Source organism: Etheostoma cragini, chromosome 3 (assembly GCF_013103735.1).
Source record: "Etheostoma cragini isolate CJK2018 chromosome 3, CSU_Ecrag_1.0, whole genome shotgun sequence".
NCBI classification, from domain to species: Eukaryota; Metazoa; Chordata; class Actinopteri; order Perciformes; family Percidae; genus Etheostoma; species Etheostoma cragini.
The window spans coordinates 25,239,561-25,377,355 of record NC_048409.1 but is presented as its reverse complement, the minus strand read 5'-3'; the positions used below and the strand labels follow the sequence as shown (position 1 = coordinate 25,377,355).

Below are 137,795 nucleotides of genomic sequence, written 5' to 3'. Positions count from 1 at the left end.
TCTCTCTCTCTCTCTCTCTCTCTCTCTCTCTCTCTCTCTCTCTCTCTCTCTCTCTCTCTCTCTCTCTCTCTCTCCTCCAGCCCGAGCTCAGGGATTTCAGAGTGAGAGTCAGTGATGAATTTTAAGAAGGCTTTGAGAATGAGAATCAGCACACAAGCATTAAGGGTAAAGATGGGCGGCTTGCGTTATGAAGGTGTGTGAGTGTGTCAGAATGAGTGTGTGTGGTGGTTTGAGGATGTGAGTTTACACTGCTTCAGCCCTGGGTCATTTAAAGACACTCGGTTGGATTTCAGCTCAAATCATAGACATAAAATTATAAATATTATGCAGTCAAGAGCTCAAATGTAGCAATCTTTTATTCAAATGCACACATATACGTCACTCTCACACATAGTGGAAGTCTGTGAAGACCCCCTTTTGTTTTTTTGTCTCTAATTTAAAATATGTATCGGTTACCGAGACACCTTTTCTGTTTTTTAAGCAACAATAATCAATATTTCTGTGTTAGCAATTAGTGTTTCCCCTAGGGGTGGGAATCTCTTGGCACCTCACGATACAATTCTGATTCAGAGGCCAATGGTTTGATTGACCGATTATTGATGCAACAATTTTTTTATGAATATTTTCATGCGTGATTTAAAAAAAAATGACACATAAATCTGAGTTTTTTAGATTTTGACACATACGTTTTAACTTGTTTAGTTTAGCGTTTAGTGTTTTGCGTAATTATTTTATGCATTTCTTATTAGATCATGTTTATATATACATAAAGCTTTTGTCCATTTTTGTGTGTTTTTTCTGCACTCTTGCCTAAACTCTAAGTTGTTCATATCCCATCCTCTTTCAGTCACTCTGTTTTCTGATTTGTACGTCTGGAGACAGTAACTTTTAAACACATATCAACACATTAAATACAAATCAACACTTTTTTTAAATAATCGATTATTAACCCATCAGAATTGATTATGAAATTGTTCTAGAGAGAATTGCAATGTATCTAACAATCTTCCCCCCCCCCCAACCCAGTTTCTCCAATAATTAAAAACGCCGCCAGGGAACCCCCACTAGGCAATTTTTGTTATGTCAGAAATAATGGCAAATATTCATCCCAGTGTTCCCCCTACGTTCATTCTGCACCGCCATGAGCCCATGAACGGGGCAACTGTCTGTGGACCGTCTAGTGTGTTATCTGAACAGCAAAGTCAGTTGAACAGGTTAAGTGAAGATAACATTAGTGGTAGCCCACTGGTTACAAACAGGCTCAGTATGGTTTAACCTGCTATTGTGCTGCTGAAATCTGTTTTTAACTGAGCTAGACCACATTAAATATGAGAAAAACAGATCGGGGATGATGACTTGCTTTCGTTATTATCTGGGAAGTTTAACCATATGGCCTTAGCAATAAACAAGCCCTTCTTTAATGTCACCAAATGTCATTTTGTGCTCGTCTTTTCTTTTCTTTTTTATGTATCGGTTCAGGTTCAGGTTTTTAAAGTATCATTGTAGCACCTGTATCACAAAAAAAAAAACGGTACCCAATTATATGTGGTACTACCCCCCAATTGGTGCATATCCAGACACCCACAATAATTCAAAATTGTGAAAGTCAAAACTACAATATCACTGCAATATCAATATAGAAGTTTTAGGTCAAAAATATTGTGATATTGTATTTTCTCCATCTTGTCCAGCCCTGTAAGGCCTAATGTGTAGAATATGTAAATCACATGTGGCTCCTAAATGGTCGCCAATTGCTTACAGAGAGATATATTTTAAAAAACTCACTTTTTTTCTTAGTGCAGACTTTTTTTTTTTCTTAGTGCAGACTTTTTTTTTTCTTTGTGCAGACTTTTTTTTTCTTTGTGCAGACTTTTTTTTTTTCTTTCTTGCTGCAGAAAGTTGAGAGAACAGACTCGGAAACGAGCATCATCATTGAGTGTTCTGCTTTTATGGGCGTGCGCGTTGTAAGCCTGTTGAAGGCTTTGTAGTTGGCTTTGTAGGCGGTAGATAGTGATAAAAACAGAACATACACCATACAGTACAAATTTGTGCATACTCACTGTGTGGTTTATTTACATTCCACAGTACTGCGAGCACATTATGATTAAGAGGGGGTAATTGCAACATCGGGAGACCAGAAATAGAAGTGACTGTCTCTCACCAACAACAGCTGGTGAAAGAACAGCAGGTTTGAGGACTTAGAGCAGTTTGACTTGTCTCCTGTAGTGAACTCAGACAGCTGGAACCTCAAAACCAGTCAAATAGCTGACTGTAAGATGTTAACACAGTGATAGGAATCTAACTATCAAGCAAAGAATTGCTCTGTCTGTCTGTGTGTGTGTGTCTGTGTGTGTGTGTGGGTGTGTGTCTTTCACATATCTTGAGAACTGTTCATCCCATCTACTTCACAGGTTGTGGTTGTATTGCTAGGTACCCAATGACGTGCTCTATGTCGAATTTGGTGCAATTTTTTAAAGTGAAACGTTCAATATTAATTAATTAACTTTGAATAAACAAGTAACTAACCAACTAATCAAAAAAATGTATGAACAGATTAGTTGAGGATGAAACAATGTAAGTTAGGTACAGTGCAACTAAAAAAGATTATGTGGAATATGTTATCACTGACAGTTATTTTCATGATAACTTTCAAGTTAAATCTGTCACTCTAAACTTTTCAATATCAAGTGTTGATGTGTTCTCGAATGTGTCACCTGACATTTGTAGTGCAAGCCTTGGCTCCAAAGCCAGCCTTTCTGCTACAGGCGAGCTATAACGTGAAACAACAAAAGAGAGCGGAGCCCTTCTGTTTGGGTTTCACAACCACAGCTGATCAATTTGCAAAGCTCCAGCTGAACATGGGAGTACGTCAGCATGGACACACATCCTATCGTTTAGTTCATCTTTTTATCTTCCTTGTTCTGTGCAGTACGTTGAGTAACACAGCTTCCCCCAGAGATGACATGTTTGTTTAGTACTGTGGTCAATGTTCTGATTAGCTATATATCACCTTGTTGAGGACTGCCGTTTGATACCTCTACCTGTGCGTAAGAATAGGCTTGAGCTTAAAAAGAATTTGTTTTGCGATATAAATCAATTTTCATTTGAATGATCCAAAATCATTTCATAAAATCCAAGGACCAATATCTGTTGATATCATATCATTAAACATTTTTTTTGCAAAGCAATCCAATCTACTTTTCCATGTTGATAAGAGCATTACCTTGAGGTAAAAACAATGGGACAAAATAAATCAAGAGACATTTAGAATAGATAACAATGTGCAATTAATTACAAGTTAACTATGACATTGATTAAATATTTTGAATTGTTTGACAGCACTAATTGTAACTGAAGTGTTCCTAGCCTAATTGATATTAAATCAAAAATAAAATCGAATCGGGAATGACACGGATTTGGGACCTTGTGAATCGGATCGATTTGGAAAATCATTGACAATATCCAGCCCTAGGTAAGAGTACACATTGAGTATTTTCACAGGGTTGCGCATTTGTGCCAGCATTATCAAACCTCATGCCAGGTCAGATTAGGTCAAAGGATGCATTAATAAGTATGCAAACTGTACCCCACTCAGACCAGGCCATTATCTCTAATTATGATGCCTGCCCACAGTGCTCAAGCTTAACAAGCCCACTCATACTGCAACAAGCCAACAGGGACAACAAGCTAAGCATTTAATAACAACCTCTGCCGGTCGCATCTTGTACGAGCAACGAAACCTGATCCTGATCAGATTCCCTGGAGGCTATTTACCCATTTCACAGTGTTTGGACTGCGTGTGTCACCAGACAAGGAAACAACATTCAGCGTGAGACAGCAGGCTCATGATGGAGATAAACACTTCCCTCTGCTCACTTCTCTTCCTCCTTTTGAAGCTCATTCTGGGTTTGACAGCCCCAGACATCCACACATGTAAAGACAAGCACCCACACTGTTTTTTTTCTTGTCTGTATTGTCTTACCAATCCTATACCATCCGATTGTCCCTTTTTTTGTCTGACCCTTGGATGGCCATAGAGCCATTAATGTTTATAATTAGGGATACAGTTTAGGATTATTTTCATTATTGATACATCTGCACACTATTTTCTTGATTAGTCGATTTGTCATGTGTTGGAAGGTTGCTGTAAAATGTCATCCCTCCTTCAATCCATCGTAGAAAAGCTCTAACCTTTGATGCATAGATCCATTTCAATTCCAGCCAATTTGTGTTTATGCTGAAACCAACTAATAGGTTTTCAGACTAGTTTCACAATGACGTTGCCCTCACTCTCACTTTCTTTCTCCACTTGGACCTGGACATATTTTCCCAGACAATCATGTTTCGTTGAGACTGCTGCAGTTTGATCTGAGATGCTAAATGTGTTTAACAGCTTGATAGTGCCGGTAGGCTAGGAGAGTGCAACACTCCAGTGCAAGATGTCAGACTATTGAATGAACGGTCTTTGTAATTAATGATGATGCTTTATACCAGACTGCACCACAGCCAATAATCATATACCAACGCTGTAAACCAACGCTCCTCAGCAAACAGTACTGTCTAATATTGAACAAGGAAAGAGGGGATGAGGTTTAACTGTGACACCATGCATGGATTTCCATTTTCCATCCAATTTTAATTCAACCAAGTGAAGTTTTGTAAGAGTTTAATACGGCCAATTTAGGATAAAGTCTGGACAAACACTGGCAGCAGCTGCTGGACTGGTACAGATTGGGAGATAAATAGTTTGCTTCCAAATTTAGTCTTGTGGAGAGACCTCCACACCAACAAAAAACGTGGTCTTGCAATATTGAAACGTCTTACCCTAGGCTATATTGTTCTGAAAATATTATATTTTGCTAAATTCAGCCTTCTGATAAGTTCCCACAGATCCAAATGATTTGACAGCCATTGATGCCACTCTTAAAATAAAAGTTTGTTTCATGTAGCCTTCTACAGAAAATGTCTTGAATCATTTTCTACCAGGTGTAATTTCCAGTATCTGACGATGAGCAAAGGCGGCTGAATTGCCTTATTTTGAATGAAGTTTGGCTTAACATCTTACCAGAGATAATCTGAATCGGAGTCCTTCTCTGAGAAACTTGTTTGTTAACACAAACTTGCAATGTAATGTCAGCACAACATCATGTTGAGACAGCGGGTAAACCGTAACAACAGCTTGAGCCATTTGTTTCTCACCTAGCATTAGCATGTTCGCGTTACCTTCTATTGAGAACAAGAATTGCAAAATAAATTTCTTTGGTTTTCTTTTTTATCGGCGGACATACACGCCCGTGGTTGCACAAAACAAATTATTTTTGAGGACTCTTAAGTGTTTTTTGGTAACTTCGGCATACATTTCAGCTACGTAGTGAATACCTAGCTAGATAGTTCTTACTTTTTCCTGTCATGTCTGTCTACTTTAGAAGCCGCGGACAGGTTGCCCTTAACCAACTAAAACGGAAACCATGTTTGTGCAGCTGACATTCATTTCACTACATGTTTAGTGAGCTGTAACGTTGAAAACACCACAGTGTTTTGTGCACTAGCTAGGTACGTTGCATTGAGGTAAACAGGGCACTTTGGGTCCTATTCTCTCCACACAACAGCCATCAGGGCTACTTCGGCATAAGGTGCAAGAAATGATGTGACTTAGGACACAACACTGGGGCTTGCATAATTTCTTCAAGACATCAATGCCAGCTAAGGGCAGCCTGAGGTGATGCACAGTATGTAGATTTTAGAGTGACATTAGTACCGCCGAGATGCCCTAACATTTACGTTACCTGCCCGTACACCTTCGGCATAGCCGATTCACCAGGGCTCCGACGGCTTCGATGTTGCGGATAGGCGCTGGAGTCCGACCCGCCTTCGGCGGCACTACGAGCGGCCAGAAGCAGCGTTGGAGCCGCGGCGCCTCCTCCATCTCTGTCCGGTAAATCCTCATTTGCTTCTACTGTAAAGAATCCTCTGTTTTGCGGCAGCATGTAGTGCTGCTCCGCGTGCAGATGAAGGGTCGACGAATAAATTCCGGCAACCCAGAGTATTGATAAATATAACGACCACCGAAGAGAGCTCTGCATCTTGCCTGCTTGTGATATCGCCATGTTTGTGTATGTTTGGCTTGTGGATTAGGTAAGACTGAAGAGCTCCTTCTACTGGCAGTGATGCCCCTTATGCTGCATTCACAAGCCGTAGGAATGTAGGGAACAGAGTTCTCAGTTTGAACATCCTAACGTTGTTTAGTAGGCTACTACACACAAAGGCAGCCGATGCTCGACTCTGTCTTTTTTATTGAGAGACAAAAGAACAAAAGAAACACACTGGCAACCGCAAAAATAAACATAAAATTTAAAAAAAAACGCAGCATGAAAAAGAAATAGCCTACTTATCATCATATGAGCCATAAATTAATTAGGCTATCGTACATTAAGTACAAAATAACCTGCTCTCGGTATTGGTTAATTACCATAAGCAAATAAATGTAACTCATGTCGGCTATCTTATACAAAGTCATCACCCCGTAGACAGTTAAATCAACCAGGCATCAATTTGCAACATTGCCAACAATGGCTTACAGTATAGCATGCCAAGAAATGTTATAGGGATAGTTGCTTGGTATAAAACGTCTGTCAAAATCTCTGACTGTTGACAAATTCATATCTGTATAGTGTCAAGTCACAAGTCTGAAAAAATTGCAAGTCAGCTGCAAGTCTTTCAGGTTTTTGTATGCTGGCCCATTATCCTTTTAAAGTTGAGCTAATATTGTTTTTTACAATGCCAAGTCATTTAATTGACTAATAATTAAATATTTAAGATGTGTGGCTATGTAAGAAGTTCCTGATTCTTTTACATATATAACTTTACTTTAAACTTGTTAATACATTCAATTTCTGTATTTGAGTCAAGTAAGCCTTAGTAGGACTTACAGCATTTAAATCAAGGAATAGTTTGATATTTGGGGAAATACACTTATTCACTTTTTGAGACTTCAGGCCCACCTTCTCCCCCTGCTTTATGTCATTATGCTAAGCTTAGATATACGCCTCCTAGTTATAGCTATATTATTCACCTCATCTTTGAGGTAAACGCAGGACCTAATTGTTGGGTTTAGCAATATATTCTAAAATGTCCTAGATTAGGCCTACCAACTGGGAGTATAGTCAAGAGTAGGCTAAGGACTTACACACTTATATCTTTTAAGTTCTATTTTTATTAAAATAAGTCATAGCCTTCCATATCTTTAAAAACAAAACCACATGGAGGTAGTTTGTCTTGCTCACAGAATTCTTGATCCGTGGTTGACATGGCTGTGGGATTTGTTGTATATCATTAATATAAATGCGTAACTCACTCTTTTAATGGGTATTACATATTTAAAGTCTTACTTTGTGCAAGGAGCAACAACAATCTGCCAACAACGCTGATTGTGGCATAGTCATGACTTGAAAAGGATTCAAACGCAATATCCATATGTCCATTTTGCTGCCATTGGGCAGCAGCATTGATAAAGCCGCCACTTTAGCAGTTTCATCTGATATCCACTTTATTCATATTCACAAAGTACTGCTTATCTTCTTTTGTAAAATCCTGTTGATTAAATCCATCCATGCTGCATGAAGAAATTTGAAGACACTGCATGTCCATGACAGCCAGTCAAAAGAGACATTTTTCATGTGCAAGAAAACATCTTAATCAACATCTGGGAGTGAATCTGTCACTTTTAGAGCTGTATGATAATATTTGCTCAGTTTCTTCAGACGAGGCAATTTTAATGAATAAAGAATGCTTTAACAGTTTGTGGTAGAAATTTGACTAGCTAGGTGAGATCTGAAATCAACCAAGTCAACCAAGAAGGTTTGGTTCATCATAAGAGTCTGAGAGAATGAACAAAGACTCTTGGAGAATCAATTGCTTATTAAAGGTGCTCTAAGCAATGTTGGGTGACATCACTTCTTGTTGACGTTTGAAGTATTGTCAAACAAAATGGAGGCTAGCTTGCCCAGCCATCTTCCTTCTGCCGGTGGAGTTCTTGCCACCGTTGATAGCTTTTCCGATGCGTTCCTTCTCCTTTTCCGTCTTCTTTGCTATTTGTTCATCATGAACTTCGTCTCTTTGGTTGTTTGCGTACCGGCCATATTAAAATTCAAGAGTATATAATTTCAATGTTAGTCGTTGTTGTTGTCTAGGACAGCCCTCCTCTAGCTAACTTCCCTCTTTGCTTCTCTCTCCTCCACTCCCCACAACCCCCTTCATGTGCCCGCACACTAACCCCCCAACCCCCACCATCAAAGCCTTCTTGTCAGCTAACACTGTTTGTTATGTTTGGTGGTGCCGGTTGGCGCAGTTTGTTTTTGCTGCCGTTTGTCGGCCCTGAGCTGTCAGAGACCACTTTTTTTACAGTGTGTTCAAGGGACAGGCAGCTAGCAGCTAGCAAGAAGATGTTTGTTGTATGTGAAAAAAAATTTTGTAGCTTAAAAAATGTGTGACATCGCATAGAGCACCTTTTAACCCTCTACTTTCTGACTCTCAGTCCATCTGACCTCTGACCTGTGTGACGGCTCCTAGGCCTCAAGACCTATTAAGTCCCTTTGGTTGCTGGGATCTTGGGATTGGCTAAGGACTGATGATTGACACCTGGAAGAACTGATTGCTCACATGTCCATAAATAGGAGTTCCTGGGCAGTCATTCTTCCTCTCTCCCTCCTTGAGGTTGCTTGGTTTGTTTGGGTTGAGTTACTTTTGCGTTCTAACATTGCCACACATCCAGACCCTACACACATTACTGATAAACAGATAGCACGTTTACCTTTGTTTACTTAAGTAATTTTGATTTAATTGAGCAAACATATGTGTTTTTGACATTTTGTCATACCTTTGAGCCAGTCTATGACACCTCCAAATCTGGGACCAAAATGGGAGGTAGAGAAAAGCCACTCTCTGCACTTTAGATAAAAAGAAGAACATAAAGTTAAGCTATAAAGATAGGTCTGTGCATCAAATAGGGGTAAAAAGTTCACACAGCTCAAAATTAAAAAAGAACTCAATTGTTAAAGGACAAATATTTGATTTTCCATTACAACCTTAATTGGAAAGAAAATGGGCCCAATTAGTTTCCTCTTTAGGGGTCTACTAAAAATGGCATATAATATCATCAATGATGATTGTAATTCTAATAGTAAATGAATCAAATGGCACTGTTTTTCTCTTATTGCTTGCACATCTATCACGTTAGGTAACGTTAACTAAAGTTGGATATCAGCTAGCAGATAAGTTGTGTTAGCAGCTAATGTTAGCTTGCCTGCTATTGACATTATTTTTTTATTCTAAGTTGATTACAGCTGACTTAGCTAGCTAGCTAAGTGAAAGGAGTTAAAATGGTGGTATAACACTATATATAGTCAGGTAGCTATGAAAGGGGCTCATTGTATTTATCTATTTATGTGGCTCAGGACCACAATCACATGGTGTAGAACACAAACAGAACATATAGTGGCATTAGGCAAGGCTAATGTGATGTAATGTGACTTAACTAAGGAGGGACATTCATCAAAAAGGAACCTGGTTTACAAATAACTTTTTCCTTATCTGATTGTAATTAATTTAAACACAGATGGGCAGCTGGGAGGAGGCTTCTGGGAAGACTCAGGACAAGGTGGAGAGATATCTCCAACCTGGCCTGGGAACGCCTCGGGATCCCCCAGTCCGAGCTGTTTTATGTGGCTCGGGAAAGGGAAGTTTGGGGTCCCCTACTGGAGCTTCTGCCCCCCGCGACCTGATACCGGATAAGCGGTCAAAGATGGATGGATGGACGGATGGGCGGTTTAAATAATACTTTTTAGATACTTGCATTTTGGCCATAAGAAAACATCTTCATAACCTTTTGCAGCACCATGCCATGCAGAAAAATCAGAACAAGTTACTCATTTCTGTGCCACCCTAAAGTGAGTAACGGCCTCAGTCTGGCCTATTGGAATTGTCTGACTGTCATTGGTGACCCTGATCAATAAACAGGCCATCACACTGCTCATCAGCAAAGATATGGTTTGTCAATCTGGTCCGTTGTCCACACCATAGGTCCACAGCGTGTGAGGGGTAAGATGCAGGCTAATTGCCTGTCTGATTGTTTTATTGATTTATTCAGTATGGTAGTAGTGGGTGACTGGACGTCCCGAAAAATTCGGGACAGTCCCAAAATCCTAGCAGAAGTAACTAATCCCAAATCCTGCCCTAATTGTCCCAAAAATTAGAGGAAGTCTCAAAAGCAGAATCTCGAGTAGTAATAGTCTGATAGAACATTACAAACTTTTGGTTTATGTGGTGATTGACTTGTCCCGCAGCCAGCTCCCGGCTGCTGCTACATAGGCGGCTAGGCCCGAATTTGGATAAATAGGCTGCTAAAAAGCAAAATCGTCTCTGCAGGTCCTGGGAGGACTGGGTAGGAAAATACCCCTTGGTTAGGCCTATTGCAGCTTTGCAATTCAGTTCTGCAGAACCGTGGAACCTGAATTCACCAGGATCCTTGAATGCAACATTTTCTAGACGCGCAAGTGCCTATACCCGTTACTATAGTTGGACCTAACTTTAAAGTCGATAGCTAGCTAACTAAATGACTGAACGCATACTAGTGATATAGCTAGCTAATATCTGACAGATAACTATTACTCAGTTAAATGATTTTATGAAATATTCAACTGTTTGACTGAGACCTTGTATGTCTTGTAAGTAACTTTAATGTTAACTGTCGTTGCTCGAAAAATCCTTGCTATATGCAACACCCAACGTTAGCTAGCTAACGTTAACTAACGTTGGATATTAGCTAGCAGATAAGTTGTGTTAGCATCTAACGTTAGCTTACCTGCTATTGACATTTATTTTTTTATTCTAAGTTGATTATAATAACTGACTTAGCTAGCTAGCTAAGTGATTGTTAAAATGGTATGATAACACTATATATAGTTAGCTAGCTATGAAAGACCTGTAGCATAGCTAGCTAACGTTAGCTATATTGATGACATAAAGGTGTTAACAGTTAAGGGGAGACACTAGAGGTGAATAGGGTAAAATATTTTAACTAGCTAACTAGCTAACGTTAATAGTTTTTTTACCATGAAACTGCCCCTGTTGATTACTTAGTTAGCTAGCTACATTAAGACAATATTTTTCTATTACAAGTTTTCTGAAACGTTACATTTAATTATGCAAATTCAAACTTCCTTTTTTATTTTGTTGACATTGAATTTAATAGATTTTACCCTGGGGATTTTGAAAATACCGTTTTATCACTTTATAAAGTGATGACATTTTTTATAAACAAGGCTATGAATTATGAACAAAGCCTTTTGTAAAAGCCCTCAGAATTTAGAAAGGAATGAAACTGGAATATTTGGTGAACATACCATTTAAAGACAGCCTGTGTTGTAAAACTCCCATTTATTTTGCAAGACACTAGATGTATGTAAATATGCAATCATGCAAATGAGGCGTTATCTAATGCTAACTTTTGGTGAATCTAGGAGAAGTCTACCACAGACACATATAGACAAGGTGTAGTAAAATGTACACCTGACTCAGACTTAAGTCCTCCTACCAAACCATGATTTAACAATATTTTGGTTAACAGACTGAATGAGACTGTGAAGAATAAGAGGACCAATACAAGAAACCATATTCAAAGACCTAAACAGGATTTATATAGGCAGATGTTAGCACACACTATAAGTTACTGTGGCACTGATGGTATATAGAGACAAACAGGCCTTTGTGATTATTAAACTACATTTAATTTTAATTCTAAAATCTATTTTATTTTCACATTTGCAGTACAATTGCGTGACAATGAAAGAAGCAACACAAATGGTAGGAAAGCTGATTCCCCCAACACTAAACAAGAGGGCATTGAACAACAACAAAGCGCCTAAACAGACAACACCCCAAGAGGTAAGAAATGAGAAAATGTGTATTCAGTCATTTACGAGAGAAAAATCTTTTTGAGTATGAAAGCTCATCTTGAGTCAATGACAGCTCAGAAATACAGCATTCTAATAGATGCTGAGAAGGACCCTCTTGTCTTCTAAATATCATTTAATGGACAATTCCGACGCAACCTAGGGGTTAAGAAACACAGGGATACCGAGTCAACCCTTCTCTGGCATTTGTTTTCATGCTAATCGAATGAGACCAGTTTTAGCACAAACCCCTAATTAGCTTCTAACGCTAGTCGTCGGGGCACTGCTAAAGTAAAAAGAAATTGCTATTTCTATACCACTGACAAGGCTCAAAATAGCACCACCCTTTGACGGTAGCATGAGGGTCCCTACATGTAAACTGAAGCATTGAGAATTTTGTAAGTGTACAGACAATTTATTAAAAAGATAGTTAATAACGGCAGTACCGGTCTGTATACAGGCAGGCACCATCTTGGGAAAACAGTCATGACCAGTCCAATGGTGAACGCAGTGCTAGAGCTATGTTACTGGTTACACGTTGTTTGTTGTTCAAGTGGTTAATTTTGCGCCAAAATTGTCCTTTAATGACCTGCTGAATGTTTGCCACAGTCCACCAGAATAATGAAATAACAATAATTAAACTAATGTGTGTGCTGGAAATGGTACAGAATTTGTACTGCTTTTATATTAATGAGATTTTCCTGTGTTTTGAAACAGATTTTTCAATGCGTAAATAATGTTTAAATGCAACCAGTCTTTTCCCCATTGCAATAGACGGAACATACACCTGCAAATCAAGACAAATCTCCACCGAAAAAGAAAAAACCTCCTTCTAAACCATCCACTTCGGAATCAGCAGATTTATTTGTGGCTACAACTACAGGTATGTGCAATGTCACACACTACAGTGGCCGTCACATTACATTTCTGCCTACAAATAAATATAGTACAATATACCATTTCAAATAAGCATTCTAAATGTGTCTCAGTATATTTTCTGTTTCAGTGCAACAAAACTAGAAACTTTATAAGTTTCCTTGTTGCAGTCTCTGTGAATGACATCAGCTGACACAGGAAGTTAACAAGGACTCAGGCTGCTGCCTAGAAATGGAATTCCATCCTTTCTTCTCATACATGTTACTGTTTTTGAATATCAGCAACAAACTGCTATCACACTGTTTGCAACATGAGCTCACAGCAAGTCAGAAGGAAGTGCCCTGTCAACTAAGTTGCCTGCGAGTGGTGTGCAGTAAAAACAGGATATGAGAAAAGTGTCTTAAATCTTCCTGTTGTAAACACATTTTGTGATGTGAATAATGTGATTCAAAGCTGTTGCTGAAATCTGTTTGCTGCTCGTCACTGTGCTGATTGAACTAGTCTGGTTCCAGATCAAATTTTCAGTCATGTAACTTGAATATAGGGAAAAAATAATACGTATTCAGCTTGATTGTCAAGATATTTTTTTTGCCATTGAATGAAATTTGCAGCATCCCTCCTGTTGTTTTGCACTCTGTTACAGGTGCAAGTAGAGAAGTCAGCATGCTGTTTTCAAAATTTGCTGAAGTATTAAGGTAGGTCATATTCCAAAAACTAGATTTCACAAACTAGTCTCATGATCTACGCTTCGTTATCTATTTAGCTTAATTAAACAAATTCAGTAAAACAAAATGAAAGAGTTACAACCTTTCCATCTGAAAATGATGCTAATAAAACATTGAAGAACTGTGGGAAAACACACAGCTATTGTAGTGAGTCGCTGGTTCCCAGGTAGACAAATACAGAAGGTGAATGCCACACACAACTCCAATGCATTTTAACTTTAAAGTCAGTAGATTAGTTTTCTCCTAAAACAAGTAAAAGGTGTGGTGACTACTGGACAACTTAGTACCGATAGTCCCAGAGGATGAATCCTAACGACTCTGTTAATCCCATGACTTCTTCATTTAGTCGATTGAACACAGACACACACTTGCTTCTCTTGCAGTGAGAGAGCTGCAGCAGATACGTCCCAGATGAAGGAACTGGAGGGCATCTTGACAGAAGCTCAAAACCTTGAGTCCTACCTAAAAGAGAAGAAAAAGCACCTGAGGCAAACGTTGGCTCTGATTTCAGATAAACTGCAGGGTTAAGTCTGTTGTATGGACTGTTTATTTATTTAAAGACGGAGACCTGTTCATTTTACTGAAGAACACTTTTCTTTCAGTGAACGGCTTTGTTTATGTATTGCACATGTGCCTCCTGCAGTTCATATGTTAGTCATTAACTAATACTCTGGCATTACGTTGAAAATAAAAGAAACTAATATATGTTAACTGTTTACTGAGTTATGAGTTTAGTAAAAACTCACTTTGAATAGGATATTATTTATTCTTCCTTATCCCATATCACAATTTCACTTTGATTCTTCATACTTTACATTTTGTGATATAGCCTAAATATAAACATGTCAATATTTTTGAAAGAATATTAAAAGAAAGTTTACTGTGCAGAAATGTATCTATTACTGTATATTTAGAATTAAAGTGCCAATTAAGTAAGACTTATGTTTATGTGTTGTCATTTTTGAAAGATAAAAAGATAAAAAAGAGACAAAAAAATTCAAGCAGTATTCTTTCAATTGGCCAGCCAGCAGAGAGTGCGAGTGTGCCACACCCAGTAACCGCAACTTTATAAATTGACATTAACAATACTTAGAAATATTTAGTACTTTGCCTTGCCATGTGAAAACCCTGACGAGGGTCTGGTGTCGACCAGGCTAACTTTTGCCAGTACTATTGTACGAATGTAATATATGTCTTGGACAAGGTACAAAACATTAGATATTTCACAAAAACTTAAGCGGGATCATCATACTGTAAAAAGATTTGTGGCGGATTCAGAGCACAGATGGGTTTGTGCAGATAAAGGCATAATGAGGAAAGTTACTGCCAGACAAATTCATCGGATTAAGAGAGCAGCTGCGAATCTGCCGCTACAAAGCAGCAAACAGGTATTTAAAGCTGCTGGTGCCTCTGGAGTCCCGCAAACCTCAAGGTGTAGGTCCTCCAGATGCTTCCAGTTGTGCATAAACCTTCTATTAGGCTGTCTCTTACCAATGCTCACAAGCAGAAACTGTTTCAATGGGTCCAGAAATAAATGAAGACTCATTTTCAAACAGTCATGTTTACTGATGAGTGCAGTGCAATCCTGGATGGTCCAGATGGATGGAGTTGTGGATGGTTGGTGGATGGCCAACAATTTCCACTAAGGCTGTGACGTCAGTAAGGAGGTGGCAGAGTCATGTTTTGGGGCAGAGTCATGGGGAGAGAGCTGGTAGGACCCTTTAGGGTCCCTTGGCAAAGTACAGCAGGTGAAATAAGTATTTAACATGTCACCATTTTTCTCAGTAAATATATTATGAAATTTTCACCAGATGTTGGTAACAACCCAAGTATTCCACACATACAAAGAAACCAAAACAAATAAGTTCAGAAATTAAGTTATGTGTTATAATGTGAAATGACACAGAGAAAAGGATTTGAAAACATGAAGAAAGGGAGGTGCAAAAAGAGATGGAAAGCCAAGACAGCAGCCGAAAACTATTAGTAATTAAAAGGATACCCAGCCCCGTCAGTGCAAATTAATATCAGCTGGTTCAATCCCAACTGACGGTCTACAAAAAGGTCTCATTGCCAAGATGTCACACAAGACACATCTCATGATAGGTAAAAGCAAAGAGCTGTGTCAAGAGATTCGAAACCTAATTGTTGCAAAACAAAATGATGATGAAATACTTATTTCACCAGCTGCATTTAGAGTTTCTGACTGACCACTTTCTTCCATGGTACAAAAAGAAGAACTGTGCCTTCTGTAGCAAAATCACCTCATGCATGACAATATTCCATCTCCTTCTGCAAAGAACACCTCTGTCATTGGCTGCTATGGGCATGAAAGGAGAGAAACTCCTAGTGTGGCCCCCATCCTCCCCCATCCAACCCTATTGAGAACCTTTGGAGCATCCTCAAGCAAAAGATCTGTGAGGGTGGGAAGCAGTTTGCATCAAAACAGCAGCTCTGGGAGACCATTCTGACATCCTGCAAAGAAATTCAAGCAGAAACTCTATAAACTCAAGTTCAAGGGATGCAATGCAAGAATTATGAATGTGAAATCAAACATGGACCGTGCTTTGTTAAGATGTGTTGGACTGTAATAGCTTTTGATTTCAGTATGTATGACCTAATGCTGCAAGTTCAACAAATGATCATTTTCAGTTCTTTACAACCTTTAAAATGTTTTGCATAATAATCTGGACCAGTGCATTTTGAGTTTTTCATTTATTGAAAAAAATACTGTTTTCATTAGGTGGTTTGTTCAATGAAATTTGACTTATATCCTGACGATTGATGACTTAAAAATCCTACTGTACATTGCAATTATACTAATTATTAGTAGTCATTTGCATCCACAATTTAGGAAAACCTGTGTAAAATAATATATAATAATTTTGAACACAGTGTATTAGGATTCCAATTAAAGCAATACAATATATGTCTGCAACGTTTACCACTGATTGTAATAAGTTAATTTTTAGTTGAGTTATTTAAAGATGTTTAAGTACAGTTTTTTAATTCATAGTTTCATCTATAAAATACATAATTTCTTTAAATACCAATGAAGAATTTCTTTAAGTAACATACATTTCTCCAACATTTGATAATTGTGCCAAAGAATGCAAAGAAGACTTATCAGTTCCTTTTTATTTACATAATTTTTAACAGAAAGAACAACTTACTTAATTAAAACAGGACTTTTAATCCCACAGGTTGTGCACCAAAATACAACAAACCACATTCATACAGATACAACTCATGCTACTCAATCAACTCTTCTCCTTTATGTGCATGCGAACTAACCCCCGACCCCCGACCCCAACCATCTTGTCGGTGATGGGCTGGCACGTGGTTTGGGATATTTTGGTGCACAGCCTGTGCCTCTAGTGTTTGTTTGACATTTACGATGCCTGTGTTGTCTCCCAAGACCTCGCTTTTTCACAGTGTATTGAGGGCGCGGGCAGCTAGTGGATCAAGGAGAGATCCGTATAATTTGAGACAAAAATTAAATTGCGCTGAAACCATGAAGGGACTCATAGTGCACCTTTAATTATGAGTAGGAATGTTTTTTGTCTTTTTCTAACAAGTAAACTATACAGCACATTGATATTTGTGTAGCGACCTTGTTTACGTTGAGACAGCCAAAACGTCAATATTTATATAGTTTATAACTTATGCCATGACTTCTATCCATTCATGTGAGGTCAACGATACACTCATCATGTATTTCCTCCTCTCCTACATCTATGGGGTGGCATTGAATGTCCCGTGGAAACCGTAGGGGATGTTGACGGGCACCGCAGCCCTGCCCAGTTCCTCGAACGTTTTGGCATCTAAAACCAGGAGGAATGTACTCTTGTCCTGGAAAAAAAGTAAGACACAGGTGGAAAAAAAAATCTTGTTTAAAGCTATAGAGTTTAAGAGTAACAGTTACCTCACATTTAAGGAGAAATTGCTTTTAATTGATATTTTAAATAAAACTTGTATTTTTAAGCACCAAAATGTCTTTTGTAGACTTTAATACATTCCCTGATTTTGGTATAGTGCCTCCAAATCTCCCAATTTTCTCCAACCTCACAGCTGTTGTTTTGTTGTGTTGAACCAACAGTGAGCTGGGGAGAAATTTTGGGGATTTGGGTCCTCTAACAAAATCCTAAAGTGTATCTCTCAGGGCCGTGACCTGTAGTAAGACTGAACATGTCTGACCTTATTGGCAGTGATGACCACAGACAAGACAACGCCATCGTCCTCCTCCGTGGCATCAGGGGAGGGTACAAAGACTGGTTCGGAGGGATAAAAACCAGGTTGTTCCCACACCTGTGAGAAAATACAGTAGAGTTACTCTTGAGTTGTAGAGTTTAAGGTTGCTGCAGTATAGCTGTTATCATATTTTACTTTACTTTTATGTTCTTTGAATCTAAAGGACTGTTGTTTATCATATAAAAAGTATAACAAATGATGGTGATGGCTGGTTGTTATTTGACTTGTAATGATCATAGACCGTACATTAGAATTTGTTTGCCTTTTATCTGCTACAATATTATAGCACACTTCCTGTCTTCATGTAAGTGAGAAATCAAAAAAACTCAATTCACCTTCATGTGTTTTCCGTGGAGGTCCATCTTGATCAGTGAGTCTCCTACAAGATGTCTGAAGCCGCAGCCATAGAAGTAGCGGTAGGGGTGGGTGTTGTACTTGTCATAGTGGATCTGGGGGAACTCAAGACCTCCATATTGATGAAGATCCTCTCCGTGGAGGTCCTCATGGGTACAGAAGACCTGTACAAAAAAAAACACATGCTCAATGAGACTCAGGAAACATTAGCAGTTACAGTACTGTATTTTTTTTTGGGAACAGTTGGGAAATTAAATTAAGAAAGGTATCCACCCTCAAAAAGAAGTAATTCAAATGAGATCAGAATGTTAAAAATAAGTAGCTGTTCTGGGTGTAAAAATAATTCAAACAGTTATAATGTCACTGCATAATATATAATAATAATATAAAAACTATAAAGCATGTCTGCACAAGGCCATTTGGTCATGAAAATGTGTTTGCAAGAAAGAATAAGTGGTACCATTTTAACAAAGTTTTAAGTAACCTAATCTTTTTTGCTATATGTAGGAGTTTGCATCTTATCCTTTTTACTACGCATGTGTCACAGACAGTGCCGATACATGTAGATTATGTTGTCTGACTACCTTCTTCTTGGCAATTCTTATTGAAGTGGCTGCGGTGTTGGGCGGGTTCAAGTTCTGGTCGTAGTGGGTATCATTGTCCACATTGAGAGGCAGAACAAAACGCCGTGGGAAGTTTCTACACATGGTGTTATACACCTGGTGGGAAAATATGAATATCAGTTCAGACTCAACAAATCGTTCAGCTAAACCAAAAGCAACCCCAGCACTCCACTTAAAGGAAATTTCCAGTCGATTTTAACATGTACCTCTCTTTTTTTTTTTTTTTTTTTTTGTAGTGTTGTCACTAACGAGACAAATGAAAACAATCGGTGTAGCCATTTTTTGCCTAAACAGTTATCCTCCTGATAGATTTTGTATGCAACAGGCTGGAACAGGGCAAGTTTTAAACATGTTTCTAGCCTTAAAACATGTTCAAAATGTCATTACCAGTGTCTAGCTATGTGCAGTTATTCTTTCCAAGTGAACGATGTGAATTTGACTGCAGTAGATGTGACAGAAAGGCATAAAACATGTGACAACTGACTAGTGTGGACTTCACTGGAAAACAGGAAATAAACAGAGGTATGTACACTGGCTGTATCAACACACCTTTTATGTCTTTCTGTCACAACTACTGCAGTCAAATTCGCTGGGTTCACTTGGAAGGAATAACTGCACATGGGTAGGCACTGGTGATTACATTTTGAGTATATTTAGAGGCTAAAAATTTAAAGGCTAAAAATTTAAAACTTACCCTGTTCAAGCCTGCATGCAAGATCTATCAGGAGGATAACTCGTTACTGACAGCACTACACATTTAAAAAAAAACAGAGCTACATGTTGAAATCGACTGGTATTCTTCTCTAAGTTATGTTTGGAAAAATCGTGGAATCATGGAACGTACAACTTGTCAGACATTGAACTTTACCTAACCTGCTCACCTCATCAAGATCTTCTCCAGACTTGCGGAGGTTTTGAATGTTGTAGTTTTGAATGGCCTTGCCATCATCTGAAGCACACATATCTAGGATCAAGAAGCCGTCCTCCTCGTATGCGTTAATCTGGTGCAGAGTTAACAGCGGCTTGGCAAGGTACTCAATGGAGCTTAACTGCAACACAGGATTGAACAGAAGAATATAAACAGCCTATATTAATATAGAGTAAAAACATTGTGAATACACTGCATTCCAGAGAACTCTGGGTCTGTTTTAATTCCTGACCTTTCCTGTATGTTTGTGAATCAGGTGAAAGATGGTGTCGCGTTTCGGGTCCCAGAAAATTCCATCACTGATGCTTTTCCCTCTCAGCTTGCCTGTGACAATCTTTAACAGGTCCATCTTGATAGGCTGCTCAATAAACACCACATAGTTCTCTGACATGGCTGTAATGGATTGAGAAGGTTTTATTAGTTCCTATTCAAAATTCTGAAATCATGATTTATTTGTAGTTGGCATTCTGACATTTTCATAAGGAAACTAGAATGGATACCAGTTCTAATTTCTCAACCAAGACAATCTGACATTGCCTAGTACTGATCAGATACCAATGCTCTCTCTGCAACTATTATACTATTGTATTACCAAAATCTGTAAACCTCTGCACGGAACTCATTGGGATCATTCTAGAGCGGAAATGATTAATTGATTAACATAAGACAAGATAGACTTTATTAATCCCACACTGGGGAAATTCCTGTGTAACAGCAGCTCAAAAGAAGAAAAATAAATGTACACACATCAGAGTAACACAAATATACATAGTAGACAAGTAGACATAGGAGAAAGAATATACATAAAGTACAAGAAATAGATAAAAATAGAATTAGTCATGATAGTAATAGTAGTAATAAACACCCTTATATTAAACACACAGTATATTTACACAGTTATACAGATGAGTAAGGTCCAGATGAATAGAAATGACCTATTGCACAGTAGGAGGTGACAGAATTTATTTGTAAATAATTAATTTCATAGGTAAAATAATTTAGGGAATAAATAATAGGCAGATTAATGTATAATAAAAATATTTTTTATTAAAGTATGCTAGGGATAGATGTGACTTAATGAATGTGATAGCAGAAACACTGACTTCAATCACACTGAAGAAACTGTACTTAAATAACGTCAGATACCATTCTTTGGTAGAATACACATGAAGATTTAATCTTACTCCTTTAAACAGCTCTATAGTCAAGGCGCAAGCGTGTAAGCAATGAGTACTTTGATTTGAGTGCTACAACTTTTGCTTACCAAAGCTGTGGTAGTAGGATGGTTTGCTCTTGTCCACTGAGGGAATAGAGCACAGCACTGTGGCTCCCTCCAGGGTTTCCTCGGCTTTTTTCTTGGTCGGCGGCACTCGGATGATGTTATAGGTCGCGCCTGTCAGCACAGATCCAATGAATTTCTTATTGAAGGTCATCATCAGACACATGGTGAGCAGTGTTGTTGTTCCGTACATTTACATACAGTGAGACAACATACAGACTCTTGCTGATGCCGTGTGAATAACCTGATTTGGTGTTTCCTAAATTACCTTTAGAGGTGTATGAATTCCCCATGTTGTAGGTTGTTCCATCACGCTCCGTGTGGGGGTGTGCAGTCGCTCCATTCACAGCAATGAATTTGCTCCAGTCCACCTAAGGTAGAAATATAAGAGTGCAATGACTTTGTTAACTCTTTAGTTCTATTTTATGATTTTAACCAGCAGCTAATCATACAACACAGAGTTACAGTAGCCTGCAAGCCTGCTATAAATTAGCAATAATATTGCACTTGTTTATGACTTGCCTAGCAATAAAACAGCTGTGCACAGATGTGTCCCTGCAGAATTATCAGCTACAACCATATGTCTTACAACTACATTCAAAAGCACGTTACCTTTTTAGTTGTCTCTAGTGTCTCAGGGTCCACCTTGTGCATGACACTGGCTTCAGTGCTGACATAATAATCACCTTTATATGTCACAAAGCTCACATTGGCATTATCTGTGGTCTCTAGAGGAGAAAATCAAGATGCCAAAGTTATCACAACATAGCACAACCACAACAATGCCTCACCATTCACTCATATTTTGTGTTTCTCATAGAATTGAATTAAACTGTTGTAAGACTTTTGCAGTCATATTAAGCTTTTTTGCTGCATTGAGTTTTGTTCCTGTTCATTCCGTTTGATTAAATACTCACTTGGTAATTCAAATCTTGACAGGAAGCGCTGGAATACGTTTTTACAGGGGTCTGGCATGTTGACAGTGCCAAACTCTGACACTGTGATGCGGTTGTGCTCCTTGTTGGCTTTGTAACTGTCACTGGACAGGAAGCAGCTTTTGTAAGTCACCTGTCCGTTGGAGATTTTGAACTGGTGCAGGAGAGCCATACCATCAAACCAGTGGTTGAACCTGATGAGAATAGAGGGAACAAGAGAAAGGAGTCAGCTTTGTGATGTATTGGCAGCAGTAGATGTATTTTAAAATCTTATACTCACTTATGGTTTCCGATTTCAAACTTCCCAGGCCCATTTCTCAAGAAGCGTCCGTTGATCCATTCTGGGATTATTCCAGTGATAACGGTGCTGATGGGATTAGGGGTATCCTCCACTGAGCGCACAAGCTTCTCGATGCAAGGCAGATCATGCACATCTGTGAAGTGGTCAATGTTCTGCCTAGACTTGGAATTTGGCAGTGCTAGGGGGGAAAAATAACTTTACTTTAGTGCAAACCACAGACCCATTTTCAACATATAAAACAAGGGACATTAACAATATCCGGTAACCCAATAAATGATTTGAAGTGAAATTGTGCACAACTAGTAGAATCCTATGTTTACCTGGGATATTGTGCTGTTGATGTGTGATGGTCTCCATGGCTGTAGCTCTGTCTCTACTGTTTCTCCAACACTGCTTTATACTGTCGTCCTGCCTGTGAACGCCCCTCACAGTCAGATAACTAGGCAAGCAAACCACGATTTTATGATTGCGCTAAAAAACAGAAGTACTTTGTGATCACAAGATTATACAAGTGGTCACTTATTCACAGAGATAATCACTGAATCTTACTAACAAGTGGCAAAATTCCTGTCGCAGCATTCATCATTCTCCTCAAGTGGTGATCATTTATATTTTAGTTGGTCATGCTCAATATGCATGCATATGTGTAGTGATGGTGAAAGCAGATACACTTGGATGAATAGCCGGTAGGGAAATTTGATAACACTTTATGATAAAAGGTACACTATATACTTAAGTAATGGTACATAACAACTTATTAATTTCCCTTGATATAATGTGTGGTCAACGCAGGATTTAGACTATGATGAGTTACTGTTGCTCAGCATTAACATCATTGGTTTGTTGACTTTACTTGTACCCTTTTTATAAAATGTGACCAAAAAATTTATAACGGATCATTTGAGATTTTTTTTCATGCTAACTGGTGTTCCCCGTTTGAGTAGAATTTAATGTTATTTATTTTTTGGAATACTAAAGGTAAGATTGAGAATAACAGCAAATTTTAATCTTCTATGTACATCTTCAACACTGGACATAATTTGCTTTACCATAAATGTACAAACATGGTATTCTATTGTTGTATTATGACATTCATCAACTGGCCAACCAATGGCTCTCATTTTGTCCTCCAGTATTTGAAAAATATAGTTATATTTCCCAGTATATAAAGTAAAACTTCATTAATTAAACATCAGTTAGGAGAATAGAGTAGTAGTCAAAAATTGCCACAGGAAAACATCTTGGTAACAGGATATGTCTGGGTTTTACAACTTAATTTAATTTTGTGCCGTATATTTGCTATACACACTGTAAAATTGGCTAATTTTTTTAAATGTTACATTTGGATCTCTTAATAACTCCCTTATTGTTGTGGGGTCATGAAAAGTTTGGGACCCACAGATACGATTAGAGATGATCCGATACCGATTCTGATAGTTGAACTTGCATTAACGGCCGATGCCGAGTACTGATCTGATACCAGAGTGTCATATATTTTATTATGTTTTAACAACTGTATACTACTATCCCCGTGTGGATGTGATATGATTTCTAGATTTGTTGTCGGTCTGGCTCAGGTTAAACTCTTTGTGAAAAATTGAACAAACACAAACAATGAATGCCACAGAACTTTCTTTTATCATCCAGTTTGACAGTCAGTTATAACAGAAAAAGAACACAAATAAACTACTTTAACATAGATTTTCATTAGGGCTTTATTATGTGGTATTGGATTGGTGCATATACTCCAGTACTTCCCGATACCAAAACCAGCATTTTAGGCAGTATTGGAGGCGATACCGATACTGGTATCCGAACATCTCTAGTTACTGGCCACTTCAAGTTCAGCAAATCTCTTAACCAAGGATCAACAGTGAGGGTTCCCCGATGGTCCAGGGCAAGTAAAACGCCACGTCGGGCAACTAATGTAACAAGAAATATCAATTTTTTTTTGGACTATTATGTCATAAATGTTGCCGTTTTGTATTGTTCTCTTGCCCCCATCCCCTTGCCCATGTCGAAGAATACTTTTTGAAAGATTTGATTAAAATGTGCTGTTGGCCAATCTAAAATTGAGTTGGCGCTACTGACGTGTGACTCGTGGCTGTCTTGTTGTCTTAACGTTGAACCTTGCTTAGTTTCTTGACATAAAAAGACATAACGTATTCCAGGCTGAGGGGACATGCCTTCCTTTTATGGTCTAAAAATATACTGTAAGAGCTTTATCAGCATTATAGTATAGATAAACCAAGAGCATGGTGTTGGTCATCTACAAGGCAGTAAGGGCAGAGCACTTCAGTCGCAAGTTCACCTCTAGTGCATAGAACCACTGTTTCCCTTTTTATTAAAACCAGATTTAAAGTAATGAAAGGATGGCTTCAAGGAAGGAAATTCCCACATAAACAACTCAGGCCCTGCAGCAGTTGGCACAGATTGAACATGACAACAGAAGCATAACTAAGGCTATTTAGATGGAAACGATCTGAAGAGAACACACAAAAGTGGTGTTGCATTCTCACTTTATACTCCACATTTAGACAAGTGTTTTGGGGGGGAATTCTGCGTGCATATGGGGACAACAAACTGTCTGTCATTCGATGTAGTATGCACACCAGGCAGCTAGGGGGTAGTGTGAAGCACTGCCACATAACACCACCAAGTCCGCTCGCCTGTGCAAAACCTTGCTAATACTTCTCTCCCTTGTAGAATTGGTGAATCAACAGTTTGATGGAGCCTGGGACACGTTCTTCTGTCTCAGCATATTGTTTGTAATTTAAAATGTTCCAAATAAAAATATTTGATCGCAAAGAAAAAAAGTGAATGCACCTTTTCTGATCAGTATCAGTACTATATTTGAATATTTTGTAAAACTGCTGCAAAGACTCTTGTATGTTCATCAGAGCTGCTAGGGCAACTTGAAGGTCCATCGATGGGACTAATCCAACATGTTTGTTGTTATTTTCCTGTACTGGCGCATGCCTGTGATGTGTGTGTAAACGCGAACGCAACAAGAGCCAATAATCTTTAATTGTAAATGCATGTATTGCTGCTTGCATACAGTACATGCATAACAATGCTCCTCTCCCTTGCAGTAGAGGAAGATTACTCTGTCATGGGCAATCATTCACAGAGAGATATATATATATGCAACACTGTGTCCGTAATAAACAAGATGTATTTCTACTGCATTGACTTTTCACTTGTTTGGTAATCTCAGTATATGGTGAATATAAAATAAAGAAGAAACATATGTTTTGAAATGGTTCACTACATTGCAGCAACTTTTTTATGTAATCACTTAAACATGCACATGTAAGCTCTTTTGCTCTTTTTTTTTTTTCTTTCATTTAGGATGTCATGTCCCCTAAAAACATCCACTTTGGCATGACTGGGGGAAAAAGAACGGCTTGAAACAATTGATTAGAGCTGCGGAATTACAGCTGAAACCACCACACCAACAACAAACTGTTCATTATTTAATGATAACCTGGGGTCTATATTGCTGCACAACTGGCATAGCAGTGTCCCCTTTTTAGAAGGACACTATGCAGCACAAGATCTTCAAAATGACTGAATACAAAAAGACATTGAAAAGGAATCATTTTGGGAACACAGCTTATTTACTCTCCTTCAGAATGTTAAATGATGAGATCCGTACTACACTTATGTCTGTGCATTATTAAAGTCGGGGGGGGTGAACAGTTAAGCTAAACATAACGGTTTGAAAGGAGGGGGAAACAGCTGGACTGGCTCTCTTCAACGTTCAAAAATACATTACCTCAAAGTCCCTTTATTATCTCATTTTCTTTTGCGTATTTAATGTGGACGCAAATGGAAATGTAAAGTTAATAGATTTAATTGGGAGAATTTATTTCCACTACACAAGGCTGGTGCCTGCAGTGACTTCTGAGTTTTGTAACAAAAATGCACCGTGTCCATAGATACAGGAATATCACATTACATGTCATTTAGATTTAGCTTAGCAATTGCTATATATATCAGAGGTCAAACACCCCTGGAGCAACTAGGGGTTAAGTGTCTTGCTGTCATGTGTCATATCCACCGCGCCATCACCACCTCAAAATAGTAACTTTATGTTAAGCTCTATGTTTTGAGGGACTAAGATTGATCGTCTCATTAAGGCTAACTTATAACAGAAAAATTGTTGAACTATTTCTTTAAAATATAAAATATTGGTAATATCAAGCAAAGTCATAGTGACTCATGTAAATTTTGTTATGAATGCTACAACTAAAACTTAGATGTTATTCATTATAGGGTGCTTTATAGACAGCTGATTCAGTTCATTTTTATATAATTATTGAATCATATTATGTAAATAATTTTGCCAAATGAAGCAGAAAATAGAGGGAAAGACCCAGTACATTTTATCCCAGAAATAGTGCCTTTGTGACGGAAAGCCCTCTGGGTTCTTACGCTTCACAAAGATCCCCTCACACAGACATCAGAAGGACATTTTGTTTAACGCTAAAAAGTTGTTATTCTCAACTCTATGCAGTATTTCATATACTAGTTGCTTTAACTTTAGCATAGCGGGGTAATTCTAGACAGACCTGCTCAAACTTTTGAATTCAGTGACGGTCATTTCTCTATTTTGTGTTTCCCTATGTACTCTATTCTTACCTGTGACCCAGAATTTGATGTCAACATGCCATCTTGAAGAAGAAAAAAGCTAGACTACTCAAACCATGGTGGCTGTGCCACATGTCGTATTGACGTGGCTTTAAAATGACACCCCCGAAGCAGGCATGTCGTCTTTTGTTTAATTCCTGTTGTCCCAAATACTCTCTCCTCATGTCTCTTCCTTGACTCCTCCACTGGCATCTCAGGTGGGAGGGACTAAGACGCAAAGAGAGGAGACAAGGAAAGGTCTCAAGGATGTGAAAAAACTGAGGAATGAGAAGAAAGGCCCGACTTGTGTCCCAGCAGCAAATAATGAATACAAACCAGCAATGCAGCGGTGTCCACTATCACATCACACCAAATTTGCTGGTAACCTGTAGCTTCACCAGCACCATTAAATGAAAAGGTTGGAATAAGTCACACTCGACCCTGTGACCTACAATGTAAATTGTCCTTTATGAAACAAGATGCACACAGCTGGTTTATAGCTTGATGTAGCCTCCTACTGACAGGGTACAAATAGGGTGTTATGATGTGCTCCCGAGGGCTGTGTACACTGAATATGATTACTTGTTTTGTTTTTATCTCTCATGACTGAAGTCAGGCAGAGTTTAACCATTGTTTAACAACCTTTCAGAGATTATAATGTTTCGTGATAAGGAGTTCTTCACTCTGTACTTAACAGATAAAGCGATGTTTCATACTGATGCAAGGTCATCATCTCATACAGTAGGGTTACGTTTCTAAAAGTTCTTGTCCAAAATGTGTTGCCAGTACTGGGTCTGAACTGACTAACTGAACATTAGACCAGTTATGTTTCACTTATTTTTTTTTGCTCTAAACTTGAGTGGTCCCTACCTTTAGTTGCTGTTTGGTACCAAGCAGGTCATTTACAGCAAGGTTTTACAGGTTTACGCTTAAAAACGGCTGCCAAAAACAATAGTGATGAGATAAAGGAGAGTAAAACAAAAAAGTTAAGTTGAAATCCAAAACAGGATTTTTTAGTTTAAGATACCATCAAGCACCATAGAGCTGAGGGTCATTAAACTGCAAATGATTTGGTTCTTACCAAGATAAAAAAACTTAAATTTAGAAGTGTTAGATAATTTATCTTGTTTTAAGAGTAAGCTTGTCAAGTGAAATAATGTTGCTGCATGGACAGATATTTTCCCCTGTTTTGAGTACTACTTCAAAACAAAAGCAGTAAAAGGTATAATTCAAACAGAACAGCGACTAAATAAATAACTAAATATTTTACTATTTATTATAACAAAACAATGTATAACTCCAACAATAACCATAATATCTAACACCTTGTATTGTTTTTTTCTGACACATTAAGCCTTTACAGTTTACTTAATTAAAAGAAAATGGTTTTTCATCACCTGGGACTTTGATTTCTACATAGCATTCCTGACATTTTCTCCTCAGCTCGTTTTTGCCCCCTGGTGGCGGACAGCTGCATGGTCAGGGCCAGAGCCCTAGAGAGAGAAGAGACAGAGACTTTGCTCTGTCATTCTGGTCCAATGTGGTTGACAACTTTTGGATTAGAGAAAATTAAGAAACAAATTACTTAAAAATAAAATATTAAAAGTAATTATAAATGTATACTACTTTCAAAATCACTTTTTGCACGCCATAAATTGAAAACTTAAGGTTACGACCGTAACCTCGGTTCTCTGATAGCATGAGTGAGATATCTCAAAAATGGGGTACGCCTCCCTGTGTATTCCTCAGAAGTACTGTCTTACTACGCCAGCCATGATTGGCTGACCACAACTGACGCAAGGTAGCAACTTCTTCCCGATACACGCAAGAAAGGTGGTCCGGTGAAACTGGCCAATATTGTGCTGCCATCTGTATAGCTTTTTCAGCTAGGGAATGAAGCTTTGCAGATAGCTAGGTACGTTATCTTTGTAGCTAAGAATGTGCTACGGCTAATGTTTGGGCAAACTGGCTGATAGAAGCTACTTCAGTGATCTTTAGTTTGGGAATAGCGAGCTTGGCGGAGGGTCACTACTGTTTGGAGACAATCCTATCTGTTGAGTATCGCCACATAGGGACCAGGGCCCGGCGAGAAAGTTGTGAGCTTGACTCTATGGACAGTTAGCATAGACCCTGGCAGTATCAACGATGTTTGCTTCTGAGTGAGAAGAGGCAGTTGCATAGACAGTTAAAGAAATGGACCAACAGATCCCGCTGTTCTGGACAGAGACCAGTGAAGAATATTAGAAGCACTTTTCTGGTGATGGCTAGGCGTTACTGCCTACTTTACTGCGCAGCCTCCAACTGAGCTTGACAACGTAGTTTTGACGTGGACAACGTGTCTGAAAGTTGTAAGTCTTCTGGTAGCTGTGCCAAGACAAATCTCAATCATTCCCAATCAGCAGAGACAAAGAGCGTAGGTATATGTTAGGAAATAACATAGACACAGGCTAATTCTTGATAACTAACATGCTAGTTAACATTAATAATTAAACCTACAGCTAATGGATGTCCAAACTGTCTGCAAGCTTACACTATATGGTGATTCCTCTACTGTGCGACAGCAAGTTGCGTGGTTATGACTCAATCGTTAGCCTATTTTTACAAAAACGTCTTCTACGGAGCCATAATGTGAGCAACAAGGTAATGGAGCCTTTTATACATTGTCATGTTTCTTTAGAAATAAACAATGGACAAATAGAGTCTTAAAACACTTCAGATGTAAAGTTATTCCCTGTCAAAGTGGCGCCAAAGTCAATGGCAGTGAATGGGATTCTAACTGCAGATGATGGCTTCGTAGCATTAAAATGGCGCCGTGGGAGCTACGAGCAGAGGTCTATAGGGTCAATATTTATCTATTTACTGTAGCTGACACTGTCGCTTTTTTATCTTATGCTGCAAAGTGAGTGATTGATGTCATCTTAATTTCATTGTGTAGTTATATGCAATGACAAAAACTATCTATCTAGGAAATATGTTTTTTATTTTAAAACCTAACCTAAGAAGGGAGGGAAAATATGCACATGAGGCTTAAGCCCAAAACACGAATCATTGAAGAAAATGAAACAGGAAGCGCGTTTCCATCTTAACTCTTTTTTATTTTTACTTCCGCCAATTCTCAGATTTGGAAACGCGTGCTCGCCTCCGCTTCGACGCCACCATCGGTCACATTGTTTCGCACTTAACAGCACATTTTTTCGTCAGCAGAGCCAGTTGGAGCAGTGCTTTCCGACAGGGAGTGGTTCCTTTGGGAGCAAGATAACGTACGAATTCCCGGTGTCCAGCAACATTAAAGACGTCAGAGTGAAAAAGCTTGGCAGGAATTGTTTTTATTTGACATTTTGTCCGGTCGCCCTCATTTACAGGGGATTGTGGACGTGCTGTCTGAGGAAAGAAAGAAACGGGACGAGTCTGCACCTCATCTTCTTTGAAGGTAGGCTACGTTAACACTTTGGGATAGGTGTGTAACGTCTGTTTGTACATGATATATGTTGTGTACACTGCAGGGGGCAAACGTTGTTATTCTCACATTAATCAAAACTACATGTCGCTCATTTACGATTGCTATGGCCATTTTTTCAATACTTTCAACAACTTTCTTCCACTCTTCCCGCACCAACACGCCTACAACACACAACGGGCTAAACGGGTAACTTTATGCTCAAAATCACACATTGTAAACTAAACTCCAACACTAATTTTCAAAATACGATAAAACACGCTGCAAACATGGCTTAGTAAATGCTGCATTTTGTGCATTTTTGCTGCAGAAATTCAATACAAAAATGAATGAGCCATCAGAGTATAGCTTGATAATGTGTCACTGCCCGATGTGAGTCGAGTTGACAGGATTTCTCGTAGGCTACTACTCTTTCTCGTGCAGAAATGTTTCTATCTTTCTTTGTGTTCATCTTTAATGTGTTGCTCCTTTTCAACACAAAATCAGCCCAAATAGGTCCTCAGTTTACTGTAACATAGAGTCAGGTTTGCGTAATATCAAACAAGACTGTGACTTCGGTTACTGTCTTTGCTCTCAAAGTACAACACTCCCTCACTGTAACATATATAGAATACTGTAAAAAAGTTGTCCCTATATCAAAAAGGTTCCATGCAGCTGTACCTTAAACATCCTGTCCATGTATGAAACTGTTGGAACTACAGCTATGGGAAGCTGGGGCATCAGAGACAGCGCTCTCCACCACCTTTATCAGAACACCAATTGAGGCAAAAATGGGTTCATTAGAGAAAAAATGACGAAGCAGTGAAGCTCTTCTCGAGGATTGTTCCGTTGTTTTTTTTTGCATTCATTTGTTACCCATCTTTTAGTACACTTAAAACTAAAGCCATGATGTGTGGAATTTGAAAAAAATAATGGCCCTATCCATTGGTCACACCAAAAAAAGACTCTTTGGCTGACAGGACTATGTCTACTATATACCATAACCAAAAAAAGACTTGTCTTTTACCAGGTCTACCTGATGGCTACCAACGGCTGCTCCCCTGTTACATTTTGTCAAACATTTCAGAATGCCTTCTACTTTAAAGGTAAAAGTGAGTTTATATTTTATTCTTTCTTGTAGTACTTATTACTATTATATTGTATAAAATACTGTATTGTATTCATTATAATGTCTATATAATAACTATTTTTTTTTCTGCTTGTAAATAAATCCTGAAATCTTCTCTTTTACTGTCCACTTCTTGCTATTTTAAGTGGAAACAGCAGGTAAGGAAATTCTTGTATTTGTTTTTAAATTACACAATTGTAGGCAATACATTTGTGGCAAATGCATACCTCAGCTTCATGATTTTCTCCTATATCCTCCATTTATGGTAAAATATAGATGTAGTAGATTGCAAGTGTATGATGTTACTGATGTAACTATGTTCTTCTCACAAATGCAGATCTGGATGAAGACACTTTCAGAATCGGAGCGGTCAACAAGAATTGTTTGGTCCGAAGCATGGATAACAAATTCCTGCTTTTAAATGCTGAAAGTCAATTTCAAGTACAAAACTTAAACAGCGATCAGCTATGTCACCCTGGTAAGATGCAGCCAAGTACAGCAAAATATACAGTGTAGTACTTTAATTCAGGCTTCATAGACGGATTTCCAGTTTTATCAACAATTACAGCAGTCATGACTAGGGTTGGGTTTCGTTTAAGAAAGATTAAAATCTTTGTCAGATTTTGCATTTCTATAACAATCCATCACCCCTCCATCATTTAGGAACATGTTGCGTTTTCCACTTGCTTATGATGTCTTTTCTGTTTAGACTGCAAATTCAAAATCCAGACATACAATGAATCCCCAGACAAAAACGGTAAAGGGAAGCCAGCCATGCTGTATGTGAAAAGGAATAACAAGAACATGGTGGTGTGCTGCAGCGAGACACAGCACGACATTTATCCTGAGGAAATGGTGAGAATTTAACAATAATTTAGTTATTTACAGCATGTGGTGTGAAGGTCCACTTTAAGTGGTTCTAATGACAGAGGTACAACATCGAGGACCTAATTTATTATGTAGAATATTCTGACAAATTCTTTCCTGTCTGTAATAAACATAGGCCTACTTGATGTTTGTCAAACGTGCTGTAGAACCTAAAGAAATCTCAACAGATTTAGATTCCCCAGTTTAACTCTTCCACACACCTCACCATTTGAAAACCTCTGCTGTAAATCATCTAAACCATTTTGTTGAAGTCTGCACAGTACATTAAACTGGTGGTGTGTTTAGTCAAGTTTTTACAGAAATTTAATTATTTAGCTGTTGTCACATCACGTCACAGCCCTAGAATTGAAATGCCCTTTTTGAGGAAGAAAAACCCACAGAAAGGGAAGTAGAGGACAGCTTATCTCACAACGTTGGGCACTAACATCACTTAATAGGTGAAAAATGAATTTGTTGGTTGAAGTTTGACAGGGTAGCTTTTGTCAATGAAGGGTGACAACGTGATTACAGACTCTTATCATTGTGAACGGAATCATTTGCTGGACAAAAAATTACCAAAAGGCATTATGGGACGAACACAAAAGCTTGTAAAGACAAGCTGGATAATTGCCCTATTAACTTACATTGTAGCTTGTTTTGCCGCTGCGTACTGCAGTGATCAGTACTGACCACTTTCAAAGATTGTTGTTCCCATCAGTCACTTAGACACAAAAACATGGGAAAATAGGGTCCAGCTTGAAAAGAAAAAAGGTAGTTGTCCTTTAAAAAAGTTATTAACATAGAATACATTATGGGATAATTAAAGCAGCCAAAGTGACACTAGTTTTTACTGCATGAACCAACTATTCATTCATTTATTGTGATAATTGTTGGTGACCCTCGTATGTTAAGGTTCCTCCTGGACCGTAGGCTCTCCATTCTGTCCACTGTGCAGCGGTGTGACGGAGCAGACATGTAAACCAGGCTCGCCACGTGTTTTTTTCCTATAGGATCTTCCAAGTCAAATTGAGGATACCAAACACAAGGCCTTGTTCTACATGATCAGATGCACAGCATCGAACACGTTTAGGTTCAAGTCCTCGGAGCACCCGTCGGGATTCCTGGGATTCGAACCTTCTGATGATCCCTCGCTGAACAAACTGGTCTTGCGTCATGAAAAGGATGACTCTTGTAGGATTTGTTTGCAATTTACTTGACACTATAAAGAATGTCATAACAATATCACCCTGGTTGTCTCATTAAGGAGAATACATTGCTATGTGGACAACCTGCAGATTGTTACATTTAAATAGAAGACTTGTACAGTACCGCTGAATTTTCTCGAAAGGGTGTATTTGTACACCTAGGGCTACTTTAGAGTACGGCAGGTAATTCGTGAGATTTTTTTTGTTTTTAAATGTATATGTAGACTTCAAGAAAATGCCAGTCATAATTCCTAAAACAATTATACACTATAATGATGGATTCATTATTATAGTGTATACTTCTTTTAGTGATTCTGAACATGTGAAACAATATTGTTGTCTAGTAAAACAAATGTATTGTAACTCTTTCCATAGCTAGCCATTGTTTTTGTTTTTTCCACCCAAAATGTTTGTGCCAGCGAGGGAGAACATTATTAGAAAAAAAGTAAGACCACTGGTACGGAATATAATTATTACTGTAAGTTTAAATGGCAAAACCGACAGATGTTCATAACACCAGCATGAGTATTTTGTTTTGAGTTAAAGAAATAATTTTCCTTTATGTCATTTAATTTAAAATAATTTAGCTTGAAACATAAGGAACACTTCTTCAAAATCTAAATTAACCAGCTGTTGACTGACCATATTGAGATGGTGCACCTTGATATATCCAAGTTAACCTTTTGGTGTGATTGTTTGTCTTCATTTCTGCCTTTAAAGCAACTCACACTTTCAGCTTTTAACAGTGACATAGTCCCTCTAAAGATAAGTTTGCCGCCATATTTAAGATACAGATGTACTTTTCTCTAGATGTGATTACAACTTAAAATTGCAAAAGTGCAGATGACTTTTTGTATACAGCATATAAGCATTTTTATATTTTATATACCTTTTGTACTCTTGTCATTGTCTATTGTGTATATTTTTAAGTCATAAAATGTCAAAATATGAAAGAGCAGACTTTATTCCATCTTATTCCATCAAATCCTGTGCATATAATCTGATAAACCATTAATTGAACAGACCGACACCAAGTTTGTAAGCTCTCAAACATTTACTGCATTAGCATTGTGACAGATTGAATCCAGAATTTACAGCGATTAAAGGAACCTGTAATGCTCATTCCTGGAGCACAAACATCGATACTGGTATTAATAGCTTCATGCAAGGGCTGTGTGTATACCAATTATATGCGAGGACTAAATGTTACAAGGTTATATATCCGTTTTAATTGGCCAGCCATAATGAATTGAAGTTTTTGCCAAGATGTAATAAACTTACAAAAAACTGTCAATGTATATATGGCCTAAATAAATGTTATTTTTTTTTTAATTGATATTTTCAAAATGTGTCCTTTTTTTCTTGCCGTTTGCTCACTCACACAGAGGAAAGTTTAGAATGTATACATGAAACAACTTAATGGTACAGAGGCGTTGATGTTACCGTCGGAATGAGCATTTATCGGCAGAGGACGATATTTTACAGCTTTTAATTTCAGACCCTGCTGTGGATTATACACTGTTGGCTGACGAGAGCTTGTAGGCTACCAGACTGCATTTGCCGCCGTGAACAGGTAGGTTTATTGCTGATGCTCTTCAAATCTCGCCTACCTTCCATTTAATTAACATTCCTGGATTAAACAGGCCAACAAAAGCAATTGCAGTCTGCTCTAATAGACACAATAGGGGGATGTTGTGATCCTTCGTACACGGGGGTTTGTGTGGAGACGGACGTGAACATACATACAAATACAGCTCCCATCTGTAGTGCTAACCGGGTATTTTGGTTGGGTTTATGAGCAAAGGTTAGTATGTAACACATTGTGATTGAAATAAAATACATTTAAGGAATCGGCCACAAAAAGGACCTAAACAGGAAGAAAAATGAACTACATGTCAAACTGCGCTATTCTGTAAGACTTAATAGAAGTCATAGCTATCTTGTTGAACACGTATGTCCCCATTAAAGATAACGATCACATGCCAAGATACATGACAGCTCTTATTTGTAGAATTGGTCGTGGCATTTGTGTTAACTGGCCTACAGGCTGATGTAGAATAAATAAAAGTCTACATTGAACACAAACTGAAGCTAAGATGTGCAAATGGATGTCACTTTGTTTAGTTGACCACGCTTGAATTGATAGACATTGATTACACCCTTATGTATTGATAAGAATTTACATAGAACACCTTGAACTTTTACAAATAGCCGGGGAGAGATTGCTCACATCCCAGTGTCAAGGTCCTCCCAAGCTTCCCAGTCCATATTTATTCTTTATTTGCTCCAGAGCAGTGCAATGGCTTTGCAGATTCCCACGTCGTTGTAGTTGAAGAAGCAAAGACCAGCGAAGGTGACCGTGGACAGGAGGAAGAGGCCTGCATTGGCAATCTTGATCTTTGTGTCCCCATGAACGTAGTCTGTAACCACCTGTCCCAGACCCCTACAAGACAAAAACACAAAAAAGGTGTTTTTAGAGCGAGGAGGGGACGGGATGAGGAGGATGGAGGGGCAACAAGAAACAACCTAACATTGCTTAAATTCAGACGTGCTGTGCCAAAATGCACTTTGGGACTCATAACTTCTCACTTTCCATTTTTATGGACATATGCTTGTACCTTCAACTTTATTAAAAAAAAATAAAAAACGTTTTCTTTTGAAGCTTGACTGATAAATAGGCCAGGCTCCTACCACCCTAATTCAAAAAGCTTAATGTCTTATTGAAGGCTACTTCCAACATTCAATAGTGCTACAAAAATCCTGTTAGGCGCAGACTATGCTTATCCCCAGTCCCGGCAGAAAAGACTAGACTTTCCAACGTTCTTATGCCAATGACACCTAACGACATCAGAGCAGTCGTCCAAGTGCTTTAGGTCAAAGAGGACGTGGCTTGACCCTTTGAAATACGCACTTGTGTTGAAAGCCGTTGCTTAATAAGACTTATCCCTACTCATGACTGGGATTTATAGCCTACACCTGCCATGTTGTTTAGGCGGCTCTCTAACTGATGGAAGAACACATCGCGGTGACGCTAAGCCAAAGCCAACGCTGCATTAATAACGGCCGACAGCTACGGCGAGATGGCTGAATCCTCTCCCCTCCACCCCAAGAGACTTTGGGAAATAGCTTTGTGGTTTACAGACCAAGAGCTTTTGGGGAATATGAATGAAAGTTCTTTGAACCATCCTTAATCTGCTGGTGTATGACTACAAAAGAGGATTGTATTTGACTCGAATGCTGAAGTCAAATTAATACCTCATATGCACTGGACTACAACTCCCTATGGACCTCACATGAAGGAGTTCACCTGCCACGTTTGCTTTTTCCCGGGATAAGGGAAGTCTGGCAGGCAGTCAAATTCTTTTATATTTAAGTTTGTGGTATTGGTAAATTGTATTACCCAGTCTCGCCTCATTGATGTGAGCAGGGTGGATATTTTTTGTTTTGAAACCTATTAGCCCCCAAAATGACAAAGTTGATCAACTTTACCGCTCTACAACAGTTTCAACAAAAACAACACAACAACACTAAGACATCTATATTGGTGTGCTGATATAAGTTGTCCAATATGCACAGATACGTTTTTTTTTTTCAGAACATGTAGGAAACGATGCTTAGGGTAATTTAGAAATTGTCATTATGTAGTTCTAGGTCAGCACTGACAAATACAGAACTTACAGTATGTTATTTTGCGATTTGTTTTATTTTCTTTGTTCATTTCTAGAATTGGTTGACATACAGTACACTTTATGCATAATTTTTAATATTAAATACGCTTGAGTAAAAGTTTTGTTTAAGAAAGCAGCCTTCTAAGTACCTTTGCATAGTCATATCAGTCCACAGTCCCCAAAAATCCACTTTATTGGCCACAATATCTGTTATTTCCCCCCTGTAAATTCGGTTTGTAAGTTCGCACATAGTTGTGCTTTAAACACAGCATAGAGCCTTCATTGAAGGCTGGATCTGTGTTGCTTTAAAAAAAAAAAAATAATTACACATGAACTACCACCAGAAGAGGAAATAGCCTGGCCTCCTTTTAGCCACAAACTGACCAGAGGAATACCTTTGCCTTGCCATGTGGTTACCAAGTAAACAGGATGTAACGCTATAATTTGAAAGCTGTGGGTTAGAAATGGAATTTATGTTGCTGATTCAATGTGTTAAATGTCATATTAAAAATAGGACAATAAAAGCATCATTACAGAGACATTATCCGTCCAAAGCAGGCAAGCTGTCAGGTTGTTAAATTTGCTGACAACACAGCGCTCATTGGGTTGATCAAAAATGATTGCTATTGTTACTGTCAAAATGAGATAAAAACAGGGTTGCTGGGGTAACTGAGAAGGCCACGATTGATAGAGTGACTAAAAGGGCTGGGAAAATGGGAGAATTAAATACAGTGGATCAGGTATAGAACGATCCTCTGGTGAAAATGACCGAAAAATGAACAGGGACCCAGGTCACCGTCTTCCTGATCATCTGACTGGCAGGGTCATAGAGCGTGGTGGTGGACTAAGACCTCCTGTGACCCAAACTAAGCCTTATGCTCTTTCTTTTATACCTCAGGCTATTAGACAGCACAACAAGCACTTTAAACGGACATTTTTATAAGTTTTTATTTAATTCTTTTTTTGGATTTATGTATAATATTGTACTGTTTTTGTGGTATTATATTTATTTATTCTCTAGTTTTTATGGGTATGATGGTGAGTCTGAGCACATTCATTTCCATTTTTATGGATGAAATAAACGACTTGTTTAAACTTGAATATGGATATGAATATGAAACCTTTGTATGTCCACACGCAGGGATGTAACGATTACCGGTGTAAACCACGGTAGAAATGTTGACACTCACAATTAACCTTTTCGTTTAAAATATCCTCATAATCTTGGAGGATTACCACGTTGTGGAAACCCTGGGTTTCTCCCTTCTCAGGTTCATCCGAGGCACCTGAAGTAGCCGGCGCACTGCGCTCAGACAGGAGAAGGGGACAGAAAGTAGCAGCAGACTGTTTTCTTTACCTTTTCTTTGTTGAAGTGATGTGGGTAGCCCAGAACGTATGTAATATTACGCCTCGGTAAAATTGCTGTTGCTGTGTTTCTTATTGCATAGCTGATAGATGTGCAGATTGCTTAATATTACTTGTGCAGCCACGTGTTAATATTTAGGTTGTTAGGGCAATTTGTATATTGAACACACTTTAAAAAATGCTGTGATAATACAGAAAACAGTAATAATTTTGGTCACAATAACCGTGAGGTTAAATTTTCATTCGGTTATATTCCTACTCGCTGATACAAAGCCTCCATCCTCAGGGTTCAGATCAGTGTTTGGCCATCTTACCAGTGTCCATGCAGGGTCAGGGCAGCAGCCAAGGAGTAGTCAATGACAGGACAGGGGTTGAGATAGGCTGCAGGTCCCATGGCCAGAAGCATGATGCTCAGCACTCGCTCTGCTGTCCAGTGCAGAGAGGCGGCTTTGGAGCCGGAGCCCGCTGTAGAGCAAGAGAGACAACAGACTTACTTCTCTGCATGGTAAAAGTAAACACAGCTGTCCCCAAACAAAGAGCTAGACATAATTCTGTTTACCTGGCTCGATGACACTCGAGAGTTCTGATCTAAACACACATTTTTGGGAAATGCACCTTGTTGCCGAGTGTTAAGTGAGAAGGTCAATAGTACCTCTTCTGTTGTCTGTAGTGTAAATATGAAGCCATTGCCATCCATGGAAGGGTCATGAGACAATTGGCCCCTGAGCACAGACATGTGAGCAAGACTCCAGACTAAATGGCACCATGCAGCCGTGTCATTTTTAGTCAACAGTTGCTGCCCCGAAACTCTGGAACAAGTTACTCTAGAACAAGCTGATATTCGAGAGATAAAAGATGTGGCTCTTTTTAGGTCTAAACTAAAAACCTATTTTTTCAGGCTGGCTTTTAAACACATAGTAGTGGTGTGACAATTTCACTCTCCTGTTTCTTTGTAACCTTTTCTGATTGTACTGTGTTATATGCATCATTTTTGTGTATTCTGTGTTATTTTTTGGTTCCTGATATGAAGCATGACCTGCTGGTTGCTGTAAAGTGCTATTTGAATACATTTGGACTGTTTTATTTTTATTTTTTTAATAGTTGTTGTCGTCTCTTTCAGTAATATTTTGCAGGTGAAGGCACAAAACTGCCACCGTTGTTTTCTCACAAAGTGTAATGTTGATTGCACACATGAACCATGACAAAAAAAACAAAGGGGCGGTACCAACCATATTTTTTCTGGCACCTATATCACTTTGCGTATGACCACAAGCCTGTAAACACACAGGCTTTGATGAAGAGAAGGGAGAGCACTGCAGCGCTTGGGAGCGCTTTAAAACCTATTTTATACAATCTATGTTTAACACTCACAGAAGAAGAGGTAGTAGCATTTGTGATGCAGTCAGCTCGTAAAATTAAATGAGAATTAAAGTATTCTGTGGCAGAGAATAGTGATATCGATTCTAAGCGAAAAATTGTGATTCCTATTTTTGCCCAAATCGTGCAGGCCTACTCCACCCTTTAGTCATTCTGTAAATGACCCACTAACCTGAATAGTGGGCCACAGTGGGCGAAACCTGCTTGCACTGAGCAGATCTTACATGAACCTGGTGTCAAAATACTGCTACCACTCTGGCATTTATGGTTGATAATAATAATGACCACCAGCTTTCATGTCAAACCTGACATTTGCTCCCTGCAAACTGGAAGGCACACACACACAGACACACACACACACACAAACATACACCTAAAAAGACACTAAACTGAATCAATCGGCATGATTGAAAAATCTAATCAAAATGATCCTGTCTGACACAAATCAGACTCCCTTTCCTGTTCATTTGTATTTCTATTTGTCCATTCTCTGCAACCAGAGTATAGTCAGCTGGACTTTGACCATTTTATCATATCACATGTATCACACTATGTATTGTTTTATGATACTTTGACTGAGCATTACTTGATTTAATGAAACATCATTTACAATAGTTTGGTGGGAAAAGTGTAGCTTATAATGTTTACTTGTTAAAACTGTGTCACATGTGGTTCCGGGGCTGTGGTATGTCACACTGTTGGTTTGCTAAATAGAATAAGGTTTTCCTGTTTTTCTGTATACTCGCTGTAGCCTATTTACTGTATGTACTACTGATTACTTCCATTTGTCAACACTGACCGTACAGAGCCTGGGACGCATGAATCCTCGCGGTCAGCTGGTAGGACTGCTCCTGGTATTTGTGTGGTACAACCAGCGGCCTGGCCAACAGAGTGCTTTGGTAGAACAGAGCTGAAGAGAAAAGACAAACAATTATATTCCTAAATGGGCACATATGATGAAATTTACTCACAGAATGAACTGTAAACCACAAAATAAAACTTTAGTGCGCAGCACTGTGGAGATAGGTCTGGCAATGCAAGACTACTCAGCATGCAACGTACTGTAAGTTTTAAGGCAAAAGATGAAGGACAATTATGTTAACAGCATATTCTTCTCTGTTCTGTCACTAACATATGATGTATTACAAATTAAGTTAGTGTCAATCCCATTTTTCCCCCTATGCTAAATATTAATGTTAAGTGTCTTTTTTTCTTTCTTTAAAGTGTTTAAAAAAAATTCTTAGCAACATTAAACCTTAGGTCCTTCATGTTCAAAACAATTTTTGTTTTACAAATACAACCTTAAAATTAGCATAAATAATAATATCTGATTTATAATTTCTGCTGGATGGCAATGGATTTTTCTTTTAAAAGGATGGCATTTGTTCGCACTGAAGCAGCGATAAACTATGGGTAAAAAAATAAATAAATATTTTACAGTTGACCAAAACAGTCAAAGGAGGGCGACAGAAAGCAGTCTTAAACTAACATGAACCTTTACAAAAATAGATTAGATGCTGAGCTCTTTGGTAAAATGTATGCATGCCGAATTAAAAACGGAGTGTTGTTATCTTCAAAAATATCTGTTGGAACGTTTTATCTGGTATGTATTTTTGTCATTATGTGTGTTCATTTTAATTTCATAAGCTTCTGACTAGAGTTTGGCATACAATTCTGCGTCTCTCGTGCGAGTTAAAACGTCATGGTACCATAACCACGGTAGCAAATCTCAATACCTTCTCAGTGCACTTCAATGTTCACGGCGTTAGAGAATTAATGTTACTCGCCCATTAGCTAGCTAATTAACGTTACCAGGGATGGTACGTCCACTGACTGGCTTGTTAACTAAAGTCGTGAACTTGAAAGTAGTAACCTAGTCTCTGCCACACCTCTGCTTTGCTCGTTCACAACTATTATTCGACCTCCCATCTGTCGAACCGCTCCGCTTTTACACTTAAGTTTGCACATATTTTCAAAATAAAAGACAGAAACACTGAAAACAGACAGAAATACCCACGTTTGAATCCTCTACGACACACAGAACCCAACCTGATAATAGCCGCCATGATAATGAAGGTCACCAGGAGAGTTACCCGGATGTAGATGTTGTCAGTCAGCGGAACAAAGATGTTTAATGTTTGAGAAGATCTGCAACTCTTTTTGAGAAGATCAGCAACTCGGTTTCAACTCAGATTAGAATCAGAATCAGTTCCAACGGCGAAGGGAGTGTGTACTACTGTAAGGACTTTGACGTTGTTTGTTTTTTTGCTCTCAAAGTAGCCACACAGAAATAGACATTAAGCTACAAACAACAACAAAGCTGAACAACATGAACATTTGGCTATTATACATGTAGCCTATATAAAAAAATGCCTAGCCTGCATTATGTGTGATTATGCATTCAAATATGTACATATAAGGGGAACAAGATGGTAAATGAAAAAAAAAAAAGAATCAACAGAAAACGTTGACTAAGCAGTAAAATATAAATACTGAATCAAAATTATGTTTACATTGTGAATTAATAAATAATTTGAAAGGGAAAACGTGCTTTTGAATATTTTGGGTCTTATCTTTGTGTTTTGATCATAGACGTTACTAAATATACAGTCTGTGGTTTAATGCAGCTCCTGTGAAACAAAATATATCATTGTTAGCGTCGCTTCTTGCGTCACATTTAACACAAATGACACAAGAAGACACTATAAAGTGTAAAGTGTCTCGAGATAACTATAATTATGAATTGATACCATAAATAAAACTGAATTTAACTGAATTAGAAGGAACCACTGCTGTACACTGGTACACCCACTCTGACATCTCTCCATTAGTGCATAGGTACTGAGCATGTGTGTGTGATTCAGGCCTGTGTGTAACAACAACACAGTCTAAATTGTAATTTCCCCTTGCGGAATAAAGTAGGCCTAAACATCATCAACATTATTATTATCACACAGATAAAAGCACAGTCTACTATTCTACAAAAGAAGTCAAGAAATGAGTGTTATCGAGTACTAGTTCTGTATTTTAGACAATTAATATGAAGGAAACTATTTAATTTTATTTTTATTTTCATTTATCATCATTGTATTATCTTTTTTTTTTTTTATGTGGCATTTTAGATGATCCGACTCCCACTCCATACCAGTAGGTGGCAGTAATGCATTATTTCGTTGTTTGCTAACCGCCAATAAACCTCAATAGGAAGAAGACAGAAGGTCATCTCATCTCAGCACCTTGTCAACGAGATTACAGAGAAGTTCTGTAACTATTTAATAACGCAATGGACAGTTTTGATAATTTCAGTGCGTCCGATAAAGCAGAGGCCACGGAGCTTCAGCGTATGATCGCGATAGAGCAGCAGAAAGCGCAGTTCCAGGCCCAGGTGTGTATGCTAACCATGCTAATCAGTCTTTAGCATTCAGCGGTGACGGTGAGGCCCCATTCGGGAAAATGAGCCACTCTCTTTTAGAGAAACTTTCCTGAAAGGTCTTCCAAGTCAAGCTTTAGTACCTAGTTTTTATTTTGACACAGAAGCGATAGGATACATGTCTGTATTAGATTGTTCCGGTCAGCTTGTTATTGATTCAGATTGAACTGATCGCACTGCTCAGATACCATCATCACAACAAATAAAAAGATTCAAGGTGTAATATCTCTAACGTCACCAAGTGTAGATTTTGCATTTTAAATTCACCATCTAGTTAAAAAATGTTTGACATGTAGGCTAGTAACAGTATAGGTCCGATTAGTGATAAAGGAAGCATACAACTACTTTTACCATTCATCAGAAAAGCTGTTTCTTTTAACTGGTGGTCATTCATTTACCATTTTAATTAGGACTGGGCAATATATCGATGTATTGATATCGCGATATGAGACTAGATATTGTCTTAGGGTATATCGTAATATGGTAAGTAATTGTTGTCTTACCGGCTTTTACGGTAAAGTGATGTCATTTTCTGAATTTACCAGACTGTTCTAGCAGTTATTTACCTTTTACCCACTAAGTCATTAAATCATTTCTGGAGAAAAGTTATCAAAAAGGTTATATATATATATATATATATAGTCAACCATTCAATATCTTCACAATATCGACAGCAAAGAATTTGTCAAGAATATTGTGGTATTTGATTTCCTGTATATCGCCCAGTTGTAATTTTAATGTGTATCATGACTAATGTTACAGTCAAGGAGAATAGAAGTCTTTCAGATGTGAAAAGAAAATAACTTTCTATGAGGTTAATAATCCCTCTGGTCAGGTCTAAAGTATAATTTGATGCGTTCTACAAGCTCCACTTTCCATAAAACATATAGCCTACAGTTAAAATGATTTGGATTATTTCATAATAACCTGACAAGCAAGGGGAAAAAGTTAATACAAATAATTATGTTGCTAGCTTTTGTGAATGGTTGCTTTTTGTTAGTTCTTAAAACTGTTTTTTTACTACAAAATTATGGTAACAAATATTGGCTGAAATGTCAGTACTGGTATCGGTTGGGCTCTAGGCCCAGTCACATGATTCATCCAACCATAATCATAATAATCATGTTGTCTGAAAAGTTTGTTTCTGCCATCTGTTCAAAATAACCAGACTCATTCATTATGTAAGAATTATATATACAGTTTTTTCCCTGGATTTATTGAATACTTAGGTGCCCATATTTATATATTATATTCATATTTAGTGGAGTGGTTTAAGGGTCTATCTTAAGAAAATGTGATGTTTAAAAAAAATAAAAATGCAATTCGTCATTGCATCATCATCATCATCATACCATTATTATCCTCATAGGTGTGTCTACAACTAGATAAGATAATACATAACACTCAAAAATCTTATAGATAAAGCTTACTAAAGAAATCCAACTACAGTCATTAGATCTGAGAAAAGTCTTTTTGTTACATTGATGCTTTTTTCTGTTGTTTTTGGTGCTTTTTTGCAGCAAAAACACCAAAAACGGCTCGGGTGCTGCACCTAAGACTTTTAATGGTAGGGAAAATATAAAGGCTACATATATCAGTTATTAATCAACCTTTTCTATTCATTCAAGGTGCACACTTTCACTGACGTCTGCTGGGACAAGTGTGTGGACAGTCCGGGCTCGAAGCTGGACTACCGGACAGAGACGTGCCTGGTGAGCTGTGTGGAGCGATTCATCGACACCACCCTGTCCATCACCAACCGCTTCACGCAGATGGTGCAGAAGGGTAGTCATTAATAATGGACTTTAGATTCTAACTGGACTACTGTGTGGTGACCTTGATGCAATGTTTTTATTCCCAACATGTTGATGGAAGATTATGGGTGGAGGACATGTTATTTTTTACTGTTCATGCTTTCGACGGGTGGTGCTTGAATGGTCCAAAATGAGTTCAAATGGGACAACAGCATGCCTGTAGCTGCAAACGGCAGCACAATGTACCTGTTGGAATTAAGGAGTCATGTAGTGTGACATTAGTAAAGTAACACACTGTGCTCATGTTCACCGTCCTGTGTGTCATGCCTCGTGTACTAATCAAAATGTGGAATACTGTTGAACCGAGCGCCCACTCGGGTCTGTTTCAACAACAGATCTGGGTTCAGTGACGAGTTTGGATTTGTCAGTTTCTGTGTTGCTCCAGTATCATCAATCATTGGGTGGAGAAAGATAGAACGCTGAACTGACAACCACAACAACACGGCTGAATAATAAAGAAATGGCTTAACCACACATCAAGGGGTTACAGAATTTTATTAAAACAAAATAAACGTTGGAAGCCAAAATTATATTTAATAGTTTTATTTGAATAAATAGATGTTGGTTACTAATACAATAGAAGAAAGAAATGCATATATAAAAACCCTTAGGTCAGTTTTAAGTGTAGTCTGGAATCTCTTGTGGTGCATAGTACTTGGGTGTTTGGCCTTGGCTTTGTGAGATTTATTGTAAAGTTATTATAAATCAATATCAAATGTTTACATCAGAGCAATTATGTCAAAGAGATGGCTACTCAGAACAAGTAGAAACACTTGGCAGATGCATTTGCATGACATGTTTTTGAACTATGAAGTTCAGTATGAGACAAAGGCAGTATTAATATACAACAATATTCTTTCCACATGGGTTCCTGGAGGGGGGAGGGGGGTCTACAAAATGGAAGTCTGTTAATATATGAGGAAGCTAGTTTTATAATTGTATATTTTATTCTTTTTACACAAGCTTTTAGTATCAGACATCTGACAATTAAAATAAAGTACATTATTCAAATATTTGTACTCAACCTAAAAGTAAAATTAAGTAACTGAAATATAAAATAAAAAGCTGCAATGGAATTAAACATACAGAAATGTACCATCAGGAACTCCATTCATTAGAGTTTTGCAAAACAAAAGCAAATATTTAGTAATGCTTCTTATATACAGAATACTATTAGTATTCAGGCCGGAGTTAAATTGATTAGACAATTATATCAATAACTAATTAATCACTTGAGTCCAGCTTCTCAAATGTGAGGATTTACTGCTTTTCATTGTCTTAAATGTTAGTGTACTGAAAATCCCCACTGGGATTACATTGATTGTTATTTGGAAATAAATACCGAAAACATAACTGAATCAATAAATATGCACATAAAACAAAAATATACATCATGTCAGAGGGGCAATGATACACCAGGATTCACTTTAAGTCCTCGTTCAGACCAAAGTACAGAGTGTGGATTGGTGGCTGGAGAGATGCTACTTCACCTCCTAGGCACTGTTCTTGAGCAAGGCACCGTACCCCCCCAACCGCTCAGGGTCCTGGTCCAGCACTGGCAGCCCACTCACTCTGACATCTCTCCATTTGTGCATGAATAGGTCTTGAGCATGTGTGTGTGTATTTCAGTCCTGTGTGAAGTGATTACTAACAAAGCAGAGTGTAACGTGTAATTTCCCCACTGGGGATCAATAAACAGGAAATCCAGCCTGAATCCAGTATCCACAATCAACAAATGATTATATCCATTGTCTTGATACATACCAACAAGCAGAGCAGTCTAAGAGACAAACAAAATCATGAAAGAGACCTCGATAGGATATTAATAGTGACAATGAAAGTTAATAAAAATGTGAAGTAGTTAAAGTACAAGTAAATATTTCATTTCATTTTAACAGGCAAGACATGTGACAAGTTCACAAGATGTACTGCTAAACCGAATACATTATAAATGGAGGAACACAAGAAAATAAATCGCATTCAACTAAAGTGTAAGGCTGTTAATATGTTTAGCTGCCCTGAGTGCAGACTTCATGGCAGTTTCAATCCACCCATGGGGCAAGGCTGTGTGTTCTCCTGCAAAGTGCACCCGTCCCTCACTCTGGAACAGGTCTCTAGCGTAGTGTTCCTGCTGGTAGGGTGTAAACATGGCAAAGGCTCCCAGACTGTAAGGATCTAATCCCCACTTCTTTACCAGCCCCCCTGTAAACTGTGGCCTGATGCCCTCTCCGTGGATCTTCACCAAGTCCTCCAGGACAACGGCCATCAGTTCCTCCTCGCTCATCCCTTGGAAGAGGGTGGAATCGTCAGAGCAGGTGTAGGACGCCAGGAGGGCCCCCGCAGCTGTACCCTGGAAGCTGTGACTGGGGTAGTAGATGAAGCGAGAAGGTCGGTCTGTGATGCTCTTCCCTCCTCTGATACCCTCTTTCTCCCAGAAGCGCTCCCTGAAGCTGAGTATCACCTTGGTGGAGCTGGCATAATGAACTGAGCGCAGAGCCTCTATCTTATTCCCAGAGAGAGGGGGCTGGAAGTCAATGAAGACGGTGGCCTTGGCTGTGGCTGTCACCAGGGCATAGTCCACTGTTAGGTTGGTCAGGGCGCCTGGATTACGCCAGTCCTGGTAAGTTACTGTCACATTGGTGCCGTGTGTTTGATTGATCAGCCTAACCTTGGAGTTGAGGAGGATCGTTGCATTTAACACCTGATAGAAAGCCTTTGGGAGGTGGTCAAAACCATCTGTCACTTCGTAGTACCTGAAAAATAGCACCCAATAAAAACCTCTCAATCACAATTCATCATAAAATTACAATCTTTTTTATAGTAAAGGAATATTTCACCCTTTCTTTCAAACCTTTATTTCAAGATTTTTAGCTTTAGTGCGTTTTTTGTATTAAAGGAGAATTCCGGCCAATTTTTACATTAATCTTGATCGCTATAAATATGCAAGTACTTTCAATTGAAAAAAAACCCGACCCGAATCAGTGCAGGCAAACTTTAGGTGCTGCAGCTACCTCTACGATAGCGTGGCTACCACACAAATCAAAAATCAAATCAACACTGCCGAGCCTTCTACTCACCAACACCATATCAATGTCAATGTCAATTTTATTTCTATTGCACATTTAAAAACAACAGCAGTTGACCAAAGTGCTGAACAGGGTCAATGTCAAATACATGAATAACAAAAGTAAAAAAAAACCTCCATCCAAAATACATCACAGGGAAACAAACAACAACACTTTAAAACTTTATAATCCAGGTTAACGAGGGTTAAAAGCTGCAGCAAACAGGTCCGTCTTAAGCAGTGATTTAAACGTATGTAAAGTCTATGCAGCTTTAACATGCATGGGGAGGTTGTTCCATAAGGTGGGGGCACCCACTGCAAAGGCTCTATCGCCCTTATTTTTTAGCCTTGATCTAGGGACGTCCAATAGAAGCTGATTTGACGACCTCAGCGTTCTGACTGGAGAATGGTGGCATAAAAGATCAGCCAGGTAAAATGGCGCTAAACCATTTAATGCCTTAAAAACAAGCAATAAAATCTTTAAATCTATCCTGTAACGGACAGGTAGCCACTGGAGGGAGGCCAGGACTGGCGTTATGTGTTCATGTTTTTTTGTTTTAGTTAAAAGGCGAGCAGCTGCGTTTTGGACTAGCTGGAGCCGATTTAAAGATTTCTGGTGCAGACCCATATATAAAGAATTACAATAATCCAGCCGAGCAGTGATAAAAGCATGAACACCAGATCGATCACATACAAAATGTATGAGTTACAAATACACACAGAACTACTGCGTGATGTGATGATTCACAAAGTAACATGACGGAACACACGACAGCTAGCAGGTAGCAGCTAGCAGCTAGCAGGGAGAGCTAGTTACCTGCAAGATAGAGACACGGTAGGATGCATCCAAAATGCATCTTGTTGTTACATAAGGGCCATGTTCATGTTCCACAGACATTTTAATTGCATTTTGTGTCTGTCAAGAGGCACAAAGACACTCTAAAACTTGCCCCAACAACTGCCAGCTGAGTGGGAGCTCATATACATAGGTGCAGCTACTCCGTGTTGAGTGCACCGATTTGGCTTGTTTGGCTGTACTCGCATATTTTTAGCAATCAAGATTAGCGTAAAAATTGGAAGTCTCCTTTAATGAACTTTTGATACAAGCCATTTACAAATGAGTTGATACAAAGCTAATTAATAATATCAGCTTCACAAAACACTCTCTGTATTTCTCAGCATGGCTATGTTAAGAACATGGTGTTGATCTTTTTTTTTTAAAATCCTCCTTGGCTACTAGCAATTACGTGGAGGAAGTATGGGGCACGTGCAGAAATAGGGAAGGCTTGTGTCATGTAGATGCAACAGCAGTTTTGTTGCCATTCATCAGAATTTCTCATTTGGGCGACAGAAAGTACGCACTATAACTTCATTGTATCACAGGGTGAGCAATCGATGTAGAAGTTTATAATTTTGAGGGTGATGTTATCCTTTAACAATGTCCAAATGAGTGTGCGTCATGTGAAAGGTGTCACTCATAATTCATTATCACCAAACTCTGCAGTTCCCCTCAGCTCTGCAAAGCGTTTTAGTGCCTTTTTATTGCATAGGTTTGTTTTTAAGGTCAGCAGCTTACCTGTTTTGGTTCAGTATCATTGCTCTCATCAGCCTCATTTCCAACCAGTTTTTACACACCTTTTTACACATTTTCACATCCAGCAGTTACAGAGCAACATTCATATTGGAGTCACATTTTTATTCACCTGATGGATGTTTTGCTTTAGTTTTATTTAGTTTAGTTAATCCCCATTAGCACCTAGACAATCAGCTACTCTTCCTGAGGTCCAAAACAACATGAAATCAGACAAAATTAATACATTTTGTGACACATACAGAAAAAGAAACATAAACTCTAAAAAGTATAAAACAAAACAGCAAGGAGAGAACCAGAAAAAAAGATGGCTATCGTATAACAATAGCCAGCCCTGCCCTTAAAAAAATGCACTAGCTTTCTCATTCCTGCCCACTGACTTTTAACTCCACAAATGAGTTTAGATGCCCTATCTCTGACAACCAAACAAGGCCAGGTCCACAGGCTCCATGTTGCCAGACACACAATGTAAATGGTAAAATAAATATGACTCACTCAGTGTTGTCATTGATGTCTGACTGTATGTACAACATCTCTATTAGCGATGTGTAGAAGAGGCTGTTTTCATTCAGGATGTCCCCGATCATCCTCAAGGCACCACGACTCAGGTTACCCTCCTTCACCAGATATTCCTGTCGGCAATCAAATGTATGTTGTTAAATCTTTCATTCAGATTTCAACTAAGACTGTGTGTGTGTGTGTGTGTGTGTGTTTGTGTGTCTGTGTGTGGCTCACAAGCAGACAAAAGTACAGAATGTACCTCACTGTTCTGGCCTGTGACATTTCTGAGAAGATGTACAAATGCATGCCATGATAGCATTTGTTAAAAAGCAGATCATTTCTCTTGTTCAGTCAGGCTAAGTGAGGCCTTACTCAATGGAGCTATCTTAACTGTCATCTTTTCTTTGTTGAACACTGTAACATTGTGGGACATGCAGGACCCGTATAGACTTACAATGCAGTCTCAGGTAGGCCAGTAAGTATATTGTTCATTATGATAGATTATGATCCAGCTAACTAGTACATCACCATGTCAAGTTTGCGCTTAGAACAGCTGTCAATGAGTCTAGTGGATTAAAAAGTAAAGTACTTCCCTCTGTAATGTAAAAGTAAAAGTAAAAGTATTTCTAGAATTATACTTTTGGTACTAAAATTACAAAGTGTGTTGAACATTATCAGTACATTCATTTCACAGCAGACAGAAGAAACTGACAGTCATAATTGTATCCTCAAGGCATCACGACTCAGGTTACCCTCCTTCACCAGATATTCCTGTCCGCAATCAAATGTGTGCTATGAAATCTTTTATTCAGATTTCAACTAAGACCTGTGTGAAAAAGTCAAAATTATCAGTCTTTACCTTCACTGTGTATGCATCATATTTATCCAACATGGCACTGCAGCCCATTGCCTTCAGGTCATCCTTCACCTGTGCAAGTATTACAATAAAAACACATTTGTATTCTTGTGCAATTCAAAACATACTTATGTGCAGACATAATAATGATATCAGCAATGTGTGGAATGTTTACAAACCTTCCAGAGTGTCTGACTGAAGAGTTGAGCTGCTGACTTCCCCCTTTCCCTTTCATTTAAGCTGTAGTTGAGCACACCAGGGTTGTTTTCCACGGCATAGGTTTTCTCTAGCACGCCATTTACCAAATAGTAGGTGTTAATGTCATCTTGGATGAAGTGGTTTAGGGAAATTTGTAATTTTGAGGCAAAGGAAAGCAGAATTCTGTGAAATAGATATTACATATTTTTGTTATAAGAGAGTCGTTTTAGGCAAGACCAGTGACAACAAGCTGTAAACGTAACAATACAAGTTGACATGTTCCAACTTTGTTTGGATGTTGTTTTGTGGTTTGCAAGAATAGAATTAGTTTTGGGCCATTAAATAAAAAACAAAAATCACTCAATAAAGCAAAAGAAATGTCATCTCAAAAGTAAAACGTATAACTTATTTATAAGAAATTCTTTATAAATAATTGGTCTCTTAATTGTCAGTTGTTGTTTGCAGTTCCTTCTGCTACTGTTTGCTGCTTTGACCACAGACCGAATAAGAAATGGACACAGCGAAGCCATAGACTTCGTACTGTACAGCCCCAAACTGAGCTTGACGACGTAGATGTGACGTGAGCAACCTGTCTGAAAAGTTGTCTCAAAGTCTTCTGGTAGCTGTGCCAAGAGAAATCTCAGTCATTGAGAATCTTGCAGAGACGAAGAGCATAGGTTTGTGTTAGGAGACAACATAGGCTCAGGCTAATTATTTCTCACTATGAATGCTAGTTAACATTAGTAATTCAACTTAAACAGCTAATGTGAGTTGAAACTGCCTGCAAGCTTTTCCTAACTACACGGTAATTGCTCTACTGTGCGACAGAAAGTTGCGTGGTTATGACACAATCCCTAACGTATTTTTACAAAAACGCTGCTACGGGGCCATAACGCTAGATACAAGATGATGGAGCATTTCATACGTTTTTGTGTTTCTTTAGAAATACACATTGGGCAAATAGAGTCTTGAAACGCTTCAGATGTAAAGTTATTTGCTGACAAATTGATGGCAAAAGGAATGGGAGTCAATGGAATGCTAACGGCAGGTGATGGCTTGTTAGCCTAAGATTCTCCCCATAGGAGGCTTAATCCCTTTGCTTCTGACACGACCCTCTTGCGTGGGCAGGGCTTTCAGGGGTGCGTCCCCATTGGCTAATGAGTTTTTTTAGTGACAGTCAGATGATGTTCAGTGTAACATCTAAGTAAGTTTCAGTTTTGAGGAGAGACAACCTAAACAACTACACTACTGGATTCATACCAGGTTTATAAAGTGGTGATCATATTTGTTATGCTGTATGTTACGAGCATGTTTACTAGATGTTTTGTTGTGTTCAGTCACAATTTCTGTAAGATTGCATTTAACGTTGGCTAAATGCTATCTATAACAATTGCTAGCTACTGTATTGTTTATGTACTGTAATGTGTGTATGTGTGTGTGTGTGTGTGGCACACAAGCAAAATAAAGTATGTGCCTTGTGCGTTTGTATGCGTGTGTATGTGTTTGTGTGCGTTTGTGTGTTTGTGTGTTTGTGTGTGTGTATGTGTGTTTGTGTGTGAGTGTGTGTGTGTGGCACACAAGCAAACAAAAGGAGCATGTACCTCACTGTACCGACCTGTTTCATTTCTGATTAGAAACAGTATGCAAATGCATGCCATGGTAACGTTTGTTAAAAGCAGATCATTTCTCTTGTTCAGTCAGGCTGAGTGAGATGTTACTCAATGGAGCTATCTTAACTGGCATCTTTTCTTTGTAGAACACTGTAACATTGTGGGACATGCAGGACCCGTATAGACCTACATTGCAGTCTAAGGTAGGCCAGAAAGTATATTGTTCAGTATGATAGATTATGATCCAGCTAACTTGTGATCCAGCAAGTTTGCGCTTAGAACAGCTGTCAATAAGCTTAGCGGATTCAAAAGTACAGTACTTTCCTCTGGAATGTAAGGGTAAAAGTACAAGCATGCCTACTTCTAGATTTATAGTATGTACTTCAGTCTTAAGTTACTGTAGTTATTTGGTGATCAAACAAAGTGTGTTTAACATTATCAGTACATTCATGTCACAGCAGACTGTAGAAGAGACTGACAGGTCGTAACTGTACTCACTTATGAAAGCTAGGGATCCTCATGGCACCCACTTCTGCATACCAGCCTTCTCTATTGTTCCTGAAGGTCTCCACACGTCCTCCAATACGGTTACTGGCTTCTATTATGGTCACCTTGTTGTTCACACAATCACCATATTACATACACTTTCATTTAGGATACGGCATACATTTCAAGTATCATCTTTATCCACTCAGGCAATGTCTGTTTATGGTAACATTTCAATTGGAGTTAGTCAAGTTATTTCCTCACTCTAAATTACTTTACCTTGTGTCCGGCATCTTCTAAAAACTTTGCAGCGGTGAGTCCAGCGATGCCCCCGCCGATGATTGCAACATGACGAGGTGTTTTAGTGGCCGGAAGACCTTTATCCACAATGTCGAGAAGCTCACTGTAGTCAGTGTCCTTGAGGCACTCAAACAGGGGGTCTCCAAAGATCCCACTCACCGCAAACACCACAACACCGACTAGAACCAGAGTAACTGACAGAGGAGGATAATATCAATTCAAGTGAAGAATTTAAAGCATAATGAGGCAATTGCAGAAGAGGAGGAATATTTTAAAGCTCAAACAGCTAAAACTGAAAAAAACCTCAGTAACTCCCAATTTCCATTTTCCCTTTTTTCTTCCTACTGGCCCTTACAAACAATTTAATCACATATAGATCACAACAAAACTGCGGGTTTATTATTTTATTATCCTAATCATATTCTATTTTCACAATAATCAACTTGTATTGCAAAAATAGGGCTCCCCTCCCTGATGCAGATTGCATTGCATGTCAATGGTTAATTTAATAATTTATGAAATCTGCAAAACTGTTAAACTGTTAAATTAATGTATTATATAATAGCAGTTTGTCTAATACTTACAGAGTTTGCACAGTGCCATCTTGAGAATGGAACACCACAGTTTTGGTTTCTTCCTTTGACTGTTGATACTGATACTATTAGAGGAAAAAGAAACCTACCAAAGACTAGCATGTTACAAGTTTAGTGGGGAAAACGTATTTTACTGAACTGAATGTGTCTGTATTCTGAACAGAAAAAATAGGATTTTAGAATTGAACATGAAATTGAATTTGCTAGAAACATGACTAGGATAAGATAAGCTTTATTAATCCCACACTGGGGACATTCACGCGCAGTTCAAGAGTTTACCATAAGCAAAGAAAAACAATGGTTAGTGTTTGTTTACAAGTTAATTGCATAAATGAATGATCTAAAATGAGAAGAGGGATAATACTAGTTCAGACTAGACTATATTTGCATTCCACTCACCTTTATCAAAGGTAAAGTCTCGTAAGTTGTCATGAGCCTGTGCATGACTGAGGAGAAATGACTGAGTCCCTGATAAAGCTAAACGTTCTACGTTGTGTCTCTGCATACAAATGCAGCCTGAAAAAACCTGGATGTGTAGTATGTGTGAAATTGCACCCAACGTAATTTTGTGTAATTTTGTGTGGCTCCTTAGGTCTCGCAGAAATATTTTCCCACACCGGCTCGAGAGTCAACCACACTGAACAAATTAGATTAGGGAGGGTAGTCACCAGCATACCTCATTTCCTTTATCTTCACTAGTTTCAATATCTGACCTGAAAGTGCTCACTTTGTTTCCAAAATTGTCAAACATAATACTGTATTGCTTTAAACATACTAAAACACGTCCCAAGTCTACATTTCTTTTTCTATTTAAAATATCCTTTTCCCATTTATTTATTTGTTAAAATTGTTGCTTACCTGTGAAAAAGTATGGTCTTTATTGCCCAAATAAAGCAGTCCCCCTCATCCAACTTTTTTCTAGGCAACAGACATCAGCAAGTCGACTGCTTTTATGGACCGCACTAAATGAAAGCAAAAGTAGGAAAGAGAAAAAAGGCCAACTTTCATTTTCCAGACAGCAGCAACCATGTAATTGGTTGTATTCAAAGCTAAATAGGGAAGGACTATTTTAGTGTAAGTTTTGGTGGAAATATTTTATTCCAATCCATAAAAACAAAAATTAAAGATAAGACGGAACTTAGTAATAATCCGCAAAAACATTTCCTCAGACAGAACACATACAGGAGCAGGCTGGCGTTGGAGTTTACCCGATGAGAGGGTTGCCTCCCTACACCTAGGGTCCAGTGGGGCTACAGTGGGGACCTGGGTACAGTGGCTACAGTGGGTACCTAACCACCGGGGTCCAACAAGAGTGTTATCCTCTCATTTCAGTCTAAAAAACCTACAACAACACAAAATGATTCAAATTGTTTCAAATTGTTTCTTCATGATGGGCTTGTTGTTCAGTTACATCCTGCTGTGTGACATTACAAGTGAAGATTTTGACAGATTACTACTGTTGCTTGTTTTTCAAGCTCAAAAGTCAATATACAGCTGTTAGTTTTGTGATATGAATACAGCAGAGGGTATTTCATGTGCTTTGCAGGTTCAATGAGAAGAAATTGCCACGCCTTGTTGGACCACTTTAGTTTCCTTTCTGGCTTAAAGTTCAGAGTGACCCATGTCATCGACGGGAAAAATTAAAATAGAAATTTTCTAACTGAGCAATGATACTCTACTATGATTGCATAGTATAAAACACATTTGGACTGCTAAAAATACACAAGTTGCTACAAACAACATAATTCTTATATAGAAATTGGCATGTCTCATGGGAGTTGTAGTTATTGCTGCAGATATGGGAAGGCAGCTTTTAGAAATGAACCCTATCTATTTGTTTAAATACAAAAGTTTGGTAGGAATGTTTTCTAGAAATTTAATTTGGAGTCACAATTAGTAGTGCATGAGGAGACTGGCAGTACCAGTAGCAAAGCAAATAATAACAGCAAAACACATCTAGCAAACTGATTCTGGAAAATCTGCTTAATGTGCTTCTTTTTTTTTGTTGAGAGAGAGTTGAGAAGATATATTGCAATCTCTCTGTGTGGTCAGAATGGAGCAGGAGCCAGGAGAAGTGGAGGTGTTGTTCATGAAATTCTCATTGTCTCATCTGAGCATTATGGAGCTAGGGTGATACACTGTTAAGGAAAGGGAATATGTTTGTAACCTACACTGAACCTACTCAGCCGTTTGTATGCTTAAAGGTGCAGTAAGCAATGCTGCTCGAGGACTGTTGATACAACTCAACTGCCAAACAAATACAACCCCCCAAACACACACACACACACACACACACACACACCTTCAGAAGCTCCGCCCCCCAGATTCACAAACAGATAGCCACTGACCAACCGGGATATTCACATGCTGCCCCCCCCCCATAATCAAATATCGCTGCCTGTTGCCGATTGGCTGGAATAGGCTTCCGTGGCTCTTGCACTCTTGTGCAAGAGCACTGCCACACAGATCTAACTTTGCTGTTGCATGACTAAAACAAACTTCAAACGTACACAGGTTCCACCAAAACAAGTTTTGCAGCGGCACTGCGGCCCCGCTCAGCGCTTAGCACAGCCCAAGACAATTGTGATTGGTTTATAGAAATCAAGATAAAAAGAGCGTGTTTTCCTCCCATCACAGACCCTCATTTGCAGCGGAAGGTCTGACAATGCAAACTAGGTGGAGAAGATAGTTTTAGCTAGTTTGCTAAATTTGATTAAAAAAAAGTGTATTGGAATAACATCAATTGCTATACTTTGAATGCACAGCTGGGCACCTTGAAATACAGGCACGTGGAACTATAATTGCATGTAATGATTCCTTTGATCCAGCAATAAGTGCAAGGCAAAGCTGCAATTAATAATGTTGCAGCACCTGTTTGACAGATTTTTTGGTTTGTTTTGCTTTGAAAGGTGCAAATGCTTTCCCATTTTCATCTCTTCCTTAATATTAACATAACCATCCGTTGTTGTGCACCCCTGGGTAAATAATTGCACAAATTTGTATGCTGTCTATGATTGAACATCACTGGTAAATAAGATTTAATTCAATTTAAAGACAAAGAAGTGGTCACCCCCACCATTTCATTCTCATGAAACAACCTCTCTCAACCTCTCTTATCTATAGCCACAAAGCCTCATGGGAGCTGTAGTTGTTATATGTGAATCCGTGTTTTATTTTTTTAATGACATAAGGGTTACTTTCAGGTCCATATTTCATTTTAATTTTGTGACAACCTCATTCTCGTGCATCCAAACAACCTCATTCTCGAGCCTTATGGGGAGGCTCTGGTACTTAAGCATAACACGTCATGATACAGGAAGTAAACAAACCAGACAAAGCAGTTGTCACGCGAGACCTCCCAGTCCGTGCTATGACAGCTCCTCCAGGTAAAATATATTTCTAATTTTTATTAAATAGCTAGCTACTTCAATGTTTATCTACAAAAGGGCGACATTTTACACGTTGCACGGTGCCCTCGGTGTGATCTGTAAAGTTGTAGTTATATAGGTTACTTAAATTCTTGGGTGCTAGCCTCCGCTACATACCTCTAGCCAATAATGTGTCAATTTTAGGTAGGTATAGTTTTTGACAATGAGTAACATGTCAGAGGACATTATTGTAGACCTCAAACAAATGGCTATGATCTTCTCTTTATTTCGGCATGAAAGCAGTACATCAAAAAGCAATTCTGTCACTGATATTTCGACTTTAAGGCCCCGCCTTTCATTTATCGTCCTCTTCCACTACTAGAGGAAGTCATTAAAACGTCAACTTAATCAAGAAGTAGATATTATTATGAAATAGAAGGTCGAATAACCTGCATGCCGAATTTTCTTGTGTTTCAAGTAATGGAGGCTATATATTCTTAAGTTCAAGTCAATCAGGCGTACGTTCCATGCACCAAAAAAGCAGTGAATGATCCAATTTCTTAGCGGGGTTTGGTGCCTTTATCACCAGAGCAGATAACGCTAGCTATCAGGGCAATCTTTAGTAATACACGTTACCTAGCTAACTGGTGGAGGTTATTAGAAGTGATATAAATAATGGTGTGACTGAACACTGACTGGGTAGATCATTAAGCAAGTAAACATTTTTACCACCGAGACGTCGTGCAAACATCAGCTAACATAAGTATGTTTTGGCTTTGTAAATACAAAGCAGTTACGGTAAAAATGGAAGTCTTTAATAACGCTAATTATGTAAACCATATTAGGTTTTCGATGTTACTACATTTCCCAATTTTCCTAATAACGTTACATCTGTCTTTAATTAAACTAGTTGCATACACATAGCCAGCATGAGCAGCACTCCCATCCATGGGTAATTGCAACACCAGAATATAAATATATATATATACACCACTTTATTTATATACAGTAGCATGATTTTAACAAACAGAAGGTTTCCAAAGTGCTGCTCAAAAAGATAATACAGAATAAATAGATCAATAAAAATATAAGGTACAATAAAATGCACTGCCAGCATACGGTAAAGGTATACACATGAGATCAACACTCACGCACGGTCCCCCCTGAGCTTAAACCTAGCTTTAGTTTGCAAGTTAAGCTGAACATGCATTTTCTTTAATTCACACAGATAACATAGTGACATCCATGCACCTTTGCAACTTTGTTGGTTTTGTTTTTCAAGGTGTGATGCTGCTTTGGCTTACATGATCTCCACATCTTTTCCTGAGCGTGTCAAGCCAGACAGTAAACCCCACAGTACCATGGCTGAGGTGTGGGGACAAAGGAGCTTGTTGAGCTTTGGTGTGGTGTTGGCATGGCTGCTGCTGTTCCACCTGCTGGTCAACATCTGGCTGCTGTGCGTGTTCACCAGTCTCCTGGTAGTGCTGGGTGGCTGGCTCGGCTCGCAGGCTGTCCTGGAGTCCAATAGCGTGGTTCACCTGGAAAGGTTTATCACCCTGCGTCAGGTACATGTGCATTTAACTGTGGTTAGTTTTACTTTACATTTTGCAGAAGCCATCATAACAGTTTTATTAAAAGATAATCCTATTCTTGCTAACCCTTAACTCAACTGTATCACTTAATTTACACTTATTTTGTCAACACTCAATTTAAGGTTCCACCATCTGTGGAGGATGAGCATCACTTAGACCAGGAGATCTACAACACAGTGAAGAAAATCATCAGGGACTTTGTCACCTCGTGGTACTCCACTGTGTCCTCAGAGAGTGGTTTTGAAACAGAGGTTCAAGATGCCATGATCTCTATGGGCATGGAGCTGAAAATACGTGCAAGACAGCTCAACAGGAAGGTACTTAAAGACATTAGTGTTGAAGCATTCTGTCTGTTCTGTCTATGGCTTCTTCACCTTGGGATCATTCATCACAGGTTCTGGTGTCGGTGTGGACATGATCTGCCGTGTGTCCAACCAAAAAGGGGTTTCTTTTTTGGATTTTTAGAGGCCCGATGAGCTGATAATCTCAAGTATTTCTCAAAAAATAAAATAAAAAATTAGATAGGAGAGAAAAGAAACAAACAATTTACTGTAACTGTGTGTTTACATTTTTTTTAGGTTATCCCTTAAAACATCCCATAAATATTTGGGGCATATTTGAGTTTGTGAATTAATGTCCTCTAGGCAGCAATGGCTATGGCTTGTAGCTCTACAACTGGAGAAAAAAATGAAGAATAATTGACTAGGTGCGCAAATGCCTATAGTTTGTAACAAAAATGAAACCGTTCTTTATTTGACATCATTATGCCATGGGAACCCCAATTATACTTATTTACAAGCCACCATGTATTGCATTATTTGTTTTTGTGATTAAATATGAATTGCTTTTATGACATCATTTATCTTTCCACACTTTGGATGGCAGCAAGATGGTTTAGTATAACCTCATATCGACATATATAGTGTTGATTCCCGCCTTGCCAACTATTGCCAAAAATAAAATGATATCAAGAAAAACATATAGCCATCAAACATTATTTAGAGAATGTGGAGGTTTCATATATTTTGCAGCAGTCAAACCACCAAATAGCAAATGGTAATTTGGTTGAAAATGCCAAGGAAGAATCATCATTCAATAGTACATGTACAGTTTATAGTGATGCTGCCCTGGGACACATTCCTATGTCCCAGTGTGCTGTTTGTAACTGTTTGTGAATATTTTGTTTACAATATTATGTTTTCTGAGTATAAAAAGAGAAACAATTGTTCAGAAAAAGAAATTACATATAGTAATGCTGATACCAAAAGAAACTATCTCAGTTTGATGCTTGTGAAAGAACAAAATTCAGATTTTAATGGTCTTCAATGGGACCTTTGTAACTTTTTGAATTCATGCAGGAGCTGACCCAGAGGATCCTGAATCTGTTTGGCTGCCACCTGCAGGACTACATCAGAGCCAAAGAGCTGGTGACCGAGCAGCAAGCGCCTCCGACCGCAAAGTGGAGCAGTGAGAGCGAGCAGTTGTGGAAAGTGTATTCCAGGGTTAGCACGCCTCATCCGGCCATGACCAGCGACACAGTAGAAGTCAGCTACACCAGAGCAGTTGTAGATTTGTTGCTGCATGTTTTGGTGCCATCACCGCACCTGGAGAGCCGCACCGGACGATTCGTTGTCGGAGAGCTCATCACCTGCAACGTAATGCTCCCTCTTATTGCTAAACTGTCGGACCCTGACTGGTTAAACATTCTCATGATCGAAATATTCGCCAAGTCCAGCAAACCAAAGGAGCCAGTTATAGCAGAGCCACTGCCTTCATCAGCACCTCTTACACCACCATCACCACCACCACCACCACCACCTGAGGAATCAGAGCTTGTTTCACTACAAGAGACAGCACATGCACCTCGAAAGAATAATGAAGTCCCTCCACTAACAGCCATGACCGAAATGGTCCTTGACACAGAAACGGCCACGCCTGAGCTTGCCACGTATGATGTGATTGACTCAGAGGAGGTGGACTGTCCACAAAACAACACCGAAGAAGAGGAACCTACTCGGTCCTTTTGGCGGCATTTCATGAGAGAAAGCAAGACAAACCCATTTTACCAAGAAAGTGACTCCGACCTGGATTCTCCCTTGGCGGACTATAAACAAAGTTCCATTGATTCCCTGGTCATGATAGGCCATGGCGAGGGCCTGTATGACAAACGGAAGGAATGTGCCACGTCTGTTGACGGCAGCAATAATGGTGTGGACCTGGAGGATGTTTTCTCCAGTCCAGTGGATGCCTCCTGCCCCAAAGTCTTGGTGAATTCCGAACCTGCAGGGCCTAATGACTGTGACCTCAAATCTGTTAGGACAGCAGAGGGGACTCCAAGTAACATCAGCATCCAGGACCTAGAGAAGGATAGCAGGTCCCCTTTAGTAAATCAAGCCAGAGAACTCCTTCTGGGTGTAGACCAGACTGGGCTGGGAAACCCTAATGAGCTGATTGTAGGTAGTCCGTTGCAGGGGTCTTCCCCTATACCGTCATTCAGTTTTGAGCCCCTCAGCAGCCCTGATGGACCAGTCATCATCCAGAACCTCCGCATCAGTGGTACCATCACAGCTAAGGAACACCGCGGCACCGGCTCACACCCCTACACTCTTTACACAATCAAAGTAAGTAGATGAAATATTCTATATCTTCTTCTCCTTCCTCTCTGCATTTAGTGTTTGTTCATGTGATATTTTACTTTTCCATCTGCAACACGTCAGCATGATTATATTTGGAATCCAGTTGTTCTGTGGTGTGCACTTCTAGTGGCACTAAGATGATGTAAGGCCCAAAGATTACAACCCCAAAACAAACTTTAAAAATGAAAATAAGTTTTTGACTACTAGCAGCACTATGGAGCAATGTGCGGAGCATTTTTGACTCTACTGATGTTGGAAGACCCATAACCCTGCATTACTTAAATTCATCTCTAAGAAATAAAAATGTGAGATTACCAAATGGAAATAAAAAGACAACAACATAAAAATTAAAATAGTGATTTAGCTCTTTTCATTTTCAAAATATTTTTTGATGTTGATCCTTAACATTGTCTTTTTTTCTGTTTAATCGTAACTTTTTAAGTTTGGAAGGAAAAAATAATATCTCTTTGTGGACATACAGTATTTAATGCACAACTGTTTAAATAGTCCCCCTTTTTAAGATTAAAACTGTCTTGGTTTGGAATAAAAAATGTATTTCATATGTATATGTATACATATTATTAAAATTATTGGTACAATGAGATATTGTTGTTCATTAAATGTCAGTAGCTTAAATAAGCAAATACCAACTTCAGACCTTTAGACATTTTACATTTAACACCAACAGCAACACGTTACACACAGTATAAATTATGACTTATGCTTTGTTGTGTTTGTTTTCAGTATGAGACAGCTATGGGCTGTGAGAACCCAGAAAGTATTCAACCAGGATCTGAGGATGCTGAAGTTGTACCGTCAGGTTGTGAGAATCCATCACACATTCAGCCGGTAGCCTATCACATGGTCAACAGACGATACAGCGAGTTCCTCAACCTGCAAACACGACTGGAAGAAAAAACGGAACTACGGAAACTCATTAAAGGTATGATGGATTGACGGTTGGTTCTGGATTATTGGACTAATTAATGTTTGTATACTTAAATCAGCATTTGAAACCCTTTTTTCCTATGTGGACCCTCCGCACAGTGGCCTAGTTAGCTTTAGTCTGGCTTGGAGAAATCAATGCATGGCCTACAAACAGACCTGAATTTGCAGGTTCAAATCTTGGCCATTGCATAAAATATCCAGTTTGGTTGTTTGGTTTGATTTTGTTGTAATCTGACTGTGTTTCAGGTGTGAAAGGTCCAAAGAAAATATTTCCAGACATGCCATTTGGAAACATGGACAGTGACAGGATAGAGGCCAGGAGAGGACTTCTGGAGACCTTTCTAAAGGTCAGTGGATTTATATTGTATACAATAACTTAGTATTTGTAGGCCCAATGTAAAAAAAATGTTAGGTTGTTTCTCTGTGATTGTAGACCTGAATTCTTTCCTCTTTTCAGCAACTCTGTTCCATCCCTGAAATAGCCAACAGTGAAGAGATGCAGGAGTTTCTGGCGCTCAACACAGATGCCAGGATTGCCTTTGTCAAGAAACCCTTCATTGTTTCACGAATAGACAAGGTTTGATCCTGAATATTTTATTAGGGCACAACTCATTTTTGACTTTAAGTAGATGATAAGTACACTGTATGTGCAGGGTAATTACCATAATCAGACTGTGATGCAATGTCATAAACACAACAAATAACAAAATATCTTAGATGGTTGTGAAAGATAAGTATGACTACGTCTCTAATGGGTTTATAGTGAGTGTAATGCAGTGAGTTTTGTGTGTTTTTGTGATTAGATTGTTGTGAATGCCATCGTGGACACCCTGAAGACAGCCTTTCCTCGTTCAGAACCTCCAAGCCCAACAGAGGAGAATGAAGCAGAGATAGATGGAGGGAAAATAGGTGCTGACAAGAAGAGCAAGTATGACTCCAGAGATCCAGACAAACCTTTATTTTGACACATTTATGCCAGAATTATAAACCAACACAAACAAACACTCTGGTTGGAGTGGCAGGTGTTACACAAGTGGCCTGCATTTTTTGAAGATGTAAAAAGCAGAAGCCCCAGCTTCACCTTCGCACCCTTAGTGCTTGCCCAACTACGCGAGCCAGTTTTAATCCCGGTGGCAATGCTGCTAGTTTGGTCTTGTGTTTTTACGAACAATATTGGCAGTTTACAAAACCTCAAGGTCCATTTAGTTGCTGTTCTCAAGCTTCAGATAATGTCACATGGATATAAAGGTAAATATGATGCAAAAGGGTAGAGCTTGTAGAATACAATGTGAGAACTTGCAGAACAAAAAATCTTTTTTACTCTTAAAAAAAAAAAATGGGGTTCATTTTCCATCACAGCTCAATGAAAAAAAAACAACCTCTTGAATCTGTCACTGCAAATTCACATATGGGCTTTGGCAGGGATGCAAAATGTGGGCACATCAGCAGCAAAGCAAGCTCTGGTCATGGCCAGCGATGGGCTGAGTTGTGGTTGTGGTTGTGAGGGGAAATTAACCCGAATTTTAAGAAAGTACACAAGTAGTTGCTGCATTGCAAGTTTGCAGCTGTCATTGTATATATGCAAATATCAAGCTACACATCTGTGAATATTTTTTCTGCGACTTCCCATTCAGAGTACAGGTGTGTGAATATTTTCTACAAGTGCAAATTTCAATTTACAAGTTTAGATTTCTTTTTACAAAATGTTATTTTTTCTTTGTGTGACTTCAAATTTGGATGGCATGTGTGAATATTTTTTCAAGTGCAAAGTTCAACATAAAAGTTCCAAATTTTTTGTTCTGGTTTTGAATTTCCGGAGAAACCAGACCCACGTGATGCGTTCGTCCAATCAGCTGCCGTTGGCAGTCTGCATCGCTTTGGTGTGTCCGGAGGCACTTTTTTTGGCCGACTCGGGGAGGCAGTCAGTCCCACTGCCTTTTCTGCCAATGGTCGGCCGTGTGTCAGGGCCATTGGAATTGTTAAAAAAAATCAGTTTTTCCTCTATGTTGATGTAACAGTGTAGTTTCAATGTAGAATGAAATTTGAAACTGAAATACTGGCCGTGTCTGTTAGTGGGAAGCCTTTGCAGGACCATGACCCCCATGGAGGGGGCTCAGATTTAGGAGTACAGCGTGAACCTCTGAGTGTGTTATACCCTCCTGGAGAAGCTCCTTACTGGCAGGTGGAAACAGGCAGCATTGTCTTTGTAGCAGAGAGGGTTATGTATTAGGGGTGTGCACATTTTTGTTTTATTTTATGTCTACTGCAATCACATAGATAGATAGATAGATAGATAGATAGACAAACAGATACTTTATTGCTTCCCAGCTGGACGTGCACCTCTCGAAAAGTTGAACTACACGTTGCAGCAACGCACTCCGCTCGGCCGTAGCTTGATATCGTTGCATTTCCCCCTGCTCATATCCTGGTTCTCCTTCTCCATAAACCAAATGAAATCAAGGAGATAGTTAACTTTTCCTGCAACAGATTTCCAGCCATGGTCTGGTTGAATTATAGCACAATCCTTAAAGTTTGTTAATTTTGCTTTTGCATGTATGTGCGTGTGAATAATCATTTGTTTGTATTATCCAAGGTCTCGTCTGAAGTTCTCCAGTAAAAACATCCCCTTTATAAACGGCTCAGACATCAGACCAAAAGTTTTGTTCAGTCGGGAGCAAACTAACACAGTAAGTAACTTACATGTTTTGTAGACACTGATATTTGCTTCTTCGTCAATCAAATTATTTTTAGAACTTATTGAGGTTTGTCCTGGTTTCCCCTTCCTTCTCCTGTCTACTCTTAAAGGTGTTCAACGGGATGTCCTTGGGAGATTTGCAAGCCTTTATTACCAAACAAGAAAAACTGGCCATCGGAGTCGAGTCAGACAGGGAGGACAGTCCAGTAAGAAGAGAATTTGGAGGCAATCTGGATGACAGCTTGAGAGGAAAGCACAGTCAGGAACCTGGTAAGAACGGGACATAAAAGGGATAAGTTGTGACATAATGTATTCACCCTGCTTTGTTCGGTCAGCTTTGCCTAGTCGGGTTCAAATTAACTTTTTCGTCTACCAGCCAAATGCCCATTGAATGTTAAAGTTTAAACCAGCCACTCTAAGATTTACCATTGCTTTTTGGGGCTGGTAAGTGATGCAAATCTACCAGCCACTTGCATATTGTATCTAGCCTAGAAATCTAGATGCAACCTTGTGGCAGCTAAAGTAATTTGCATCTATGGTCAGTCTAGCAACTCTCCGTTACTGTACCATAAGGAAGGCAGAGTTGTGACGGTTCCACGTGAATTCCCTGATACTGGAACACAAAGAAGTTGGTTGCTGCTGCTGGCGATCAGCGGTCTTTCAAATCAGCTCTGGAAGTCTTGGAGTTGAGCGCTGAAGTCATTCTTAAAAAAGGAAGATGTGTTCGGGGTTTTGCCGACCAGATACGGTAAAGGTTTAGTCTATCAACTAGCGTTGCTCTGGTTGGTTGTAGCGCTATCCCATTGAGTGATGTAGAATTTGAAAGACAATTCCCGTCCCCATCTTGATATGGGTCTGGCTTGTCAGGCTATATTTTACCACCATTTGGCTGTAAGTGGTGTTAACTTTGAACCTTGGGTAGATGTCTCAGAACTGCTGTAGTTACATTTAAAAAGATCAGAGGACTGATCTCTTAACAAGAACTAGTGGAGGAATCATCATGCCAGCGTTGGCTCTAGAAGTTAGGCTAATATAACAAACAAAGCTGGTACTACAGTTAGGGGGGTCATCTTAAATGGATTTAATCAAATATTTAACTTGAGCTAAAACCAATTGTGAACTTGTGAATCTTGACCTCCTAGCCTCTCGTCATCATTTTCACTGCAATCATCATGTCTGCTTGTCTGACTCTGGTTTGTCTGCTGGCGTTTTCCTTTGTGTCTGACCAACTCTCTGACTCACTGACTGTTGGGTCTCGCTGCTTTCCCGTCTGCTTTACTCTACCACTTTCCAGTCAGTATCTCACTGTGATTACAACGGGACTGGTCTGATGAAAACCACCTTGTTCCTTATTCCAGTCACTCATTAGATTCCTCCGACCGGGTTCCTATTTTGGCAACCTAAACACATGAATGGGACTTAATGTGACAGTCCGTTTTTTTTTTTTTCTTTCCAAACCTAAAAGCTTCCATTAACACCCCATTCTCTGAGAACTGTGTTTGTGGTAATGTGATGCGGTCAACATCAGTTGTCTGGCTTTGGTGAAGAGCCGTCTCTGTTGAATGGAAAAATAATTAAATCATGTTGATGTTTAAATGTTATATAACTTGACTCCTCTGGGAGAGAGACAGTAAGATCATATGAGAGAGTGGGAGAGTGTGACTAACCAAAGCCTGAATTGAAAGTGAAACAAACACTGCTTCAGTTAAAGACTGGAATTTGTGAATGATGACAATGAGATAAATCTATGACAGCAGTCTTATATAAATGGGTTGAATGGGAATTAAATGTGCATTCAGTACACCTTCATTATATGCACTTCCCCTCTGTGAAAGCGACATTACGCTCAGGGACCAGTAAAATAGAAGCCCCTGTTCAGTACTGCCTTTGGTCTTGCCTATGTCCTGGTGCAACTCAGCAATTGAATTCAATTGTTATGTCTTGCTGTTGCTGACCATGCAGACTTCAGTGCTTCATGTAACTGGGTATTCTGCATTCAAGGATGCCCCAAAAGGATGTCACCCAATACCGGGGGGGATTAGGTTTCCCAGGACATTCACACCACGTCACCTGAATGTTCCTGGAAAAGAAAAATCCCATTTGATGCTTGCATACTAATAGGGAGCATTAAAAGGGTACTCTGCTGATTTTTACAATGCACTACTATAACATTGTTGGACTTTCAACAAACAAAAAAAAGATTAAAATGAATACAGCAGAACCAGATACATCGTCTTTTTTTAAATTCCACACATTTCTCTTCGCCTGATGAAGGGACCTATGTCTAGTGTTAGCCCTAACCCTTTACTGTTAGCTGTCCTTAATTCTTAAGCAACATGGCTCTTGCTATCAGCCATGTTGCATCATGTATCATCATTGGAATCCCCATAGGAAAAATGGATGATCTCATTAACATCATATGGAAACTATCTCTTGACATTAGAATGGGACATTCCCTGTTTGATCAAATCCAAGTTGCATTTCTTCTTTGGTAAGCATCTGTTCATTGTCTTCTTAAAGGACAGTTTTTTTCCAGACAGTGAGGGGGAATGAAGGTTGAGTGAAGCGCTTTCTCCTGACCAGACCGTGAAATGCTCCACTATGAAAGTTACCAGATCGACAGTTCATTAAGAACTAATTTGTTACTTTCAAAGCAGACGTATAGATCTCTTATTACCTCAATGTTTCAATCAGTTATGTTTTAAGGTTGTATCCGTTCACAGTACATAAACAATCCAATACCTAATTATGAAATTAATTATTAATTAATATAAATTACTGATACTAAATTTTAAGCATTTAAATATTTTTATCTTCTCTAATCATCTTTTCTGATAAATGTGGTTTGAATTGGGGTTTCCTCTTTGTAAAAGTTCAGTTTCAAAAGACTACATTCAATTTGCTCAAATTCAGTTGTTAAAATTGGGATCTCATATTTTAAGTCAAGTCCAAAAGTTGCTTTAATTGGACTGGACAAGTAAAATTCAGACACCAAAATAATTTAAGATGGTAAATATGAAACTGGGACTTGGGAGCACTAAAGCTTGACTGGAATTGGCCTCTGTACAAAAAGGACAAGTTCTTTGTCATATGATCGAAGAAAGAGAAGTGCAGATGAGAGGATGGAAACTACTGGAAATTTCTGAAACGTCAAACATTTTCTTTTTCTTTTTTTATAAAAAAACAAATCACTGAGAGGAATTCAAACCACATGAATCAAAATAGATGGTTCAAAACCAGAAAAATTATATTGATAATTCTCAGTTTTCATTGGCACTTTCAGAGGCGTTCATTTAACAATATGTCAATATAAGTCAATATAATTTGGCCTGTTGATGCCATCAAGATGTTTTCTGATGGGGCTTTTCACTCTTAAAACGCTTAAACTTTCATATATCCTGCAGATAGCATTAGAACGATTGTACTACTCAAAACCAGTGTTTTGAGTAGTACAATCGTTCTAATGCTTGTGACAACAAAAACTGTACTTTTAGATGTAGTGGAGCATGGTTGATTTTAGAGTGCTAGAAGACAATAAAGGACATTAGGAAGAACCAGCAGTATCTTGGTCTAACCACATGAGGGCAGTGTTAATGAATGTATGAAGCGGGGTTCAATATGGGACTGCTAGACCTGCATTTTCATCAGATGCACACAGAAGAAACACATTTCTCTGGGACAAAATTGTGTTTGGTTTTAGATATATACACATGTCCCTCCATCTGTCTGGCAGGACCTACTTTTTGCATGCTAAAGCAACATTCAGTACATTATTTTTAAAAAGGTTTCTGATCTTGCTTATAACACACTTATAACTTATATAACACACACAGTTATTTTGTATTTGTTTGTATTTATTTTGTATTTGTCTCTTGCGTGTTTTGCGGCGCAGCATCTGAGATGGCGCTGGCTGAGGTGGCTCTCAACATCCTGTGCCTGCTGATGAAGGAGCAGTGGAGCTGGCTGTGCACTGAAAACATTCAGAGGACCATCAGGCTACTGTTTGGGACCCTTATTAACAGGTGACATGCAACGTTCATTTAACACTGGAAGGAACCCACAAAGGAGTACTGTAAGAAAAACCATTTCAGTAACACTTCTACACTTCACTCTCACTGACAGCAAACTTTAAAAGCAAGGAAGTCATCAGAAAAGATAAAGAAAATGGTTTAGATCAATGCATATTATGAATTAAATCAAATTTAAAATAAAAAAAAGTTGACATGTAACAGTCCATCAATCTGCAATTTTAGACTTAAGTCCAAAGGTTTAGCCACCCCACTGATGTGTTGGTATGTCTGTCAGATTGATCGATAGCCTGTCTGTCCAACTCTTTCTGTCCAAAGTCAAATATTTTTACATATTGAACTGTGATATCCCAAAACGCCCTTATTTAGTAAGGTTTCCATCAGGTCAACCTGTTGGGGTCCCTTGTTACAAAAGTAACAACCATTGCACCTGCACACCAGCAGGTCAAGTCATGTCAACACTGTTGTCAATGGAAGTCTTGGACATTAAAGTCTTTTTACTTGTAGCAGTACTTTGCTCTCCCCAAAACCACAGCAGGCTCACATGTCCCATTAAAATCATAGCAACCTTTTTTTTCTTTTTTTGTCCTTGTACACCTTAGGTTCAAGCTAATTTTTTGTTGCCTTGGATCCCAGAGATCCCAAATGATTTTGATGACTAGATTAAGTATATAAAGTGTATTTGTAGTACAAAACCAGTGTAGTGAGTTTAGAAATCCTGCAGCTTTTGACTTTTCAGTCCTTTTTCTTTTATCACTTTAGACTTCTTTTAATGTACACAATTGGAATGCATTGCTAAGTCTTGACAGGTTGAGGTATAGCCACGCCTCTAAACCATCCCTTGCTTTATTGTGAATTTTAAAATGAATGGCACCATAATTTACAAAATGAACATCCTGCTGTATTGACAAAGACTTGAAACTAGCGATTGACGCCATAAACTCATTATGAAAATATTTACTAAAGTAATAAATAAAGTGAGAAGTAGGGTTATTTCCCCACGGACTTCTATAGAATCTGACTTCTTTTTGTAACCAGTGGAGTTGCCCCCTGCTGGAAATGACATGGAATGCTGGTTTGAGACACTCCCGCACTGGCTTCTCTTTTCAGAGCCAGAAGCTTTGTCCATTATATTTTACAGTAGCAGATGCTTGTAACATTTTATAACAACCTAATATAGATATTTCCAAGTAAACCTGGCTGATGCTGCCACAACAATGCAAATCATTTTTCTTTCCGTTTAACAATGGTTGCCTCTGGATGACTTTTTCTTCTTAAAGTGCTTTTACGAGCTTTTCTGCAGCAAAGAAGTGATGGAAACTTCTACATAGTAGGGGGTGGCTGAGTCTGTCGACTCTTGAGTCTGTGGACTCAGCCAGGACAGGGCTTGAAAACACATGGTTAGTGCCTAGTGGAGATTCCACAGAGATGGCTGTTTATGAGCTGGAGATGGAACTCTGGTTGATATTTTAGACAAGGGTTGACAATGAGCCTTTGCAGTGGAACATGTTTAGGCCATGCAATGTGCCTATGAACCCCTTAACAGAAACAACGAAGAAATGTGCTGATCAGAGAAGCTTGCTGTCCCCCTTTTTGATTAGTATGTAGTCTTTTCACTTTTACTGTTGTTGTGTAATATAGTCCATGTGCATGAATGTATGTTCCACTATTTGGCCCTCAATAGAATGCCTGACATCAACTCCCCAAACATTTGTCGCAGATAGGTATAGCTCCTGCTGCCAGTAAACTGAACATGCAGACAATGTTCTCTGGTTCTAGTGTTTGCGGTGTTAGTGCGGTGACCTCACGTTCCCTTGGGTGTCAGTACCAGAATATCGTTTCTTTATATTGATACTAGGCCCTCTATTTTAAGAAGTTCCACCAGGCAAGTATGAAAGGCCTTGTGCTTTTGTTTGGCCTCGTCTATATTAGGCAGCGGCCTGTCAACATCGCAGTGACAGCTCTCAGTGTGGCAGGTATCTCCTCTCATCAACTGGTTTCTCTGTGCAAAGACAAGATGCTCTGAACGGCTGTTGATAGAAACACTACCTATGAAATTGTTTGACTAAGATAGCTCTGTTCTTGTATCATTTTTCAACAGAGTTAAAAACAAATGCAACGGGGTAAAAAGTAAGTAGATGTAGAATACAAAACCAAGTGGTGCATGCATAGTAATTAAAATGTAAATGTAAAGCATCATTCGCATACATAATCATTTTCATTTTTATAAAAGCCACTGTACTAAAAGGAAAAAGTGATGCAAAGGAATGATGTGAATGAAAGTTCAAATTGTTAGCTTATGTCAGGGTGTTTTTCAAGCATCTGGGCCCACAACCTTTGGGCTTTAGCCAGGATTTACTGATGGTTAACAGAACCATGCCTGTGTATTTTGGGATGCACTCCATCTGAGATTCTAAAGACAAAGAGGTAGGAGTTTTAGTGTCCATTCCTAGCCAAGCATAAAAGATCCAGCAAAAAATTACTTTTAGCCACGCCTGCGGTGTGACTTTAGGGGTGGCAAAGATGGTCGGTTGGTTGATCAACCACTTTGATACATACTAAAATATCAATAGATTGCAATTAATTTTGTACAGACCCTCATTGCTCTCAGAGGATGAATCATAATGAGGTTTGTGATCCCCTTACTGTTCATCTATTGCCATTATCAGGTCAAAATTTTAGTTGAAGCTTTAGTGCGTAACGTTTTGATATGATTGAACGTCGGATACATTCAATCCATTGCCAAACGAGTTGATACAAAGCTAATTAAGACAGCCAGCTCCGCACATCTCTCTCTGTATTTCTCAGTATGACTATGTTCAGAAGATTATGTTGTCCGGTGACTTTCCCATGCAGAAACTAGAGTGAAGGTAATGACCTTTCCTGAAGATTGTCTATTTTTTTTTTTTTTTTATCCTCCGTGTTGTCTTTGGCTACTAGCAACTGGGCAGAGGAGGGGCGGAGGCAGGGATAATCACAGAAGGTTGGTTCACCTGGACGTGCCAATATTGTCGTCATGACTGGCGTCACATGATCATGGTCATTGTGAACATGTTTGAATGCTGATATAACAATTTGTTTAGAACACCAACCCAAAAATGTTAATGAATTAACAGCATAATCCCAGATCAATTGTGCGTTGAAAGGTCTTGAATATTTTATCTACTCTGGCGATTGTAATGTTATGTTAAATGTGTGCGTCCTTGTTTATTTTTTTTAAACTGTTGTCTTTTTTAATTTTACAAATGAAGCTGCCGTGATGCAAAAAATTATCTGCATCTGACAACGAAGTATTAACATCTTGTCATCATTATCATCATAATATTCAATTTTCAATTTGATTTGATTTATAGTTTTAAATCATAGCAGAAGTTATCATTAGACATTTTACAGATAGAGTAGGTCTAGAACACAGTCTATCATTTACAAAGCCCCAACAATTATAGTAATTTCCCCAAGAGCAACCAACTAGTGCGACATTGTCGAAGAAAAACTCCCTTTTTAGGAAGAAACCTTGGACAGACCCAGGCTCCTGGTAGGCGGAGTCTGCCTGTGCCGGTTGGGGGTGCAATGCACAGTGGCAATAATAGTCACCATAAAGATCATGGAACAGTGATTACAAATGGTAGTTGTAGTAGTTCATGTCATAGCAGGGCGTTAATAGGGTGTAGCATGGCATAGCAGAGCATAGATGGATGTAGCGAGATGCAGCAGGGTTCAGCAGGACACTGCAGGGCATCACAGAGCCTAGCAGGGTGTAGCGGGGGGTGCAGTAGGACCATGGCGACAGCTGCAACCAAGATCTTGTTGCCATCCTAATCCGGGAAGTCCTTTCTTTTTGTTGACACTCTGAAATGTAATATGCAGAAACTAATGAACTCCGTGGAAAATGCCTATGCTTCCACTTCAAGCAGAACACTTTGTTGTGCATCGTACTCACTATTGGTTACTGACATTTGTACCTCTTCTCACATTTATTACAGACATATTCAGTACAGATGAGAAAAATAAAAACTTAGTAAGACAAATTAGCCACTGAAGTGCATGGAAATATTGAATTAACTAGACCCAACCTAGTAATCAAAACTTTTTTTCAGTTCTTGGCATTCTTACTAACAAATTGATGCATAAATCTAAGTAATAGTCTAAAAATCCTATTTAGAACATTTTATACCGGGACTGCAATATAATCTGGCAGGTGTTTGGTCGGAGGCAATTAGGAGCTGCCGGCAGTAGAAACCATATCCATACCAGTCTACAGATGAGGTGGATGAACGTCTTGTATTTTAATTCATAATATCGAGTGGATAGAGAAAGCACGTGTTTGTGTGCGGGAGATGAAACCAAGACCCAACAGGCCAAATCTGGGTCTGTGTATGTGTATGACAGGTCTGGCTGGAAAAGCTGGCTCTCTGCTCCTATAAATGGTGTCCAAGGCGAGACTCTGGTTTGGAAGATGTCTGATTTTTATGGACTGGAAAGTGGGACAGTTTAAGATGAATATAGTCTCTTTCTCTTAGACAGCGGTCTGGATGGAAAATCCAGCTGGAGCCAGATTGTTGTCAATGTCTAGATGTACTGTAGATGTAGCGGAGCCCAGCCACTCAATATCACAAACATTACTAGGGAAACTCCATGTTTTGTTTGAGTAAATGTAAACATAATGCTTCCTTTATTTGCCAAAAAAGGAGAGAGTCTAGTTGGTGATTATCTAGAGGCAGAGCTTCGTCAATACAAATAACTGTCAATGACACTTTCAGAAGGGCCTGGGTAAAGTCAATTCCATAAATGCACACTTGAGTGTTGAGGTGGGTTTCAAGTCAAGTCAACTTTATTGTCAAATACTGCAATATATGCCAGACATACAAAGAACGTCCTACAACAGAATGAAATATGCCCTTTGAGACTCTTCTTGATATTCACTTACATGCACTGGAGAACATTGGCTGCAGTTGTTTGGAGGAGAAAGTGTGTTAGTGGCGATGATGATACAATGTGATTGAAATTAATGTAAATTTATCAAATGGTTCAACTTTTCTCTGCAAGCTGTTTAGCTATTGGACTAAGGTCAGTAACACACAAAGTTTCAAATATTCCCCCTGCGAGTCCAGAGGACACGTTATATCCGCTGATGGAGTAACATTTTACCACTTTGTCAGTGCACCTGTACGGCCATGTTTATGCTGTTTTTTTCTTGTTTGTCAGATGGGGGCTTGCTGGTCTGAAGGGTTTCCTGATTGCATTATTTACCCCACCAAACTTCATGTGGCACCTCTGTTCTTCCAGTTTTTTCTGCACCTGTCACACAGTGACATGATTCTTTATTTGTACTTTCTAAAATGGCGTATTTATACTTCCATAAACAAATTAAATGGTCCTCGCTGACAACTTGAGGATGAAGGGGAGTATGGGGGATTTAAAGCTTGTCAACAGTTGTCCTAGAGAACACTCTCACTCTCTCAACCTTTTTTTCATGCTCTCTCTGTCTCTGTTTCAGCTACACTGTTAATTAATACCCAGGGATCTCCATCTGACATACAGTGGCCTGCTTGGGTTTCACCGGTGGTGAACAACAAGTTGTTTGGCTTCAGGGAAAGCGGTTTCGGTCTCATTGCTGCACTATTTAGCTTGTGACCACATTGTGGTATTTGGAGAGAACTCTGAATATGTGGTCAGACACGCCAACATTAACAAAATATATAGCACTGGCTTTTATAAGTAGTAAATGTTATTCACCCTGAGTCTACTTGCATTCAATTGCTTGTTTGTCAACTTTAAGTGTTGGCAGTTTGCCTTTGAATTCCATAGTTTAACACAGAGTATGAGCGGATGGATTGTTCCAGAGTATTGGGGCATGCTGTTAATCTGGTCATTATAGTCCGTCATAATTTGATGTTTTCGCTTTAGGCTCACATAGATGAACTTGGGAAGACCATGTCATCAAACAGATGGGAATCAAAAGTCGTAACAAAGCCAGAGAATATAACTTTCAAACAACTAGATTTTTAAGGCCCAGTAAAACAAAAACAATATGGAACCCATGGTCCACTGGCTAATTAATTGTAGCACTTAAAGTCACATCTCACAGTCTTAATCAGGTTTAGGAAATAAAATGTCAGTCACTGTAGCTAGCTCCATGCTGCTGGCATGTGTTGAGCAGATCCATATGCAGTGATGTTTACCTAGTATGTTGAACGGCTCATTTGCCTGGTAGTCTGCAGGCTCGCTGCCATCTAAACCAGAGAAGTTGAAAAAAACGAATGGCTTGAGGCACATTGGTCAAAAATGTGCCTGAATATGTATTAGCAGATATTTAGTTGACAGTACGAGAAAATAGTCAAAACGTGTGTGGATTTGACGAGTTGTGACTTTAGTAGCTGTTGGTCCTATGATTAATTCTTTTGGACATAGTGTTTCATTTGGCACATTTACCTGACTTTACAGATGTCAGAGTTAATTTTATTTTGTATCTCGTCTTAACATAACAGAAGACCTCATGCTGTGTTACTGTAAAGACCTAAGATTCTCAGTGTACGCGACGTGGGAAATCCAAGGATTTAAGTCTTGTAAGGAATGGCCCAAAAAAACCATCCATCCTTAACTCGGGAGGAATCTTGACACCGCTGGTTGTTTTCACAGTGAGTAGGTGATATCTGTTTCCTCTGCTGTTATTCTGTTCTGGTGTTGTTCCTTCATATATGGGTCCAGGGGCCAGGTGTGAGGTATAAACAGAAAACCCTGCTTGGAAGCTCCAAGCTTCTCCTGTCAGCAGGAATTCACTCTCAGGCTGAGTGTGCCGGTGGTCAGGCGGATGGGCTATACATGACATATTTGGTATTGGTGGGAAGAAGAGGAGGGAGTGTTGGATGGAAAGATGTTGTTACATAATTGTGCAGGCTATCTATCAGGCTCTGTAGAGTGGAGGAGGTGTGACGTCAATGGACAGGCTGTTCCTCAGATGAAACTAATTCAGACGCGTTCCTCATAGTGGCATCGGTCTGAGTGGTCTATATCTCACACTGTGTTTCAGTTGGAAGTGTGTCCTGTGTCATGTCACCATCACGTTTGCTCAGGGCATTATTCCCTTTTTACATAGACAGACCTTTCTGAAATATAAATATTTTCTTCTCTTACAGGCTAATAGTAGTCAGCAATTGCTTTCAAATTCTTACAGACCTATGTAATTGTCTCCAGGGGACATTATAGGTCAAATAACTAGGTCACGTCTCGTAAAGGTTATGAAACACACTTATCCCCAGCCCCTGTATGCCATCAGTTAAAGCTTGTCAGCCTCTGTGTCCATTTATCCTTATTAAGTGTTAGTGAGTTGTAGGGACACCAAAATCCTCCCTCCCAAGGACATGAAAGATAATATGGCTCATTATTGTCCACACTCTTGATAAAGCTGATGGATGGATGAAAGATGGAGGACGGGGAATTGCTGCATGCTAAAACGCTGCCGGGATGTTTGTGAAATTAACTTGATAAGTGACCCTTTGGCCTCTTCACATCTCTGGTGTCTGTTTTCACCGCTCACCTGAGCCTGGGGCTGAGATGTGGCTCCAAAGTCATGGTTTGTCTTCTGTCTCCAGAGACATACTTGTGCAATGACGTCTTGTCTGTCAAACAGTCGGTAGGCCTATTTTAGTTCAAACGGGACCTGGTTATACTTGTCTGTGTTTACCATAAAAGGTAACTAAAATAAATCCCACTGGCGTCCAACACATACGTAGTTGTTGGTCTGGTCAGCTGATGTTTTACGTGGTTTTCGGATTCTCTTGCATCACTGCTTATTGATTTCCTGCAAAGTAATTGAAGCTTCAGCGCTTTATCTTGATTGTCAATGATTAGGTCGGGTCGATTTGTTGGAGCTGAGTAACCTGGAAATCCAGACCAAAATCCAAACATTTAAGGGTCTGGCATCGAGTAATGAAAGTCGCCCATCTCGAGGGGCGGCACCAAGTGTGCATTTGAAAATCTCACTGCACGCAATTGGATAACCCTACAACCCATCGCAACAATACACAGGGTGATGTATCCAGAGCCCCATCTGCTTAGCTACCAGGGGAGCTAACTGGTAGAATAAACTGTTGTCATCTATGTTTAGCTTGCCTCTGGCCCGCCTATATCAGATACACGGATGTGATTGGTGCAGCCCGGCTACAGGGGTTTAGTTAAAACAGCATTACTCGATGCCAGAGTAACTCGCTGAGCAAATTCAAATTGTGCTCTAACGAGAACTCTGGATTTCCAGGGTAGCAGTTGAGCCCAGTAATTATTCAGGTACTCGGTTGTTTTAAACCTTCAAGCTTGTTAGTTTAACTGGAATTAAAGTCTTAAACTTAAAACAGTTCATTTTTGTTTAGAAATCTGCATGTATATCTTTGGTGTATTTCAAAATTGTCAGTGCTAAAAGAAGACATTTGAATTGTATTTATGTTTCCGCAGTATTAGCCAGCATCTGTTCTTCTTTTGTGATTCAAATCCCAAAGTGATGTAGGGGAGTGGTGAGGTTACTAAGCTCCCACTACCCCAGTCAATCGTGCACCACAAGCTGACAGTGTCCCAAGCAAAGCCAGCCTTCAAATGTCAGTGAACTGCCATGTAAGCCCTGAACAGTTTAATGCTTATTTAATAGAAAACGCATGCACAATAACTGCAGTTTAATATATGATTACAGTTTAAATTTCCTTCCACAAAAAGTGAGACTTATTCAAATGTCAGTTGGCTGTAGCTTTAAAGAATTCTCTGAGCAATAATGTTGCACTAAATCTGGTCAGTTCTCTCACTGATTGCCATTCAGTTGCCATTATATGCCTACGTAAGCTCATATTGGGTTAGCAATGTCAAGGGCAATGCTCTAGGGAATTTTCCCCTTAGGATTATATTATGTCACCTGCACTGTAAACTTCTCTTTCCTGGCAGGACCTACAGACCATTTGGAGTAATCACTAACACAGAGAGTAGCTGGCGAGGTCTCTGCTCTCTTGAGTTTGTGTTCATATTAAAACAGCATTGTTGTAATATTCTGTATCGTTCCGTCTCAGTTTTCTTCAAGATCAGTGCTGTAGACTTGCTGTATACTTTAAAACAAATGCCAGTAAAGTGGGCACAGACATCTGCAAGAAGTTTGTAACACTAGCAGGCTGATAGAACAGACTGGTGACATACACATATATTGCAAACGTCTCCTGAGATGATCCACTCTTGTGTATCGGTGTATCTTTAATACTGTTACACTACATGCTTTGTTGAATATAAGCCACATTTAGCCCACAGGCAGAGAGCAGAACATTGGTTGGGCGCTCTCCTCTTGCTTGAAAAAGCTCTGATAGAGTAGAGCTGGAAAACAACTGGTGGTTTTCATGGTAGCAATAATGCTGTACAGTCTAAAACTCTTCGAGACCAAAATCTCTCATATAGAATTACTTGGCATTTGGCAGCTCTAATTGGTTGAAAGCTGTGTGTGTCTGTGTGTCTAATTCTGTGTGTGGTTGCATTGGCCAAAGGGAAAAATAATCTCTTTGGTGATTGCCATAAGACTGCAATGTTGATGGAAGCAGAGACTAAGTCCGACGGATGTTATTGTAGCATAAGCAGGAACCTTGACCTGTGTGTGTGTGTGTGTGTGTGTGTGTGTTTGTGTGTGTGTGTGTGTGCGCTTGCTTGCTTGCTTGCTTGCTTGCACTGATCTATTTCCGTGTTTGTCTTGTGTGCTAAGATGTGACAAGTGTGCAACCAAGATGGTGTTAATGTAAACCTCTGTGGACCATATGTGATTCCATTCTGGCTTTGGGCTGTAACGTCATATGTCTGTGTTTTGACCAGCCATGGGGAACAAGGCGCCACGACAGACCTAATAAAATCAAACCCGCCATGTACGTGCACACACTCAAACATACGGCTGTAAGACGGCACCAAGGCCTGAATGGGGGTAGTTGTGTGACGAGCCATGTGCTAGAGGGCTGGACTGAGGTGTACGCCTCGTTGGGAGCAGACACATCACACAGTTAGGTAAAAACAACTGTGATCACCGCTGACATCTATGGTGTTCACAACTGCATAGTTTGGAAGTTTGGTCAGTCTCTTTCTGCCTCTGTTGTTGTAAGTCTGCAGGAATGGATATTTCTGTCTTTCATACTTAGAGTACATACAGATAAGTATGATGATGAGGATGATGATGAGGATGAATCGACCCTTCCTGTTAATGTGTTTCCTTTTTTGCCCCTAGTGTTGAGAGCCAATGGTCTCTTCATGCCTTTTGCATCTGTTTTGGCATCTCCTTTGTTTCGTTGGAGTGCCACAATCATTGATGTGTACAGCCGTTGTCCTCAGTGAATTTGCCCTTACAGCATACCCAAAGCCCACCACTGATTTTTTTACAATTCATAGTTATATTTTAAACTTTTAGATGCTCTATAATGGTCCTCTGAATTTTTGCTAATTTAGGCAAATAGAGAAATATGGAAGCCCCTGAAAACTTGGTTTTCAAAAAGTAAGTATTTCTCTGCAAACAACATTATATGTTCATGACTAAATGAGAAACAAACTAAGTTAAAGTTGGGAAGAAAATAACTCTTAATCTGCTTCATCATGAGTGTGGTCATATTTGACTGACAGTGGCCTGGCAACGTCAGACAGAACCAGTCAAAAGAGCTCAGAGAAAAATACAAACACTTTTAAGATAAATACCCCTACTTGTTCTAACTTGGCAGAACATGTTTTGATCATGTAGGAACCCATTACAATTAGTAAGGAGCTGATTGATAAAATATGCTTGCCTTTAAGGTTTTCCCATGTGAGCTGGACTAAAGATTCAAACCAATAGTTATTTCTAAGCTGCAGTGGGTCCAACAGGCAACAAGCCAGTCATCAATAAGGAGCGGCACACAGTCTGTGGATTTTGAGAGGCATGCCACAGGTCTCAGAAGAAACTGAGTGCAAGTAAACTAAGTGTATTGACTATAATTAAATCTTACCTGTTGCGTTTGAGAATGTGAGACAGACGACTGAAGCAAATTCAGTTTAAAGAGAAATGTTTTCTTGTTTCATGTAAAATGTACATGCTAATTAACTTTTACCCTTTAATGCACCCGTCTGGCTTTTTATCTGTGTGGACATTGCTTTACAGCAAACATTTGCATGGTTTTGGTGTTATCCAAAAAAATCTAAAAATGTCTCTTTGGGGGGGATGCCCAACAAAAACCTGTGTGGTTTTGGCACATGATAATTTAGTTTAGTACACACTGTAAACACTATCATTCTGCTCTATCCAAATATAGTGTATATTGTATTTAAACTAGTCTCTACTTCTATATATAGCCATGACTGTTCTGAGCAATGGTTGACTGTTAATGCTGGACAATTATCACTTCATCATATTGACTGACCTCTAATTTTGTCCCTGCTTCTTAAACACAACAGAGCTGGTTTTGGTGAGCACCTGGCACAGACTTTATTTTTGCCACGACAGGGTTTCTTTTAAAGCATGTGTCAAACTCGAGGCCCGCGGGCCAAATCCGTCCCCTCGCAGATAATGTTCCGGCCCTCAAATCAATTTAGGTACAAATTACATTTTGGCCCAGCTAGTTTTTGTTGCTTTGTCTGGCGTTGTTGTCATTTTTTTGACAATTTGTAACATTTTCCGTTGTTGTTTTTTTGTTTTTTTTTTTGGGGTACTTTTTTTCTATGATGGTTGAGGAACTTTTCCCTGACTTCTTTAGGACTTTATGTTGACCAAACTGTAAGGGAGAAGACTATGTGACACATGCAATAATACAGTCAAAGATATTTGACAGTTTTGATTAAATTAAAGCACATCAATAAACTCTACCTGTCCGGCCCTTGATGTGATTCTTATTTTTCAGTGTGGCCCTTAGTGAAGTTGAGTTTGACACCCTTGTTTTAAAAGAACCGATGAAACTATAGTTTTAAGAGCTGTATCATGGACATAGGATAACTATCAAGGTAATTACAAAAAAGGTTTTTGCGGTGATCATTTACCTCAAGATTCCTACTCAATCACTACATCTTTCTCCTGAGCCTATTATTAGCAATGATTACCCCATTTGGACAGGATTCATTTTTGAAAGGTAAAATGGATGATTTTCGATAATGTGTGTGCAGACTAGCAGTTCTTAACCTGCTTAGAGTGCTCTGTTTTCTATTAATTACTGTGCCAAATATGTAGTGTTTTTAAGACATTCATGTCCCATCAGGACAGACAAGGATCAAGCACCACTTCTGTACAACATCTTCAACTACTAACCACATGTTTTAATTTGGCAAGAAATACATTGTCAATAATGCAGCTGCTCCTTAATGATGCATACTATGGCAAATGTTGCATGTCTTACCAAACTCCCTGAAAAATAAATCAACCAAATGGGGCTTCAGGGAGATCTAAATCATAACTTTATCAAAATATTAGCTAGTTATGTCACAAAGTTCTCTTTAAAAAGGGTACTATATGGGGTGGGGTTCTTACTAAAAACACACTGTGTGTAGGTCTTACAAACACATTGAATGCAATTCCTTTCCTATCACCCGCAAAGCCGATTTCTTTAAATATAATTAGGCCAGGTGAATAGCATTAAAACACTGGCTGCAAGGTTTATTGTGTTGCTGGTGTGGTTGTGCGCAAGCATGAGATGCAAACAAAACTGGGATCTGCACTTTAAAAGATACTACTAAAGGTACATTATGGCATGAAAACCACCACATGGCACCTTTTACGCATAACTTGCTCAGGCACCCTGAAGACTTGAAATTCAAAAATATAAAGGACCCAATTAGCCTTTCCATTAGTTGCAGGCACTTGTCATTTTTGCCATGCTCTCATGCACTACTAGCTAATTTTCTGGTTTTGAGATGTGGTATTGTTTCATGATGTGGTCATATTAGGAAACTCAGCGGTGTCCTTATACCCAGGAATTCTTTGGCCGTGGTCTTGTGCAAAGCTCATCACATGACTCATGTCTGCCCTCACTGCCGTGTCCACCTCATGACAGGGGATTCCTCCTTATTGCTCACAGGCTGCGGATAAATGATCTCATCTGTGGGGGATGTAAACTATTTTTACAATGTCCATGTTCTCCTGCTGTTCTCTTTAATGTAAGACTTTGATGTAAGACACATTTACTGACAGTGAAACCTTTAATGGGAAGCGGAATAAACAGTACAAATTCCCAGATGTTACACACTCCCCTCAAGACTGAGGTCAAAGTTAAGCAGGTTTCTTGTACAGCTAGAGATATTTGCTATTGGTTTGTTGCATTCTTCCTAATGACAATCTGCACTCATTTACACCTAAAAAGATCAATTATTCAGATTATCAACCAAGATGCATTGCATTATTTTACACAAATAGATACAAGCCTATGTGCGTGAATCTTGAGTAAAGATAGAATAGAGGGTTAATACGATATGTGGACCAAACCCAAACTGCGTATATTGTATATTAGGGGATAGAATATTAATATGGTACAGATATTCTGGTGTTTTTTATTCTTATGGCACAGCTACACAGAAAGCATTTCAGTAGTGTATCTTATGCACGGTACAGAAGTGCTCCTAAAAATTCAAGATTAAAGAGTAGCTAGAAAGTTGGGTGAGAGAGAGGATGACCACCAGCAAAGGCTCACGGTCCAGATTTGGGCTGCTCCCAAAGACTCGCTCTACCGGGTGTGCTAGAAGTTGCCCCAAATACACTATTATTTTAATCAATCCAGCTGTCTACACAGATCAGGTAACAGCTCATGTTTCACTCATAATTTATGCACATAAACGCGTCCTGAAGGTATTTTTACGCTTCAAGTGTCTTTTCTTCCATTTTAGTGCCTAACAACAGTGATTGTGTGCTGGACTCTGCAGTTGTGATCTGATATTTTACTGTACTACTACCAGTCTGGAAGCAAAAAGAGGGATTTGTTTAATGTGCCATCTCAATGATGACAAGTTTCATGTTGTCCTTTGTACTGGGAACCACACAATATGTTAAGTATAGTAAGATTTAAAAAGAAAAAGAAAAAAAGAAAGTTGTTTTTTAAAAACGGATGGTGCATAAATACCCAGTTATCAGATAGGAGGGACACTTTTCCAGGGACTTAATATTTTCATCACATTTGATGCCACTACAACAGAAGTTTAGACCATTGGCATGTAGAATGGAATGTGCTGTTCACTATCAGCACTAACATAAATCTTTATAGTAGCAACAGTGATTAGAGATCCAATTCAGAGAAGGTGTTGTGTGTTCATCCTGTTGAGGTCTGGAAAGGATTGTATTTGTAGGTCTGTATTGTACTCAAGAGACTCTGCCTGCAACTCAACATATGGAGGTAATTTTAGATAACAGACAGACCTGTGTATGTGAGCGTGACGCACACAGACCACAACCATTGGAAATGTGTTTATTTATTTATTATTTATTTCCACATCTTGCCTGCATAACCACAGTCTAAATAAATTATGAGTAAATGTCTTTTAAATCCTAAAAGGTGGCCCTCTGAGCCTGTAGAGTAGAGATGTTTGAGGGGAAACATGCCTGGATGACACATTACATATCATTTTAGCTGAATCCAACCCTGGTCTCCCACACCAAAGACATGTGTCACATCCACTGCGCCATCAACATTCTTGACATTTCTTTCTTCATTCTCTGTTAGTACCTTAGACATTGGTTTTGTCCAAATGCTCTTTACAATTTTATTCAGACATGGCTACTTACCAACCAAAACACACAATATGTGTGACATTTGGCCATTTGCAAGCTGGTCAACAATGCAGAATGTAAAAGACTTAAAAAAATAATAAATTTAAATTTAAATAGCTTTGCAAACTTCTTATTTATAAGGACATCTGCTCGCCGTGTTTGTTAGAGCTCAAGGATAGACACTATGTGTTTGGTTAGGAACCGTGAATGTGAATGAAAAAAATCCACAGGGCACCTTTTACGTTTTGGGATAAAAATTCAATTTGCTGCACATGAATGTAGAGCATGTAGCTGGATTGCTATTCATTCATCTATACAGTTGAAATGGAAATTGTAAACGTGCTGAAGGGAAGGAGTGCTTGTCTGATTACTTTTTTTTTACCTCTTTTGTCCTCACTAGTGTGAAAAATGTGTATAGACTGACCTCCACTTAACATTGATGCATTCACAGTGTTTCCCGGTTTATTATACAGATTTGAGTTCCATTGTGCATATGTGGTTAATTGAGTGATACATTCATTACAGCATTACCTATCAAGCGATCAACATTTATATATATATAGTCTTTTACAGCAACCAGCAGGTAACCAAAGGGCCATACATAAAGGACCAAGATTACAAACATGAGAAATGAGAAAAGAATAAAACATAACATACAGTAAAAATGTTACATAAAAGCAGGAGAAGGAAGAAAAGAAAAAATTCACAGCGCTACTATGTGTGTAAAGCTATTCTAAATAAATAAGTTTTGAGGTTAGATTTAAAAAAGAGCTACGCCTGTAATAGTGCCAATGTCAGCAGCTGCAAAACGCAATCAGCCTACAGTTTTTAACTTGACCTGGGAACTTCTAAAGCAAGGTGAATAAGAGACATTAACTGCACAGATAATTCTCATTTTTGAAGAGAATATTACTACTGAACAATAAAACCACAGATACAACTGATATGACGCGGGTTTTCCTACTTTGTTTTGGCCCTCTACCTTGGTATTTGGTATGCAGGTCATTGTGCAACAATGGCCAGTTGTTGGCTTTCACTTTGGAAGGTAGGCAGCAGTAGAGGCTAACACTTTGGAGATGTCTATGTTGAAAAATAAAACCATACATCTGCATCTTTTTAACTTGAACTTAGAGTGTAGCCATGATTTTGATGAAAAGTCCCGACTTTGCCTTGACAAGTTGCTGCCAGGTACTCTTGCCTGGTATTTGATATTACCACTATTTCATTATCTTGATCATATTCTGGTTGGCCTCAACAGATGGAAACTTAGCCTGGAACATTTTGAGTAGTTCATCCAGTCCTCAATTAAATCAGATCCTAGAGCAGAGTGTCAGCATGTTAATATAAACTGAAGGGTAAAGCTAGATTAGGATTTTGTTTTTAACCACTGATTTACAGTATTTCTGTTTCTAGGAACAGGATTCCTGCCATAAACACAGACAAACATTACGGGAAAACACACTATTTATATCTGCTCCCATTTCTGGATGATCCTTTAAGACACATTCATGGTGTCCACATATAACCACACCGAAAATGGTTGTCCTTGTTTGTTAAGCAATAGTTGCTTGACAGGACTGTTGTCTTTTTTGTTGCATTGATTATTTTTGTTTATGACAGCTATACTCTTTATTTGCTTGGCATGAGCAAGGCTTTGGAGGGAATTAAATGGTGTATTTTATGTGTTGATAGCTAAAGCCGTACAGGCTATGGTGGGGTTTTGTTTAGCATTCAATTGCATGTGAAATAGGTACTGTGTCACTGTAATAACAAAGTCATTGAAATTTATACCTCTGGACATTTGTCACACAGTGGTGTGCATATGTGCATGCATATCTATGTCACGTGTAATTGATTTATAGTAGCATTTTAGCTTCATCAAATATTAGGCAGCCCTATAGCTACAAGTTATGTTATCTGTCTTTTGGACAAATGAGACACCCTTCAAAACTAGAGCCAACACACATTCATTAAATGGCAATGTGTATTTGATCTGAACCAAGTCCAGTTGGCTGTAGTCTGAAAAGCAGTCGCTCATCAACCCCCTCTGCCAGCTTAGACAGTTCATTAGTGTCACTCACTAGTCCAAATGAGTACTGGCTTCCCTTCTTGTAGCTCATACAGCAACCCAACTGACTCATCAGACTCTGTCACTTTTTCCACTAGTTGTTGCTTCCATAGTGTCTCCCAGTCAAAATCTAAAACATCAAAATGAATGTGTGGCAGTCACCGAAGCACGGCAAGCCCTTAAGGAATGATAAATATTTTTCTACTGCAACAGCATATAACCATCCGGAGATTTAATGATTCTAAAGATTTATAGTCGCACCACTAAAGTGACTGGAATCCCTGACAAACTCTATATTAGTCCAACTAATGTCTCTGTTTCTTCAGCTCCTTTAGTGTGTCTGGCTGTCAGTGACTGTAGGTCTCACTGTCCATATATTCCTGTTTGCATTGGGCAGCCATAACTCAGTGTGATTTAGTAAGCTTGTCTCTGACTGGTATGAGCTGGTGAAAGGACAAACTTCATTGTCCACCTGCTGAGCTTTAACCAGCCTTGTCCAAAATACACTCTTGTTACTGGGGGTGAGGCTAGACTTAGGTGGGAAGGACAAAAAGTTGCATTATTTGGAACATTATCTGTGTTTGTGCATGTGTGTGTAGGATTTATTTTCACAACTACCTCATTAATTTCCCTTTTTAATCTTTAAGTTTGTATTTGCCCTCAAATGTCTCTGTAAAGACAAACTGAAATTTTAATTCATGCTTTTTGCGTAAGTAAATAAACATGTTATGTTGTAATGTCATGTTAACATAATCATGCTGCACCATTAGGCATATATTCCCGATATCGGACAAATTTGTGGCAACAGTGTCTTAGACTCTGAATGAGTGAGAGTGTTTTCCCTGCCAGCAGTTGACTGGCTACTGACTTATAGCCATGTATCCTCCAAATGTTGATACAAGGTGGTTTAAATTGTGGCGTGAAAAAGTTCTTGTTGAACGAAAGTGCAACATCTTCCAGCTACACAAAACCTATCACAAGACCTTAAATCCAGCAGTTATGTGAAAGACTTGAGGAAAATAGGTCCAGTTTGACCGTGCCAGGTCAGACTGCTTCAAATGAGTTTCAAATCTGCGTGGGAATGCAATGAGTCATAGGTTAGATGTGAAGGGATTGGCTGGTCTGAAGCCAAATTATTCTGTACTGCTCAGGTCAGGCATGATGATAAGGTCACAACACATGGATTGAGTGTTTTGTAGGACATTAAAATCAGGAGGTTAGCCAACTAAGATACAATGAGAATCAACAGTGCTAACTCAAAACCACTGTTCATGTTCATGTGTTTAATTTCAGATGGCTGGATGTGAGCGTAGCCAACCTGACATGCCCTGCATACTGGGTGGTGTACCTGCAGGTCATCCAGGAGTCTGTGTGGCCAGGAGGAGCTCTGCCTACGGCCCCTCAACTTGAACGCAGCCAGCAGCAGAAGGACAATACCAGGCAACAAGCCTTACACTGTCTGATGAGACTCCTGCCAGGTACAGTACATGCCAGTATTTATTGTCACCAGATTTAATGCTTTCTAATGTCACAATCAGCCCCAAAACTCCAGCATTAGTATGGGTCTACTGTAAATGATGCTTTAATTCTAGCAATAAAATAATCTTATGATCATGAGAGAGGAATAGACACAAACAAAGCAAACAGCTGGTCATAAAGTGTTCTCTGTGTCTTTGTGTTTCTAGATTTGATCTCAGATATGTTGGGCTCAGAGAAGTACAAACTCAGCTGGCAGACTGCACTGGACTCCCTTCAAGACCCCAACATTAACAGGTGAACATACACTATACACCCAATGCACACCCTTTGCACCCCTTTTACATACCCACTTGGATATGTATCTTTAAATTCTGACTGCATGCACGTTCGGGTACAGCCACATGTTTGCTGTTTGTTGTTTGCAGATGCTAGTTTTTGTTAACAAGCAGGGATATCTAACACAGGGTGAGGACACAGACACGGGAAAAAAGCTCACCGGGAATCATACGCCATGGTTTAGTTTCTATATTCTAGACAACAGACAGTTGCGTAAACAGCTGGAGAGGATGTATTAAAAGATATACAGATGCAGAAACAGATGTAGAAAGAATCTGTGGTTGAATTCCGTTAGCTCCACCTCATGTGATGTTATGACTTGATACACCGAGTCCATTAGGACAAACATGAGGATGCCCCGAACAAAACCAAATGTTGAAAACTCTTCTCTTTTAATTTGTTAAAGACTTCATTGACATTTTTGCTTTGATCAAGGCTTTTCTTACATGGTTACTTAATTGTCATTGAAGTCTCACTGAAGTCTCACTGGTTCCAACGTGTTCCATTTGATAATGATGGAGCTCCTTGTACTCCCGTTTGTTGAGCAATGCTTTCTCAGTTCTGCATGAGAGCCTCCTGAACCTTCTCATGTTTTGTTCTGACATTGACTGTGAATCCGGGCACTTAAAATTTAAAGGTATGTGCCTTACTAAATTATGTCCAGTTAATTAAATATGCCACACATGGACTGTATATTGTGTTATATTTCCAGATTACAGCATTTTATGGATTCATTTTATCAACCATCTTTTACTCTTCAATCCAAACTGGCCATATATTGGCAACCTAATGGGTTTTAATAAATGGTATTCATTTTGTTGTTATTAGACAGTTTCAAATACTCACATCAGCTATGTTTCAATAGCATCTTCTCACCCAGGCTCATTCACTTTAAATTGCTTAAGAAAAGATGCTGACTGCTGGTCTTGTGTTCCCTCAGACATCTGGTCTACTGCATATTTGATCTTCTGCTGGAGTTCCTGGTTCCTGAAATACCTGAGGAAGATTTTCAGAGGAGCGTGTTGCGGACCCTCTCTAAGAACCCAGAAAAGCTGCTGGCATGAGAAGAAACCCCACAGCAACCCTCGCAACCCCAATTTTATTTCCATCATCATAACTGCTGAATCATGATTGATGGATTGCCATAAATCAGTGCGACAGCGAGGCCGCTCCTGTTCTACTAATGTTCTGCAATGAGAGTGTAAGTGAAGTTTTCGTGTGAGAATGAATATTCTCTGTCCCCACTTTAAATTCCTGAGTTACCTCAAGCCGGTCTTTAATTACCTGTTGATTTGTTGATAAATGAGGCTCTTGAACACGGCATCCTATACACACACACACACACACACACACACACACACACACACACACACACACACACACACACACACACACACACACACACAGACACACACACACACACGTTAACACAAACTATATTTGAAGCAGCTTTGATTACATGAGAGAACCTGGTTTGTGTTTGATCTGAGAACGTGTCTGACGTGCTGGTCAGATCTAAACATGTGGCGAAGCTTTCTCCGATCTCCACATCAGGCCTCTTCCTGCTTGCTAAACTCTCTGGCTTTGACTAAACTCACTTCAGATGGTCTTCGCACTCTGCCTTCATCCCCTCTCGCCGTTTCTGGGTAGGAACACCTGTTGTTCTAATCTGGAGAAGCAGGATTTGCCCTTTCCTTCAACTTAAATCTCAAAATGCCTTATTGGGATTTAGCATCACTGTTTCTACTCTCTGTTGACCCATTCTTTAACATCCCACTGGCTTTGTATCAAGCCACACATGCGATTCTGACATAACGCAAGCTATACTTCCTAAATCTAAGCCTTCCCGAGGGATCACAAGTATCTGGCAGTGATTTTTGACCTGCAAATGTGTAGAAAAAATACATGCTGCAGTATGGTAAAGAGTTGGCAATAACATTTTACTGGCTTCACAGATGCGTCACAGTTCCTTTAACAGGTCCCTATGAGAATTATCTGTGCAGTTAATGTCTAAATCATATAAGAACTGGGATCCACAAAAAACGGTATATGAAGGATTGAGCAATGGTACTGGTCTAAGTCCCTTCAATAGCGTAAACAGTGAACTGCTGGAGTCTGACTTGCTTTTAGTGGGATCTGTCTATGCCCTCCAGTCTCTGTAAATGTCTGCCTCCACCCACCATCAATATTGTGTAATTTGTGGTGATCACAGCATTCTAGAATTAAGTAAAAGAAATCCTGTAGCAATGTGTCTCAGGCATATTACTGCACAACAATCAGCGTTTATTTCCCTGTTGGAAAAAGACAATAAACAGAAATATTTTGGAGTGAACTAAAAATATCCAAAGTATGAATCCAAAGTATGTCACAACACAGATGATCCTCCATATCTCCATCAGCCCTAACGTCTCAACACTGACAATCTTAAAATACTGCTTAGTTAATCTTCAATAGCAGATGGCCACAATGACGATATAATCCAGAGTAAATCAGAGTTCCAAAATGTTACAGCATGATTTAAATTTGGCGAAGTTATGTGAATTGTAACACTGAAGTATATCAGAGTCCTAAAACTAAAACACAAAATGATGCAGATATGCAGTATTTTCTCGCTCTTTAAGAAGTATCAAATGTCAAAACATGTCGCAATCTGCATTTTAAGTTAAATTATGTGGGAGTCTGGGATCAAGTTTGAAAAAAGTTACATTCCATTTGAAGTAAAAAAGAAGTTCATGTTCTGTCATTCCAGTGTTTTGCACTTATATCCTGGTTAAGTGGTCTCATCCTTAATTAACGTCCCTTTTTCAATGTGAACCCTTGTGATTCAGCCTATTTATTAACTTATTTATTTGCCTGATTATTAATTTATGATTTTTTTTCAAGATGCCCATGGTGACAAAGAGTAGCATCCTCGCTTACTAAGTGCTTTTAATTGGATTTTGCCTTACAAGGTGACTTGATGAAGTTTGGTCTGCCTGTATAGCGTAGCCACTGACCCTGCCTTAGTAGAACATTAGCACCCAGTTCCAGCTCTGTGTAGTTAAACTGAATAGTTACTGTGTCAAATTGGGCTGAATGTTAAAGCTGTTACAGTTATGTGTTGTGTAGAGATTTACATTGGCTTGTTGATGAAGGATTCAGATGTATGTTGCCATGAAGTACTCAGTACATGTTCTTATGTACTGCTCAGTGGTTCGCCACCTTGACAGAAAATGTTTGCTCGGTATATCTTTGTTACATCAACAGAACATTTTGCATTAACTTTTATGTTGTAAGAAGATATTTTACACGTTATCATGGTATTTTTCTTTTCTTGTTATGTCACAAAAATGAAACAAAATCAGTGTATCGTTCAAACAAGAAATGTGGTGTATATATGGAGAAATTTAACAAGTCTGTTTCCATTGTACTTTTGTTAAATTTTGTTTTTATCAATACACTAACTTTTCCACCTTGACTAAGCTTAAAAAACCCGTTTTAGAGATATTTTGACTTTTTTTGAGTTTCCACTCAGGTTTTTTACGTGCAAAAAATGCAAATAAAAACAGCTGGTTGGAAACGCCCCTTTTGTAACTTAGTTTGTAAAAGATATACTTTATATATAGTGTATATCTAATCTCGACTGTCTCAAAACATTCTAAATCCCTACAAATGTCAATGTGATTTTGAATGTTTTCTTTCTTCTGGAAATTAAGCATAGATGCACAAAATAATGTGACAGCAGTTCACGCCTCTGATACTTTAAACATCCTGTTGACATCAATTATGTGGTATGGTTGAAAATATAACAAACTAACCTGTTATCATTATGTTACAATGAGATACATTTTTTTTTGTTTTGGTAAGGCATGTTTTATTTTGTGTAATAATTAAATTTTGATACAACAAAACAAAGGATATAATGATGCACGAGACGTACCTTGTAAAAACAAATGCGTATGCAGAACAGGATGTTTTAAAGCAAGAAACAACAAGTAAAAAAAAAAAAAGAAATCGTGATTTTGTAATGATGGCAGACATTTGCTTCTGTGCTTATCTGCTTTAATAGACGTAGATGTTATGGTTTTCATGGGGGGGGAAATGCACAGTGCTGTTTTTCTTTGGAACCTCATATTTATTCCCAATGTTAATCAGAGCAGGCAGTGTTTTATGGACGCTAACAATATAGGCTCTAAAGCTTTGTCTGTTTTAGAGAAGTTTGTGACATACAGGTCCACTGCAGTCCTTTTATCTATCCCCTTTGCACTCTTTTTCACCCTTTTGTCTTTTATTCTATCAGATCCTGTGTCTGGTGTCCATCTAAACTGTCACTTGTAGACACGTGGAGTTGTGTTGTTCCAAGTGTTCACACTGTGAATCTGTCACCATTTACTTGCATAGATTGTGTCACATTATTGTAAACACGTGCAGGTTCTTTGTGATTATATTTGCAAAAACAATAAAGTTACAAAACGTGACTTATTAAATCGTCAACTTTTGTTCACTCATTATTTTCTTGGCCTGAGGTGGGTACATTTTATAAGATGCCGGTGAGCTGCTCAGTTATCTTTTTATGAGATTTTACTTAAAATGTATCCCAGGCATGTTTTAGTTGTCTCAAGGTTCACCACAAATATACTCAGCCTTTATCAAGTTCATGTATGCATTCCATATTATCATTTCTTACCCATCTGCATGGACCGTTTACTTTCTCTATGCTCTATCAGCTCCCCGCTAATTTGCTGTAGCCTGCAGACTCGTGGTGCATGTCCAACGACAACAAAACGTGTGTGGATGAAAACCTTTTTCAGTACCCTGTAATAAAGATCAGATCCATTTCTTGGAACAGTTTTTGTTAAGCTCCACATCTCTGACAACAAAAGGGGGCGTGGGGGGTGTTGGAGGGTGGCGTCACAGTGCCGAGAAATCCTATTAACTCGGATTTACACAAAACTGTAAGCAGCACTTTGGATTAGTTCAGCACTGAGGGATACAGATAAATAAATGTGATCAAACTTTTACATAGATCACTTTTGATAGTGCTTTTATTCACAAAAATGTACATTTGATGTATTTTAGTTGAATATGTTCTGACCTCAAATGCAACGTCTCCTGAAATCTCACTGCCTGGGACCTCAGTCCTTGGCTATGTTTCCTGCAATATCAATTTCAAGATTTTTTTTCTAGACTTAATTCCTTCACATTTGATTCACCACTCTCTACCACTGTCAGTCAGCACATTTCAGAATGCAAGGTAAGCCACAAACCGTGTATAGGACTACACCCTCCACTCAAGGGTCACTTACTTGATTGTTCTGGAGCTTTTGATCATCTTTATCAGTAGATGGAATTTTCCTTCATTTTCAAGCAAATGTACCTGGTGATGTTTGACCACATCATGCAGTTTAATGGAAGAATAGCAAGTTTGAACATCTACAGTTCCTTAGGCAAATTCTGTATGCTGATGATAACCTTGTGATACGGCTAAATGCTCGACAACAAGGAAGTTATTGGCTCTTAAGTGAAGAAGTATATTTTCAAACTTATCAGGATTGGATTTGAATGAACAATTTCTAATATAGTGTCATGCATACAACTTTGCTCAGCTCGCGGTGGACCAGAGTGCTGTGTAAAAAAAATGTAAACAGCAAAGAAAGACAAGAAAATTAATATGTAGCATCTTTCATAGTCCCATCTTCAAAACATCATTGTCTACAACAAAATTGATGAGTCACAAAATTTAGATTATATACAGTAATACTTTTGAAATTAGAATGAACAATAATCAATAACCCCTCTTGCCTTCTTTTTACAGGCTTTTGAGACAAAGTTAAACCAATTTCTAGTTCCAATTGCTGCTGAATTTAAGGTTTTGTCAAGACATTTCATGGACTACATTCTCTTGAATCTTCATTTTCTGTTTTGACTGAACTATGGCTGCAACCCACTTATATAAATCATTTTATCGTTAGTTTAATCGATACATTTTTAAAACACACATCAAATGTTCCCTAAGCCCAGATTACATTTTTTATCCGCCCAACAGTTCAAAGCCAAAACAGGTTTGCTTTACAATTTTATAAAACAGCAAAAAGCAGCAAATCTTCTGTTGGATAGATTGCCATCAAATTTGATGCACAAATAATTTTGTAATAACTTACATGTAATAACGTAGAAGTTCATCTGACTTTCATCTAGCGCCACCATCAGGTCAAAATACTTTGGTTCATGACAAATACTGTTCCATTCCCATCAGCCTCTGCGCTACTTGTACTCTAAATGTGAGCATGCTAACATGCTAAACGAAGATGGTGACTATTAAAAGTAAAAATAAATACCTGCTTAACATCAGCATGTTGGCATTGTCACAGAGAGCATGTTGGCCTTCTGTTATTAGCATTTACCTCAAAGCAAAGTACAGCCTCCCAGTGCTAGCATGGCTGTGGACCTTCAGTCTTTTAAGTCCATTCCATTTGATTGACCTAATTTGTTTAGCACTAAAGTTATTTTCATGGAGAATATTCCAGGTTGTTATTGTCTCCATGAGGAAATACAGGGATCCTACATAAGCCAGGCCCAGTTCTAGCTACTCCTGATGGTTTAGAGAACAAAGTGCCAAAAAGAGCAACAGTGCCAGTAAAAAACACTGTGTGGTGGATGAGCCTCAAGTCCTTCCTGGAAGGCTTTTTATAGAGTTGTGTCTTACTGATCAGGGGTCTGTGGATGGGTGCTGACCTACAGAGTAATAGTGATATCTATTAACGCAGATACAAGTCGTTTTAAACACTTAAACACCTTTATTATCTAGAAATTTAGCAAATTGTACGTGCAAAAAGTCTGTGTTGTCACTGAGTTTTTGTTGTCATGGAGGAAAAGCCTGCAATGCATCACATGACACTAAACACTAAAACTGAAATGTTACTTTGGTGGTTTGGCAGGCCACAATTCAGTAGCAGTGGACCTCTGGCATCCATAACTGCCTTTAAATTAAGAAATAAAAACAATTTTGGGCAAAAAAAACAACAACACAATGTCTAGTGAAAATAAAATGTAAATACAAGATCACCAGACTGTTCAATGTAATTGTGGTTCAGTAGGCGCCTCATGTCACACAGACTGAGGGACACCAGCACTGTCTCCTCCTTCATGTGCAGTTTGAAGACATTAAAGGGACAGAGCAACAGAAAGAAGAAAGACGTGCATCATTTCTGGATCACTGGAAGAGTTGCTCTGCATTGACTTTGCATGGTCCGCACTGAAGGTGGCACTGGCAGGACACCCTCGGGTGAGCGCTCTTTGTGATTCCGGACACTTTTTGGTACGAAGCCAGGGCTACCGCCATCTCACCCACATGACTGGACCGACACACAGTGTCGCTGTAGCAACCGCACCCGGAGGAGGAGGAGGGGGTGGTGCAGCTGACATAGTCTATAGTAAGTCATAGGTTGCTATGGTGAAAAACCTTCCCAGTTTAGCTTCTTTATTACTAGTACCTTCCTGTAAGAGTCATTACACGGTATGCAGTCATACCAATGAAGCCACTTAAATTGAAATTAATGTGGGAAGAATATTGAAGACTGCAAGGTGAAGAAATTGCAGAAATTAAACTGGCTTACAAACAAAATGGGTTCATTCAGTAGCTGTTCTGGAGATTTAGTATTTGTACTCTATTTTTAAAACTCAACTCAAAGTGCTCTGAAAAACAACTAAACATGAACGTCTATATATCCATGACAACTGGACAATTCCATCGGCTGATAAAGATCAGGTGTCATGTCTGAAAGCTGCAGAGGATCTACTAAATGGAACTTGAGGCAAGATAGTTTTTGAGTCAGACTGGTCCAAACCGACTGCTTTTGTGCGACAGTCTGTGTATGTAGAAGCAATCAAACAAATAACCACGTTCTTAAAATAATGACGTAAACAGTCAACAAGCAGTGGTGTCATTTGGAGACCTCTATCTTGGTCCACACCACAGAGCTGATCAGACGGCACCCACGCGGCCTTCTGACCGGCAGCGTGCAGACACAGTTCTTGTGAACAGTAAAGGAATTAAAAGATTGGTTTCACATCAGCGGCAGTCTGCAGCACCGGCTGATTTACATAGAAACCACATGTTCTTCGTCCTCCACATGTTATGCAATTTCCTCTCATTCCCCCCCCCCCCACACACACACACACAAGCTTTGGCCCCTGGTTGTTTTCCACCTTCAATCCCCGTCAAATTCTTGTTTTCTTTTCTCTCTTACATAATAAAATGCAGACACACAAACTGGCCTGCAGCTCTGAAGACCTGTTTGAGCTGACTGCCCTTCAATGGACAAATCCTAAGGCAAAACCCCAAAAAAGGTGTTTTTACTGACCTTTAACAGTTTGATCTATATTTGGAGGCCTTATTATCTGCTTTTTTAGGAGACATTAGGATTTGGTCTTGGCACAAAAACAAACACATTAGAAAAATCAACCAGGGACACTGTGCTCGGCCAGAAAAAAACAGCTTGACAGTCTGTGGACTCCTTTTCCAAATCAATCTGTTGAAGGTATTGAAATCAGTTTATGTAAATTCTTTAGATTACTGGCAAAACAAGGACAAAAACAAGAACTTGTGTGCCCTTTTCATTGAAGTTATTCCACTGCTTTTTTCTGACAAGGCAAGAAGCTGAATTTTTAGAAGCTTTCTCTTTTAATGGTGTATCTAAGACTGATGTCATGCCTTTAGATATTACCTGTTCTAAAGTTGCTGGAGTTACAAAATACAGCTGATGACAGCCATTTTCCTTGCTTTAACCACATACAGATATAGCCTTTTTATGAATCCATTAGATCAATTAAATTAAGGAATCCACTGTCCAAGCTTCAGTAACACTGCTCTACAGTTCCCTCTGGTGGCTAATGGGAAGGCATGTTCAAATCGTATACATATTTAATCACATATATGATAGATCTAATACTACACGTGAGTGGAAGTCACTAGGCTCTGGTGTTTCTTCTGTCAATTTGTATTACTGCATTGTCTAGCATTTGTCATTTGGAGATGTGTAATGTATTTTAATGATTAATATAGTCATGACATCCAGAACACAATTACATGCATTGTTCTATCTTTACATCTCTCACACCCAATATAAAACCAACTGTATGGTCTATTGATTTTAGGGCATTTCAGGGAATGTGTACGATGTGTGAATCCTTCACCTGTAGATGGGAGCACAAGCAAACTTCTGGTTCAGTGTCCACTTCTTAAGAGACCACAGGGAGGCGCTACATGTTAACCTAACAGGGATCCACCTGTTACTGCTGAAAGGAGGCTGTGGAAGGAGGGATGAAGCAGAGATTCAGGGATCCTTCTGTCCAGGGTTAGACGTATCTTCATCATAACACAGGGCTGCATCTTGAAACAGTGAGCATGGTCTGTTAAGGGATGTCCTATTTTTTGTTCATGGTTGTGGAGTTGAACATTTACGATGATATTTAATGCCACTATCACTAAGAAAAACAATAAGGTAGTAAATAATATAAGTCAATTCTGACCTTGAGTCAGATTGAGGAATGCGGGAAACAAATGAGAAGAAAAGAGCAACAACAGCAGGTGGGGGTTGACTCCCAATCCAGCCAGTTGTTTGCTGGTAACCAGCTCTCTGCCTCGCTGTCGCAATGCAGCTAAACCGCTGAGCTGTGAAAACAACTTCCACAGCTCTATTTGTAACCAGAATCCTCCTCTGCCTAATTAATTTGCCCTGCCTGTGTAATTGGCTTGCGCTTTATTTGTTATTGTTTCACTGCCGAGCTGTGTGAGACATGGTGGAAAAAGCCTCCATTTGTCAAACCACACCAAACTTCTATAAATGGGGAATTTAACAGTGCTGCCTGTGCTGGATTCTGTCATTAGGACTTTGTTACAGACATTGAGGTCATGTTGAACAAAAAAAGGTGGGGGAACAATGACATCCTTTCAGTGTGCATCATTGACTAAAACTGCCAAAATATGGTTAAATATCTGTAAATTTAAAGTCATTTAGGCTGTTTTCCCCTTGACATTCCCTATGCTCATGTTTCAGAGGCTTATCAAGTTGACATGAGTAAAAGTATTTTGTTGTTTGAAAAAAAAATCATCAACCCCGCACTTTGGGGACTACTTTTGGCAGTTTTAGCTTCAATTTCAATTCAATTCAATTTTATTTATATGGCGCTAAATCACAACAACAGTTGTCTCTTTGCGCTTTTCATAAATGAGCAGGTGTAGGTCGTACTCTGTGATGTTATTTACAGAAACCCAACAGTTCCCACCAAGAGTAAGCACTAGGCCACAGAGGCAAGGAAAAACTTCATTCAAGAAGCAGAAACCTTGAGCAGAACGATGGCTCAGGGTGGGCGGTCATCTGCCTCTACCGGGGGTGAGAGAGAGAGAGAGAGAGAGAGAGAGAGATCGAGAGAGAGAGAGAGAGAGAGAGAATTGCAGCAGAGGGTGTCGAGCAGGAATATGGAGGCAGCAGGTGACTCCAACCACAGCTCCAGAGCCAGAAACACCTGTAGGAAGCATAGGAGGAGAGAGGAGAGGGCAAGACTCTGAGGGCGAGAGAACACAAGACTCCGGGAAAGGGAAGAAGTCGAGTTAGTAACATGCATTAATGGAATGAGGTTGCACACAGACGGAGAGAAGGAGGAAGAGAGAGGTGCTCAGTGCATCATGGGAAGTCCCCCTAGTCTAGGCGTAACTAAGGGATGGTTCAGGACTGTCCTGAGCCAGCCCTGACTATGAGCTTTATCAAAGAGAAAAGTCTCAAGCCTACTCTTAAATGAGGGTAATGAGGTTCCCTCGCAAAAATAATCTACATCACCTTGCAATAGTTATCTTCTTCCTTTCCTTCTGAGCCATGTTTCTATTTCTGTTCAGCTGCCTGGCGCACCGAACCAGTATGGATCCGCTCATTCAACTTGACCTCAAACTGTTTATGTATACTGGTCAATTGGCATATTCATAATCTCTATTTAGGTTATATAATCAATAATTCTTCTAAAAATGTATGACAAAATAATGTGCAATATCAGAGTTGTTGCATGAAGCAATGAACCAACACTGAATTATGCTGCTCGTGCCTTACAGAGCTTCTCATGGGCTCCAGAGAGAGAGGCTTCAATCTTCTCATCTAACCCTCTGAAAGAAAGCAAAGCGTATTCCCTCAAGTTCTTTTAAACCCATCTCCGACAAACAATCGTCACTTCGTTTTGTAAAGAAGTGCTGTCATTGATCCTTTTTCTAATATATCTGTGATTAATACAATTAGCTATCTGTTTAACAGTTAAATGATAATGTTAATCATGCTTTTTATCATATTGCCTTCATCCGAACAATGCTTCTATCTAGATTTCAGGGCCTTCCTCCTGCTCGTCTTGTATGATTGTGCCTTTTTCAGGTTTAATGCTTAATGTGCAGCTGTCTCAGCAACATCACTCTCTGTATGCCTTCACATGAAGCCAATAGAGATACATTTGTTGCATGAGTTGCTGATTTTCTGAAACAAATAGGAAATATACCATCCTTGCCTTCCAAGTGCTGCCAAGACATGTTCCGCCATTCTACAGACCTCTAAACAACGCGGGCAATGAAAACGCACACATGGGACTCATATGGCACGCCTTCACACTCAGTTAGCGTGTTGGTGGTGTGTCTTTGAGCCACACACACAAAACACAAGCACACACATAACATCCACATCCACACGCCTCCAGGGCGGTGAAAGAAATATGCACTTGGACTCTGTGTATGCTGTGTGAAACACAAACACGTGTTTAACACAGTCAAAGTCACACACACACACACAGACACACACACACACACACACACACACACACACACACACACACACACACGCACACACCTCCGGGCTCCAGGGACTGTACAATCATTTCCAAAATGCTCTCTCTCCGTGGAGGAAGGTGCAAAATGGGAGCTTGGTTAACTGACAGTGAGTCAACCTAGGGGCCGGGAAGTGGTCGGACCTGATGCCACTGAAGCCCTGAGGGGCCAACAGCTCATAGCTGAGGTCAACATCAATTCACATCATGACTCATGGTTTTAAGACGTGAATTGAAATTATTAAAATTGCATCTTAAAGCATTGCAACAGCAATGGCAATGGCAATGGCAGAAACATGACTACATTGTCTTCAGTTAAGCCATATTTAGTGTTATGGTTTTGGTGTTATGTCTTGTCTTCTGTGTTTTGTTACCTGTTTATTATTCTGTTTACATGTCGTAGTCCGTGTTTGCTCCCCTTGTCATGTCTAGTTTCTAGTGTCGTCCCATGTGTGTCTATTCTGTTTCCTGTTTTATTTTGACAGTCTGGGTTTTCTGTTTTGTTATGTCTAGTTTTACTTCCTGTTGTTTTGCTATATGCAATGATCAAGTCAGATATATCTCAGCAACACTAAAACTATTTAATTAACAATAACCAAAATTGCATAAACTAAAGGTAAACACAAAAAACTAAGGTGCGGCTGCAATTTCATTTGAAGGAAGAAACAAAGAAAAAAATCGTACAAGTATAGTATTGTTAGGAGAAATAATGTGTATTTATATTATATGATCTAAATATATATTTTGTAAAAAACTTCATAAGATAAGACTGTATTTCCTTAATGGGGTAAATGAAGTGTTGCAGCAAGAAACAAATCAAAGACATACAAAAAGGAAAAAAACAAAGCGAAGGAAAAGCCTAAAGCCAATGACACAGTTGCAGTGAGAACGTCAGAACAGCTGGAATGATGAAAGCTGGAAAAGAAGAGTGAATGTCAATAAGAAAATGTTGCTTCACTAAGGTCCCTTTGGTTTCTATTTATAGTAAGGTATCACAATTCATTGAGCAGTTATGCATTGATTCTTGAAACATTACACCCTGAGTGTTCAGACATGTACAGTGATTGGTGGTTGAATTATTTTGGTCTTTTATGTTGGAGCAGAAATGACTTCTTGCGTCAACTGTTTATTGACAGAGCGGCTTCTCTTGGTCTTATATGGATCGGTTTTTACTGGGTTTCTTTGTTTACATGACTACCTGCAACTCGTCAGACTATTTCAGCTGGCAGCTGACTGTGCTGATCTTACTATTGGTGGATGATCAAAGGCTTGAACCCCGTGTGACCTCGGACTACAGTCTGGTCCAACATTCTGCAGGTTAATGTTTACATACAGTCCAATGAGGCAGATTGAGTGGAGCATTAGCAGCCCTCTGTCTCTTTGGAGACCTGATGTTCCAGTCACATATGGAGGGTGACATGTTTGTAGAAAAAAACTAAAACTTTTACAAATGCAAGGGATTGTATTTACAAAGACATGAACTTAAACAAAAGGAGTCTTTCTTTGAGCACATTGTCTTCAAATACATTTTGTCATTTGATTTACAGGAAGGGGGTATGATTTCTATTATGTTTTGCCATGTCTGTTAACAAGTCAACTTAATTTCATCAAATCAGCTCCGTTAATGTTGTGTTCCCAGCTTGCTCTGCTAAGCCCAAGTTTCCAAAAGATCCGTTCGGCTGTCTATCTATGATTACAAGCAAGGCATGAGGATTTCGTTTCTATGATCTGAAGAGGGCAATTAGAAATATGCATTATTAGTTCGATTTATTTGTTTTTACTGCCAATCACACACAGATATATTGCAAACTAAATGACATGGACACTTCTTAGTAACCATTGGAAAATAGTGGCTCTATGAAAATAAATTAGTCTAAAAGTCTTTTAAAATTTGAAGGTGTTAGTCTGTCAGCTTTGAAAAACAAAGGAAGATTGGATCGATCTGGCTGTCAAACAGTTAGCACTTGCACTGATTCTCAATGACCTGATTATGATTTACAAGGCTGCTTATTGTATTAGCTGGAACTGGCATGCCTTATTTATGCTTACTTTCATTACAAATGTTATCTTAAAGCTTATAACCAATAAAATTAAAAAAAAATTAAGTATGGGGGTAATCACCTTATACTGTTATCAGAGTTGTTTGATTGGATGATCTCCATCAGTGGTTCATAAGTTGACCAAGGTGTTCAGCAGAGCTAGAACTACTTTGCAGTGGCTCTTGATTTGAATTCAAGATGGTTAGCACATTGTTAGGATGCCTGTCTTTCTTTCATTTGCATTTTAATAGATCATCTCTCTGTGTGTCTCCTTGTTTGTCTCTCTTTTCGTTTTCTTACCCATTACCAGAAGCATTTTCATTTCAGCCTGGCTACACTTGCCATCAGTCAGGCCTCAGCTGGTTTCTGAGATCTAATCATTCAAGTGGGGATGGAAAGAACATGTCAGGGTCCTAATTTGAAATGTGAAGATTAGATAACAATTCCATCCGTCCCTCTGTCCGTCCTTCCATTTGTCCGTCCATCCTTCCATACATCCATCCGGTCTTGAAGCAGCTGTTTTCATTCCTCTTACTATTATAATCACAAATGTATAGACTGAGAGTTTGTGAGATCTCCATCCAATCATCAGTGTAATCTCTGTGGATGTGATTTCTGCAAAACATGCAAGGTTGTTCTGCCAGAAAGTGGCCCATCTGCTTTTTTCTAAAAAGATAATGAAGTGAAATCTCATCTAATCTACTTGGAGACTAAGTAGCAGTTGCTGTAGTGCCCTAGTATGTTTCTGACGTTGAAGGGAATTATTTTTCATACTTGCTATACTTTTTTGGAACCGAATTCTGTGTCTTTTGCTTGTCTTTATAATCTCAATGGGAGTGATGCAAAACAGTTTTACAAGTGCATGGTGGTGTTTGCAGTGATCATAATTTAATATAAGCTCGACAACCCTTTCTTAACGATGAAGCAATCAGAGATCACAGAACCTCTCCTAGCAAGACTGAGGAATCAGCATTGATTAATTGTCTCAGGTCTCCTACCTGTGAAGGGTAATGATGAAATGTAAAGTAGGCTTACTTGACTGAACTGCTGGCTGGCCAGTTGGGTTATTGTAGTGAACAGGGTCTTGGTTTTGCTGATAAATGGGCTTTCTGGGGCCACCTCAACTTACTGAGAGCAGACTGCCTTCACCCTAATGGAATAGGCGGCGCTACTTTATCTAGGTATAAAGACAGGTGTTTACAGAAGGTTTGACATTGGGGACTAAGCGCTTGATAGCAAGGGAAATCTTCACAGAGCAGACTTTAAGAATGATAGCCCAGTTTACATGATTTTAGCATTTCTTTCTTCCCCACCGTATTTCTCACAAGTTATCTTTCCCTACATGTATGAATCACATCAGAAAACCAGATAAAGTCCTACAAAACAAAATGTCTTTACAATTCACAATTGTATGTTGTAATGTTAGGTGATCCAACAGGCATTTTTCCTGGAACAGGCCTCAAGTGTGTGTCTGTTGAACCCATGATGTTCTAGGTTTTCCTTGACAGTAACCACTGGGAGACATAGACAACTTAATGTGATGCAGTGAAAGTGATATTTCAACACGACTCTTCATTTAAATTAATATTCAGTTCATTACTATATATTGGTCATTGCTTTAACACAATAATGATCCTGATTTTGCGTGTCAACACCAGGATATATTGTCTTTCTCAGAAAGCTTGATGTGATTTATGTTTCTTCTAGCAGCAGTTTGTATGGAAAAAAGATAATCATGAGCAGTGAACCAATCGGCAGAGGTCCGTAATAATTGTCGGCTTCAAACTTGACATCAATGACAAGGTGATTTGTCAGATGTTACAGGTTTTGTAGCCCTTGTAGTTCACATGTTTAATGCATCACTGAGTGTTTTCTCATCCACTTTGGCACACCTAGCGGACCAGTGGGTGGATATCCGTCAGCAGTATTTCTTCTCATATCCTTGAAATGACACGCTGATTTTCTCATCCCGTCAATTTTTTTTCATCCGCAGTCAATGTAGAGCTGTATGTTCATGAACAGGAGTATTAAGAGTATTGGTGTTGGTGGAGATTGTGTAGTTCAGAAGCTATACACTCTTCCAAGAATAACAAGCTTTGGACATGTTACTTGTAGTTTTCAAAAACTGTTGAGATATTTAAAAATTTACCACTAGTGTCAGCTGTCACAATCTATACAAGCTGTTCTGTGACGAGTACCGTAGATTTAGGGTCTTGCTCATCCTTATATTGCCATTGTAAAGCCATCTAACATTCTTTTTATTCTGTCAGAAAACATCCCCTTGGACAACTTTGGAACAATACACTCAGAAGTCATACATACATTTATGACTTTCAGTATCAATAAATCACCGCCTCAGTCATTCTGAGCGATGATGAAACACACAAGACCATACCTGAGAAGATTATCGTTCAATATCAGCCTCTCCATTGGCTTTTGAGAATCAGAATGTAGCTCTTATGTATAAGAGGTTTATGTAAAAGGGTATCTGGGGGTTTTCACTGATGGAAAACAACTTCTATAAGATAAAGATATTTGCATGTGTCCTGCATTAAAAGATACAGAAAGCACTTTTAGTGAAATAATATTTGCAACATGTGTCCAGCTAGCAAAGCCAAGCCCTCTGTCATTCAAGTGCAAAAGCAGACGAAAGATGATAAAAACAGAATGAAGGATGTTTTTTTTGTGGAATGAATGCAAACTCCTGTTTTCCTATGTGAAAACCCTTTTCCTACCTTGTTGCTAAAAGTATAGCTGGTACCAGTAAACAGTACACAGACTGCACATTGAAAAGCAAAATAGTGACAAAGATTTTGGCAAATCAATCGAAAGATTCTGGCTTGTTTGGTGGCACGTAACAGATACACAACATCAGACAGGGAGAGACGGAGCACATGGTACAAATCTGGCTTTAACAATACCACTGGTGTGTTGAAGTTTTCAGTCATCCATGTCATGTGACAAGAACATGCGTACCTGCTGTTTTTTTTTCTGAAGTTTTGTTGATTTCTGCTGAAAGGTGGGAACACTGGTGAGACCAAACAACCGGCCCGAGCTGAAATCTCATGACAAGACTCTCAGTTCCACACCTCACTGACAAGAAATGTCAATGTAAATTAAAAAGACATGTGGTCAGGATGGAAACAGGGAGGACTGGGACGCACCTTACCTAAGAACCAGATGAGTCTTCCAGACGACAGTGCAAGTCCTACTGCTATTGTTTGAAAGATATTGTAATGACTATGTATAGGGTTAAAGAGGGCACCTGTGACAAACTTGAAAAAACTTATTTTTAGCACTTTCTAGCTTAATTTACCTCTTTTGTTTTACATTTACTGGATACTTTAGTCTGAGTGCATTTAACAGGCCCATTTACTGATATTTTTAGCAAACAAGATCTAAATTGCAAACAAGAGCAATTGTAAAGCAATTTGTTAGTTGCACTTTTAAACCAATTCCTTTAACAATGGGTATCTGCCAGGGTATCTGCCCGCGACCCGATACCGGATAAGCGGTCGAAGATGGATGGATGGATCTGCCAGAGTCCAATCCAATACTTAACCTAAATGTTCTTTAAGTATGTATCTGTTACACTGAAATAATGAGTGTAGCTACTAAATCTGACACACTTTATTTTTCACAAGCTTAAGAGTAAAGCCCAGTTAAACACAAGCTTTGCGACAAGACAAAACTATTTTAAACCGTTGCAGGGAAAAGTTGCAGTGGTCTGAACTGGCCCGTCTCAGCTTGACTCAAGCCAGCTGATTGTGTTGCCGGTGACTTTTACTATAGAAAATGATAATTTGTAATCTGTAATTTGCACAGCTCTTTGAGTAACTCATAGGTTTAGTGTACATTTGTCTTCTAATTGTTTGAACCCTGTGCTTGTTGTTGTGTGTCTGTTGTTTCTCTTGCAGCAATGTTACCTAGTGTCCAAAACAAATTTCTCCTTAGGTAGACTTATAAAGATACTTAGACTTTGACTTTGACTCAACTTGTCAAGTAGCAAGTGGCTGGTTTTAGAACGTAAGGTATTTGCAAGTTTCAACTTGTCTTCTGGCAAATATTTTGTCAGAACTGGGTTTTAGAAGACTGAAAAAGTTATGGTTTTACTACATCATGTCAGATTGTTCTTCTGCCCCCAGCTGATAAAAAAACAATAAATGCAGATTAAAGATAACCATTTGTGTTTGCAATGTTTACTTCAAGCATATCAAGGTTTTACAGTTAGGCTGACAATTATATGCTGATGATACGCTGTCCTTCATGTGGCACTTACAACATGAAACAGCTATTACCAATTGGGCCAAACCAATGCAGGTCTTACATGTCCTTTTCGGTAAATGGGCAAATGAAATCTCATTGGACGGTTTCTGTGGGAAAGTTGCAGTTTCTGTGATATTACACATATCATCACTTGATATCTTGCCAAAAGAACACTTCATATTTTTTTTCACACTACAGCTTATCACAGTGGAGACATTATATTACTATCATTCTGTGGCCAGTGTTGTAATCACGAGAACATGTTTATTTTACCATTTATGGAGGGAGTGTTCTTGAACCACAGCTGGATTCATGTAACATTTTCACCAGCAGTTGTACTACAATAAGTAAGGAAGAAGTAGGGGGAGGAAGCAGTGGGAGGAAAGAACAAAGAGAGGCATTATTATGATAAGAGAAGAAGAAACCAGAAAAGGAGCTGGAGGAGGAAAACTATCCACTAAAACACTCCTCCTTACATCACCTTGATGAATGACAGGGCTGTAGGTTAATTTAACAGCCATTTGTGTGTCTAGGCACTCTGCTTATCCATTTATTCCCAGGCCTTGGATTATCATCAAAGTCATTAATTTCCCTCCACATCATCCCACCTTTTGTCATTCTTTAAGGAACTCTCATAGAATGTGAAATCTTGCACACATATTTATATTTATGATTCTGGTGTTGTATGATGCTAGAAGTCCTTGCTGTGCCAACACTGCTCTGTGACTTGTTGCCTGGATGGATGAATGGGAGATGAATTATTACATGCTACTTTATCTACGTTTCATTTCATCTCATCTTATGATGCTGAACGTTCCAAAAAACAAACCAATTAATTGATCGAATGTTGATATCTATGCATGAGAGCACCTGGATAGGCTTGGTCCAGTGATAAAGTAACAACACAACACAACATAATTAAAGGAAGAGTTTGACAGCTATGTAAATACAAAATTTACTTCTTAATTCTCGGCTTGGTGCCACTTCTGTTCTGCCAACAAAACTCCAGGAAGTCACTGCCCCAAACCAAAAAGTAGTATAACCCCCTTGTAAAACCACAATGCATCATTTAAAATGGATTAAACAAGCGAGATATAACATAGCCATGGCAACTACAAAAACTGACTGATGAAGAAAGCTGAAAATAAGTAATATTTATGTAAGTGTTAAGTGGACCATAAGATTTTGTTTTTTTGTCAAATCAAAGCATGCATTATAGTTTTGCTATTGTTGTAGCAAAACTATACAGTGGCACAAGCAGGAGTGGTTGCATTAGCAATGTCATTCCTATTACCGTTTTAGTGTAAAGTGTCAAATGCTGGATTTATTTTGGTAAGTAATGGTAATATGCTGATTAACATAGGATCCAATAAAAAATCTGGTTTACATTATTGAACAAACCTTGGAATATAAGGATTTATATTGTTAGTAAAGCACCTTAAAACGCTCTATTTCGGAATTTGTTGCTCAAGTTCATTAAAAAGCTGTAATATCCTCAGAGTGACAACCAATAATGGACGCTTTGCGCCTGGAGTTCTAGAGGCTGATGGATGAGGAGCATCTGTCCAGAGAGCAGCTGAGATCTCTCTTTTCTATCTGGACCAAAGCCAAATGGACGAAAAGCAAACGTTCCCACTGGGAGAGGAGCGGAGTGGAGTTTTTCCTCTTGCAAAATTCCTCTAAGAGAGAGGGGGATTAGTTAATCAGCTGCACCTGTTGCAGACTCTGGGAAGACACACACACACACACACACACACACACACACACACAGTACGTGTGTATTTGTACACACATGTACAGTATGTCCACACACACCCACATGCATGTAAAAACATAAGCATGCACTAAAGCAGCCAAAAACACACACAGATCCAGATCGGTGGGAACATGCCTGTGTGATTGGTCAGCCTCTCTGGAGGTAGCTGAAGTCAGAGGTGAGTGTTATACGCAGTGTTGTGATCATTGCTTTCACATCTCACCAGAAACAGAGGGACTTTCCACTGTGGAGGGCTCCAACACAAAATGGTTTATGCTTTCATGATGTCATCTGCAGTGTGTCACAGCACATTTGGAAGACGTTAGCACTTCAATCGGGCTACAGCCTGGTTTCAATACATGCATGACATAGCTCAAGCGCATATTCAAATCACCTATTTGTGTTTCAGAGAATTTTTCATAGAGATACTTTTCAAGGTTGCTTGAAATGTTCCTGCATTGGCCCATAGTCAAGCTTTGTTTAATGCTTTTCCTGGCCTCATGCCACATGACAACAAGCCAGAGGAGGAATAGAGGAAGCATATGATTTTGATGATAACATCTCCAAACAGTTGTGCGTTTGTTCATGCTCAGACCGAGGGGCTAATGCGGGGCAGCACTTTCCTGCCCCCTATTAATCCGATTATCTGATTGGTCATTGTAGTATTTGTCTCATGAGATTAACATTCCTCTTCTGTTTGACTTGATTGTCACCATCGATTCTGGTCAATACATCGGCCAAAGTGCTGAGAAACTTCTCACAATGACAATGAAATATCCAAGAGTGGAAGAAGAGGTTCAGCCCATAAGGCCAGCTATTTTCAGAATACTCACGCCATGTAGACGATATGACTAAAATTATTATGTAACTGCATCTATGTATGTAATGTCAGTATTTCTTACATATCAGTATAAACTAATAAGTAGCCTGAAGCTGTACTGTGCTCACTTTACGCCACAATAATCACATACAGTACCATCCGGTCATATCAAATGTATCCTCTTATCACTTACATAATATAATGCAAAAAGCATTCCCACGTACAGTGAGGTACAGAAAATTCTTTTTTTTGTCTGGACCTTTGACAACAGTATGTTTCCACCTACTGGGAGCGCTAGCAGGCCGAGAGGCTAATGCAACATCTGTCTTGCTTACGTACTGCTTTCAGCTCCAAACATATGGAAACAACAATTTTGCAAATGCGGTGTGAGTACTGCATCTATATTTGGAGAGCCCGAGAGCTCAGACCTGTCATGATAAATGTCGATGATGATGTTAGCGCTGAGCGACAAAAAAGAAGCACTCTCGATCCATGTGTGCCTTGTCAGTGTTGCGTTACCTGGAACGTGCAGATTGAGAATAAGTGCAAGATGGAGAGAGAGGTAGAAATAGGGGATTTTGGGCTGCTTTAGCTTTGGGTGTGGTGGTTGGAAGATGGTGTCTAACTGAGCATTAAAATCACCGAGGCGTTGCAGCTGTTAGTGTTGGCCAACATGCTGTGTGGTTACTAACTAATGTGGTGGGTCTAGCCCCGAGGGGCGATTTCTTTCCCTCTCTGTCTCTCACTCTGACACACACACACACACACATGTCCCAGTCATACTCATGGTATACACATGGTACACACTTACTCATACACACACAAAAGTAGGGTATTCTAAAAGTAGGAAAGTTGAATCAAGTTACTCCTTTAGTTGTTGTGTAAAATGTGTGTTCAGGAAGCCATTATGGTGAGACAATAGATAGACTTTTTAAAGTTTATTTTTTTGGTGACTTTAGGCCTTCACTACATGGGACAGCTGAAGACAGGAAAGAGGGCGAGAGCGTGGGAAAGACATGCAGCAAACAGGTCAGAGTTGATCCTGCGACGGCTGTGGCAAAGTGAGCTACCTTGGCACCCCATAGATAGACTTTTTATAATGTGTGTCTGTTTGATAATAAAAAAACTGAAAGTTACCCATCATGGTGTTTTTTACTGTTTTTCTGTGAACCCTGGCTGTTACACAAACTTCTTTTACTGTAAATACAACACTGACATGTCTATCACCTTATGAAGCTGATATGGTGAACATGTTAGCAAATATCTGTCTACAGTCACATCTATAAGACCTGGAGCATTATCAACTTTAAAAAAACTGAAGATACACTACGATATGTGCACAGTGCTCCCCTCCTGGGTACCAGCTGCTGCATGGTAAACCACAATAAACAAAACCAAAAAAAAAAAAATCAAAGTGCACGCCAGGATAATCTTACACTATTATCAGATTGCAATAAAAACAAAAAGAGCAAACTACACGTTTTGCATTTTGCTTCATCAGATTTCCACTGTGCTTGCCTTTAAATAATTAGGTGCTGATTAGAATCAAATAGGTTCACATTCCAATACAAGGACACCTCCAAACGCACCTGAGGCACAACTCCTTATCAGGTGAGATGTGAGCTACATGTTTTCTGGGACTGAGAACAAGGGAATTCACATGTGTAAGAGACCAAAGGTGGTGGATGGCTAGTGGGCGGTCAGAAACTGCGTAGGCACCCTTTGGGTGCGCAGGACGACGTGCAGTGGCACTGGCTTGGACGGCAGAGCTGGACCGAGGACAGGTCCTGAGGTGATGTTGGTCTAGATGGTGGTTGAGACCTGCGGTTGGGACCTTTTGAGGTACAGGACGACGCCCAGTGAGACGTCTAGAATAAAATTTACTGTTGCTGCTGCTGGTAAAATTAACCCAAAGACAATTTGAAAAATAAAACCAATGTCTATGTATATTAAGCATGGAAATGTAATGGACCCAAAATGTCTAGCCTACTTTGTGATATAAATTGCTGAATTTATGTTGCCTTTTGGTGCTGGACAAGCGTATTGTACAGTGGATTCTCTAGAGTTTCGGCCCAAAACAGCTGCCCGGTGACATGAAAACAATGTGAACATGAGGGCTGAGCAAACAGATGGAGGTCTGTGACCTGTTTAGAATACAGCAGAAGACAGCAGGTGGAGACAGCTAGCCTCAGTCAAGGGTAAAAAAACAACTTTCCAGCCAACTTCAAAACTGTCTTATACTGTATGTTGAAGTTTGTTGGGCACGAAGCTAGTCACAAGTATCAAAGAATCTGGGTTTTGTTTAGGATTTAGTGAAGTGCGTGAGCTACTCGTTAGCAAACCAGCAGCAGCTTTGGTGCTCCGATGGTCTACACATGATGAATTCTGGCACACTATTGAGTGCAGGTCACCCGCATTGTGGCAGCGCTCCCAACCCAACGCTAAATCATTGTAATATATGCTTTGAGTTAAACGCCAGGCATTACATAGCCTTTGTAGACAACTGGACTGATTAAAATAGAAGCGCATCTGTTCCATCAGATGCGTGTGAGACAGTGCTAGTTTTGCAGTTACTGGGCCCAGCTGTTGGTCAAGAAATGTCTTCCATGAGTAAGCTGGAGTAAGATGAAAACAGTACAATAGCAACACACATAGTCATTTACATTTAGCGTAAACATAGTCTGGATCGATGACGGTTCATTTACCGGATAGTTCCGGCGCCGCTGGAAATTCTGCCGGATGTCCCTCACTTTCTGATTTCCTTGTTTACTTTAAATCTCAGTTACATTGAGCAACATTGATTGGAACCTTTTGGGCAACGTTACACGCTGAAAATGTAAAGTTTTGAAGAACATTTGGATCATGCAACAAGGCACACCTGCTTGGGTCGTTCAGGAAATTATTGTAAAGATTAACAAAAGATATGTTTACGACATTGACTATAGCTGGGATGTTTTGGGACCTATTCACAGGGATGTGCTATGGACAAAAACGAAGATGCACTGGTAAGAGCAAATTACGTTTAAACTACAGTATGTACCCAGCCAATGTGTATATACTTATGTTACTGTATTGTGTGAACAGCTAACTTAATTTATTGTCATACTGTATGTGGTGTTTTTCTTTTGCAGTGTGTAGATGTTCCACCTAAACAAGGTCCTTTCTGAGACCGTTTTGAAGAGCCACGCTCGCTGCATCCAGAGCTTAGCTCCGCCCACTTGTGATTGGTTTAAAGAAATGTGAACAGCCCTTTCATTTTTCGTTTATTCTCCCATCCAGGAGTGTATGCTCCTGTTGCCAGACCTTCCTCCACAGCGCTGTGGAGATAGGTCTGGTAATCTGAGACTGGTGTTAGTGTAATATAAAAATGATGATTAATTCTGCTATAAAGAAACATCCTGAAACTGAAATTCATTTTTTGTTAACAATAATTTAACAAAATCTTATATTTACATTACCACTACATAAGTGCATTTATTCTTAGTTTGCACCTGGACTGTGATTGGCAGCTGGGTGGTGGGTGACACTTGATGACAGCTGGGGTGACCTCAGACTGGGTGACGTTGCAGTGGTGGCTGCAGGTTGCGGACGCTGCCAGATGTGAGGATGATGCAGGTTTTTACAGCTGTACAGGGATAGAGGCATGGAGAGTGTCCAGGAACAACCTGCTCTAGTTCCATGGATCCCCTAGAGGCTTTTGCCTGTGTGCAAAGACATTTTTACAAGAGCTTGAATGAAGGGAAACAACTGTCACTGTCATGTTTGCTACAGTGTATTCCCAGAAATAATGGAGCATTTGTTGTGTGTTAGGGTTAGACAAGTATGGGCTAAGAGGTGAAACGATCCAAAGCGGAATGTTTATGAGATATCTTCCTCAAACCAGTTGTCAAAACATGTTCTTTGCAGAGGTGTAGTCAATCAAGCTGGACCACATCCATCATGTTGAACTATATTGATTGATCAGCTACTTTGTTGTATTTTTTTGAACAGGCAAACATCAGTAACATATTTCAGGGTAATTCTTGTTTTTGTGGGTGGAAGATTTGCACGGCACAATGTTTCCTGGGACAAAGCCTCGGCTAGTCCAAACAAAGTTCTCTATCTGGTGATTGACATTGAAATATTGGATGTTTGTTTGATCAGGGTGTGTAAGTGGAATTCAGTCAAGCTGATAGTAATGTAAGTACTTCACACTGTGGCTCATTCCCAGAGTGAATATTTTGCTAATTAGGTGTCTAATAATACTCATACTGAAAACTGTATGTGTGCATGCGTCTGATTTGTGATGTGTTTTTAATAGAGGGTGGTGTAAAAGTTTCATGTTTCTAATTCAGTACTATGTGGCTGAGATATGGAAAACATCATTAACTCTTATTTAGACAGCTGACCTAATTTAGACACCTCTCTCTTGCATGACATCATGTGATTGATTACAAAGAGATCTGTGCATGTTCTTTTCCACTGAACTCAACATGTTCACAACAGAGTACTGCTAGATAATGAGTGCCTTTAACCTTTGACCTGTCAACTTGAGCCCATCACCATCATAATAACTTTGTTTTCGTACTTGAAATGCTTCTGTCTTTGGTGAAAGTGCCTTTAAAGTCTTTGCATTCTCATCCTGGTGTAAATTGCAGAAGCATTTTAGATTAGACTACCTACCAACAATGACACAGTTTAAATTAAAGTAGTATTTGAGTACTACATGCACATGTGCTGTTATCTTTTTTCTGTTTTATATTGTCTGTTTTTACTGTATATTTTAAATATGGAACTCTTGTAAAAGAGATTGAATTTCAATGGGATCATTACTGGTGAAATAAATGTTAGGAAATAATAAAAGTAGAACTGCAAACACTGTCAAGATCCTGCTCCATTCATCCTTGAAGAAGTTATTTAATACCCACTAATGAAGCCATTTGTTGCCACATATGCACCCCCTAATGAAATACACCTTGTGTGTTACCGTAGACCAGTGCTCTAAAAAGAAACATTTTTTCAGTGTAAAAATGATACAGACCTAACAAGTTGCCAGATTGTGATTGTGCTGTATGTCTTCCTTCAGCTTACCTCTGTCTTTTCACTTCTCTTTGATTCTTGAGTTTGACAGCTTACCGTCTGGAAAACAACTGTTGAGCTTCTGGACCCAAATCAATTTATTAACAAGTTTGTTAACATTTCTAGCTGCAGGACGTGATTAATTATTTTACTGTTAATGCATTTAGTCATTAGTTGGTTGTTTGGTTCATTGCTTTGATCCAGACTAAAATATCTCATCAACCCTAGATGGACTGCCATGACATTTTCTCTGGACATTGATGGCTCCCAGAGGATGAAACATACTGACTTTGGTGATCTTTTTGGGAGATTTAATCAAGCACCTTCATCAGGTCTATATTACACTTTACCCAACACTTTGATTCATGAATGAATAACTGCAAAACTAATGTCATTTCCATCAATCTCAGCTGTACTAAGTGTCAACATCTATAGTTTAGCATCCCAACAAGCTAAACTAAGATGGCAAACATTTTACCTGCTTAGCATCAGCATGGTAACATTGTCAATGTGAGCATGTTAGCATGCTAACCGTAGCCTTGTAGCATGGCTGTAGACTCTTAGTCTTGTTCATTTTAATTGGTCCCATCTGTATTCCTTCAAATAAAAATAAAAAAGCAGAAAAACATCAATCTGAAAAAGAACCTTATATAGGGCCAATAGTTTCAGAATGGTTATTTGTAAGAGGCTTTTGTGTAACAAGGCTGCTTGATCGTGGATCTCTTACACTATGACATCATCACCCTAACAGCAATAGAATGGTGCACCTAAAGAAACAATTCAGACAGTTACTATGTGTCCAGACTCGGACAAGGTGTTGAGCTACAGTTCCTTTTACCGCTTTGGCCAGAGAAATTCTTTAAGAAATGTTTGTTACCTAATCACAGTTGTAGAACATAAAGAAAACATCAGTGGGCCGTAATCAATCATTTGAGACAGAACTTAAATAACGAAAGTTCAATAAGTCGACGTGTCAGACAAAGGGATTATGGGTGATTTTATAGTTGGATGATCTCTTGTTTGGATGGATGATGGCCAGTATACCATGACACACCTGCAGAATGCAGAGCACATTGTGTTATAATGCATTCTTGGCCTTCCTGTCAATCTAATACATGGAGCTAATGCGTCCCTGATGACATAATATTACAGTTATATCGTCTCCTCCAGGGACATGTTAGCCGTCCAGTTAACATCTTTGAAAAACATTTACACAATGTTTCACGGGGTATCAGGGACCAGAGGATTTTAGTCATGTGTTGAGTCAAGGTGGGCTCGAGAGTTGTGCATCTTATTAAAAACAACAACATACCAGATGGAGGAGGTCAGTTTTGGGAAAAAAAGAGATGCTTGTGGGTCCTTTTTTGTTTTTTAGATTTCAACGAGAACATGACCTCATTTCATCTTCGCCATCAACATGCAGTAATGTATTTTCATTATTAGGACTATTACAAGTATAAACTGACTATCTGAGGGAAAAGTAAGTGCAGCCAAATTGTTTTCTTCCATTTTGTCACCTCTATATATATATATATATATATATATATATATATATATATATATATATATATATAGATAATGTTTTTCTGTTTAATTCATGACAGATGTAAGAACTGCATCCAACCCCCCTCCGCCAAAAAATGAACCCCAGAATAGAATGAAAATATACTTAGGCTAGAATACAATAAAAACAAAAGCATGTAATAAAAATACTTATGCTGTATTGTCCTCGTAATTATGATATCAAGGTCAAAGGTTTTATTTTATAGGTGTAATGCTGGTTGAAGGTGCAAATGCACACAGAAATAACACCAAACAAAGAACCATGTCTTATTTTATAGGGGATTGTCATAACTTCTTTTTGTGGTAACACTACTTGCACTATGTACACCTCACACGTGTACAGTACATAGCTGTACAGTAATACATATTTAAGTTAAGTATTGTATAATATTTTGATGTTTTTTTGTGCTTTTAAAAAAACGTATTTTTTATTTGTTGTTTATGCTCTAAGCTGCTGTAACAGTAACATTTCCCAAATGACTTATAAAATTCTCTATCATTAGAAGGTAATAGGGCTACAGTGCTGTGTTAGGATCTTGTTAGATGGTAATGTTTTTCTTTTTGTTTTTCTTTTCCTTTTTTAGTACTCATGGTGTGGTTATGGAGCCACAGAACCTTGTACTTTATGTAACATTAAAACCTTTGTGCATCTAAAACCAAATTGTGCTGAATTTGCAGTGTACTACTTTTTATTTTTGTATTTTTCTGTCTACCAGTAATAGGTCATTTTGTTCTTCATTGATGTCTGTGCATCAGAACAGTTTTTAATCTTCAAATATAGCCCTCACATATTACTTGACAGTTACACAACCCAGGAACGACGGTGTGTATAGGATGAAACCTAACAGGACCTTTCTGTACAGACCTGGCAGCAGACTAAACATGTTGAGGCCCATGTTGCCTCATCATCCACAAAGTAGTTCCCCTGTAGGCAAACTACAGGGGGAACAGTTATGTGTTATTGTAGCATTTTCATGTTTGCCCCATGTGCACTTAGGTACCCCTGTATGAAGTCAGTCTGAAATGTGTCATATTGTGCAAAGGTAATCCAAACACTACATGGTAGTAACAGTAGTAAGGGTCTCCTAGTGGCATGGAAGTGTTCAAAGGTGATGGGGCTTATTCCTTCTATGCAGACGCTGATTAAACCTGCACTTTGATTCTGATGGTGCATCACCATAATCCTTCACCATTGAAACATGGAGTAGACATCATCACCTATTTTGTGTTATGTTTCTTCCAGAAAATACAGTATGATGCAAAATACATGAATACACGTGTTTTGTTGTTTATTCAGGTCCATGCAGTAACAAAATGTCAAACTGAGGGAAAACAAAACTATTTTAAGCTATCTAATGAAACTGTTTATTTTATTGCTATATACCAGAAGTCTCTTGTCTTTGACTGAAAACTTCTGATTGTTTTCTTTTGACTCATGAAACACAAATTTTATTCAGACTAATCAACAAAAAAACACATCAGACAAAGTTTAAAGGAGAAACAACTGAAAATGAAGACTCTCTTCATGTAAGCCTTTGTTACAGGAGGTCATGGCAGCAGCCCTTTTCTTTCCTAGGAACAGGATCATGGTGGACGATGAGGTCACCTGAAGAAACATCATCAAGCATCATTTCAGGTGTTTCTCCTTCTGGGGTGAAAAGGAAGTGTGACAGACCCTGAAAGCTCTCCCAGAGAGGGAAGTGTTAAAGAAGACATTGTAGCTTCATACAGAAGATTTCTACAGTTAATTGGGACAGATGGATATTATCAGGTTTTTATGACGTTTTATACGTCTTATTCTGTTAGCACTGGCAGATGATGTGACATGATTTTCTATTTCACAGTCTGCTGCATGCATTGAGCAACTGGTGGTCTGGTGGCTCTGGTGGAGGTAGTTGGCAAGATGAGGGAGATGAGGGGATGAGCAAAAACCTTAAAACCACAGAGAAATATTTTCCTTTGGTATGACATCGTCAGCACCAGATTGTTTTCCCTTGGAAGCTGTGACTAAGTGGGCAGGTGAGTGCATGCACACGTGTGAGCGGTTAATGTCCCGCACATATCGAATTCTCTCCATCCCCCAATTCCCCCCATCTCCTCAGCAAGACAGTATCTGTCAGCGAACAGAGCCCTGTTCTCTGCCAGTGCTGCAGTCATCTGCCCCATGGCGGGTTACCATGGTAGTAGGATACACTGGAGAGAAACAGCATTGTCGTACCTACAGAGTCTGTGCCGTCCAATGTTTGCACATTCCACAGAGAACTTCATCTCAGGCCCAGGGAATTAACTAAGTCAACACTGAAAAGAGGAAAAAGAAAAACTAAACCTCACATCTTGCTTTCGCTAAGCTTTGTTTGGTTTAAGTTTCAAACCTAGGTAGGTAATTTGTGGTCGAACAATACCCCTTTTACAATTTTACCACCATTACGTAATTGGTGAAAATGTACAGGGAGTGAAATGTTGCACTCGGGGATATGTGAAGAATGCAAGTATTCTTTTCCAATGCCCACATTAAATTTAAGGAAGTAGTAGTTAGTACAGTTCTTAAACATTTGTCCATGCATCTTCCTGTGTGCAGTAGGAAATACGTTCTCTTTACGAGTTATTTGACCTCAGGGAACGGCCAACTTTAACAGACACCCAAATGAACCATGTTTCACAATATTATATCATGACACAATACAAACTTTATTGACACAGCTTTGGAGATTTTTTGAAACTATAACTTTTGGGGTCCTGATCGCGCCAAACGATGGGGGTGACAGTTACTAATTGCTACAGTGTGTCTCGACTTCTCTGCTGTATTTACACAGGTTTTGGTGTTGGTGCATGCTGTCACATCAACATTACTTAAACATCTTTTTGTTTGCTGCCAATCCTAGACATTACATTTAGATACTAGGCAATGGTTTTGCCTAATGTGTTTTCAAAGAAATGCAGTGCTGATGTTTGGATTATGGTCGTTGTGGGTGGAAACATAAGAGTAAAGTTGTGGGTCCTAAAACCAAAACAATAGGCAGAAAGACACTAAAAGGCTCTGTACAGATGAGTAACTGTAGAGTCGGCAGGTAATTATTTGTCTCTTTTTCTTTAAAAAAAACGTTTTTCTATAAAAATTGAAATGCTTGTTTTAAGCATTTAAAACAGGTTTTAAATTGTGGGTTATTTATGAGTGTAACTGTTAGTTAGATCTCTTGTTTATGGGAAATGTACGTGTGTGTGTAAACCAAATTGATTACTAAATCACATCAGGTCTTTATTAGAAACAGCTTAAGCATGCAATACACATATTAAACAGAGATAACTAAGGACATTAAGTTTCTGTGTAGGAGGGGCGGGGTCATTTGAACTGCTCTGTGCTGAAGTGATACAAAGGCTCGTGGGGAAAAACATATGTTTTGAACCATTTCTGTCCTAGTTAAAGTGTGTTTTAATAATTTTCTGGTAATGTTTTGGGTGTGCATTTATGTTATCTGGGGTTTAGTTTTGCGTGGTTGATTAAGTGGTCATGTTTATCTACATTTGTTGTTGCACCATGACTGAGACAGGTTGGGGACTGATTTGATATGGGCAGTGGCAGCATGATTAGCTTTGACATGTAAAGACATGGACCAACGGATCCCGTTGTTCTGGACAGAGACCAGGGAAGTTTATTAGAAGGACTTTTCACGATGTGAGCAAATTGTAAATATTCTGGTAGCTGATTAAAATCTCAATCATTCCCAATCAGTAGAGATGGAGAGCAAAGGTATATGTTAGGAGATAACATAGACACAGGCTCATTACTGCTAACTAACATGCTAGTTAACATTAGTAAATAAACTGAAACAGCTGATGTCAGTCGAAACTGTCTGCAAGCTTACACTGTACGATTCAGTTATTCATCTACTGTGCAACAGTAAGTTGTGTGTTTTTTTTTTTACAAAAATGTCTGCTATGGAGCCATAACGTGAGCTACAAGGTAATGGAGCCTTTAATACATTGTCTTGTTTCATTAGAAATACACAATGGATAAATACAGTCTTTAAATGCTTTAGATGTAAACTTACTTGCTGTCAAAGTGACGCCAAAATGAATGGAAGTCAATGGGATACTAGCATCAAAGTGGCGCCATAGCAGCTACGCTTGGAGAGAAGAGGCTTAGCCCTTTGGTGATTAGTGACTTTAACACATTGGAAACTAGCTATACAGCTTCCTGAGTGAAACTTTCCATGCACAACAGTACACTGTAAATTGATCATTTCATGTGAGTTATGACTGATTGATTGATTAGAACAAATGCATTGTTCTCGAACTCATGCTGTCACAAATAAAAATACACTATAATTGGCCTAATGTTTTATATTTGTTAGGTTTCTTAGCATGTTTAAAGCTGCGGTGCATAGTTTCTGTCTCCCCAATGAGGAATTCTAAGATTGATAACCAAACTGTTGGCGTCTCCACATAACAGCCTTCTGTGATCTTGCACCACCCCCACCCCTCCTCCACGTAGTGCTAGCAGCCAAGGAGGACACACGTGATTATAGAAACATGATGGACTCCTCAGAAGAGGTCATTATACCACTTGTATCACTCGTTGGACAACACCAGTTTCTGAACAAAGCCATACTGAGAAATCCAGAGAGAGTTGTGTGGAGCTGGAAGTCTTAATAAACTTTGTATAAACTTACGTGGCAATGGCTTGAATGTGATGGACGTTCATTAATATGAAAAAGTTACGAACTAAAGTTTAACTTAATATGCTTATTTTAGAAAACATGACTCCAGAAACAAGTTATGTTTACTGTTGACTTCATGTTTTTGGTAATGACAGCTACTGTTAACTTAATTTGTCTACTGCACCTTCACCTTGTGTAAAAACTTAGACGGTTCAAGGGAACGGCTTTCCATGCAATACTTGGGTATTAGAATTAGAATTACTGGTCTGTTGACTCTTTTACTGAACACACAGTCCTAAAAATGTGTCATCTCCAAAAAAAATTCTTCTGTTTGCTGTTGTATACTCCGGGAATCTTATTGAGAAAGAGATTTGGCACATAACTTAAGAGCATTCCTTTGTGCCAAAACAAAATATAAATCATTAATTACTGTCTGTCCTGGGGCATAGTTAGAAATGGCTCTGACTGTGAATCCTTCAATGCAACGACATCACTTTGTTCTTGATGTATTAGGTCTAGGTGTCAAAAAAGATTTGGACCATGAGGGAAGAAACAGTTCAAGGGACAGAGGCTACAAAACAAGATATTTTGGCATACAATAAATGGAATTGGAAAGTTTAAACTGTCAAGTTCAGCTGGGAGACAACTCTGAGCAATGTTCAACTGGCCAGTTTTGAGAAAAGGCAAATATATGCTTGATATTGACTAAAAGGTAAAACATTTGGTTTATTATGCTGAGATACCATAGTATCATGTGCCGGTTGGTTGCCCACTAGAAATTCTAAGCATGGAATTATTAAGAGATAGTATTCCAAGATGGTGGCCCAGTACAGCTTCACAGAACAGCGAGCATGGCTGCAGAGTTTAACCACTGTAAACAATGTTATATAAAAATGAAACAAAACATCCAAATAAGGAAAGGCTCACCAGTCTGTAAAAATGGAGGTAGAGGAGGAGGAGGAGGAGGAGGAGGAGGAATAGAAGGAGGAGGGTGACAAGATGGCAGCTGGTAGAGCAGGGAGATCTGCCCAGGAACTACAGATGAAAAATAGCCTCTAACTCTGGCGCATACAGCAGTATTTAATAATGCGCACTGCGCTTGTTAAATAAACCAATAAATACAAAACAAAGTAATCATCACATATCTGATTTAATTGGGCATTTTGGTATGTATGTGTGCTTGTTGAGAAACACAGAAAACATAAATTTACTGCACATGCTCCTGGATTTGACTGGTCATGGTTGTTGATATTAGTATTAGTGATCTGATGTGTCTAATGTAATAACAGAGAGTTATGGTATCAGTTACAAATAATATAGACAATATTAGACACCCAATGTTTTCATGCACAGGCGTGATTTCAATAAACAGAAAATTCTTCTCACTTCCAGTCATACGTTATTTAGTGTGTCAATAACCAATAATCCAACTTTGGGCCACATGCCATTGTATACCAGAAAAAAACCTTTCATAGATCATCTTGGTGGATATGAAATCATAATCCAAATTAACCCTTGCCACATCATACTGTATGTGGTTGCCTTTGCCTCAGTTATGCAATTGATGTTCCACTGGCTCATTTTTTTCTGGCAGGAGATTATATTAGGGACTTTTTGGAATGGTAATCATCCCACTAGCTCATAGAAAAGTGGAGTAAATACCCCAGTTTCCTCGAAGGCATATATTTACTCTGTAATATATGTTTATGGGTTGTTTAATTCTTTTGGATACACCCATAAACCTGAATTGATCATTTGCCAAATAAGCATCAAACATGTTATTTACAATAATCTAGCACATATAATCCTGCGGGTACTTTGTGGAGGTGGAGGGTTATGTGCATGGTGGTTTTGATTTGTTGAAATGTTTACATGTGTGAAGACGTAGAAATCATTAACGTCCAAATGTGTGTACTGCATGTCTTATACTGTGTGGTGTTGCGTGCCAGCACACAAGCATACTACCTCATTTTTTCTCCTGCTTATGGAGAAATGTCGAGTGCCTGGCTTGCCAGCATTGCGGCATCATCTAGTGCAGCTGTGGAAGTCTGTGCCAATGGCTCTGCTACCCATCAGTCATGGAGTCCTAGCATGCCAACAGCTGACTGTACACCACACAGCACCATGGAGTCCATTCTCAACACACACATACACATACATACACACAAAAAACTGACAAAACAGTGATGTCATTGTCTTCGATGGGACATAACAGCAACATCCATTGGCCTGGCTGTCGTCTGTGGATTGTGGGAAATAATCCCAGCTATATGGAAGCAGCAAATCCACAGCACTCAGACCGTAAATCTCCTGTTCTTTTTTGGAACAAAACTACTATGTGTGTAGAAGAAAAGAGATAGAGAGAGAGAGAGAGAGAGAGAGAGAGAGAGAGAGCAAGAGAGATGCAATACATGCACTAAGAAAGTGAATAAAACAGCAGATAAACTGTCTAGTGCACAAGGGAACCAAAATATATATATTCGAAAGCTTGTATCTCAATATTTATTTTATTTTTATATATATATATATATATATTTTTTTTTTTATCAATCAATGCTGTTGGTCACCCTCTACGTCAGTCTGTGGGTTTTACAAATATTTGACCAATGAAAAGTATTAAAAAAGTGACTAAATGTCGTAACTCCGTCATCAAACTGTAATACATCATAACTTAAAGCCCGCCCCCTTCTTGAATGAAGTACCTCAAACAGCAAAGTAGTAAGTAGGTATAAAAAGTGATGAGGTGATTTTGTCTAAGGTAATGTTTTTGAAATCACCTGTGTTCTTCTCCTAAAAATTTGTACTGGACCGAAACTGCACAACACACAGTACATTTTATGCAACTTTTTCCATTATTTGAGACTAACGGTTCTTTTTTTTAACCTTAATAACAGCGGAAACAAAGTCCACTAGCTGTTCGTCATTTTTCAATTGCATCATACAATCTTCCCCAGCAGATAGAATTAGACCATTTTTCATGTCTTGTATGTTCCAATTTCCATAATCCCATGTATTCCATGAACGTCTTTTTATTACCCCTTAAACTTTATGAGGGCTAGAAAAAGCAAGTTTTCCTTTCCATGACTTTGTTGGTGATGTTAACAGCTAACATTAGTCATTGGGTACGATGGCAGTAGAACTGCTATGCAAGGCACTGGCATGGCACAAACAACTGTGGTTCAGTGTCTTGCTCAATGACACTTCGACACGTGGACAGGAGACAGGGATTGGACCCTAATCCTGCCAATAAGCCACTGATCCACACCTTCCCTATTTAGTGCAATTAATTTAGTTGACCATGTTAAATAGATCTACTCACTGCAGTGTATCACCGAAACGGCAACAGACATTTTAGTAGCATGTAAACTATGAAGAAAAATCAACTATAAAATCTCTGCAAGAACATGAAATGGTAAGAGGGTGAACTTTGTAAACACTTCTGCAATGACACAGCAAATCTGAACTTTATTGACTTTATCAAAAGTTTTAGGCTATTTCTTCCACATTACACAACACGTTTGCTACATTGAAATAATTAAGTCCACCACACAACTCTAAAATCTGCTGTGTATTCAAAATGGAAATAGTGCGTCGAAGATTGTGTACAGAACATGATGTGATGTCAATTAATATACTTTTAGTCATATGTTTTGTGTAGATTGGAATCCAATGCATGTAGGCCAATTTAGACCAATGTAATACTTGTATTACTTAATTATTTATAAGCAAAGTGTTTGGCTTGGAAGAGCTGGTGGGAAATGTAAAATACACACTGGACACAAGCTTGCTGTGTGAACTCCAAATGAACAAAGTCTGTCCTTCCCCTCCACACACACACACACACACACACACACACACACACACACACACACACACACACACACACACACACACACACACACAAGCATACAGAGTTGTCAGTATAGATGGTAGTGCTGTTTTCCAGCTGCATTCCAGTGCTGATAAAGGCATCTTGATAGAAGCTCACAGCACTTTTGCGACACTCAAGGGGAAAGGGCAACGAGAAATCACTCGAAATTTGCTAAATGATTTAGTCAGATCCAGGTCGTTGAAGAGCCGTGCTGACCAGCTCATCTTTTGGCTCCGCAGATGGTGTCAACGTGCCCTGCTAGCAAGCTTCACTGACGTCAGTGTTTTCCACAGTTTTGCTCTTCAGGGCACTGAACTCAAATCAATTTCACCACCACAAGTACTCAAAGGTGCAGACAGATTATACCTGCCTTACCCACAGTGCATCTCCCTCATGTCCCTCCAGGACATCATTTTTCACCCTCACCTATCATTTCAGGAAAGGATAGTTGCAGGTTTTCAAAGTGACAAAGTGAAGTATTGTGCTGTTGTTTTGACAGCACCCTCCTACACACGTAATGAATAGACTTGCTTTTGCCCAAGCCCTCGCGTACAGGGTTTGTTGCTGCCAAATACCTCCAATTCATCTTTTCCTGTTTGACAAAGAATCCTGTGTGCGTAACTGATTGTCACTTCCCCCATTGTCAATTACAATTACAGTTACAGCATTTTATTTTTACATAATTTCATTTTTAAACAGATAGATGTGTTCACACAGTTTTTACACTTTATTTTATTGTCCTTTAAGAGTTACCAAGCACTACTTCCTTTTATTATTTGCCTATGTTACCTTTACATTTGTTCTTTAAAGAGCTATAATGTCATGTTATCAACTTATACTAGTAAAAGAAATGAGTAAATAATAAGAACACCTGTTTTCTATGAGCAGGTATTATGTCATTGGGACGTCTCTCCATGCATCTCTCAAATTTGCAAAAGGTAAATAAGTGAGAAACATGAATATACAACCCTTATTTAGTTTGGTAATATGTGTAATTTAGTTGATAACAATAACTTCATTATACAACATCATAATGCGTATTTTTAAACAAGCGGCATGACATTAATGCCAGCACAGCAGAATAAAGCTCTGTCCATAATGAGAGTCAGTAGTGATCTTTGTTATACACTTATACATGTAAATGATAGAGGTTTGATAGTGCATTTCAAACTTTGACTGCTTCTCACAAGAATATATATTTTAAGCAACCTGTAACGGCCTCATTCTACGAAAGTATTCTTTTAAGATTTGTTTTTTTAAAGACAGAAGTGTAACCCAAAACGCTTGTTGTGAAGATTATCCTGGGGCTGCTTGATAGACATACTGGGGCTCTACATGTCTGAGTGGCTTTAGATATGGCTTTTACCGGTTTACAGCCATTATGAGTGGTCGGTCAATCAGTCAGCCAGTTCGCAGCTGTCTTACCTTTGATGGGCAGCTAGAAACTGAAGCCTTACAGTATTTTGGCTTCTTCTCAAAGCTATTTTGTCCCTTGGCTCATTGAGATGAAGTCCTGGCTGTAGACTAAAAGAGGAATGTTAAGGCCTGTCCTGTCAGTGGGATCAACCCCCCCGCCCCTTTTCTAATTGACAGTTATGTGAAGTTTAGTTTTTGCTTTGCCATAAGCTATGCTTTTTTCACTGCTTTCTTCCCACCCACCCAGGACAGTGGAGCTACTGTAGCATTTTTCTACAAACACAAAGAACCTTTATTCACACTGGCTTCTTGGGCCTCCCTTCAATTCTACTGTTATAGTAAAAGTACAAAATAGATTTCTTTGCATGATAATAATTTTGCTACAAAATATAATTCATGTCTTTCAAAGAAATCAATGGAAATTAGTCCAGGAATGAAGCACACACATAACGCCATAGACAGGTAGGCAAACACACAAGAACAACTTAAGTCAACTCATGACCCTAAATGGATGCTAATGTATGACACATTTAAACACACTGTACCCCAACATTTAAAAGCACATGCAATGGCTTACTTTTTTATTACATCATCTCCCAAGGTACAAATGATCATCAACAAGACCGTGAACCACTCTGACGAGATGTATAAAGAATGCAAGAGTTGGTCATAGCAGCATGAGCTCTCATTCTTTAGGTTAATAGTGTGGTTGTAAGCAGCCTACCTCTTGCCCATAAGGGGCAGGTGTTAGTTGTAAAATCCAACCGCTAAGCTACCCCCTGCTGTTTAGTAGCCCAGCAGGCCAGGCCAGGCGTAAGGCCTGCGCTAATTGTACATCAATGCTCAGCTCTACAACAGGTAATCTCTACCAGGTGCTGTCATTCATGTGAACATGAGCATGTGATCCCATAGAACTACCAAGAACAACATGAACATGGCATGTTGAGGCAATACACACACACATGCACACACACTGCGTGCTTGGGTAAAGTCCAGACACAAAGAGCTTGTTCTAGTCTGGGCTCTGTTTCGAGGAAGTTACAATCAGACACTAATTGTTAAAGATTTACAAGGAGCAGTATAATTGATTGACTTAATTTAACACAGTGTGAATGGTCATTTCTCACTCACTCTGTTAAAGGCAGCTCTGGGTGGATCAGGTGGCCCCTCTGTCCCTGGAGTCAGAGTTTACTTACAGTAGAGCAGGTCTGCACAGGCTAACTCATGTATGGTACATTATTTTGCCGTTACTAAAATAGATTTCTAATTCACAATGAATATATTATAAAACATAAAGCCCTTTATAGTTCTAATAAAGATATACTGTAAATCTACAGATATTTCCATTTTTGGATTAACAAAAGAGTCCGTAAACGTAATGGAAAAGGTACTGTGGATTTTCTAGCAGGACATCATCTGTTTTAATACGGAGGTTTTTCTTACAGTGATTGTTTATAACAAGAATAAAGTCCACACCCTAAATTGTCTGTATACACTCTGTAAATGCTAACCTTAGGATCACCATGCGTCACCACAACATTCCCTTCCATAGTCACACAGACAATACACATTTATACTGATCATCCAAACTTGTGGACCACATTAAGCCTGCTTTAATGCAGAGCTGCTTAGATGATGTAAAAGCTTGGATGATCTTTTTTTTTGTGTATCCCTGACAAGACAGAGGACTTGAATATTGAACCTGACTGCTTTTCCAAAAAAACACAACTGTACTTTGGTGACGTCACTTCTAACATTAATTCAGCCAGAAAATGTGTGGGTGTTGTTTTTAACTGTGGCTTGAGCCTGGTTCATCGTGTTTTTGTGAACTAAGAAAAATCGCTAAAATGTGATCAATTCTGTAAATGGACTGTATTTATACTACTACTCAAAGCGCTTTGACATTTTGACACTTTGAGATAAATCCCCGGTGCAAAATGTAGATTCAATGATCACAACCAGCCTAAAACTATTTTCCGACGTTGATGATCCTTAATGTTTTCATTTACCTCATTCATCTCTTCTATCTCTTTCTTAATGTCATCATGCCCATCCCTTTCTGATAGTGCTGTACCAAAGAAAACAAAGTAAATAACGTTGTGTCATGGCACCATGTTGTCCAGGCAATCAGCAGCACTTAAAAAACGAACAACCAGTTTTTTTTAAGGATCCTGAGAGACACTCATGTGTATGCGAGTGCAGTCAGAGAGGAAAATCTGGAAAAAGACTGAGGAATTGGGTGGTCACCCAAAATGTTGGTGGAAGAAAACCCTTCACTGCAAAAACAATTTTACTGATGAAATCTGTGCCATTGTTTTTGTCAGTATGTTCTGTTTCCTGTCTTGTGTTTTCCCGCCTTTTGCGATTGTCTGCCCAGCCCTGATTTGTTTCACCTGTTCCTCATCTCTAGTGTCACCTGTCCCTAGTTAGTTCTTGTTACCTGGTGTATTTAGTCCCTGCGTTGTCTTTGTCTGGTGTCGGGTCCTTGTATGCTTCATGTCATGTTGTGTGCTGTGGCTTGTCCTCTGGGGTTTGCTTCCTGGCCTTCATGTTTTTGGGATTACTTTGGTGTGTGTCTGCCTGCCTACCTCTGGACTTCTTTTGTTGTAGCGATTTTTGTTTTATTAAATCTTTGAATGCTACTCTGTTCTCGTCTCCGCTGCATTTGGGTCAAAGCCTTGCTGATTTCATCTCACAACCCTGGCAACTAGCTAAACTTTATACTACTCACAGCTAAATTGCCTCATGTCTTATGGAGTGACTCAACCACTATAAACCAGAAAATAGCAGAGTGAAATTGGGTTTGAGGGTGAAGGGGGATGATGAGAAAAGTGTGGATGGAGAAAGAGAAAGAATTGGGTGTGGAAAAAGAGCACCAGAGGTGGATGACAATTCAGCAATTAAATAAGAAAAGAGGATAAGCCATAATAACATACAGTATGCAACAGTATATGCTTATCTTTCCAGAAACAGGGAGGGAGCAGATGGAGAACAGTTGGACAGCCACACATTATTACTTAAATGCTTATTACACTGTACTACAGTGGTGGATGTTCCAGTCCAAGTCATTCTTCAACCACCCTCTAACAAATCTTTAATATTTAAACCAATCACAATCATCTTCAGCGGCATTTAGTCACAGTTGCAGCAATGGTGCCTTTGTAAAGTAGATAGCAAGAGAGGGGGTGAATGGAGTGTGAAATAAATGGACAATAGCAGACTAATACCCACAATCTCCATCCCATGAGTCAGATATTGTACTAATATTATACTAATATTTTGTTGAAGCTACAGTGCATAGTTTCTGTTGCCCCCATGACGAATCCTAAGTAATGAGAACTATGTCGGTGTGTCCACATGACACAAACCTCTCTTCGCTGCAGTTGCTACTAGCCAAAGACGACACCTGATCTTTCATTTTCTCAAAGGCAGAGCAGGATACCCAGGGCTCAGTTTACACCAATCGCCATTTTTAGCCACTGGGGGACCATAGGCAGGCTGGGGCGACGCGTACTAATGTAAAAATACCTCATAAAGTGACATTTTCATGCAATGGGACCTTTAAAAGGATCAGGTTTTTAAACACCTGGGAAACAATGTAAGAAGAGATATGATTTTTATCATGTTGCAGTATGTAATTTTAATGGCAGATACTTATGTTAAGGTATGAGGAAAGGAGTGATCTCATCAATTACACAATATGTGTCACCTGCCTTATATCTATATTGTCAAAGGTGGACAGTGCCAAAGAGACAAACATCCAAGCCAGTTCTTGTTGATATTTACATGATCACACCAGTAATGAATAGGTTTTATTTTGATTCCATAGTTACGTATTGTGATATCAACACAACACATCATGCATACCAGAGCATAGCAGTGATGTTTAATTAAAACAGGCAGGTGAGTTTTCCCTGCCACATGGGATTTAATGTTTGTGACTCCGGGATCTCATCATGAGTAACAACACCTCTGTCTCATTATTACGGAGAAGAGAGGCTCCGCTACGGGCAGTCAGGCTTATTTGAAGTCACTTCACTTGTATGTTTGTCAAAGTTCCTCACAAACTTGTTGTTCAAGATTTGACACAAACATGGTTGGAGTCCTATCCTTCTAAGAAAAACGACAGCATCAGTCGTTTCAGCAAATGTCCAGAAACAATATGCTTCAGGTCAAGCCTTCGGAAGCCGTAGGCTTTGTGGAGAACTGTTGGATGGGATTACCTCCACAGAAGATAACAAGGCTTAATGTTTGACTTTTTAACTGGCATGGTTGGACAGAAGGTCAGAGTTCTTTTGTGCTACAGGGGGAAAATAATCGTATTATACAAGTCTTAAAACAACGTAATCTATTTTGGGTAGTTTATGAGGTTTTAGACAGTATCTAATTGATGAAGATGTTTCTAGTATATTGGAGTTGATACATCTAGCTGTTGTCAAATTAATTCGTCATTGAAACTGTAAAAGTTAAGATGTAGATGGACTTGGAGATGTACAGTTAAGATAAAATGACTTTTCTTCAGGCCAAAGGATAAAAAGTAAAACCGTCAAGACAAAAGTATAAAACAGATAAAGTCTGTAAATCTGCATGCCATTGAAGATCTAAGTATGCATACAGCTGTCTAAAAAGATAAAACAAGATGTGTTTATACGTATGCATACATAATCATATATACAGTATGTTTGTGTGTATCCTCCAGTCTTCTTGCATCTACCGATGAGCCCTTTTGTCCACGTGGTGCAGTCAAAGACATTTGGTTTATCCGCTGTGGTGGGGGACGGTCAGGACACGTCCTCCTCAAGACAGCAATGTGCTAAACACATAGACCTCGGAGGACAGATGTTGCTGTTAACCTGTGATATATCTCACGCGAAATCCAGAATCCAGATGCAGAGAGAGGTGTTGAAAAACAGCAAGTGGATATAATCTATCACTTCCTATGTGATGATTGGAATGAAAAACTGAACTGAAGTCTAACAACTAGTATTCTGGTAGATAGCGTCCAGGTGGAATTGGAACGTATAAAGGTTCTGGTTCACGTTTTGCCGAACCTTATGGCATCCTCTGTGGAGTGGTTTGAGCAATCTGCAAACTGGAAGACGTCCGTCAAGGTGGAGTGACCGTTTTTTTTCTGTCTTATGATTAACCCTTAGAAGCAACAGATGTCATTGCAACAGAAAATGACTTGTTGAAGCAGGGCCCAGGTGATTTCTTAAGGTGTCAACATGCTTTAAATTAAATCTTAGTCAAATTGTCCAATAGCATCTTAAAACCCATCATTCATGGATCCGTTGGTGGGTGTATATCAACTAATATGAACAATCTGAAATTGGGGAAAGAGGGGAAAATAATGGCTTCAAACATGCTTTCAAATAAGGCTTTTAAGCAATTGTCACAATTACCCTAAAATACCTGCTATTTCAGAGTAAAATGATGATTTCAATTCAAGTACTTGTGTTCATGGGCGAGGGAAAGCCGTTTTTTCCAGTGACTGATGTTTGCCAGTAGACAGTTTCATAATAGCAGCATATTTCTCCATCCGGACTCACTGTCGGATTTTAAAGTTATTGTCAGAACTGTCTCTATGTTTTCCAGATCTGTAACTGATCCAGTCTAAAATGTGTAAGGTAAGAAAGGTAGAACAGAGTGAGACACCTGTACCTTTTCTGTTGGGGTGGATTTAATTAGGAATCTTATGAAGTATGCAGGTGATCAATCAAAGGCTGTCGGGGCCGGTCCTCCTCCACTCAACTCCCTGCAGCTAACACATTCTACATAAGTAAACTGAGAATGATAAATGCAGCTGGAAACTGTGAGGGAGTCAAACTCCCCTATCACGCCCATGCTTCTTAATCTCAGCTCCTCATAGCATCCTCACACCCCTGGTTTCTATCTTTCAACTGCTACAGGGTAAATGTTGATTAAAATTGGCTTTTTCTTTTTCTTTGTCTTGTGGTTTTTTTGTTTTCCTGTAATATTTGGATGTCCATGGCAACGGCCAAACTTCTGCATTGTACAACCCACAACTTTCAACAGGACAGTGGGAGTGTACATTACTCAGACAACAGATATTATGAAGAGACTGCTTTCACATTTAAAGGAATATTTTACTATGTTTAAACCTGGCATATTGAAATGCAGACTTTGCACTCACCACCTGCACAAGTCCTTGTTTGGTTGAATGTGTGCAATGAAATGGCAAGTGCAAAGTTAACATGACCTCTAGAGTCACAATGGCCACATTTATAGGAAACACGCCAGGTCTTAAGGAGACAAAGTAGATCGTCTCTCCACTCCAAATCCCCTTTCCATCCACTAAAGAAGAAGAATAGTTTCACATTCAACATTAAAAGCAATTATGTAATCACATGCTTTTAGTCAGCCTTTCTCATAATGGTCCCGACAGAGACATGGTCCCGACAGAAACAAGAGAAGTCTGATAAATTACTCTCGAGTGGCCTTCATGGAGGTAGTTCCACATTACAGTCAATTAAGCTGATGGATTAGAGTCTTGAAGATGTCAATGAAGGCGGTCTGATGGCTGTCCAACTTACTGTTGTTAAAGTGGGATTCCAGTCTGGAAATGCAAACAGCTTGGACAACCTAGCACTTGAATGATCAAGGTTCAATAATGATTTGTGATGAGGGTCTGTGGTTTCTTTAGTAGGACTGCTTGTCAATACACTGTGATGGATTACCACTAACAACTTAAAGTTGAAAGTAAAAAGGTGCTCTTAACACAGCTGATCTCAGTAAACAAGTCAGGGTAACTACTAATAATCAGGTAATCAGGTTTGTACCCTTTTCTTGGAATGATCACAAGGTCACTGCAGAGTCCCTGCGGTTTGTACCACCATGCATCATGGCAAGACACATATGGACAAGTCTCAATGTATGACAGTGGTGTTATTGTGTTCTACAGTATGTTCCCCAATGCTTTCACTGTTAGTGAATGGTTAAACTGTGTGTTATGCTGTAGAGCTGATAACTCTCCCCATAAGGTCCCCACTAATGACATTTCTATGGACTCAAGCTATTCCTGATGAGCAAGGGAATAACAATGGTTCCATGTATTGTCTTGAATCAACTGTGTTCTCTTTATTGAGTTACACATACCGTATATGAATAACTGTTGGGTGATATCATTAAAGAGGGCTGCACCAGATGTTTAGCATGGCATTTGCGCAGGCATTTCTGTGGATTTACTTCACACAGAACAAATAATGGGTCTGGTCTGGTTTTTGTCCTGGACGGTGTGTGTCAGCAGTGGGTTATTTTAATCCATCTTGTCTCAATCTTTTCACAGACATCAAACCTGTTCACCTGGTATAAATGTGTAACTGAACACCAAAATCTTGTGCCTAGCTCCTCTACTCTTCTAATATTCCCTCTATTGTTGATTCTCAGATAGTTCAAGGGCTAGATCAGCTATTTTCACATGACAAAGGGTGTTTCATTTGCAGGCAGCACATGAAGAGAAATGCACTCATAGGTCTGTGAGGTACATTGGATGAAAGCCCTACGAAACACTTCATGCTATTCTCATTTTGAGTTTTTTGTTTTGTAACTTTGGCAAACGGAGCACAATTTCAGACATTTTCATATAATGCTTTTTATCACTCTAATTTCTAAAACTTACATTGATGGCAGTTATTTCCCCTAGTGACAGAATGACGAACAGTGGACGATGATGCATAAAGACTGTATGACTGACGGATGTGATAGCTGTTTCCAGACTTTCTTTCCCTTTTCTGCAAAAAGACCAGGGGAAGTTGGATTCTCACGGTTTGTTCAAGGTGAGAAAAGTATTGGAAACCAAATCCAACTGTTCATATTTTTTCACTTTGGACTGAGTCAAGCAAAGGTGTTTCCGTATTTTCAGTCTTTGTGCTAAGCTAGGCTAACCACTCACCTCTGTATGTTTAACAGAGTGGTGTGTATCTTCTCACCTCTCTTCCGAGAAGAAATTAGATAAGCCTATTTCTCATATAAATGAACTATTGCTTTCAATTATTCCTATATTGATCCATCCCATAACAGTTGTAGAGTACCATCATTTGGAATTGGCTGTTTTTAGAGTGCTCATGTTGTGCTTTTTGGCATTTTCCCTTTTTTCCCAAAGGGAAAAATCCCAACATCCACCCCAAAGGGACTTACCTTCTCAAACAGAAAACACTGTTCACAAACTCCAAACAGCTATGTTGTAGTCCAGGCGTCACTCCTGTGACAAACGTGTATCACTTTGTAACATATAGCTTGCCTAGCTGCTAGCATGGCACTCCCTCATACTCTGCTTCTGACCGGGGTCTAGTCTTTAACTAGATACTGCACACATGCAACTCCCCACATAGATGGAACAAAAGTGAGTTGCCTCACTCTGTAGCTAAAACAGAGCAAGAACAAACACAAGGTGAAAAGAGGAGCTGCAGCAATGTGCAGTACAACAAAAGTGTGGTGTTTTTCTTAACTTGAACCATTTAAACCTACTCTGATATGACCTCTTAATACAATTATGAATCTGAAAATTAGCATAATGTCAGCACTTTAAAATCAGCCAGCTGTGGAAGCTACAGTAAACAAATATTGACATCTGTTTAAAAAAAAATAGATGATGACTTTCCATTTCACACAAATGAAGTTAATGAATTAACTTAGGTTCTGGAGCAGAGCCACGCCTCAACCACACCTCTAATCAACAGACAAACCTTTATATTCTTTGCCAACCCACTCTCTGCTGTTTGTCTTCTCGGCCTACCCGCCCTATCCCTTCGATACATCAACGTCAACGTCATTCCTTTAAATCCTCTTCCCTCAACTTCTCTCATTTTTCATTCTTGGTAATGTCCAGGGAGTCCAAAATCTGCTCAGGTAAAAGCAAATGAGACAGAGCCACACAATTAGTCTCACTCCACCCTGTCTCCAGTACATCCTCCTGGACTGACTAAGCAGACGACATCCACTTTTCCATCCAAACTTCAATTTCTTCCTCAGTTTATAGAAATTAATGCCCACATGTTAACATTTATTATCAACCCTTTTTGAATGTTAAGCGAATGTACACCACATATGGATTGACTGTTCAGACATTCAGATTTTAGTTGTGCCTGTGGACACACCAACCACGGGTGTGGATGTGGCTGTATGTGTGACAAATCAGCCTCTGACTGACCTTGATATGAACCAGAAACAGTTATTTCCCTTTTTTTTCCTCCATACCCCCCCACCATTTTTGTCTCTTTGTGTTCATGATTTGGAGTCATGAAGCCTTGTAAGGGTATAAATTAGCATGAAACAAGTTTAAAATGTAATTTGTGCCACCCATGTGTCCTCGGCTTGCCCTCTGAATTAAACTCTGAGTTTGGGGGGTGCTGTAATTACTACCAGATTATGTTTACTGGCAAAAGAAAATTCTACTTTATTGTGCTACACGTGATTCATTGGGAGGTGGTCGATGTGTTTAGTGTTTATGTATGCACAGGGCTCTCAAAAAGCTGAAACCTTGAGACCTGAGATGGCTATTGTAGCTGTATGAACAGAAACATGAATTTGCAAACTCTACTCTCATTCTATGTCTAGGGTTAATCCATTGTGTCCTCACATCCTTAGATGATTGAAGTAAAAGATGTTGCAGCCAACAACAGAAAAAGTAGCACGCTTTGCTTGTAGCGTGTAACCAGGTAATCAATAGCAAGGAAATCACAATGGTGATGAATGATAGTGTGGTTGATTCAGCAGGTACTCCGAGGGTGGGAAGGTCGCCAAGCTGGAGATGGTTCTATGGCTCATGAACCCGATAGGATGTCCTATCCAGCAGCAAATCAGACTCGTTCGTTGTTACACATTTTCTGAAAGATGGAGCAGGAGAAAAGAAAAGAGCAAGGCTTTTTCTTACACTTTGGGGTTCTCTATAGACACCCCAGGGACACATATTTTTCAAAAAGCAATGACAAAGTGCAATTTGAGTCAAGGATGATTGTTGACTTCCATAACCCAAGAGGCCTCCAGAGAAGTAATGAAACGACTGCCAGGCTTCAATTACATCTTCATTTGTGAAGAATGTTATTGGATTGGCTATCCATTACAAAGGACAATGTTTTTCCATAACACATTAATGACTTTGGCTGTCAGATGTAGCGTTAACTTGGGACATGGGTTAATTTGTATCCTGAATGACCTATTTTGAATTTTAAGTTCATGATTGTACAGGACAGCTTAAGGATCACAATGTGAGTTGATGAGGCCTCCAGAGATGGACTGCAACAGGGATTGCTGTTAGTAAAATATCACAAGACAAAGATCTGTTGTCAGGACAACAATTCCTAAGTTGGATCCTTTGAAAAAATCATGTTCACTGTGAAAGTGATGACCCAGCCAACTGGTGAGCCAACTGAAAAAGCCCCATGCAACACCAATGTTCTGAAACCAAGTTTTTGTTTTAGTTATGACAATGTGCAGCAGCTGCTCATCTGAAACATATAAGTCAAACTTGGCTAAAGGTGTATACTGTATTAGTCTAAGTTTGTGTATATGGATAATGCTATCTATATATATAGCTAAATGACTCATGTCCTCCATGTATTTCAACAGAGCCGCTTTTAGCATGAATATCTGTGAGGCACTGTACACACCATGCTATCATGTTCAAGTGGGTCCTGTCAGTCTAAACTATTTGGAACAAGGTTACATTTGCCGTGACAGTGATGTATTGCAGAATGTGGTGGAATGATGAGGGGGTAACCTGAGATTTCCCACACACATGAAGACAGACATACGTTCACATGCACCTTTCTTGCACACACACACACACACACACACACTCTCACACACACACACACACACACACACACACACACACACACACATACACACAAACACACACACACACACACACACACACACACACACACACACACACACAGACACACACACACACACACACACACAGATCCCTGACTACCTTCATGTTTACTACCACGAGGATTGGGTACTTCTACATGCCAGTTCTCTGTGGGGATGTTGCAGTTGAAGTTACAGTTAACATTAACATTGGACAACAGGCTGTCTTTTCTTGACAGTGCCAAGTTGAAGCTAGAGTGACCTCCCCTCCTTGGCAATTAGAGCAAATACAGTCCAGAGAATTGGTGGGAGTGAGGGGAGTTTCATGTTGACAGCCATGACTTCATCCTTTTGAGCTGCCCAGTCTACATCTCACAGCTAGTGTGAAAAAAGGAGGAAATCAAAAGAATCTTTCTACTGCTTACAATTTATGCTCTTTTTTGATCCCCTATGATTACAATTTACACTCACAGGCCTGAAATACACACACATAGAGACTTGAAGTGGCAACCCTCCGAATGCCAAACCATCGCCCTGCGGACTGAGCTACCGCCACCCCAAGGTTATTGTTAAAGATACCATGTTGTAAAAAGTTAGATTTCCATGTATTTGTTTTATTATAAAGCAAATCAAGATGCTAAATAAATATTGTTAAATCAAAACGCTCAATCCAAAGTGACATGCACATAGCCGTATTCAGGAATGGTGACTTTAAACGAACCGTCAGGACTTCCTTACAGTTTTGATGTCACATATATGCTACATATAGGTAGAAAGTGCTGCTACAGTGTCTACTGTCTTTCCTCAGCTAAACTGATGGTGCAGAGACTCAGAGAGACTTGGGAACGTTGACCAATCAGAGCAGACTAGGTTTTTACAGGAGGGGGGCTTAAAGAGACAGGCGCTAAAATGGAGAGTCTTGTACAGAGGGTAAATACAGATACATTCACACAGACATTATAAAAAAAATGTATGTATTTTTTAACATTAAAGCATGTAAAAAAATCTCACTAGAAACCCAAAATCAAGTACGAACCTGTAAATTAGCATAGTGGCCTACCAGACCTTTAACATTTGCAGAAAGATGATGGAACTTTCAGTTTATTTAATGTCTCCTTTTTTGGACTTGGTCTTGTGCCTGTAGTAAATTAAATTAAATTGGTATAAATCTGTATGCAAACCCCATGGCAGAGCTAACATTTGTTAAACATAAACACATAATATGACATTCAAAGTGGCCATAGTCTAGCAGCAATGAATGACAACTCAGCGTGGTTGTGTGCGGACGGAATGAGCGCCAGATGTTTGAATGGATTGTCTCTTGTGAGAAGTAGGTTGTGGAGATTATAATTGGAGACTGTATGGAACATGTGACTATGAAAATGAATTTTGTGCCAGTTTGAATGACAACAGGGCTCCATTTCACTGTCATTCAGCAGGCAAACCACATGTGTGCTCCACCTGTCTCTAAGCCA

General features: G+C 39.1%; 6 protein-coding genes and 1 long non-coding RNA gene across 13 annotated transcripts in view; 2 read left to right on the top strand and 5 right to left on the bottom strand.

Annotated features, from left to right (window-relative positions):
• Positions 1 to 6,151, bottom strand: part of sorl1 (sortilin-related receptor, L(DLR class) A repeats containing) — a 67,978-nt gene extending 61,827 nt beyond the window's left edge. For both annotated transcript variants that reach the window (XM_034865522.1, XM_034865527.1), the window contains exon 1: positions 5,787 to 6,151. In XM_034865522.1, coding sequence (XP_034721413.1) covers positions 5,787 to 6,107 — 321 coding nt within the window. In that variant the 5' untranslated portion in view covers positions 6,108 to 6,151. The remainder of the gene's footprint in view (positions 1 to 5,786) is intronic.
• A 10,908-nt stretch (positions 6,152 to 17,059) lies between these two features.
• On the bottom strand, positions 17,060 to 22,654 carry bco2b (beta-carotene oxygenase 2b). Its single transcript, XM_034867510.1, has 12 exons — positions 22,538 to 22,654; positions 22,197 to 22,395; positions 21,899 to 22,110; positions 21,594 to 21,709; positions 21,250 to 21,352; positions 20,967 to 21,095; positions 19,935 to 20,095; positions 19,656 to 19,823; positions 18,736 to 18,870; positions 18,133 to 18,315; positions 17,744 to 17,854; positions 17,060 to 17,398 (listed from the first exon to the last, which is right to left on the bottom strand). The coding sequence occupies exons 1-12, from the start codon at positions 22,572 to 22,574 to the stop codon at positions 17,282 to 17,284; spliced, it is 1,671 nt and encodes a 556-aa protein (XP_034723401.1). The 5' UTR covers positions 22,575 to 22,654; the 3' UTR covers positions 17,060 to 17,281.
• An 11,867-nt stretch (positions 22,655 to 34,521) lies between these two features.
• On the bottom strand, positions 34,522 to 42,036 carry sdhdb (succinate dehydrogenase complex, subunit D, integral membrane protein b). The gene is made up of 4 exons (XM_034867511.1): positions 41,914 to 42,036; positions 40,696 to 40,806; positions 38,834 to 38,984; positions 34,522 to 35,929 (listed from the first exon to the last, which is right to left on the bottom strand). Exons 1-4 carry the CDS (start codon positions 41,960 to 41,962, stop codon positions 35,764 to 35,766), a joined length of 477 nt encoding a protein of 158 aa, XP_034723402.1. The 5' UTR covers positions 41,963 to 42,036; the 3' UTR covers positions 34,522 to 35,763.
• A 1,012-nt stretch (positions 42,037 to 43,048) lies between these two features.
• timm8b (translocase of inner mitochondrial membrane 8 homolog B (yeast)) lies at positions 43,049 to 45,390 on the top strand. Its single transcript, XM_034867835.1, has 2 exons — positions 43,049 to 43,281; positions 44,955 to 45,390. Exons 1-2 carry the CDS (start codon positions 43,180 to 43,182, stop codon positions 45,120 to 45,122), a joined length of 270 nt encoding a protein of 89 aa, XP_034723726.1. The 5' UTR covers positions 43,049 to 43,179; the 3' UTR covers positions 45,123 to 45,390.
• Positions 45,391 to 46,630: 1,240 nt separating this feature from the next.
• il4i1 (interleukin 4 induced 1) lies at positions 46,631 to 55,307 on the bottom strand. 2 transcript variants are annotated; one of them, XM_034867905.1, is made up of 8 exons: positions 55,198 to 55,307; positions 54,331 to 54,424; positions 53,726 to 53,940; positions 53,459 to 53,571; positions 51,332 to 51,533; positions 51,156 to 51,224; positions 50,291 to 50,427; positions 46,631 to 47,893 (listed from the first exon to the last, which is right to left on the bottom strand). In XM_034867905.1, exons 2-8 carry the CDS (start codon positions 54,347 to 54,349, stop codon positions 47,125 to 47,127), a joined length of 1,524 nt encoding a protein of 507 aa, XP_034723796.1. In that variant the 5' UTR covers positions 54,350 to 54,424; positions 55,198 to 55,307; the 3' UTR covers positions 46,631 to 47,124. The 2 variants fall into 2 exon arrangements, with proteins under 2 accessions (XP_034723796.1, XP_034723795.1); XM_034867904.1 differs by lacking the exon at positions 55,198 to 55,307 and adding an exon at positions 54,739 to 55,040.
• Positions 55,308 to 57,648: 2,341 nt separating this feature from the next.
• Positions 57,649 to 92,675, top strand: snx19b (sorting nexin 19b). 5 transcript variants are annotated; one of them, XM_034867113.1, is made up of 14 exons: positions 57,649 to 57,708; positions 58,988 to 59,272; positions 59,422 to 59,616; positions 60,658 to 61,920; positions 62,680 to 62,878; positions 63,130 to 63,230; positions 63,341 to 63,460; positions 63,687 to 63,811; positions 65,477 to 65,570; positions 65,689 to 65,848; positions 69,471 to 69,600; positions 87,681 to 87,865; positions 88,073 to 88,160; positions 89,143 to 92,675. In XM_034867113.1, exons 2-14 carry the CDS (start codon positions 59,012 to 59,014, stop codon positions 89,264 to 89,266), a joined length of 3,045 nt encoding a protein of 1,014 aa, XP_034723004.1. In that variant the 5' UTR covers positions 57,649 to 57,708; positions 58,988 to 59,011; the 3' UTR covers positions 89,267 to 92,675. The 5 variants fall into 5 exon arrangements, with proteins under 5 accessions (XP_034723004.1, XP_034723003.1, XP_034723006.1 ...); XM_034867112.1 differs by having other exon boundaries at positions 57,649 to 57,725; positions 58,990 to 59,272; XM_034867114.1 differs by lacking the exon at positions 57,649 to 57,708 and adding an exon at positions 57,747 to 57,911 and having other exon boundaries at positions 58,990 to 59,272.
• Positions 92,676 to 98,037: 5,362 nt separating this feature from the next.
• LOC117941899 lies at positions 98,038 to 111,709 on the bottom strand. Its single transcript, XR_004656001.1, has 3 exons — positions 111,595 to 111,709; positions 108,056 to 108,065; positions 98,038 to 98,048 (listed from the first exon to the last, which is right to left on the bottom strand). It is a non-coding gene; the product is annotated as an uncharacterized LOC117941899 (long non-coding RNA).
• Positions 111,710 to 137,795: the final 26,086 nt, after the last annotated feature.

Coding starts and splice junctions, on each gene's coding strand:
- bco2b (XM_034867510.1), bottom strand. CDS start 22,574: ATGGAGACCATCACACATCAACAGCACAATATCCCAG. Junction 21,710..21,898: donor GTCAAGATTTGAATTACCAA/GTGAGTATTTAA, acceptor TTTCTCCTCTAG/AGACCACAGATAATGCCAAT. Junction 18,316..18,735: donor TAAGAATTGCCAAGAAGAAG/GTAGTCAGACAA, acceptor TTTTTTGTACAG/GTCTTCTGTACCCATGAGGA.
- sdhdb (XM_034867511.1), bottom strand. CDS start 41,962: ATGGCGGCTATTATCAGGTTGGGTTCTGTGTGTCGTAGAGGATTCAAA. Junction 40,807..41,913: donor GTGTCGTAGAGGATTCAAAC/GTGGGTATTTCT, acceptor TTTTCTCTTCAG/CTCTGTTCTACCAAAGCACT. Junction 38,985..40,695: donor TGCGTCCCAGGCTCTGTACG/GTCAGTGTTGAC, acceptor CTTGCTCTACAG/CGGGCTCCGGCTCCAAAGCC.
- timm8b (XM_034867835.1), top strand. CDS start 43,180: ATGGACAGTTTTGATAATTTCAGTGCGTCCGATAAAGCAGAGGCCACG. Junction 43,282..44,954: donor AAGCGCAGTTCCAGGCCCAG/GTGTGTATGCTA, acceptor TATTCATTCAAG/GTGCACACTTTCACTGACGT.
- il4i1 (XM_034867904.1), bottom strand. CDS start 54,783: ATGCACAGGCTCATGACAACTTACGAGACTTTACCTTTGATAAAG. Junction 53,941..54,330: donor GATGGCACTGTGCAAACTCT/GTAAGTATTAGA, acceptor CTCCTCTGTCAG/TTACTCTGGTTCTAGTCGGT. Junction 51,534..53,458: donor AGGATCCCTAGCTTTCATAA/GTGAGTACAGTT, acceptor TCTATTTCACAG/AATTCTGCTTTCCTTTGCCT.
- snx19b (XM_034867113.1), top strand. CDS start 59,012: ATGATCTCCACATCTTTTCCTGAGCGTGTCAAGCCAGACAGTAAACCC. Junction 69,601..87,680: donor TTTGGGACCCTTATTAACAG/GTGACATGCAAC, acceptor GTTTAATTTCAG/ATGGCTGGATGTGAGCGTAG. Junction 88,161..89,142: donor CAAGACCCCAACATTAACAG/GTGAACATACAC, acceptor GTGTTCCCTCAG/ACATCTGGTCTACTGCATAT.